This window comes from Cebidichthys violaceus, unplaced genomic scaffold (genome assembly GCF_023349555.1).
Source record: "Cebidichthys violaceus isolate CVI_PGR_0920_01 unplaced genomic scaffold, fCebVio1.0.p SCAF_17, whole genome shotgun sequence".
NCBI classification, from domain to species: domain Eukaryota; kingdom Metazoa; phylum Chordata; class Actinopteri; order Perciformes; family Stichaeidae; genus Cebidichthys; species Cebidichthys violaceus.
Window position 1 is genome coordinate 5,352,945 of NW_027176340.1, and position 140,238 is coordinate 5,493,182.

Sequence of the window (140,238 nt, forward strand, 5' to 3'; positions counted from 1 at the left end):
ACAGAAGAGGTTACAGATACAAAAATAGATACGCGACATAACGGAAACATTTAAAGCCCCAGTGAAACTGAAGTTAGAGCGTCTTTAACTTCTATTCTGTGAGTGTTCCGCAGGGAAATGTAAGATTTGAGAGGTGTACAATTACAAGAGGGATTTAAATCAAATCCTTCACATTTGATTGAACCACAAAAAAGTGGGCGGGCTTAGAACGTAGCGCGATACAAAGCTACTGCGGCTCCACACACACCTTCCTTTGTCGCTGAAAGTTGCAGATTGATTGATGGATGGATGTCATGATATTTATGGTTGAAATTGGTGGTACTAGCTCACGTAACCACACAACATATTTTGTTTTTACAGGAAGAAACGATGATTGGATTATTGATATAGAAATACAAAGAAATGTATTTGTTGTATTTTTTCTGCTTATATAGTTAAACAGGTGCACAATACAGGGATGTGATCTAGAGTGGTTAAAAAAGCATTTTTCATTTCATCTTGACTTTGAGGTTAACTTCTATAACAACCGTATATCACCATCTTGTTTTTTTGCAACCAGAGGATGGAAGCGACCGTATTTTTATACTGCGGAGGAGTGACGTACACGGCTCTGTTAGCAACATGTCATTCAAAAGGTAGCCAGTAAATGGGACCACTATTTACAAAATGACCATCACTCTGTAATAAAGAAAACTCATGTTCACAATGTTTACTGAGGTGATGATCAAGTGAGAAGTAGGGTCATTTTCTCTTAGACTTCTATACAATCGGACTTCTTTTTGCTACCAGAGGAGTCGCCCCCCCTGACTATAAATTGAAGGCACTTCTGCATTGGCTTCACTTTCTGCTCCCAACACACCACTATTGATTAAGTATAGAATACCTGTACTGTAGAGTACGATGTGATCTGCCTCGTGCTGCTGCATTGGATAAAAATACACACTAACAGCAGATCCACAATGCCAGGAGCACCACTCATCTGTCAACACACATGCTCGCACACGTCCACACACAAACTGGCATACACATAGAAGCACAGATGCTGACATAGAAACATAATCAGCTGTTTCAAGTGCCCTCACTGTTAAGGCCAGTATGCACACACACACACACACACACACACACACACACACACACACACACACACACACACACGCACACACACATACACACACACACAAGAAGTCCACATTTGAGTGAAAGTAATTGAATTCAATATTTTGAACAGATCAATGAACTAAATCATTACAGTATTCCTTCAATAATAAAAAATATATTTTAGAACATAAAACTCTATGTTAGGTAGGATATTTTCACGTTTCATGACTTTTACTGTTGGTGTGTGTGTGTGTGTGTGTGTGTGTGTGTTTCTGTTTGTGTCTGTGCGTGAGCACGGGCCTGATTAAATGCTGCTTTGGGGGGATTAACTGCAGATATCTGTGTGTGTGTGTGTGTGTGTGTGTGTGTGTGTGTGTGTGTGTGTGTGTGTGTGTGTGTGTGTGTGTGTGAGTATACCAGGGTCAAACCTCCTGTGGCTTCACTGGCTCAATTTAGATAATCCATGAAAAATGTGAACAGCTCTGCGCACATCTGGCATTGACGGTAGTTTTCATGACATGGTGTAACACATGCTACAACCTCAGCGGGGGCCATGCGTATAATTGCAAATTCGACTATTTTGATGAATTATTCAATTCAATTTCAACTCAACTTTCAACTGACAAATAATCTAGTTTAATGACTAGATGTAATGGGGCGGCTAATACTGAAGCACAGAAGTTAATAAATGGAAGTGTTCCTTGCAGGGAGTCATCTCCGATGTATCAGGTTAATTGAGAACACAGGGGGCTCCATAATGGGTTACATAATGATATAAAGTCACAGTCTAGTCTCGTCTTAACACGAGGTCTACAATCCTAGACCCTCACAGAGGTCTCTTCACTGTGCCTCTTGCATTACAAATGAGTCCGGATGCTATGAGTCAGTTCAAAACAAGAAAAAACACAAAGTCTATCCTTGACTTTGAAGCTACTTGAGGGAATAATGCAGATTCAGCAGAGCTATTATAAATGATAGCTCTCTGAATGAACTTAAACAGCGCTGTGTGTTCTGATGGATGGAGCTACAAAATGAACACACCCACACACTACCCAGCAAATCCCCCAAAACACCATTTGACCAGGTGCGTGTGTGCACTAGACACACACACACACACACACACACACACACACATAGCACAATGCACTCTGCAGAGTGTCTTGCAGCGCTGAAGAGACTGATATAGACTGATTTGCGATAGGCCGAACTCTACTCTACATTTGTTTTTGAACATTTTTAGGCACAGCACAGAATTCTAGATTCAAAAATGCCATGGCAACGAGTGGAACAGAAGTTGACTTGGAAAGCACAACAATAAAAGTAAAAGAATGAACAATCAGCACACTGACGAGCAGTTCTACCCACAAGGATGGGAAGGTAGACGCGAAGGTTTAGTAATACCTACATGCATTATAAACCTTGCAGTCGCCCAACTACCTTGTCGTGAAGCATCGTATGAATGCAGAATACCTACAGCTGATGTTTGCTGTTTAGGCTCCTTCCTCATCGCTCACCACGATGATAAACAAAGCTCAGCGCAGCTGGGATTTGGGAGTGGCGATAATAATTCCCCCCTGAACAGAGATACAGGTGGATGCTGGGGGTGGAGGGCTTATGAACTGCAGTAATGGTACAAAGCGTTACAGGTTACAACAGCCTGTTGCGATGGGTTTGTTGGATATACAACATGACCAAAACTATGTGGCAACAATTTTCACATGTGACACCAGAGTGGTCTGTACTATTTAGTATAACAGAATACGAGAATACAAGACAGGAAGCTGGCATCAATCCGTCTCAGAGTTCATTCATAAATAATCAACAGGAGCCAGGTGTTGAACAGCAAATATGTTAAGTATTACAGAAATAGCACCAATCCGCAAATGTAAGTGACCCGCAAGAGCATTAGAAACAAATAACATTGTCACTCAAGGTACTAATCGTGTCTCATCTAACCTCAAATGTGTATTTCAGCTCTGCTTATGACTCCCATATGATGAATATTACCGGCTTCATTCCTGCTCGGTGACACTGTCACCCTTCAGTGGAGTAAGATTAAAGTGGCTGCTTCTGTTTGTCTCTTCTTCTGGGGGCCTTGAGCAGCTGTGCATCTACACAAGTGTGTGTGTGTGTGTGTGTTTAATGGAGCATTTTCTTTTGATGTTCCATCACTCGGCATGGGCAGCAATGGCAATCTCCATGGCAACAGGCGTGCAAAAGCTGAAAAGATTCCCCTATTTAGTGCATGTGTGTGTGTGTGTGTGTGTGTGTGTGTGTGTGTGTGTGTGTGTGTGTGTGTGTATACATGAGTGTATATGCAAGCTGGTGAATTACTATCAGGTGAGCTTTAAAATGCCAGAGAGCATTTGCACTATTCCCTATAATCTGTATTCTTCTTCTTGTAGTTTAATTAAAATATTCCTGTGAACTAAGTGACTGACTTGATGTTTATGTAACACCAGCAGCATTAAACTGCAGTCTGACTGTTTGCCGAACCATTAAAGCTGCTAACATTGAAATGAACTGTTCCTGAGGCTGTCACTCAAACTCGGGGAGAGTTACTGCGAGCTGCAGATCATGTGACTAATCACCAAACACCACAAATATTGATTCAGCTTAATGAAATGTTTTGGTTCCAAACAAGAAGTTACAAAGACAACCTTCTCTGCAGGTTTCATTTTCACACTGGCCCACACACACTCTGTGAGAAGAGACCGAGGTGTGAAATCAGTGGAAATGTATATCCTCCTTCTTCTTCTTCTTCTTCTTCGCCTGCCTCATGCCCTGCCTACAACTCAAAAGAGATTTTTAGTTGTTGTTTTTTCTCCACATACTGTCGACTATATTGTGTGGTTGTCCTTAAATGATGGACAATGATCGATGTGAAAGGGGTCTCTCGTACTGATGCACCTACAGCCAATTATCACACAAAGCTGCAGCTCAGATTGTCTTTAGAGCAACTCTCAGCTCTTCGGTTACAACAGCTATATTTTGGTTCACACTTACCACCCTCATAGCGCTGTTTTGGCCACATCAGGCGACATTTTTCAGTGAAAACTTTCCTTGAAAAAAAAACAGTGTTCACCACCCGCTCAACAGCAAACAGCCAGACTGAGTTAGCGACTAGCTGGTGAACACAGTGGAGCATTTAGCAGCCAAAAGGGACAGATATTTTTTTCCTCAGCACTTAGTAGGTAAAGAGTGAAAACAGAGCTTTTTATCAGCATAAAAAGGTGAGGATATGTTAATGTATCCACAAGTTGTTTCCACCCCGTAGAACATATTTTTGCAGGTTTAAAACGGCACTATAGAGTATTTTTACATTAACAATGGAAAAAAAAAATACTGTGTCATGTGACAAGTGTTGCTCATTGATGATCATCGCCCAACTGTGCGGTTCCCTTTTACCTCTGCAGAGGATTTTGCTCTTTACGGCTCATTGTTTTGGTTTTAGGGCCTGCAGTTTTACAGTTTTGGTTGGCTCTCACGACCGTGATCAACCTTGTTTAAATGCCAGCACCAAATGGCAGACACACAAGTTAGCCACTATAGCTGCTAAACATAGTTACTGAAGAGTAGGAGAGCAAACCACAGCTAATAGGAGAGTGAATACTGGACTCACAGTGCATTTGTAGAGTGCAGATGAGTGCTAACTGTTTGCTAACACGTTCCCCATATCAGCTTCATAACGTGATATGTCAGCGTTGTGTTTACCGCTCTTAAACTTTAACTGCACAACCTATGAGGAGAAGGTAATGAAGCCACACTGGTTGAAGTATAGGGTCAAGAATTAATTCAACAGGAACATGATGTAGTATAGAATTAATGTTGTTTTTGTTCCTAATGGTGCTTCACTTTCCCTGAATTAAGGCACTTTCACAGAATGAGTGAGCCTGTTAGTCAGGATTCAGTGACCTCATCAATATTCATTTGGCTGAAACGATGGTTTACATAAATTACTAGGAAGATAGTATTTGTCCAACCCTTGACAGTCCCATAATGAGCTCCAGACGTATCGCCGATCGTCATCACTCTAAATTCAATATTAATTCACTCCAATAGATGTGAGCTTTGGGCCTATACCACTAGAGAGAAGAATGATGATGGCCTCAGAAGCTGTTTGGCTTTGACTGCTGCAGTACTTTGGTGTCTTTTGATTTAAAGGAGGTTTAACTGCAGTATTTGCTGTCATTTGTTTTCTCAGTGTTTATGTATTATCTCCAAGAGTTCAAGCCCCAAACTCCCCCGCCAAATATAAAAGTCTGGATCCCGTCAGGAGCAATCAGTATTATCATGTCAGGATCATTAAATTATCATAGATTTTTTTTACAACATGTGCAACGTAATACAAAATTCAAACACCACGGAAAATGAAACTTGAGAATAGAGAAAACTAATCTAATTAAATGACCTTTCCTGAGTCAATTTTATTCTTTCTCAAATACATAACAAAGAAAAACAGACTTGTTTGATTGTTTGATGATTGTTCAGCTTAGCACTTCACATGCAGCTACTGTGCTTTGTGAAAGGAACTTCAGACATTAGCGCTTATTGAAACATAAGCTTATCATATCAGTCTCTCAAAATTATAATTAACTTCAGAAAGATTAATGCATTACGTCAAAAGAAATGGGGGGAAAAAATTCAGAATGAAGGCAATGTACAGGGCTTTAAATGATTTTGTGTAATACTATCCATACAAATCACCTTTAGCTTATTGACACTTAACAGCTAACTAACGTTAGCTAAACTTGGTCGAAAAATCCCCTCTGCTGGCTAATTTAAGAGCTACTTAAATTTACTAAAAAATAAAATACTGCCATGTGTTGCCCAGTTTACATTTCACGACGGTATGAAATCATAGAAGAAGCTACGTGCAAAATAACTCACACAATAATGGTTATTTTGGCTCATTTTGCTTACCTTCCATGTCTGACTCCATTTCCCATGAGCCTCTAGCCCGCAGCGCACTCTGTGACGCACATTTTAGTCGACTGTCAAGAGCACAGCGACCCATACTGACCTGGTGGACGCATTTAAACGCAAAAAAACTCTAAATTGTAGTGCTTTTCAGTGGCAGTTGTCGCGTTTAGTGGCGCAGAGCCTCTCCGTCTGAAATGTGTCTTTCACTGTATGCTGCAGAAACGTCGCTTTACTCATTGTTTATTCCGATATTTCGCTCATAAACCAGCTCGTGTTGTTGCTGGAAAGCTATCCTAGCTAACTTATTTCAAAATGACTCTTCCAACTTTGCACAGCACCGGCGTGCTCTACAGGCGGATTTTATCACAGTTCCCTCAGGACATCAGTCTAGCTTTTGCCTATGGCTCTGGTGTTTTTAAACAGCACGGGACCCACCAAGGTCAAATGGAGGTACGTTGATCTGTTAGCTTACAAACTCTGCTCGTGACAAACCGTAAACTAACGTTAACTCTAACGTTACTACGTCGGCACAGTGACGCTGTTGTCAAGTATTTTCAGACTAAAGGTCCCAAAGTATCTGTCGCAAAGATGTAACATAAAATAATCCAAATATTTTCAGTGCCATAAGCTTTGCTCCACAACACTCTTCACACGTGTAACTATAAGACAATCAATAACTTATTTTGAATTACTGTTTGCTCAGTTTCATTAATTTGGACAACATAACTCACAATATCATCACATCACAATATGAACCTTTATGGAAGTTGATAAACAAGCAGAGTTGAATGTTAGAATTTGAAGCTGTTATCCTATCTCATTGGATAAGAACGTGTAATGTTCTTGTGTTTTGTTTACATTTTTTTGACGTATACAGAAGAACATGCTGGACTTTGTGTTTGCGGTGGACGACCCGGTGACGTGGCACACCATGAATCTGCTGCAGAATCGCAAACACTACTCCATCCTCAAGCTGCTGGGGCCCACTATGATCAGCTCCGTACAAAGTCAACACGGGGCTTCTGTGTACTACAACACACTGGTGCCTGTGGACGGAAAGGTACTTACACTGAAGTCTCAGTAACAGTAATTCACTACATCTCTAGCTACACTTTATGAACTACACACTTTAATGACCTTCTCCTATTCTTCTCAGATAATCAAATATGGTGTGATTAGTACAGAGTCTCTCATAGATGACCTGATGCACTGGAAGACCATGTATGTTGCTGGACGCCTTCACAAACCAGTAAGTCTCATGAATAACTGTTTTTTTTTTTTTTATCAATTAGATTAAACTGAGTGGATTATTTTATTGTGCAACCATCTATGAGACAAACTTTTATTTACAAAGTTATTTAAGATATGTTGAAACAGTGGAATGTATTATTTTATTTTTTTTAAAGACTACAGGACTGTCTTGTTGCACACTCTCGGGACTCTTTAAATATTGACTCCCTATTCAGTTTAATCTTCAGGTTGCACAAATGTACACATTCATGCTTGTGTGTGTGTGTTCATGCGTGTTCCCATGCAGGTAAAGATGCTGCTGCAGAATGAGAATGGAAAGCTCCGAGCTGCTCTGGTGGCCAACCTGAAGAGTGCTGTGACGGCCTCCTTCCTCATGCTGCCGGAGAGCTTCACTGAGGAAGACCTCTTCCTGCAGATAGCTGGTCTTTCTTATGCCGGTAACTAACCCACACGACTCTAAAAAGCCAGATGAAGATTAAACACGTACACGTATATATAAGGCGCATGCATGCTTGGACACAAATGTATGGAATAAGCTGTAGTAATTGCACCGAGATGAGTTGTAGATTTAGATAGGAAAATAATTCCTCTTTTTTTCCCTTTCTCTCCCAATTACACACACACACACACACACACACACACACACACACACACACACACACACGTGAAATTGAAGCAACTGAATTATTGTTGAACCCAACAAATGTTTTCATGCTACAATGTGCTACAGTGTTGCCGTGTAGGTTCCCTACAGAAGCAGAAGGTCATGAGTCATGCATAATGAGTGTTGTATCACATTTTTCACTGGAAACTGAACACCAGAAGGAGTTTAATATCTGTGTGTAATACTGCTATGTTCCTGTTTATATTGTTGTGCTGCTGCAACACCTGGATTTTCCTCTCTTGGGCTCAGTAAAGCGTATATTGTCTCACCTTACTGCAGCAAAGATGGAAAACTGTAAAGCAAATATAATACACTTCAGGGAAAACATTTTGTCTGTGCCTTCTTCTTCAGGGGATTTTAGAATGGTGATCGGAGAAGATAAATCTAAGGTGGCCAACATCGTCAAGGACAACATTCAGCACTTCCGGATTCTGTACAGCAACCTCCTGCGAGACTGCCCTCAAGTGGTCTACAAACCTCAACACGGGAAGCTGGAGGTAACACGCTTAAATGCTCCAAACGCAACACACTTGTGTTGTCTCACTTGATATGGGAGCAACACTAGAGCGCACTGTGTGCTGTATATACAGTTTTCCCCTGTCACTCGTCGTGTGTCATTATTACCTGTGTGTCTCAAAAATCCACGGGTATCAATGTGAGAAATCGCTCTTGATGTTCCATTCCTCATAAGCAAAGTTTGTGGATCTCCAGGCAGTCTGCTGTATAAAGGTGTACTCTACTTCCAACTTGCCCAAATATGTCTGTAATTCTAAATGTAATACCTTGAAACTCTTTCAAGAAAATGGTGACAGAAATATTTAAAAAGAAACACAGATTGCCGTAACTGCCTTAAAATGCGTGTCTGTACTGCCTTTTTAAAGAAAAGGTGTTCCGTGTGTCGCCTTGTCGGTAAACTTGGTAAACACCTGTTTAAACTAACATGAGCACAGCTTTGACCTGATTAGTACACCGTGTGCTCACAGCCTTGGTAGTAAACGTTAGATGGGGTGTGACTGACCTGGCGCTCTGCCCTGTTACCTGCTTTAATACATTATCAACTACTTCAACATGTGCCTCTGTTTGCATATTTAATGGTTTAATATAATAATCCTCTTTCATGTTTACTGCTGTAAGGTATTTAATCTTCTTTTTTTTTTTTTTTAATTATTACTACTATTAAATGTCATCACCACTCCCTGTTATACCAAGGAAATACTCATCACACCATCCTGGAATAACAAGAATAAGTGGTTAGGAGGGTTTTTATGTGTGTATGAGTGACACACTTTGCAGTGAACAGTGCTTTGGGGGAATTGTGCGCTGTGAGTTTTGCATTATGGGAAATACACTTGCGCCCCTTGTACGTCGTTAGACCGTGCGGTAGAAGTCCCGCACACGCGAACCAGCTCCTTCGTACAGAAGTTTCTAACTGGTGTTTTTAAATCTTGAGTGTTTAAAGTCAATATAGTTTCACCCACTCCGATACTTTCTCCTAAACATCATAGTTTTATCATCTTGAGATGTATTTATACAGGCTCCTCACAACAATGCACTTTGTTTATTGGCCTACATTAGTGTCACATGAGACCTGTGGATGCGACAGTGGTGCTCAGCCTATTCTAGGCATCGCTGTTCGTTTATTCTCCTTTGTGTGCCTGCAGGTTGACAAAAGCCCAGAGGGCCAGTTCATCCAGCTGATGGCGTTGCCCCGGACCCTCCAGCAGAGGATCACAAAGCTGGTCGATCCTCCGGGGAAAAACCGAGACGTGGAGGAGATTCTGCTGCAGGTTGCTCAGGACCCAGACTGTGGAGCCGTCGTTCAACAAGGTTCGGACTGACGGATGGGTTTAGTGATGTAGGACAGAAGGACAGGAGGACAGGAAAAGTCATCGCTCTCATTCAAATTCATTCATTCATTAAAATTCACTCCATGCGATCTGAAATAAAGAGCACGTTGGTTTCACAGATCAAGGCTGACATTGTGTAGGGTGAATAATAATGATGGTAGAATTATGCAACAAATGAATAATGTTAGGAATATATTATACCATATTGTCAAGAGATGACCTATCGGTTCATCAGAATCAAACGTGTAGCACAGCTAGTAAATGGCAATTATTTTTTTTGTGATTGTATCGCCTCTATCCACAAGTAGCATATCACAAAATCATATTTCAGAGTGATGAGATGTTAGCCGTTGTATAATTGCATGTTTGCGCATGTTTTTGTTGTTCCTCTTCAGGTATTTCATCTATTGTGAAATCCTCCAGTATAACACAGAGTATCAAAGGCATTGCTACAGCAGGTAGGCACTCTTTGTTTCTTCATTATATATTCTGGAAAACAATCCTACATTCTTCACTGTCAGGCGTTGTTTTGCTCACGCGTTATCCTGTTTTTGCCAAGCGCTACATAGGAAGATTGATACCGCTCTCAAGTCTGTATGGCATATTTATTATTAGTATTAAGACTGGAATCAGGAGGAAACTCACAAATTAACATAATTAACGTGATATCACATTTGTTTAATCCGTACTGGAATCGTGTACATGTAGAAATGATAATTTATGGTTTTATAGGGTGTTTAGTGGATTTTATTAACACAGTCAGGGGAGCTCTTTCCCCCTGTTCCCTGTCTTTGTGCTAAGCTAAGCTAACTGGTTGCTGGCTGTAGCGTCACATCTACTGTACAGACATGAGAGCAGTATCATTTTTCTCATTTACGTAACTCAGAAATAATGTTCTTCTGATATGGTTAATATTCAGTGAACTGTTTTTTCCTCCCCAGGCTTGTGGAAGACGGTCTCGTACAGCTGCAAGAAGCTGAGGAAGATGTGGAAGGGTTGGAGGAGGAAGCCGTCTGTCTCGCAGATGTCCTGATCCTGTCTGTTTACCAGGAATCCGTCTTTCTCTAGAAACTGTCAGCCAGACAACTGACATCCATCTTTTTTGATTTTCACCCTGACACACTGTGGCTGGACGAATCACGCGCTCCCCTCCTGGTTGTATCACTGCACAGCCTCGAGGAAATGAATCGCTGAGCAGGCGTAGGTCTGTGTTTGAATAGTGTTGAACCGTCCGTACAACTGCCCTTTATCACGGGATTCATAAAAGTTGTAGGAAAAAGGGTGACATTTCACGAGCCTGACTGAATTACGGCTGACATTTAATGGTACTACAGACTGGACCTTTCTGCATAATGACTACAGTGACTGGCTGGGGAACTGGCTATCTCTAGAGCCACGGCACTGAATCGGTGTGAGCACAGCATGCAGGAAAGGACCACAAGTATATAAAGAAAATGCTTTGGTGTCTGCTGTCATCTTTTGACCGCGAGTGTGCATTTTTCATGTGAAAGGTCAGATGACCGGCAGCGAAGAGATTGACAATGATATTTCTGAGAGAGCCCTTTATTGAACTCACAGATGTGGACTGGTGTTGCATGTTACACACACACACAGACACACACACACACACACACCCACCCTTATCCCCCTTTTGAATTTCCCCAAGATCTCCAATCTTTGTTCTCTTGACATTTTACCAGCAGTTTTGATGTTTGTACTATAATTATGACAGTGCTCATGAATTAAAAGATAGGATCACATTTATTTTATGATAAAAATGCTGCTCATTATTGCTGTAATGTCATTTAGTTACAAGAGTTGGGATTGATAAACATTTCAATACAACAGCATCCATGATTACTTTGTTTTCAGTTGCATGATTTTTTTTATATATATATATATTTGAATATATTACATTACTCAAATGTTTTTCTTCGCCGATCGTCATAGTACAAGAGTCACTTTATTTGGGCTGTTTTTTTCCTGTTCTCACTATTGGGCCCTTTAATTAGGATTGCCTGACTTTACTAACTGAACCGGCTTAATTCATAAAATATGACGCCTCAGTTTTTTAGAAAATAATGTAACAAATTATTATCACACAACATATTAGATTATCTCTCTTGTTGATACTATTCAGGAGGATTAACTAAGCGAAAACTTGACTGATTAAGTTATTGTAATATTTGTATTACTTTATAGTAAAGAAAAAGTCAATTGTGATATTCATAAACTTTTTTTTTCACTGCCAATGGGTTACCCATACCCAATATGTTGATGTTATAGCAGGTAAAGCACAGGCGTAATTAATGACATTACTAATGTCATTCCATTTATTGTCAGTTGTGTGGTCCTGGTACTGTGCTGTCCATTGGCTCAGTACATAAAGGATCTAAATGTATGTAGAATTTTGCTGCAGAAAAATAAGTTAATCAAATCACTCTGTTTTAATTTCCCCTCTTATAATCTAAAAGTTATTTTAATAAAAAGAATACATTTGAATGTAGTCAGTGCTGTCATAAAGACATACTGGTCCTTCCCTGGTCCATCATAATGCAGTCAGGAGTGAAATTACTTCCTTACTATCACTTGTTTTTGTTCGCCATTACGTCATGAGTCACACTAGAAAATGACTTCAGTTACCTCATGAATAATTTAAAGATAGACTCACAATAACTTCTCTTTTTCACTGGTAATCTATTGCATGTTTTATAATATCTATCTTCAGGACTGTTTTCTGACCACACATAATCCCAGCACAACCGAGAAACTGCTGTTAGTGATGGAAAGTACATTTACAGTTCTACATATCGGAGGGAAATCTTGTATTTTTCCTCCGCTCCATTCGTCTGACAGCTATAGATATTGGTCCTGTTGCAAGTTAAAGTTTTATATACAAGACAAACGATCATTTTACAAAACATAATGTATGAGTGCGGATTACACAACCTAACAGTGTACAAAGTAGCAGAAATGAGCTTCACTGAAACCAGCTACAACGTAAAACGCTGTATACACTGATGCATTTGTAACAAATCCAGTCAATCTGCCTGCATTATATACCTGTGTGTGTGTATATATATATACACCACTATAATGTAATGTATTATAAATACATAAGGCACTTAGAAATGACTGTTTAGCATCTTATTACTGAAATGTAAAATCTCGTTAAATGTTTATATGCTGCTTACGAATGCTAAGTAGGGGACTGCTGTCAGTGTAAACCTTTATACAATATATTTAATATGGACCTTTGATAGGTTTAACAACTAATGGGGTCACACATAAACATTAAACATTAACTTGAGGGTTAACTGCCTTGCACAAAGGCACTTATAAAGTAGCCGTTGAGGACGGGAGAGCTCTCCTTAATCACCTGCTAAATGTTTCACCAGCTCGGAGTAGTAAAGCCTGTGACAGCAGCCTGACTCTCAGAAGGATGTGATGCAATGGGTTATTATCATAATGTATGCTGATATCATCGCTTCGGTCCTCCACCAATCAGCGCGCTTCACTTTCACCACCTGCTAGGAACTGAATTCCATCATTCCAGGCATTCCTGCCGTCCTCCCTCCTCCGTCCCTCCTCCTCCTCCTCTTCCTCGTTTAGCCTACAACCAAGTTTGTCCCGACAGCTCTGCTACTATTGTGTTGTCTCGAATGCGGCACCGCTTAACCGCGGCTTCTGTTTTGTGTCTCTGTGGGATATACCCTATATCTTGTTTTTGTTTATTATTATTTTTTTCCCTGTGTGGATATTATCATACTGGAGGATACCAAGGTGGCGCTTGAAGGAGGTATGTGCTGCTAAACATGAAGTTGTGTCTGACTGACATTGTTTCGCGTTTGTAGGATGAGAGTGCGCTCTTTTCCCCCCCCTTCTCTCCCCCTGGGAGTCAGTTGTTGCGAAATAGTCCGCATGTAAGCGAAAGGCAGCGATGTAAACACGCGCATACGGCCGCACTGAAGTAACATCCGCGTCGTTATATGAGATTTCATTCACGACGTGAAGCGGCACTGGTGGGTTCACGCGTCCCAAACTTTCTCACGTCTAGAGACCCCCTCAAACCGCACGCTTTCCTCCTCGTTCGGGGACATTTAGTTGTGCTTCTACTGTGAATGTGGTGGAAAGAAGTGAAACATAATCACTTTTATTTAAGTAGCAATATGTTTCTTTCGTATTTTGCCTGGATACCTCTTAAAGGGCAGACGAGGAAGAACTGAGTCACGCTGATATAAATACACCACTGGTGAGAATAAAAGTGGACGCACTTGCCACCACCACCACCACTACCACTACTACTACCACTACTACTACTACTACTACTATTATTATTAATAATAATAATAATAATAGTAGTAATCGGTTTCATTAGTGCCCGGGTTGGTCGTAAAAGTGTGTCGCTGTTCTTCACGCACAATGTTGTGTTGGGACGAGCGACAGGACAAACAAACCTGACATGTTTGCAGTTTGGTCTGAAGATTCAGGAAGTGGTTTTATTTAATGATAATCGTCCTTAAAGCGCTGTTTTTCCTTGAGGAATGAGGAGAAATGAGGGAACGGTATCTCAGGAATGCAGAAAGAGGGAAGAGAAGCGCGCTGGAGAGTTTTTCTTCTTCTCCACAAATACCTCACATAGTAAAGTCACACTGGAGGCTCAATACTGGAGGACAAAAATCCCCCCAAAATGCTAAAAGTGCAAAATGCTCTGTAGTCAACATATCACAGGAAGGTCACAATTCATTCTGCAAACTAGAGGACGATAACAGTGAAGAAGTATTCCTACCATTTCTTAAAGAACAACCCTACAAGTTAGAAATACTACAATACAAGTCAACCTTCAATAAAAGTACAGAAGCATTTTTGGCAAAGTGCAATAGGTATCAAAAGTACTCGTTCAGTATGGCCCCTACTACACTAAAAAAGTACAAATAATGTAATATCCGATATTTGTAAATCTAAATCAAGGAAGACTGTATCCTGCTTAGACAAAGTTCCTTCTTAGCTGCTTGCATTAAGAATACGACATTAAACACTGATGCTCCGAAAAGTTTGGCATATGCATAAATGTTTTACATTTTTAATATAACTACGCTATTGATGAAAGTCTCATTTTTGTAACCTGGAGTTCTGGTGTTGGCAGATTTCAAATGTTACCGCTTTATGGGAACAATAGTGATTTCCCCATGCGTTTGCTCTGAATGACTTGTCTTAGTTGTTGTATTAGAAGCCGCTCTCATGCTCAGCACAGTGCCCCCCCCCCCTCCCCTCTGTCCCACAGGCGTCCAAGCATGGAGACACCACTGGATGTCCTGTCAAGAGCCGCGTCATTTGTCCATGCCAGTGAAGAAGAGAGTAAGTTTCACCAGACTTCCAGCTTCCTGCTTGTGTTTGTGTGTCAGCAGTTTTGCTCCCACCCTCTGTGTCTTGCTGTTAAAAGGTGCCCTGTGGACAAACGATTCCAACGATTAGAGTCGTCGTTAGACATCGATGAAGTGCAGCAATATATTGAGCCGTAAGCCTCGGCCCTGTTTTCTGCCGTGAGACAATGGGAGTCTTTGTGCGTTGCAAGCTCGCAGCAGCAGATACACAGGCAAATAAGACCAACCGCACTCAACTGCCATCAGCGCTGCTTTCTTTAACTCGGCCGCTTGCTTGTGTTAACCTGCTCTCCACGGAATCAGGGTGGGGTGGATCTACGTCTCATTATCTGTCTCTACCTCCATGTCAGTGTCTTTCCGTCTCAGCCTATCACTGTCTGTCTCTAACTTTATGTCCGTGTTGCTGTCTTCCTGATAACTCTCCATCTTTCATTCTCTTCTCGGTCTCCCTGCCTCCGTCTTCTTCTTCCGCCTTTTCCTCTCTCCTCCTCTAAATCATGTCTGAGGACTTCTAGTGTTGCTGAAAAAGAATATTCTGGAGGCCTCTCCTCAGCCAGCAGAGTGGCTTCCACTGATAATTGATCTGCGCTGTTTGGAGCTGGACGTTTAGTTTGTTGTTTTTATAATATTCTCTTCTGCTGTTCAGCAGATTGTGTGTGTGTGTCATGTATTTAATAATTGCCCTCTGGCTGTGCAGCACTTAAACCTAATTTGTCGCTCTAGAGGAAAAACAAGCCGGTGGATTTTTTTATATTTTATTATCTGAATTTGTTTTTGTTGTGAAGAAATTTGAAGCTCCTCAATCAGCGGGGAGCACAATTAGAATTTTTAAATGAAAGCCAAATAATGTATGGACTCAATTAAGAGAAATGTTTTAATTTGGTAGAAGTGCAAGCTACATCCATTTCAGTCTGAGTTTTTCAAGCTCCTCATTTTAAAGTCTTTTCACAGAAGCATGCTAATTGATCAACTTAGAATATTCAGTATACTGTATATACAGGAACTTTTCAGATACTCACTCCTGGTCATTGGTGTACTGAGAGAACAGGAGTATTTAGAAAGAGCTTCTGCTGTAACGTCTCCCATGTCACCCGGTTTGTTCCCACAATGCTGCGGCTTAAGTGAGCTTGAATATCAGCTTCCTCGCTCTAGGAGCCCTCCTCCCCTCCTCCCTCGCTCCCCTGCAGTGTTTTTGTTTTTTTTTCCTTTGCGCTGATGTCAGTTTTTGTTGCGGGTCGTGCATGGCCTCTTTGTTCAGAGACAATGCACTCGACCTGCTTCCACAAAGGTGCAGGAGAAATGGGTGAGCCAGCCAACCTACTACGCTGGTCAGCCAACCAGGCCAACGGGCAGCTGAGTCATTAACCTCTGCCTACTTGTTTGCATTTATGATGAGCCTTCGCGCTGCCTGTGCAGCGCTTGATGCCAGAGCACAGAACAGGGAGAGGCTCGGCCCCGCCTTCCCAACAGCCGCTCTAACTAACCAAGGACCAAGTGGGGCTCGTCAGGACCGGTGCTGTGATTCACGACCTCTAGAGCTTAAAATGAAAAGCCCTGTTCAATTTATTTAAACCACACTCCTGCAGATAACCCATCTCTGTTGGAAATGAATTTCTCAGGAAATTACACAAATGTTGTCTTGATGGAAATGGAATTACAGCCCATGAATAATGTATTGGTCCGAGGTCGCTCTGCTTAGTGGAAAATATACTGTAGTAATATCCCAAAATAGAATTGTTGGCCTCGGCCCAGATTAATTAAGGCTGCTTGAATATGAGTGCTTATCTAAAAAAACTGTCTATGTAAAATTTGGACTTTGTAAAACCTTGGGACACACACACACACACACACACACACACACACACACACACACACACACACACAATGCTTGTGATGACAACATCCCCTTTACTTTTACCGTACAGTCTGATACTTTCACTAAAATCTCTTAAAAAACCGTGTCGTCTAACCAACCACTATAATCCGATGAGGAACGAGAGGACGTGATATAAATGTTTATCATTGTTGTTTTTATGCACACATTGGATATAAGCATTAGCATACTTTGTTATTTTCTAGATTGATATGAACATAACAAATAAGTTAAGTTCCCTCCACTTCTGGAACCAAACTAACGACATTACTCACACACACACACACACACACACACACACACATGCACACGCTTCAGTAGGGCTCATCCTTGCTGTCAGTGAGTTTGAAACAAGCTGCCTGTGAACAACACTAATCACAGGGCTTAAGCCAAATAGTCCTGACCTTGAATATACAGTAATTACTCAGGCACTGAAGAAGCAGTGAAGTAATCTGTGCCTTTATATTTAATGGTGAATGTCGGGGGAAAGCTACTTGCTGTCCACCGTCCATAGCAATTTTGGTGGCTACTTGGAAGATGTTGCAGTGCGCTCCACCCTTCCTGGAAGCAAACCTGTATATGAGATCAACCTTAAACAGTCTGGATTGCGCTACAGGCTCAGCTCCAAGGACAGATTGACATATTTAGTTTGTTTGTAGCATTTTTTTAGCGTCATTTCTCTGGTTTTAGTGTGGCTTTAGCAACATTCCCAGTCAGCAGGCTCTGTCCATGCTTGTTGGTGTCTTGGATGATGGATCAAAGCCAGTCTTTTCAAAGAGGACCAGTGGTTTAGGGCTCGACTGAAGAGATGGAATATGGATATTTTGTTTCTGACAGGAACCACAACAAAAGCAGAACTGGTGCCAGGAGAAGGTGGTTGGCTGAGATCTGTATGGTGCCCTCTGCTCTACTTCTGCACATGCATTGATACACATGCTGTTCTCTGAAATCCCGCTTGTTTGTTTTCGAGAAAACACAAATACACACTTTGACAGAATACCCCGTTCATTGTTATAGTTTCCATGGTTTGTTCAAACAACCCAGTCTTTTCCAAGCTCTTGGTGAAGGGAAACCATTAACCATTAAAACCGACCCTTCTATAATGTTCTCTCTTATTCTTGCGCTGAATATTCTGTAGCTTGTGGACAAAAAAAAATCAACACAATTTAATTGAAATAAATAATAACCTTACAGTATTATATATTCTGATATAACAACACCACAAACTTCAGCAGCAAAAATCTACTTAGAGCTGATTCAACATCAGTATCAACAAAGAATGAATATTCTGATCTTAAATGTATCGAATTCATTGCAAGGCTGTCTTTGATTGTGTGATTTGTCCTTTTGTTCCAGTTATTTTGTCTATTTCCAGTACAAATATCAGGTCTTGGGTTGGTGTGAGTAAATCTGGTCATTGCTTACTTGTAAATACTTGATCCCCATTGTTTAAATCTGCTCAACGGCGTGTTGAAATTGAGCTAAATGAACTTCTTTCAGAAATAGACAGCCGGATTTACCATTGATTTACTTCCCAATGTGGAATTGATCAAAATGAGGCAGAGGTGGCACCACAGCCATGGCCTACAGAACCGTATTATATTTTATTTAGCCGTGCTAGTGGCATTGAGGAATCCTATCGACTTAGGTGATCACCTGATATTTAATATAGTGCCATTTTCTGTTAAGTTTCTGTTGTCCAACACTTTGTGTGTCGTGGTAATCAGAAAATGTTAGCATGCTAACAAGCTAAACTGAGATAGTGATGTTTGTTTAACATCATGCCTGCTAATCATCAGCGTGTTAGCATTATTCAAAGCACTGCTGTGCCTAAGTGCAGCCTTGCAGAGCCGTTAGCATGGCTGTTATTTTTATAGGAACATAAATTCACACGTGTGACAGGCACTGAGCGGGTTCACAAAGCTCTCGCTCTGCTTATTGCAAGCAACGGTTATGACTGAGCAACTCGGCTTGAACTGTGACTTCCATCGCTTTTATCTTCGTCTTGTTGGATGGCCTACTGAGGGCAACATCTGGACAGCGTTGTAGTGTCTGTGTTTATCGCTTTTATGTTTATTGAATAGACTTCATGAAATCTGATTTTGACGTGGGCCAGGCGGGCGAGCTGTAATTGAATCTGGTCAATTCGATCATGGAGTCCTAGTCTGTGAGTGTCTTCGGTTGTATATAAATGAACTACTGCAAGCTTGGTTAATCAGACATTTCAAACTTTTTTTTTAAGGGTGCCGTGTTAGTCCGCTCAGTCGAAACTAGTCGAAGCTTGTCGATGCTCGGTGGTGTACAGACACATCAACACTGAAAGGGAAATTGGAGAGCTTGCATCACTTTGTCTAAACCTTGCTGGAGGCAAACAGTATTCTCAGTGGGAGGTAATTTGACCGAGGAGGACTCATGCTTGTGAGTGGGATGGGTTGGGCTTTTTGGGTGCGTGTGGATCTTTTCCAGCAAGGAGTGGGTTTGCCCTCCAGCTTGTCCACGTTTTTGACAGATATTCCTCCGTACTTCCTGTGTGATATGACACAGGTGTTAAGCAGCTAGACATGAATGTGTAAGCATACATATGGGGAGCAGCATGCCTCCATTTCTGTTACTCATCTTCCCTGCGGAGAGCTTCAATTTACACACATGATGTGGTCTTTGGACGTTTTAGTAACCCAGTCAGTCACAACAAAATTATCCTTTTTACAGGACTATTAAAACCATAGGCTGTATACAACATGGGCAAAGTCTCCGTGACGTCACCCACAGGTTTCTGAAGAGCCGTTGCGACGCTCAAAGTCGGCGGTTCCGGCCGTCGCCATCTTGGCAGTGACAACACAGCCTAATTCCCAGCCACTTCAACAAATGGGCAAAGAGGTGGATCATCGATGAAGCCGAGGCGTGCACCTGTCACTAATTATAGATAACTTTAAGAAGAGATAACTTCTTTTGTACCAGGCTGTAAACATATGTATTTCTGCTGCAAACTTGGGCATTTTGACAACTTGCCTTCTTTCTCAGCACCGCAGGTAAAACCAGAACAAGCTGTGTGAGTGGGTTCAACATCTAGGGTAAATAAACAATGTAATAGGAATAGCTTGATAGTTCCTGGAGGACCTGCTGGTTGTTTGGCAACCTCATGATGACAACAAAACTCCTCGAAGTCGCTGCTGCCAGCCAAGAAACAGCCGGGCACATAAAGTGTAAAACCTGTCGTTTCAGGGCAGTGTTTTTTTGTATAAATGAAACGATTAGTTAGTGAGCTTTAGAGGTGCTGTCACGGCGGATTCTTTAATCTTTGGACGGAGGTAGGCTAGCTGTTTCCAGTCTTAATGCTACGCTAAATCAAGCTAACTGCCCTCTGGCTGTTGCTCTATACTGCAAAGATATAAAAGTGGTATCAATCTCAGCAACTAAGCAGCCACAGTGCCACTTTTACTACTTCATACATTAAAAGTAGAAACGGTAAATATTTAAACAAATAATTTAAGCCAAGTAATTTCACATGTCTAGGCCCAGAGTTTGAGAAGGGACTCTTCACACAGTCAAATTTGCCCGGTCTCATTCCCAGGTTATCGAATACCAAATCTTTATCACGCCCTGATACCGATGCACAAGACACCCTTTAGTGTCTGTATGAGACGTACCGGGCTTTCAACTAACTCCAATGTAAACCCATCCGCGTAAATATTAGACGCTCAGAGAAACTGCTGCGGCCCTCCATGATGCTAATATCTATATCTTGACTCTTATATCCGACTAAAAGTTCACGGTAGAAGTCTGCAGCAAATATAACATAGATAATACAAAGGAAATAGTGGAGCACACTGTCATTTAGTGTCGTTGTGTAGTGTGCATGCTGTTGTGTACGTGTGTGTGTGTGTGTGTGAGTATGTAGACGTGTATGCTTTAAAGACTGTGCTCTATTGTCTCAAACACCACCAAGGTTTTACTGCCTATTTTATTGTCGGTGCCCGTTGCTGTTTTATTGATAAATGGGGTACTATGATGTCATTAATTGTTAACAGTGTTTGAGCTATCGCCTGCTATCAGTGTGTATGTGTGTGTGTGTGGGTCAAAGAGTCTGCAGTAGATGACTCTTGGTTATCAGAAAAAGTTTTATGAGTGCGATAACGATGTCGTGATGACTGGGTTAAAGTGATGTACAGACAACGTGCAGGGTAAAACTCGTTAAACTTTAACGGTGACTTCATTGTTACATTCCTGCTCGTTGTGTGTCTAATCTTTTTTTTTTTGTGTCACCACAGAAGACTTTTACAAGAAGTGAGGTATTACTGGCCTCAAAACAGGAGTCGGTGCATGTGGGTGCTCCTAATTGGTTGGGAAAGGGTCAAATGATAAAGCATAACTGGGGCTACACTGTAATTAGCCATGCTGTGGCACTGTGATGGACAGAGTTGAGAACAATCTGCCATTGTGGAATAAAAAACGAAGGAAGAGCAGGAGCTCCTGATGCATTGATAGGCAGAATACTGTGGACCCTCCCCACCAAAAACAACAACAAGATACACCGCTTCATTATGTAATGATCCGATAGTATGGTGGACCCAAATGCAAGACACTGACAAGAGGCAGGTGACGTTGTAGAGGATTTATTGTGAGACCACAGTGAAGGGAGTTGGGGTGAAAGTGATGGTGGAAGACGGACTGTTCAGCGGTGTCGGCAGGCAAAAGTTCTTAACGAAAACATTGGAAACTACTGAAGCGTGAACCACCACAGTAACTGAGACGATGATCTGGTGAGGAGTAGGAGTAAAGCCAGAGTTGATATACTATAAAGTTGATGAGTAGATTGCTGACAGGTGTGTGTGCAGGGCAGGGAGACGTGACGAGCTGATTGATGGCAGGTGTGCAGGTAGACGGCGGGACAGTTGACGTACAAACATTCTACATGACATTTTGCACCTCAAACTTCCTCAGGGTCAAACTCACTTTAACAAATCAGTATGTCTATTCATATTTTTAGTAGTTTGTTTTGAATTTTAACTTTTTTAATCTTTCTGTGTTATTATCGGTGAGTGTTTTTACATATTGGCAAATGACAGAACATGCTCGCTCTTGCTTTGTCCTGATGTGAATATAGTGAAACTGCAGCCTACATACATTACAGCAAGGGTTTGACATTTTTGGTAAATGGGTTATTGAATGCATCAGTCTCTCTCGGGTCGGGTTGTCTGTGCTGCTCATTAGACAATCGTGCTTCTCAAAGCGAGCTTGGTTTGAATGTAAATTACGTGTAAATAAATCTGTTCATTGCTTCTCATTCAAGATGAATGAAAAGCTGGTTGTGGGAAGTGACGGCTTCCCAGTCACTCCTCCTTACCATCAGTCTATCTGTTGTTGTCTTACCCTCCTCCCACATTCATCTCTCCGGTCCTCTAGATAGACTCCCCTCTGCAGTTCAACTCACGCACGCACACACACACACTTACGTCATTGTCCCTGCTTTGCTATCGTCATGGTTTAGTGGGCGGCCATTAGGAATGAAGGGGCAAGGGGCCGCCATGGTCACAGGGTCAAAGTTCAAGTGTCAAAGGGTCACAAGGTTAAATACAATACAACCTTGTTTTTCAAGCATTTCTGTTTTCCACTTCGACTTAAAAAAAGGTATGTTGCTGTTTTCTTCCACATGGATATTTATATACCAGTAATACTTTTACTATCTTTGCTGTTTTCCTTTTTTTTTTTTTTAAACAAGCCAACTGGTTTTTGCACTTTGTCTGATTTCTAAAATAGTTTTGTGTAGCTAGAAAAGACGTTTTTCACCGGCTGTTTGTTGTTCCATCTACAGATTGTTAGAAATGTTCGATATAAACAGTTAACCAAGATCTGATTTGTTGAATTCCCTTGAAAGGCCTTCCTAGTGTGGGTGTAGTAATACAAATGTCTCCTCTGGTACATTTGATGCTTTTCAGCTGATTGCACTTTTTTTTTTTTTTTTTTCAAATACATTATATAACAATACACCCTGCCCTCCCCCGCTGGCTGTTTAATATATAGCTGAAAGTGTACACAAAGATAGGTGGATATCTGGTCTTTTAGTCTAGATCAAGGTTGTCTGAAAAGTCGTCCACCACACTGTACAGGTCAAATTGTTCATACTTTTTTTAACCACTACTTTTCATAGATGGAGCTTCTCACTCCCACCTGTACATCAACATACCTGAGTCAAATAGTCTCGGGTTCAGGGTCCTCATCTGACAAAAGTGATTGCTTCAACTTGTTGTGGCTATGGCTGCTTTTCTTAATATTGGCTAAAATGTTAAATAACTCATGTACCACATTTGCCCTCAGTAAATTCCATGCTTGCTGATCCCAAACCAGCTCTGCTGTCTTAGCGAGGGAACTTTTTCTCAGAGCTGTGCTGACCACACATACTTTGCATGCCTCTCTTTTCGATAGCATTCACCATAGTTACTGAGAATGAAATGAAACCGGATCGCAAAGCCATTCACACAGTTAACCTTTTTTAGTGCTAAAAAAGTGTTCCTGCTGAGACAGACTGAGCTTTAGTGAAATCAGTTGATTTGATTAATGCTCGGCCTCCAGTGATAAAGGTGTGTTGACGACATCTGAGCAGGCCGAGGCTATAATCCAGGCACAGATGCAGAACATGAGTGTGGTAATGGCACAGAGCCTGCTGTCCCACGTAGGATCTGTCTTAGCCAATAAGCCCCTGGGGTCAGATTGTTACCACCTAATTGTTAGCATGACAAGAATGTTATCACAGGGTCCCATTGGCCTGAAAAGCATGGATCATTTTCCAGTACCAGAAATAAGGTCTGTTTCGTGTTATGCATTTCAAATTGCTTGGTCTTCCTTTAATTATTAACAAAACAGACCATACTCACATTTTCATGTCAAAGTTATACAACATCATTTTCCCAAATTGTATTTTATGAATGTTCTGTTCAAACAGGAGTCAGTGCCGTGTACAATAAATATGTTACGCGTTTTCCTGTTACCAATACGAGACATCTGAGTCTCTGCTGCTCTGAAACAATTTGCATCTCACACTCAGATCTGAGTTGTGTTCCAGGCAGTTGCATACTTGTAATAACACACAGTAGATATCCAACCTCACAAATCGCCCGAGCGTGAGAGCGCAGCCACCGCCTGTCTCGTGTTTGTGTTGTAAACAAAATTTGGCAGGCGAGCCATAAGGAGGGAGGGGGATGCGGAAACAGACGGAGAGAGGAAAAAAAGATTTGGAGGAAAGAAGAGGTTCAGGATGGACGTTTAGATATTATTGTTAAATCAACAGAGCAAGGAGTGCAGACTAAAGAGCAGACAACACAATGGTGGCAAATGACAAACAGCTTCACTTTCACACAATCACCTGTTAGCATTGTTTCGGTGGAGTAACCTGATATTTCCTCCTCTGAGAGTCTGTATTTAGGATTTTCATTTTTTTTTTATTCAAACGCTCCCAGGAACTTTGTGCCATGGCGTCTCTGTGCTGCTGTGTAATTCTGTCTCTGAATACGGTGAAGATAATGTAAATGTCTTCACAGAAAGATGAAAATGTGGCTCTTCATCTGGTGGCTTTTGAGAAGCAGGGACATTTAAATGTGCAATCTGATTAAACCGTCCAGGATTTGTAAAAAGTTTGTCTTGAAGAAGGTTAAAAATGTCCGTAACTTGTAACACAGGTCTTTCCTACTCAGGTGTTTGGAAGACATTATTTGTGTAATCAAACCTTTTATAGCCTCAAGGTTTGAGTAAAAGTTACAGTTATGTAACCGCCCTGATAACAAGAGCTGAGCCAAGACTTTTCCGAGGGGATAAACGTCTTCAATGCATTATGTCACCATGTAAACAAAGCCTGTAATAGTGTGGTGGTATTTCAACAGACGGATTCAAGGATTTGACCTTTGATCTCTTCCCGTGTATAAGTTGTTCTTCCACTCTGGCTTGTTAAGGATCGTGTTTATAATAAAGTTTAAGACCAACTTGAGGAACCTACAACTAAGTTTTTCCTCTTTCATTCATTTTCAACAAGCCATAAACATAGTTTAGTTATGTAAACAAATGGAAAGACTGAATTCTAGGAAAGGAAGCAGGAAAAGGTGAGAAAATCAGAAGCGAGTTGGGCTTTCTTTACACTCTCTACCATCATCCTGTGGTCTTTTATTTCGTCAGTGTTTGTGTCACAACAGCGGAGCGTGTTAATGAAGCATTAGAATGAATACCACCTGGCCTGTGTGCTGTTGTTATCCAGACACACCCGCTCCCTGGAGAAGCCCAGACCTGTTCGGAGAGACACACAACACCGCAGGGGATTAGGTAGGTGTGGTAGCGCCTTGGCATGATAGATTAGATAAATAAATAAATAGACATGCAGGAAGTAACGAGGATAATGACAGGAAGGCAGGAACTCTGTCCTGGAGATGAAGAGCAGTTGTATACTCACGCCGCGAAATGAAACCTGGGTGAATGGGTGAGTGCATTAATAGAGCCTGTATCCATTTCATTTTTAAATTAAGTAAAACGCTGCTAATTAAGTGCACCAGAGTAGAAATCAAACTAGACTACCAAGGTCCAACTCAGGCAGTTTATTTTGTAAAAATATAATTTTGACTGATATTGCAATGTTATTTACGATATTAGAGGGAATGATAATTTGTACATCATTATTCAGATTTTCATTGAAATAGCTTATTAAAATGATTATGGTGTTATTTAAAAAAAAGAAGAAGTTTGCATTCAATTACGCGGATACTTTTCTAACAGCGGCAATCACTATAGCTGCAGCCGGGCATCACAATAGAATATCAGCCCCACAGCGAGCTCTTTACTTTTGAGTCATGCTGACGAAGGCAAGATGTGGAAACGGTGATGAGGAAAGGTTATTACCACTGCAGGCCATGTTATTTGTACCGACTTGTCCCTATGGAAGAAAGGTGGAATTTCACCAACTTGTTGTGTAACCATTAATCTCCTTAGTATACTTATTCAATCTTACAGCATGCAAGCCAGAACAAAGACACCCTGTTCAAGACTGTTTCTTCCCTTTTTAAGTCCATTTGAAGTCAAGTGTTCGTGATAATTGCAAGAGAAATGAGCATGTTGTCACTGGGAAACACGTTATGCATCTAGAAGCAAGACTAAGCTAAGCTGATGTGCAGAGGTCTGGCAGACATATGGGGGCACTAGTCTGTTACTGACTGTCTTTCATCCTCCTCTCCAGTAAAGAGAATGATTTCTTGTTTTCAAGTTTAGTGACTTATGAGTTTGTGTTTATGGATGCACTCTGCTTGCCATCTGAACCAGTTGAGCTGTCTAATCACAGCGTTGTGGTTTACACTTCCTCAAAAGTTGGGACATCGACCAATCTGGAACTCCGGAATGCCTTTGCCAATTTTATTTTGACTTCCCGCACACTTGTATGTTCTCACACACAGTACAATGTGAATTGAGCAACAACTTTCAGCTTCAGCCTCTTACTTTTTTTCGATGCACTGCTTTGAGTTCAGCCAATCTGAGTTAGTTGTAATCTGCAGCACCAGCTGTAGTAGAAGCGGTCCCACTGAATGGCCTCTCTGTCTGCACTGAGCCTCGTTGTGTGTGTGTGTGTGTGTGTGTGTGTGTGTGTGTGAACCTGGAAACAATGGGTATCCAATGAGACAGGAGCCGTGTTCCTTAGTTCTGAGCTGCCGTTAGAGGGGGAGGACTGGACGGGAGAGGCCTTTTGTTTATGTGCTTGTGAGTGTATGAGAGAGGAGGGGGGAGGCGTTAAAGATAGGTAGGGTAGGTTAGATGTATGAGAGTGTTCGGGCACACATTCTGTCTTTGTTGGTTTTGTTGTTGTGGCCTGTGTGTAGACGAGAGACCAGGCGGGTAAAACCCTCCGTATAATTAGTCTGTTAATCCAGTTTTGAGCCGTGTTAGAAGTCAGGAGATGCATGTTTTAGTGAGGCCGAGGCCCGCGAGGCAGCCATAACTTTCCCTCTTACTTTGTCCCCTTAAATGTAGTCTACAGAGCTTTAAAAGTACATCCAACTGCCTGAAATCCTTTTCACCTGCTTTGGCTTTCTCATGATTTATTATCACTATACCTTATTCTTTTGATGTATTTGCTCACAGGTATTAAAGAGCTTTGGGTGCAAGACTGAATGAAGGGACAACAATACAGAACTTTCTGAGTCATTTCTATTGCTTTGAGGAAATATTCAATTTTTACTTCAAAGCTGGGTCTTACCTATTAAGAATGCAGTACTTTGTAAGTATTTATTATGTTGACTTCCCATTTCCCCGGTCTTGTGTGTTTTGTGGGTATGTGTCACACGAAAGCACACACATGGAAAATGCGTGTTTGTGTCTGAACTCATGCTCTAAAGCTCAGCCACACCCTGCTCATTATGCTCTCACCCAGAGGAAACTGTCCACACAAACCATGTAACATTCACATTCTATGCATCTATGGTGACGTCTATTTCCTCTTTTCATCCCGTTTGCCTCCTGCTTTATCCACATCGGTCCGCTTTATTGAAGACAGAACCTGGGAATAGCCCATCTTAAGCACCAGAGGGCAGGAGAGAACCACGCTGAGACTGAGGATAGTTACTGGGCCTGGGTAACTTTTCATATCCATTGACATGTACATGGAAGTTTACCCTCCACTTATAGGGCTATAGGCGATTTTCTTTGCACATAGAATATATAAATCAACATTGTTTTTCCTTTTAACATGTTTCGCTTAATGTCCTTATACCCTACCAGAGGGGTAATCTTGGTATTAAATAAAAATCCAACCTTAATCTAATATTATATTCTGTTGAAAGAAGCCTGACAAATAAAAAAAAACAATGTAGATTGCGGGAAACCACCATCTTTGTCAAAAAAGAAGAAACAAATATTACAAGTATCCCCCCTAAACGTTTTTCCGTCCCTCTCTTTTCATCTAACCTTTTATTTGTCTCACCTTCACGCTCTAATAACTTCAAACAAGTTTACACTGACTTATCTATCTTTATATACTTCTCTCCTATCACTATATTAGTCCTGCAGGGACTCACACCCTGCGATAAAGTTATACTAATCTCCTCAATTATCACTTCTATCTTCTTAGAGGGACTTCATGCAGTTACTCAATAACGATACCTTTTTAATATTCTGTGTCAAAACTACAGCATTTAGTCCTTTATTTGAGGCCACTCTTTTTTTTTTTTTTTTATACCTCCCTGGAAAAGTTAACATGGGATGGCTGCAGCGCTTTGGGTGTCCGGATGTGTTTGGAGAGACTGATCTTGCACGTTAAACTTCCCTGATATTTGAGGCGCTCCAGGGATTTATGGAGCATGCCCAGTGCGCTTCTCTCCACTCCAGAGCAAACCGCTGGTGCAGCGCAGCAGTCATACCGAGCATAGCCTGCGTGTCAGTGCAGTCGACTTACAGCTGGCTGTGAGGACAACTGACGCTACTCTTCTCTACTCTTATCACCGCGATACATTTTACCCATATTATTATTATTTTTTTTAAAAGTATCCTTGGCTCGGTGTCAATACTCTTCGGGTTTAATTTTTATTAAAGTGGTTTCTTGAAAACAAAAGTTGGAGGCTGGGCCTTTAGCTTTTTGACCGTCGCTTGAGAGTTGAAGAAGAAGAAGAAGAAGAAGAAGAAGAAGAAGAAGAAGAAAAAGCTGGTCTTTTTTGGGGGGTAAAAACTCGATAAATGCTTCTAACGAAAATGGACCTGTTGAACTACCAGTACCTGGACAAAATGAACAACAACATTGGCATTCTCTGCTACGAAGGTAACGTGAACGGTTTTGGCCGGTTTGTGTTTTTAAAAATACTCGGAAGTGTCCGTTAACGCTGTGAGTTGTAAACGTTAGCGACATGGTGGAGCGAAGTTTTCACTCAACTCACTGAAGCTCACGTTTAGCTGTTACTTTCACGAGCCCTGCAGAGAGAAGTTGTTCCTTTCAACACATGTTGATTAATTGAGTTTTTAACGACTTATGAATATGTAGTTAAATGGGTTATAACCCTTTTCAACTGTTTGAACTTGGTGCTAACATGCTATTGGAAACATTAACTTATATTTCCCATGGAGCGTAGTTTTAACCGTTAGCTACGTAATTTCATGGCTCTCCTCCTGTGGCTGATTCCCTCTATAATACTCATGGTAGTTGCTCAGTTTTCTTCAATTTTCAGAGTTTTTGCTCTCTTATTATTCATATCAAGCTCTTGCATTCCTAACGTTGTGATGTATGTTAAATGTCTGGCTTTAGCTGTATCAGGATGTGACACTATCTCACGTATTGACACGGTGTGTTTATTGATTTGACCCAGTTGTCTATTAGGTAAGGGCTGGTATTTCTCTTTCTCTTCTCTTATTTGCTCTTGTCTTTTTTTAGCATGAGCAGTGCATCATTTCTTGTTATGTCATGAACACACAGAGCAGAAGCTTATTAGCAAAGTGACTGATTATTGGAGAAGTGCAGCTCTTGTCCTGTGCTCTACAGTCAGTGCTCGCATGTAAAATATCATTCTGTCTCTCTGGGGCATTAATACAAGTTGTGTCCTCTGTTCCTGCTTTATATCATACATGCAGAAATCACCTCCAGCACTGAAAAGAAAGTAGTCTACTCAAGTCAGCTTTTTTTTTTGTCATGAACTGCAACAAATACACAGGACCTAGTAGAACAAATGTTAGGATTATTGTTTTAGGCGACTTGGCTAAACATTTTCATTACAAACCGATCTTCTCATCTCCTCTCTCCCTCTCTGCTGTGTATCACCCTGCTTCTCCCACACTGCTGCCGTGCCACAGTTAGCAGCTCTTCTCTACATGTAACATATGAACTTTTAATAGCACTCCTATTAAGACTGTGCGACTGAAAACCCGTTTTGCAGATTTGAGGGAGGGTCACAGAGGCAGTTTGGCAGGTGGCCAAGTGCCATTTTATAGACGAAACATGTCTCTTTTTTTAAGTGGTTGAGCATGTGATTATGGTGTCTGTCAACAGAGCTGTACTTTTGTCTGTTTCAGTGCTTTGTGGGGGGGGGGGAGTGTTGTGTTGCAATTCCTGTTTGACCCAAAATGATTGCTCTTTTAGGCATGTGACTTTTCAAGTTTTGCTCAGGGGTTTTGGGCACACGTGTTACTTTTTGAGAAATTTCAGTGACCGTGAAGATCATTCTTTAGTGCAGCAGATAAGACTGCTCATGGCTTTGGATTGAAGTCAATCAGAAGGGTTTTTTTTGTATCACTGCAAATCATCTTTCTCAGGTGTAATCCTGTCTTTCTCAGTGAAGAAAGTTACAGCAGTGAATATGGGAGGATGCTACTATGGTGGTTCTATACTTGTGTATCCTCTGGGCGTCTCTTGTAGGTGATGTGTTTAGACACAATGCTTTATTTCTATCTTTAGCTCATCTCTACATGATTAGCCCATCTATTGGTTTTTCTGTTTGCTTTTTTTTATCGTGTGTGAGGGTTGTGTTGAGCTGACTGAGCTAAAAACTGACTCCATCATCAAACTGACTTTGTAAGAAAACAAATATAAATGAAGAGGGAAAAGAGCCAACCCTGAAAAAAAAAAGAAATAGTGAAAGAAAAGCCGTTCATGTTCAAACATGTCGAGCCAAGAAGGGGGTTGGATGAGCTTTGTGATATTGTGGCTGTGCTGACTTGTTATTGTATGCATGAGCACACATACTCAAAATACATTCCCCGTCAAATAAATGCTCATATATACTGGTACTCTGTCCCTGGAGCTTCCTTTGTTTTCTGAAACTTTTACACTGTTGTCATTGTCAACATTTATTCACAAGTGCAGTTTAGGGATGCACTGATCTTTACAAGTACTTACTTTTGATTTGCTGATACCAAGTACCAATATGAGTACTTAATAATACCGTTACAGTTCTAAAAAATAACTTTGAAAACATGTTTTTAGTTTCATTAGCTGTTCTTCACTTTCTGATTTATAACAATTTCAATATACTACACGATGCTGTTGCTGACATTTTAACATTCAACATTGTGCTTTCATGATACAAACAGAGTTAGCAATGGGGATGTTAATATCCAAGCGTTTAACCCTCCAATTAATTTATCAGTTAAAAGAAACATTAAAAGCTTCAGAGGAGCAGCTTGTCACTTTAAAGGAGAATAGCGCTGGTCCACCTTAAAGTTCAGTCCACCTTAAGTGCGCCTGAGACAGAGCTGTTGCTGACTTTGGGGCTAACCCCCTTCACTATAATCATCAGCTGGCTGACAGGCAAGACACAGGAACTTAACTTGGGTCTCCTCACAACAGACAAACTGCGCACATACTGCTACCGTAGAGACCATGAGTCCCATGCTTTAGCTGCTGCTGCTGGCTGCTAACTGATCTGACATGTTACGACATGAATTCAGAAAAAACATACACAACATCACCAATACTCTGTGTGTCCATAGTGAGTATCCATCACTTTGAATATATTATATTATAACTATACAACCGCCACATCATGTTAACAGTCAAAAACTGGCATGAACTTAAATAATTGGCTTTATCAAACCACCACCTAGTGCTTTGAGGCTTATTACACTTTAACACAAATCCTCCTCTGATCAAGACAAGTGTTCTGTGTGTTAATACAGCATGTGACAAAATAATCATTTGTTTGAGGATCAGGTCAATTCTTGGAAGGATGTGAAATGGAATACAGGAAGCATCTCGTCGAAGCAATCTAAAAGCAAGAAGCATTTCACTGACGTCTGTTGTTCTGGGGCTGATAGACAGTCAATTATAAAGACGTTGATCTACATCCAGGTTCCTCTGTGACTTTTCTTGTGCATGAATGTACAATTTAACAACATTAAGAATCAGACATCGGTGTGTATTGGCAATAGTTGAAAGAAAAGTTAGTAGTAATTCCAGGTGTGTTACTTTGGTTATGGACACACCCCTTCTGACATTAATTTGACTGACAAAGTTCTGTTTAAGACCAAAAGCTGTGACTCTCAACCTTATCCTGTGTGCCCTTTAGAGCCCGGTGTATCATACATTATTACATTGTTGTGACAGTAATTGACGAAGGAAAGTCCATTGGTTTAATAATAACCAATGCCAAGTCGCCTGCATGTGCGTCATTCGAAACAATTGCTCCAATCTCATACCAGCTGATTGCTCTCATTTCATTTCTAACTATTGTATTTCCCAACCACATTATACTCTGCCGTCGATTTATATATTTGAAAATGGTTGTTTTTAGCCTGCTGTGTAATTGATATACATATCAATATTAGGATATGTGTAATATGCAATGTTTTATCGCTCTCCGTCTGTTTCTGTCAGTCCGTCTGTTCATGCGTCTCTCTCTCTCTCTCTCTCTCTCTCTCTCTCTCTCTCTCTCTCTCTCTCTCTCTCTCTCTCTCTCTCTCTCTCCAGCTCTCCCTTTCTCTTTCTGTGAAGCTGCTATCAGTTGTAGGCCTGCAGGGTGGGAGGGGTGCAGGGGAATGCTGACTGTCGCTTTTTCCTGCTGAGCGGTGGGAAATAAACAAGGTTGAAAACCTCCTTAAAGCCACCTACTTTTGTAAACGTCTCTTCCTCTTTGTCTGTCTGTCTTGCTCTCCTTTTCGCTCGTCTGTCAGAGATCAAACCAATCTGACATCCGGTTTAAAAGTTCAGCTCACACAGACAACAACTTCTGTGTAAGAGCTTTTTTTTTTTTTCTTCTTCTATGTCCTTTTTTAAGCGTTTAAAGCTCTAAAACCTCAATGGACTTAGAAAATACAGGCAACCCAGAGGGCCAAGTTCAGGTTACAGAGAAACTCAGCCAAAAATAACCGAGCTGCTGCTTTGCAGAGAGAGAGAAGAGGGCATGCTTGGACTCATCCTTTTTTAAGTACCTCAAGGGGAAACAGGAGAGAGGGAGAAAATGAGAGGGAAATGAAGAGATAGAGGGGTTGACCTTCTTTTTGTAATCCAATCTCATCCTGATTCCAAGCTGTTTGAAGTTCTGTCAAGAGAAACAGGCTTTGATCACATGGACCTGATGAACTGAGAGGGCAGAGAGGATAGTGGAGTTCTACTTCTGTGCTACAGCCCTACTTCCACTGATTGTCTGCTCATTGAACAAAACAAATGGCGTTTTAGCGAAATATTGCAGCGTCCTTTATAATGAACAAATATGTAGAACAGATAGAGTCCTTTCTCGTATTGACTTTTTGTGCTTCTGCCTATTTCTACAGTTCATTTTGCCTGCTGCTGTGTGCACATATTATTAGATTACAATGATATGTTTACATTTTACTATTAACATGCTGTATTGGTGAAAGAGGCATGCCTCACACAGGTTAGCTTTTTTTAATACAATCTATAGCTAGCACTAATGCAGTCTAACTCTGTGTTCAGACTTTTACAAAACTGCATCACAGACTAGAATCATCATCTATGAATTCATTGCAAGGCTGCGTTAGTTTTAGACAGGAGTACCTAACTGGTACCTGAGTGTAACGTTGCTCAGGTTAACAGCAGTTGGGTCATCAGTGTGTGACTCTAAACGGTCAGATGTCCTGTTTGTTCTCAGGGATTCACTCCTTGTTGAGCACTTCACTCCTGAACCTCTTAACGAGCCATTATGTGTCCTGGATCCTGATTGGACGGTGTGGTGTCACAGTCTCCCTTCTTTTTTTTTTATTGCCAGCCCTCTGTCCTGCCAAACACAATGATGTCACCCTTGTTGCCATGGTACACAGCGGGGCTAGCAGGAACATGCTAGAGAGAGAGGGAGAGGGGGAGGAGCTGCTGCTGTGTTTGGGAGGCCGTGCTCAAACTAAACATACATAGAGGAACAGTGGAGGAATAGAGCACACCAGCACAAAGCCTTTTCATTGTGTGTGTGTGTGTGTGTATGTATGACTTAATGATACAGTTGTTTACGACCGCATGCACCCAAAAAGTCCCTGTTGTCTCTCCTCCGAAAGAACTCTGTCCACTCTAGTTTACAGGAAACTTCCTCTAGTGATTTAGAAAATGAATGCAGTGAACAAGCGGTACAGTATTATGCTGCTGGCAGCATTTAAAGTATCACTTTTGTAATGTTGTGAAATAATCACCATTTATTTAGATCCTCAGAATCAGTCATTTGAAACAGATGTATTACTACGTTGTGCCTTTTGGTTTATTCACGAATGCCTGTCAAAAAAGTTGAGTCATTTATAATAGTAGCAGAATAAGCACAAGCGTTAAACATTGATGCGAGTTAATCCTCCAACGCTAATGCCTGGAAAAACGGCATTTGTAATATTAAATTAGTTTTAACGTTAAACAGGAAAAACACTTTGTGTTGCTAAAAAGTATGAGAGGTAGTTCAGGAGAGAACTGCCTGTAGGAATGGTTTTTTTTACACTGGGCTTTATGTTTTGTTTGGGAAAAGTCAGACGGATACATGAGGTTGAAGCAGTGGAAAGTCCCCGAGCTGAGACGGAGCCAGTGGTAGTTTTCCTGATTCTCTCTCGCTCTTACTCCCACTCACTGGCTGCTCTGTAGGCCTCCTGTACCGGGACAAGACTGCAGGTTAGCGGAGAGAAAAAGTTCACGCACCGCATTGAAACGAATGCAGAAGCCATCCGCAACTATTTCTTCCAAAACATTACTAACCAGATACTCTAGTTTATGCCAGAGGTTTGTGCCTCACTCAGCAAACTGCATAAGTCAACACAAATTCAAAAGTTTGAGCTGGAACACGGCATGTATGGTAACACTGTCATGAAGTAGTGTTTGTGGTCAGCGTGTTTAAAGTGGCAATAAAACAGTTGCCTTCTGCTTGAAGATACTATAATTTTGACTAATTACCATAATTGTACACCCATGGCTAAGCACCTTTTTTTTTGGAAGTGTAAGCATGTCAGTTGACAGGAACCAGTTCATACTCAGCCATGTTTTGAAATGAGCAAAAGTATTCAAACTTAACGGTACTCTTGTTTTTTGATTGTGCTGGTTTAGAATATCTTCCTCTTTGAACTTTAATAGAGGCTCAACATCACTAATAATAACTCTCTCCCTCTCTTTTATCTTGTCTCCTCTTCTCAGGTGAAGCAGCTTTGAGGGGGGACCCCAGACTCCAGTCCCTGTCTCTGTCCTCTTCCTCCTCCTCCTCCTCTTCGTCCTCGTCCTCCTCATCGTCCTCTTCCCTCTCCAACCACAGGACGGGTCCTCCTCCCATCAGCCCCACCAAGAGGAAGCTGAGTGGGGACCAGGGGGACAGCGACATGGATGACAACGAGCACGTGGCGAAGATGAGCCGACTGTTTGCCGCTCAGCTGTGAGTACAAATACTGAGAGACACTTTCTAACAGACTCCATTATCGGCTCGGGCGATATGACGAGATTATCGTTCAACACAGTATTGGTTGGTCATGATAACGGAGCGTAATCCATTATACAGTGCCTGTAATCCATTATACAACATAACATAACCTTATGTCAAAATACCGACATCTTTAATCACTGCACCCTTCTCTTTTCTGCCTGTCTCTCTCTCTCTCTCTCACTCACTCACTCACACACACACACACACACACACACACACACACACACACACACACACACACACACACACACACACACACACACTATGTGGCCATTGATGAGGCCGCCTTGCTGCCGAGAAGCTACATATACACCACCGCTATCGTGTATGCCAGGGTTTCTGTTGGCCATGTGTTTTGCGGGCTTCTTGCTTGTTGAAGCTGTGCACAGACAGACAGGCAGGCTTTCTCAGAAGTCCCAGTTTGGACTCCAGGGTGCTATGCCAGGTTTAGCTGGCTCCACGCTGCTCCTCTTATAGCCACACATCTCTGGAAGCTTGGAAACAGGGGCTGCACAACAGAAAGATTACTCACATCTATAACGTTCCCACATTCTCACTTCCAGAGATTCCAGGGATTCTGGAGCACTTATTGGCTGTGAAGGGAGCCCCCCCCCCCCCCCTCTCTCTCACACACACACACACACAAACACACACACACACACGCACACACACACACACGCACACACACACACACACACACACACTTTCTTCTGATTTTCTCAGTCATGGGACCTCCAGCCATTGCTATTTATTGTGGAGGCAGGCAAGGAGATGTTAGGTGGAGCTGTGCAGTTTAAAGTAATAATAATTATATACAAGTAATATTATGAATTCATGTTGTTTTTGCTGCTCAGTCACGTTTATTGCACTGCTTTTCTTATCATTAGTATTCTATTGTATCCGCTGTTGCTGTCATCATTAGGAGTGATCATCGTCTATGTACATGTATCATTTCTGTCCTATGGATTGACTATATTGTAATTTTATTGTGTTGTTCATTCTTTATTGCTTTCCTGTCCATCATGGGAGAGGAATCCCTTTTCCTTATCCAATGTTAGGGTCCAAGGACAGATGATATCGTGCGTTGTACAGATTAGAGCCCTTCTGAGGCTCATCTTGTGAATTGTGGTATTGGGCTATACAAATAAAATGTAATTGTTGTTTGGCGCAATTATGTTTGACAGTCAACATGGCTGTGAAATGCCACAATGGAACACAGTGGATGATATGCTGGATATACTTGAAGCCCTGGATTAGGAGTCGAGCACAGTTCCTGGCAGTGTGTTGTGTGGTTAAGTGTGTGTAAACACACAGACGCATGTGTGAACGCTCCTGCAGTACATACTGTCGTTTGTTCACGCTTGCACAAACACCTGCTGCACATTAGGCAAGTAGTTTGATTGAAATCACAGTTGAAAAACAAATTCTTCACTTGCCACATTTAGATGTTAAAGGTAACCTAAGTGAATCTATATGTTCCCTTGCTTGCGTCACAGGGCAGTGATTTATTTTAGTTTTACAGATCTAAATCTCTGACTTTTGAACGAAATCTTTTCGTGGCGCAGGGGGAAGGGTCTCTGCTCCCTCATCTTGTGACCGTCTGGGCTCACATATCAAAGGATTTGCTCGTGTGTCTTGACATTTGTGCAGAGTCATCTTGTTTTTCTGTTATGAACGTGTCAGTGGTGGGAGAATTAACATTTGTTCTCTTCAACCAGGCAGTAAATCGATCTGACCACTTGGTGTTTTATTCCGTTGTCTGTTGTTTTTCACATCTCTGTGAGACATTTGTTTTTGTGCACAGTGCGGTTAACTTCTGCTTACATTGATAAGCAAAAGCTCCGACTCGTGTGTCACGAGTTGTGTTTTATTTTGTGAGTTGGTCTGCCGTAGTACAATGGGACTTATTGTCATATCAGCTTTCGGTTGGTGTCGGAACTCCTCGCCACAGCTTCTAAATGCAACCACTTTGTGGAGTTAAACTTAGGTTCTGGGAAAGTAAATTGATCTGGAAACTCTGTGATGTTCAAGACTTTTCAAACTGCTTACTGTACCATGATAATTTCCTAGAAGTAACACATAATAAGCCTCAATCCCTTTGTTTAATCTTCACCTTAATTATGACCATGGAGTTATTTGACTCTAGGGCCTGTAGGTTAATCTCTACCCAAGAAAAGTCAATTGCTAGTTGACTTGCTGCAACTTGAAGTTAAATCCAGTGCCTTCATCAAGATATACTTTTTTGAAACCCATTTCCCTTAAGGCCATCCTAGAGGTATATTTATGTTTAGTCATTTAATTTGAGGTTTCTCTGAGGGCATTCTTTCCCTGGTAAAGATAACTGCTAAGTGAAACCTGCAGTAAGTCAGTTTGAACTATTGTGTTTGTCCAAAAAAACAGTGATTACACCAAAGTGGAGAGAATGATGAGTGGGTGTTAAAAATAAAATTAAAAAAAAGTCCAGCTTAAAATAGTGAGTGAAAACAGCGACTATAGAAAACATTGTAGGGGACTTCACACTCAACTCGTCTTTATTTAAAAAGCTCGAGCTTTCTGCTTCATCCAACTCATCCGTCAATTGTAGGAATAGTGATTCGGTTTAATTTGAAGAGGATGGACTTGTTTCTTGGGGAAGAAGCTAGACAGAAAACAAGAAAATGAGCACTGCACACACACACACACACACACACACACACACACACACACACACACACACTCACACTCAATTCAAATGTCCAGAGATGGTTATCTGACACCCTTCTAGCTGTTGGATTCTGCTGGCTGCTTCTATCTGTGTAGCTTGTTTTTTGTCTGCACTGATTGCTCTTCTCAGTGTTGCCTATTCCTGCATGTTTAGGAGCTTTTGTGTTCATTCCTCCTCTTAAAACAAAAAACAAAACAAAAAAAAAGTTCTCTGTTATGCTTTTTCCTGTGCGCTGACTGCATCGGTGTCTATATGAGGTGTGTTGTTGTCGAACTGCTTGTAGTTGGCTTTCTTTTGTGTCATATTTTGGGTGAGTAAACACGCAGACAGACACCTGACACCTTAGACTTGAGGTGGGGCTATGAAGGAGGAAGCTCCGGTTTCTCTTGTTGTCCAATCACAACAGGCTGAAGTCAGGGGGCGGCACAGGCTGTGGTGAGAGAAAACAACATTCTGAACCTACTCAATCTTTCTTTTTCATGCGGGGCAGTATTAACAGGCGTGATAAATGAGCGGATTTTCACTTTTGTCAACAGCCTGTGTATTTAAGAATGTGGTTGTGAGTGTATTTTTCTCAGCCGTCTTAGTGTTTTACTAGTGAAGCCACTATTGCCTTACAGAAAAGTTTATGGCACGGTAAATTCTGCAGATAAAAGTCAGTGGCAGTCTTACTGGCAGGCTGATATGTGGACGTGATCTCTCCGTTTGTGCTGACTCTGCATGTGTTTGTGCAGGTATGCACATGTGTCGTCCTGTGAACTGTCCATACACGCATGTGTGCTTGCTCGTCTGTGTGTGTGTGTGTGTGTGTGTGTGTGTGTGTGTGTGTGTGTGTGAGTGAGTGGTGAGAGGGCTCCTTGTCAGGCAGCAGGGGCTACTTTCTCATTTTCTCTGAGGAGTAGGAGGAGTCTGGAACAAAGAAGCCTTATCCTGTCCACTGGAGCCTGCAGGCTGGAAGCTTGCTGCTACCAGCCGCTCCGCAGTTGTAGACCCGCCAGTATAAAAGTCCTCTTGCTCAGCTGTTTCATTCCTCCTTAAGAATAAGAGCCAGTCACAGAGCAAGGTTAAGGCTTTCTAATTGGGGAATAGAACTGCAGGGAAGTGTATTTGCAGCAGCCCGGTTACATGTGACTCTGTTGGCTCTGGGTTTGTTGATTTCCTCAGGGAAGTATATACAAATTAAGAATTTATTGTCTTCAGTGTTTATTGTAATAGTGTGAATTATTTTGTTTAACTTACCAATGACACATACTAACTGACCCTTTGCTAAGTCCCGCCCCTTGGATGTTGACTGACCGATTGTAGCGTCGGCTGCTTGCTTTTGGGAATGGTTAAACGTTGTGCCTGGGTCACGTGTAATAGAGATACTTGTTACCCAGATGTTGGACGGAGATATATGTTTCTGAGATGTTACGTTTCCACGTTAAAAACCTGTGGAGCAGGGTCTGTCTAGGCTAGCTACTGAAGGTATACTGAATGTATATACATGCTGCTTTTGCTTTTTCATAGTGAATAGCGATAAAAGCCCAATTCAATTTAGTCAGTTTGCTGCAGTATGTTCTGTAGCGCACAGAAACTGCAGCTGCTTTCTACTGGGAACTTCATCAGCAAGTTGTTCTCATGGAAGGTTCCCCATAGGCCAAGTAGGGGAAAAATCAGAGAGGTGGAGTTAGTGTGTGTGTGTGTGTGTGTGTGTGTGTGTGTGTGTGTGTGTGTGTGTGTGTGTGTGTGTGTGTGTGACCAAGCCAGGTGAAGTCATTATTACCCCCTTGTTTTACATGGGACTGAACTATTTGTGAAGTGTGTGAGCATTAGAGAAAAGGAGGAGAAGCATGTGGTGTGTGTGTGTGTGTGTGTGCGGGTGTGTGTTCTCATGTTGTTTTCTTTGCCACCTTGTTGTGGTTGTTCCCATATCCGATCTGTTCCAGCTTTGATAACAAAGGATTTTCTTCAGTTCTCTTTCTCTGCAGGCCGTTAACTGTCAAATATGTGCTTGATTTCTATCAGTATTCATGCATGAGTGGAAATCTGAAAGATTTGAAACGGCTGTGTAAAGAGATGTAATACATGATTTAACATTAATTCTATGTAATGTTTTATATTGCATGTTGTATGTCGGGGATAATTAATGGTCTGTAAATTACATCTGTTAAGGTGTTTACTTTAGGCTTTGACTTTTTTATTGTAGAGGATGCAAATATCATTGCTAACTTATGTATAGTCCTGCTACTAAAACATGGACTAAGCAGAGTAAAATGTGTAGAGATGTTTGTATACTTTATACACATAGCCTGGGTACGCCCTGTGGCTCACTTTCTGTGTGTGTGTGTGTGTGTGTGTGTGTGTGTGTGTGTGTGTGTGTGTGTGTGTGTGTCCATTTTGTGGGTTTGTACAGACCTCGCAGAGCTTGGGCCTGGTGGTAACCTGTGGTTGAGCCTTCATCCTCCTCTACTTTTTTTCTCTTTTTGGTCGTCGTCTCCTCTTTACGCCCTGATTCTTCCCAGATGTTTCCTGTGTGTGTATCTCTCTCTCTCTCTCTCTCTCTCTCTCTCTCTCTATCTCTCTCTCTCTCTCTCTCTCTCTCTCTCTGTCTCTCTGTCTGTCTGTCTGTCTGTCTGTCTCTCTGTTCCTACTCTTTATTTATTTCTTAAAGGAGTACGATATGAACCTCTGCCCAACCAAAGATTTATTGTGAGGTTTTGTCTGAAGACTTAGAAACACAATTGTGAGAAAAGGCGTAGAACTTTTATAGCTCCTGTATGTTTGCCTCAAAGTAGAATATAGCTAACTCACTAAATTGGCAGTCTGCTATAGAGCTAAACCTGGAATACAAAACCATATTTTTAAAGTCTTCAATTCTTATGTTTATATTTGTTTTAATTGCATTTTCCACTGTGGCAATTAGGCAAGTTGGCTTATACAAAGCAGTGAGAACAAATGACAAGTTTTGAGATTTTAAGTCATTCAAACACGTGATCACAGTCATGATCTTTAACTTGAGGTTAACTTGAAGACAGAGTGTCATGTGAATGGGTCCTTAAAAGGCTGTACTTAATGACGGATCTGACTGGTTCAGCATATACGACTATATCATTTATGTGTTGAGGTCTGGACTCTCTGGGTGTTTAAATGAAGGGGTCTTCCAGTGACAGCCCACAACAGTGACTGACTACAACTAATGACCAGGCTACACATAACACAGGCTCTAGTGAAGTAGAATCACATGGATATTTACTCTCTACTTCTGATGTCACTCACACAGTTCTCATTCTCAAAATCAAACTGATACAAATTGATCAAATGCCTGCCGATCAATTTGTATTCGCTTTATCCACACTCGGCACTAGTCGGCACCGAGTCCCAGAGTTCCCAAGTCCCTCTCTCCATCTCTTCCCACTTCTAGCTCTCATCCTCTCCTCTAGCCTCAGACCTGGCAACCCTCTCTCTTCAGCTCTCGCCCTTCTTACCCCCCCCCCATACCATACCCGTGTCTTATGTGTAGCCCTCACCCCTCTCCCTTTCTCCCCAGCTGTGACCCCCAACGATAATTGAGAGGTGAGTAAGAGAGACAAAGACACAGGGGTATGTTTTGAATGCCTGATCCCTGGCATGAAATGCTGTCCCGGGTTTTGGTGGGCAATCAGGCGAGTGGAAGGCGGGGGCGGCGGTGGACTCGACAGCGACGCCATTCATTGGTCGGATTTGTTGATCCCGTTCGCTGGCTCCTGCAAAGGCCCCTCTTGTGTGAGGATGTGAGCATGCCTGCTCTTTGGCAACGATTAAAGTTTGGGACAACTTCCATAACCCAAGACCCAGCTGCTGGGAGGGTACGAGAGGGGGAGTGCTTTATTATCGGTTTGCCTCTTAGCTAATCTGCTGCTGATTGTTTATATCTGAAGATAACAGTTAGCAGGAGGACTTTGGTTTGGGGAATTTTATTCAATATATTCATTATTATGACCTGATTATATGTGATTAACTCCAGTCACTTTTTGACTATTTGATAAATAATGAAACAGAAAACTGATGCACTATGGGAAAACACAAAAGCTTGTTGGTGAACTGTCGTCCAGGGTTTATAAAAACGCTGCCAAGTCTCTCCTTCTTTAACCCTCAGGAAGTTTGCTGCCGATTGTGAGAGGAAAAAAAAGAGAAAGAAAGAAAAGAGGGGGGGGTTCTGCTAATGTAAGCGCTCGGCACAAACGAAGGAAACTACTGACCTCACTCTTTCTTATAGTAGAGGTCCGGACCATTCACATGCAGCTCCCCTCAGCTCTTCCTCTCTCCCGCTCTGTATTCTGTAGAGACTATTTATTTGTGGAGGACGCTGCTGTAGGCTCCAGATGCTTGACCCGGCAGTCAGGTTGCCTGGTCACATGGATTTACAACTGTTTGCCTGAACTTGTTGTTTTGCATCCAAACAAAACCTTAAAGGCCCGCTTTGACTTTTTCACTCTCGGGTCTGTTTTGTCTTCTCATTCAAGACTTTCTGCTGGAGAAATGCCTCCCTGTGTCTGGTGAAGAATAAAGGAGGAAGAGAGAATTTCATGTTTGAGTGCAGCTCATTTATAGTACATTTCATACTTCTTTTTTTCTAATTGAGGCTTCTCTGTCTCATAGTGTATATATTTCAGTGTAGAAAGGAGGAAGTCAGGCTGTCTGTGGAGTTGGAGAGAAAAGAAGAGATAGCGAGAGGAGAGTAAATCTTGCTCCCTGTAACTGGGCCTCAAATTGTAGGAGGAGACTGGAGCTGCACTAAGGCTGTAATATGCAGTTGAACACACACACACACACACACACACACACACACACACACACACACACACACACACACAGAACACAGACCACATTTGACGCACTGTGCAAAATAATTGCTACCTGTTAAACTGCAAGCAAGTGTGCGCAGTATCATGCACCGCCACTTCACTACATACTGTATCAAACATTCAATAGTCATTCTCATCGGAGCCGGGAGCTGAAAAAAAAAAAAACGAGGCCAAAATCTGTGTCGTGTCAAACTGTCGTTACTTCAGCCTCTTATCCTTATCGCTGCTTTTTCAACGATTAAAATATGAGCTCACGGTTTGTAGAGGACAGAGGGAGCTGGTTGTGGTGAGAACTGATTCTCTTTCATGTGGAGAGTGTGTGTGTGTGTGTGTGTGTGTGTGTGTGTGTGTGTGTGTGTGTGTGTGTGTGTGTGGCCGGCCTTCCTTCTTTCACCTTTTAGTATCCAGTCGGTGGCAGAGAGTATGGACGCTGTGTTGTGGAGTAAACAAACGTACAAAGATGGATGTTTTCCTCCAGCAGATTAATTCAAGTGTTGAGATGCAGTTAGCGATAACTGATGCATTAGCCTTGACGGATGTTGCATGTTTTCATCAGACAGCAGTGAGAGCAGCTGGCTTCAGGCTCACTGCAGAGACGATGTCTGTCCCTCTGTGCAGGGATATGTTTGTCCCTCCATGTTGGATGAAGTTAGGAAAGTGTTCCTTCCTAGGCTTAGCAGCAAAAAGGGAGTGTGTGTGTGTGTGTGTGTGTGTGTGTGTGTGTGTGTGTTTATCATGTGTGAGTTGAGGTCAGTATTAATAGCTTCTGCTGCTCCTGCAGTGTTTGACACAGAGATCCCATTTACAATTGCTCTTTTGTTTGTCTTCCCTCTTTTCTCCCTCATCTCTCTCTCTCTGAGCCCCTCTTTATCTGAATCCATCTCTCCACTGCTCATCCTTTCTTCTCTGCCCTTTTTCTACCAAGGTTTGGTTTTTCGATAACTTTGGATCAGGTGCCATGTAATCCATGTAGTAAAGATCAATGCACTAAACGTTGAGATAGCAATATAGCTAAATAGCAAAATATGTTATTTATTTGGCAAAGTTTTCTTTTCTTTTCTTGTCAAGAGAAGGTGTATCACTATTGGACTCCACCCCAAAAATAAACACACAACCCAATCTTTACCTCTCTCCCCTCTGTTCCCCAGGAAGCCTAATGGCGACTACCGCAGCTCTCCCATGTCTAAGGACCGGAGCCGGAGCCCAATCGAGCGCGTGGTGGTGCCCAGCACTCTGGGAGTCCACAACAACCACCTGTACAGCCACGCCCACCACCACCACCACCATCACCACCACCTCGCCAGCTTAGCGGGCATGGACCAGCCACTGGCGCTCACCAAGAACAGCATGGTGGAATCTGCACGCAGCAGCACAGCAGCTATGGCCACAGTGCCACACACAGTCAGCGCCGTGGAACGCCAGCAGGTAACCTGCACTTCCTGTATTGTCCGGTTCTAGCAACGAATACATCTTGTGCAAATTGTTGGGTAAAACCCTCAACTTGTTAGCCCCCCCCCCCCCCCCCCCCCCCCCCCTGTGATGTGGCCAATGTGCTTTCATTAGCCAGTCTCCTTTGATGGTGGAGAGTACTAATGTCCTATTTAGGTTTGCCAAAATGGTTCTAAAACCCTGGTGGTCAATAAATCACTCTCTTCAAGCCTCCTTTAGTCTTTCTAAACATGAATATTTCACACTTTCTTAAGTTCTGTGCTCCTCTTATTCACTCTTCTTCTTCTCTCTTCTTACGCCCACTCTTGACACAACTGTTTATGTCGTTTTGGTGATTCCTAAATAACATCTTTGTGTTTCAGAATCGCCCTTCAGTGATCACATGCGCCCCAGCCAACAACCGCAACTGCAACCTGTCTCACTGTCCAGTCTCCCACAACGGCTGTGCCAGCCTCGCTAACAACTTCAGGAGAATCAACAGTGAGTGCACACGTGTACAGACAGACGTCGTTTTTTAGATTCCAGTATATTTGCTTTTTTCCAGTACTTATGTTTATGGTAGAAGGAGCAGCGATGGATGAACATATCTCAGTAAATAATTGATCAATTGTTACCAAGTAACCTTTACTGGGCACATATCATTTTGGAAAAATGAGATTCCCATGCAGCGCAGTTTGTGGGAAACTTCTCTGTGAGTGCAGATCACCCTCCAGAGAAAACACGACCACTCATAGTCTCCAAACTCAGACGGACTTATATAACTAGTGTTGCTCTCTGTCAGGGAGTCTCAGAAGCCTCGATGTGGTTTCTGTACTACCTCGTCTGTTATCTCTGTACTGTAGAAGTCCCCGGAGGCCTCAGCCAAACACATGTCTGCTTTATTCATGTTGGTCATGTTTTCTGTGGGTTGATAACTCAACTGTGGCCATTTTTTATGATCCCAGTGAAATCCCTATGATCTCATTGAGGTTAACAGTGAAATTGAAAACGGTGATTTAATATAAAAAAAAAAACTGCAATGAAAAAGTGAAGTAGATGTCAGAGTTAGTATTTTTCCATTGACCTAAAATGCACATTACCAATGTTTGAACCGATGCTAGGCAATAAAGTGCCCGCTGAACTTTTTATAAGTGTGTTTTAGAGATGTTTCTGTTTTTTATTATGGGAAATTAAAACGCTCTCTCTTTCCTCTCTGTTCTAGCCAACACGGCCTGTGACCCGGTGATTGAGGAGCATTTCCGCCGCAGTCTTGGGAAGAACTACAAGGAGCCCGAGCCCACCGCCACCAACTCCGTGTCCATCACCGGCTCCGTGGACGACCACTTCGCCAAGGCCCTGGGCGAGACCTGGCTGCAGATCAAAAACAAGGGGAGTCCCTCGTCGTCGGGCAGCAGCCCAAACTCCTCCCCTGACAGTCACATGGTCAATCACAACCACTCCCCTTCTGTGGTCTCCTGAAGGAAGAAGGGTTTAAGAGGGGGGTCGCCCCTCTTTCCCCAGCCCCTCCCAATCATCCCGGCTCAAACACACACACACACACACACACACACACACACACACACACACACACACACACACACACACACACACACACACACGCCCTCGTCACTTTGGTCTATCACCAGCATCCCAGAGGAAATGCCTGCATGCTGGTCTGCTAAAAACATTTAAAACCCTCAAGTCTCTCTCTCTCTCTCTCTCTCTCTCTCTCTCTCTCTCTCTGTCTCTGTTCACTCATAGAGGATCAATGAAGCAATAACAACATGGTCGTTTCCCCCCCATGTGTCCTCTGGTATGGTAATACCAGACAATAATCAGTAATGAGCGAAGAGGGTTCGACTTTTGAGACTCGACTGGAGCGTCAAGCTGCTCCTTCCAATAATTCATCGTCCCTGCATGTCAAGCTTGGAGCAGAGCAACGTGTCTGTAGTTATATGTACATAAAGAGAGAGGAAAGGCGGTATTTTAATTATTAATTTTCTTCTTTTTTTGTTTTGTTTTGTTTTGTTTCTTTAACAGTAGTTTTGTGTACTGCTTTTGCATTATGAGATGTCCGATATTTGAAAGAAAAGATGAGTGAGAAACACTTTGGATAAAAAAAAAAAATGATCACAAACCACCTGACTGTGCTACCAAAGAAACCTCAGACACAGACGTTCATCAGCGCCCACCTCAGAAAGAAAACAACGAAAAACCATCCTGTAATCTCCCTCTGTTGTGTTTTTGTTTTTTTACCTCCTTTCTTTGTGTCACCCTCCTCCTCCCTCCTGTGTACGTGTGCTGGTGGTTTTATTACTGTGTGTGTACACTTAGGCGATCGACTCGGTGGTGATTTGCACTGCTGTCGTAGAGGTTAAAGGCATGTCAACATTGTAATCTGGCACTGCCCACACTGGGACGGATGCAGCTGACTTTTGACCCAGTCTGGTATATTCCAGCTTTTTATTAGGAACTTCTATTAGATCCCATTAACTGTTATGTAAAATCTACCTGGGCGTAATTCCACACTGGCCCAGACAGAAAAGTACAAGCCACATTACTATGCATTATTTTGGAAAAATGGAGAAATCGTACTAGTAAAAAAACCGTTAGAGATGTGCTGAGTAACACAGATTTGGATGCCGTGTGTTCCAGTATACAGTGGATTCTGTCACATCACTGCATGCCGGTTAGCGCAGCTGCTAACGACAAACAAACCGCCGCCGTCGGCTCTAAACTACTTAAATGGTGCCAAAACGTTGCATTTTGTTTTACAAGCACAGTCAGGTTATCACATCAGCCCGGCGCGGCGTCAACAGACATCACGGCCATTATGAGGAGAGATCCGAGCTGAACGCACAGCTGCACGAGCTGCAGTGTGCTGCTGAACAATGTGCTTTGATGTCTCTCATGGGATTAACTGCTGACAGCGACGAGAGGAGAGATGACGCTGCATGTCACTTTGTGGTTGAAAAAAAGAAAGAAAAAAAAGAAAAAGTCTGGTTTCTGGACCGGGGGGAGAGAAGATCATTCAGATCTCTCTTTGAACACAGGTGTTGTAATTATATTTGGCTTACACCCCCCCCCTCTCCTACACACTGTGGTTTGGTAGATTTCTATACGGTTGAAGGGTAAACTAATGCTTTTACAGATGCATGTTGTTGTTTTGTGTGTGTTTTTATTTTTAATAGCTGGTATCTATTAATGTTTTTAAGCAGCATTTCAATCTTAACTACTATAAGCCTTTTCCATTTGGACGTTAGTTGTTACTTTTTTCGTTGTCAGTAACAGACATAGACACTATACACTCACTGCTGGGTCAGTCGTACTCCGTATTATTATTATTATTACAATTTTGTATTTTTGTTTTCCATTAATATCGGTATGGTAACAAACTATAGTGGGACAGCCTCCGGACAGGCTCTGTTTGACAGTGAGAGCTGCGCTGCTCCAGACCAGCTGGAGGTCGCTTCAGTGTCCAGGTGGCTCCGGGACGCGCAGCCAGCAAAGGCTTTCTTAAGATGTTGATTCATCGGTGGTACAGGATGCTACAACCTTCAGCATGACCGAGCTGGAACGATTAGTCGACGGGGCCTTGATTTCCTGAAAAGCATCTCAAGTGGTCTTTATTCTTATGAGTCTCCTTAAAATACCCATGCCCCCCCAACAAGTATGCTATGATGCTTTTGAGAAACGAGGTGTTGTTCATGGTGAGAGCTAGATGTTTGAGATGATAATCGAGGGTTATCTGAATTATTATGGGATGTCACAGCTCTCTCTCTCTCTCTCCACGCCTTCATCGGTTGACGTTTTGTGTCCTGACTTGGTGTCCAGACTTTTTTTTTTTTTTTTTTTTTTGTACTTCAATGCTTTCTTTTGTGAACAACATTGTATTGTTGCTACAGTCTGAGAACATGTTAAAGAGGTGGCTTACATTCCTCCTATAGGGAACGCTCACACACTCAGTCTCTCCTCATCAACACACAGCACCAATAACCAGTCGGGGCTAACTTCCCCTGCCAACAGGGCTTTTTGTGTCTTTTCCAGAATTACAAGGTGTCCCTTTTTGCTTCTCTTTGCATCACGCAAATTGGCCATAACTTCATACCATATGATTAAGGGGGGGGGAAAAACAGTTATGCTATAAATACTGATAAATTTGAAAGGACATTGGGAGCATAGAATTCAGAGAACCGTAACAGTGATGTGAGTCATTCTGTATCAAAAGTACGGAATCACTTGAAAGGTAAAACGGTTCATATTTAGTTTGTGATGGACGTACTCACCTCTGATACAAATGACCTGAACCAGAATCCTTTAAATGGAATGCAGTCCGTGTTCTAGAACGTCCACACATTCCATCCTCAGCTGAACACGCGTGACGGAACCAGAACTGTGAAAGTTCTAGAATTTTCAGATACACAAAAACATTTTTTTTTTCAATCAAAACGCAGCTGCCAGTGAATGAATTCCCCGTTAGAAATAAGTACTCTCAGTTTAAATGTGCTTTCTGTGAAAGGTTCAGAGTGGTTTAAATAGTGATTCTCAGCAGGCAAGGTTCAGAGGAGCAGAGCCTCAGGAGCTGAGCTTCTGTAAGCTAGACCTAAGTTGGGAGACTTTGAGCTGAACGTCTATTGGCAGTGCCCCCCCTCCCCCCCCCCTCTCAGATTCAGTTTGATGTGATAAGCAACAAAAACCAATGAGGGAAAATGGCTCAGTGTCCAGAGGATTTAGTTCTTCTATTCTTCTTCTTTCTCATTATCATTTCACATCTTTCTGCTTCGGCAAACACTCCCTACACCCTGTAGGGAAATCACTTAAAAATAAAAAAAATAAATACTTTTTTATAATAAGTAACTATAAGACCATCATTACGCTGTGCGTAACGAATGTACAGAGAAAAAAAATCGTAGGTATTTTTTTGAGGAACAATTAATTTGTTAATGACATGTAGCTATTTAATTGTTGTTTTTCCCCTGTCCTTTATATTGTAATCATTGCATTTTCTTTTTTGTGAAAAAAAAAAGTTGATCTTTTTTGTTTATAGTTTGTCTTGTCAGAGTAAAGGTTCAAGTGCAGGAACACAGTACACGTATGAAGCCACAGTAAGCCACTGGTGTGTTGGTGACAATCGCTACTTCCATTGGTCCCCAGTGTTCTGCGATCGTTTAACTCGCCTTTGTGTTGCTTCTGAGACGTCTGAACAAAGGAGGTTGTCCTTTCACAGACCTCTTGAACAAGCAGCAAGGTTTGCATTAGTGGAACATAATCATTTTTGCCACTAGCCCAGTGGAGTCCTGCCAGCCTTTCCCACATCATTTCCACTTAACTATTACAAATAGAATAAAAACCAACAGTCATGGGCTAGCAGGCAGGTACACTTCTCACCACTGCTTGTACCATTTCTACACGATTGGTTTTGAAGGTCTTTTGATGACTGATCTTGGTCTACAGTTGGGAACCGAACTACAAAGTAGAACCATCAGTCCATTTGAACACACGGAGCACCAAAGCTGAACGGATAAAAAAAACCTGATGGCATTTTTCGTACATTTCTTTTCGTGCTCAAGTTCATCCGCTTCACCTCGGTTATCGGTCGGTGAGACTGAGATGAAAGCAGGAAACGAGCTTTTCCCATCTGCCGAGGCCATTTTCCATCTGTAATAAAGTAAACATGAAACTTGTGCAGATGAATCAAAGAGGAGTTGGTCTTTACTCTGACTGTATCTCATTTTCCAGGTCCTTTTTTGAAGTGGAAGTAGCATGTACTTAGTGGTAGTAATACTCTGAACTGTTAAAAAAAAAAAAAAAAATGTATCAAAACAGTCAATTTGTGGCTCTGTGTCTCCTCCTACTAAAAAGGTTTTGGCAGGCCACCTTTTTTGTACGTAAAGTAGCCTTGATGAACAATAAAGTGCTTTTAAACCACTGTCTGACTGCGTGGGCCTCTGTCACTGCGTCGCTGAGTTCTGGTGAAGACGGAGACGCTAGAAAAGGGTGAATGGGTTTTTGGAAAGACGCAGGAGACATTAAGTGTATGAAAGGATGTGCTGGATCCTGAATATCCACATAAACCACTGTATTCAAAGCAATATAAAGCTCACACATGTAAAAAGAATTAACAAAGAGACATTTTATTCCAGTCTTTGGTTAAATACTTACAGAAGAGTAAAAGCGTGACCAAAACAGCTGAGAATAGCCAGAATTATGAAAGCCAGAGTCTCTTTAATCTCGATCCCATGAATCAAATTGTTTAACTTTAATCCTTTAATTCATCTCAGATCACTTTTTTTTTTTTCACACCGCATTCATAGTCTCCCATAAATATCCAAGCAGCTGTTGAAATGTACATTTAAATACACTGAACCTATTGTACATGAGTTCATACAAACAGCACAGGGCAGAGTAAGAAAAGCAACATGAATTAAACGAGTGCATGCTTCGACACAAACGAACCACAACGACCTCCACTTTGTCCGTAGGCTCTTTTAGATGAAACCGTGCAGATTTAGGCTCAAGGCTTGTTTACAGTAACAGTCAATCGTTTCCATATCAGAAGCCACACTAACATCTGTGCGCCGGTTTCATACTTTCAAATCAACAAAGCTGCTTTTAGCATTAACTGTACTGAACGCGCCACAGTCGCCAGTAAACAGAGCGGGGAGATGGATGGATTTGCTGAGTTGTCCACTGTGTTTTTGTAATTTCCTAATTTATCTGCAGCACACTGAATGAGCGGGCAGATGTAGCTAGTCGACGTCTTGCCAAAGGACTCGGCAAACCCATTACATGTGTTGGTGGAGGGACTGTGGGAGGGAGTGAACCTGTGACCTTTCAGTGAGGCCTTTCCAGACCAAAAAAAAAAAAAAAAATCACTGTTTTGATATGTTTTAACTTATGGAATTGAACCAACTCCAAACAATGAACCAAATGTGACTGATTACACATGATGAGGTGATGGCAACAGGTACATTATCCATTAAATATAACAGCTTCATACGCACAATGTGGAAAATCACCAATCAACTGAACTTGTTGCTAACTTTACTGTGAACAACAGTCACTGAATATTTCAGCAGCAACAGAAATCAGATTCTTTCGCTGTTTGTTATTACTTTATTATTATTATTATTACCTTATTACTGGTCTGTTCTGAAGATGTCTTTGTAATGTGGTTGGTTTTGATTACTTGAGTTTTACGTGTGTGTGTGTGTGTCTACTGTCGCCTGCAAAAGCCCTGAACTCCTCTGATACCAATGTGTGACTCCCTAAAAAACAAGCCAAAACAGAAACAGAAGGATTTGGAGTGTTCAGTCTTTCGGAGGCTCGGGGGGGGGGGGGGGGGGGGGAGATGTCTTCCTTCCAGTCCTTCAGATGCTCTCATCATCGCTCATATCCCAAATCTAATGAGAAAAAGAAGAAACAGAAAAAGAAACCATTAACATGGAAGTCATTATTTTGTCTACCAAACGATGTTCGACTAAACAGTCCTAACACAAGGTCCAGCTCCTGCTGCGTGTCACAGCCTTCGGTGGAGTTGTCTCTGTGGAGAATGTGACCAAGTGGACCTTAAAGCCCTGTGTGAATGTAAACAAACAAACGTCACGTTTTAACGTTCAGTGTTTCTCACCACAACAACACACACACACGCGTGTCCTTGAGCTCGATTAAGCGTGTTGAGAGTATTTCCTTCCCCATAAAGCTAATTTTTAAAATACTTTAAAGCATGCCTCGTTTACATGCGTGTCTTCTAGCATGCACTCTTCTTCAGTGCCTTTCGAGCCACATTGCAGCACTTCTTTGCGCATTACCGCCACAAACTGTCCATCAGTGGAATAGCATGAGCCTGCAGGCATATCAGATACGTCCCGTGTTCCAGCGCAATACAAAAAAAAACACAAGTCCATAGCGCTAGTGGCTGTCAAAAAAATCTGCAGGGTACCTTCAAGATTATTTTGTCAAACTACTAAATCCAAAGTCAAGAATGAACTTAAAGTCGTGCTTAATGTCCAAGTCTCATATATGCAGTGTGCTGATGCATGAAGGATGCATGTAAACATACACTAGTAACCAGAGGTATACAGTAGAAACCCCGGTACACTGCACTGTCATCCAATGCAATGCAGAGCAATAGACAAAGATTTAGGTCAAAGTGTGTGAAGCACAGAGTAACTGCACTCATTTCATACACTCCTACTAATGGGCAACAATGTTTCCATCCAATTGTATAACAGCTTTTGACAATGATTACTCCCAATCACTGCTAAGAAGTTGCTTACAAGGAAGTGACAGCAGCATGTGTGACTGACACAGACAAAGACACACACATACACACACACACACACACACACACACACACACACACACACACACACACACACACACACACACACACACTCCTTTTCACTACTGCGTCAGTAAACAACAGCGGCCTTCTCATGGCAGCAGATTCCTCACATTCTCTCACTGTGAGACGTAATTCACATACCTCTAACACTGTCTGGAATGTACACACACACACACACACACACACACACACACACACACACACACACACACACACACACACACACAGTTTGACACATGCATGCTGCATTCCTTCGAGTGTGCTGCCCCTTCCCTTTCTTTTTGTGCAGTGAGTAGCAGCAGGGATACTGCGCACACATAAGCACACATAAGCACACATAAGCAGATCTGTTATTAGGAGCTTTAACAGAACCCAAATCTGAAAGAAACCTTGAAAACGGGGTTATTTTCTCTTTGACAGACCTTTATGGGTAACATCTGAAATCATTAGGAAAAAAAGTCACAAAACATCTAAACAAACAGCCAAATTAAATTAAATGTCTTGACCAACAGTCTAACAAACAGAAAACTGTCATATTTGGGAACCTAGTTTGTATTTTTGCTGGAAAATTGACCTAAACAATGAGGAAATTATTATTAAAATTATTCATTTCAGACACTCTGCTTATTGATTTATTGAGTAATTGGCATTTTGTTCCTGGAGATTTCCTAGAAAATGATAAATAGTGAATAGTAAACGGTAAATAACAAACTTCCTTTTCTGACTGATTTCGCTGACCCATCCTCTGTTTGTGAAGAGAGGCGAGAGAACCCTAACCCTACACACACATGTAGTCTACACACACACACATGTAGTCTACACACACATGTAGTCTACACACACGTGTAGTCTACACACATGTAGTCTACACACACATGTAGTCTACACAGTACATGTGGTCTACACACACATGTGGTCTACACACACATGTAGTCTACACAGTACATGTAGTCTACACACATGTAGTCTACACAGTACATGTAGTCTACACACATGTAGTCCACAGTACATGTAGTCTACACACACATGTAGTTTACACACACACACACACACACACACACACACACACACACACACATGCAGTCTACACACACATGTAGTCTACACACACACGTAGTCTACACAGACATGTAGTCTACACAGACATGTAGTTTACACACACACACACACACACACACACACACACACACACGTAGTCTACACACATGTAGTCTACACAGTACATGTAGTCTACACACATGTAGTCCACAGTACATGTAGTCTACACACACATGTAGTTTACACACACACACACACACACACACGTAGTCTACACACACATGTAGTCTACACACACACGTAGTCTACACAGACATGTAGTCTACACACACACGTAGTCTACACACACATGTAGTCTACACACACACGTAGTCTACACAGACATGTAGTCTACACACACACGTAGTCTACACAGACATGTAGTCTACACCTCACAGTAAATTAAAATGAAATCTGCTCAGAGTACAGAACACATCATCATCATCATCATCATCATCATCATCATCAACAACACGCATCAAGAGCTCTCAGTTATTTATACTGTGGATCCAGATGTGGCAGGTTCATGTGACACAATCAATGTAATGCATCAATTCAATACAAACAGTACAAAACCCTCACTGACTGTCAGCCGTATAAAAACAGAGGTGGACCTATTATAAGTTGTGAAAAGAGATAGTGCTCTGGGATTAAGGCAACACATCGTTCTTAGAAAAGGCCACAAAAACCACTCATCACTGATGAGTCAGGGCCCAACCCGCTCCTTGAATTGGAGTAAAAAAAAGGTGCCAGTACTCTGAATATGTGATTTGTTATCTTTTATCTTACAACAGTACATCCCATGTGAAATCTTTCTGTATGAAAATATGCAGAAATTCATTAGAAACAGAAGAAAGCTGCGAATAGCTGTTTTTAAAAGAATGAAATACAGTCACTTCCCTTTTGAAGTTGAAAGTATAATGTTCAACATGTGATTACAGGAAGAGTTTGGGGGAAAAAACGCTCATTTACTTTCTGTCCGTATGCGAAATGAGCGGCTCGACGCCACTCTCATTTGAACCTTCACTACAGAGCTAAAGCCTGGCGTTGATTAGCCTAGCTTAGCATAAAGACTGGCGCAACACCTAGCGTAGTCCTTTCCCCACTGACTGACACTTCTAAAGCTGCGTTTGTTTAGAATAAGTACTAAAGGATGGCGTAAAGAGATACGTGCCGTCAACAGGTCATCCATAGGTCATCCAGCTTTCGGAACAGTTTTTGTTTTGGCTTTGTTATGGTCAGAAGCTTACATGTATGTCACTCTGGGTTCACCAGGGAGGTAGCGGCACACACAAACCCAGTGAGGGTACTCGGGGTCACTGTGCCAGTACTTTCCCCTACGAGGGATCTCTGAAGTCAAAAAGTTGTCTGACCTGCTCTGCAGCATGTTAACCTGAACGATCTACTGCGTACTTTGTCTTTTCCAGAGCGTGGATGGAGAGTTGCAGGGTTGCAGTGTGGAGAATGAGGGACAAATTCATATCAAAGCTGGACGTTCGGCATTTCTGCTCCACTGCTGCTGGGGAGCGAGCATCAAAAGGACGGCAAGAAAGAGCTCTTTGAAACGGAGCGACACTGGAGCCCCTCGCTGGACGGCTGCCAACGCCGCACTGATTGCCTGTGTGTCTGTGTGTCTGTGTGTGTTTTGAGGAGTCTTTTGTGCAAAATGAAAGAGAAGGAGGGGGGGGATGTGAAGGGGGGGGGGACCTTATGTAACGTGAATAGCAAACTGAAGCCAACTACTTTACTACACTCTTTCAAGCACGACTGGGTACTTGGGATTTTTATCAGGTTTTATCAACCTTTGTTGTTGCAATGCAGCAGCAGAGTTCTGTTGAGCCGAGATGATGTACTGAGACCTTTTATAAGACAGTTTTTATGATATTCTATACCATGACTTTTTATATATTTTTGATATATATACACAATTACTTTTCATGTGATATTTCTTTCTGAAATACAATAATACGACTTATTAGATAGCATTTTTATGACATACTAGACAATTACTTTTTTTATAACGTTTTGGTGACATACTATACTATGACATTTTACACGACTTTTTTTTTTTTTTATTTCATACCAGTTTAGATGACTCGCATCTTGAAGATCTGTGAATTTGTGATTTTTCAATACTGCAATAACTAAAAACAACAATTCTTAAATTCAGAGACAATGAAAGTAATTGTTTGTTGCAACCCTAGCTTGATATCGGAACTGGCTGACCCCCACACCACACACACACACACACACACACACACACACACACACACACGTAAACAAACAAACACACACACACACCATGACAGCATCTCAAAGGGATTGGCAGCCGCACAATCAAGGACAAACATCTTTAACTTTGAAGCAGCCTTATCGCTTCAGGACCTTGAGTCACTGCAGGTTAAAAAGAGGATTGCTGGATGTCTCATTAAAGTCCTACAGTAAGCTGCATGTAATCATTGTGTGAATGTGTTTGTAATCAGTTGGGCTCCGGCTGATATGACAACTATAATCCAGGCTAGTTGTTAAAAACAAGGCTGGGATCTGATCAGATAGAGGAGGTTTTAGCTGGAGGCTTGAAGGCCGTGAAGTGAGCCAACTCTCTGCAGCCGCTGATTATTGTTCCCCCACAACAAACACAACACAAGCCTCAGCAGGAGTGTCTTAAGCCGCACTTATCATTCTGCGGGACTGGGTCAAAGCTTCTCGAAAAGTCACGCCAGAACTACAATACATTCGCACTCCGCAGAAGCAACTTTTCAGGTGATTTCGATGACGTTACCTTTTTCAGGCAGAAGGATTGTTGTTTGTTTTTTTTTTCCCTCTCAGGGTTCTAAATACTGAGTCCACTTACAGGAATACTTCCTAAGCGCGGGTGGCCCCAGCGGGAATCCAGCCTCTAAAGCCGTTCAACCAGGCAGCGCTACACAACCGCGGATAGCTTTGATATTAAACACACATCTGCTTTACATATTACGACTGACACCAAAGCACAAAGCGCAAAGCTAAGCTTTCATCACGGAGACTGGCTCCATCTGATGTGCAATTAGCGGACCACACAGAGTGACGTGGTTTATGGCTGCTGGATACAGCAGTGACTGTGCGCTGCTGGTTGAGAAGAAGAAGAAGAAGAGGAAGAAGAAGAAGAAATCCATTTTAACTACGTTTCTGTTTCCTTCTTGTGATTCTTAGTTCATGTGAGTTTTTTCACAAGGCTCAAGAGACTTCGCGGACTGTGACCGAAAACGGTCACCCCACCGCTCACGGGACAGAGGCCGTGACGTGACCTCGATGCCTCCATCCGTTTGTCAAAGTGAGGACTTTTTGTCATTTAGAGGTGTGCAAATTACATAAGCATTTCTATTCAGACAAGAGCCACAGTGCTTGGGGTAAAATGAGGCGCCTGCTGCCAAGCTGCGAGTCGAAAAAGTACAATAATATGAAAGAAGAGTGTTTTTTCAATATTTAAATAATTACTACTGTAGCCCAGGAGAAAGTCGTTTGTCTTTTTAGTCGGCAAGACATTAAATTCACATTTGTTTTACGCTGCATGTAAAGTGTGTTGCTGGACATTCATTCATTTACCATGAATGAAATAGAGAATATACTATAAGGAGGTAGTGTTGGTCTAAGTATGCAGGTTCTACTGTGTCTTTTAAGCAGCGCTGCAAAGGTAAAACATAACCGTAACAAACCACTTACATGACAAGAATCTCCTCAACAACTTCAAATTTGGCTATTTTTTTTTTTTTTTTTCATAATAGATTCTCAGATGAAGAAAACAACACGAACATTTCATCTCCCCTTGCTTGTGTGTGGAGCTACTGTGGCATTCAATGCAGATCTTAGCAGGTCTGAAGTAGCGAGACTAAATCAAAACGGTCCGTCACATTTACGGTACATCATGAGCTGCATGTCTGCAAATAGCTTTAATCAGCGCTACACACGGAGGTAAAGGCTCAAAACGGTCACTGTGTTTTTGGAGCAAGTCCAGAAACCGTTGATTCTTAATATCACAAATTGAAGTTTTGGCAGATAGCTCTTCTTCTTCATATTCAGTATTAATAAATGTGTTCGAGACTCAAGAAATAATGCATGCAAATCATAATTAAAAAATGAGAGCTCTTAGTGTGTTTTTTTTTTACACACAGATTTTCCATCTGAACCTTCAAAAGCCCAAACTGTTTGAACTTGTTTTTTTTCTAATCTACGAGTTACAACAGACCTATCAGCATGTTTGAACATCAGCGCTGGGCAACTTCACAAGTGGGTTCAGCTATGGAAATTCTTGTTTCCTCTAACAAATGATCTTACATCTGTCAGCCAGGGGGGTGCATTTAATGATTAATGTTAATTGAGGGGGCGGGGGTACTTCCCCTTTCATCCCACCTCATAAGCCCCCCCTGAGGGCAGGTTTCACACCCAGAAGAGGGAAGAAGCTTCATCAAAGAGAGATGGACTTGTTCGGAAGTCAATATCTAAAAGGTAGAGATACTAGTTTAGAAATGCTTTGTGCTCAGAGCAGTTTGGTGGTTGCAGAACCCTTTTACACTTCAGATCTCATCTCCCTTTACATGACCATACAAGTCAAGACACAAAAAATTGGTTTCTTCCTACATCTATCTTTTCATTCACAGCCTCCTCCTTTGTGTCTCCTCTCGTCTCTTTTTCATTCTTTCCCTCTTTCCTGTCCAACTACAATCCTCTCATCATGGACACTTTGTAGGAAACACACTGAACTGGAAATGACCTAAACAAGAAAAACAATAGCAGGTATGTGTGTTGACCAAATAACGCTGAAATTACAACCACTCATCCCCATCGGTACACCGCATACACACCGGCAATCCACATGAAGCCCCCCCACTCGATTCAAAAAATAAGGTAGATGAAAAAGCGAGAGATTGAGTTTCAGGAGCCCCTTCATGTGGCAAACAATCTTTCTATGGAGGTTTTCCTTCTTTGTGTGTCCTCCACTGAGGCACCACCCTTCTATAGTGAGCACTTTTAATTAGTTCCGTTTATCTGATACCAGCTTTGTCACCAAATACCTGCAAATCTAAAAACATTCAGTCTGTCAGTATGTTTCTAGTTGTATTATGCTAGTTAGCATATCTGAGGATGCTAGCAAGCTACACTAAGATGGCACACATGATCTAACACGCTAGCATCATCATTGTTAGCATGTTAGCGTGTTGACGTTAGCTCAAAGCACAGCTGAGCTGAGCTTAAGTACAGCTTCAAAGTGTGTAGCAAGGCTGTAGTCTCTTAATCTTGTTCGACTACACTTGTAGGCAACAACGCAACAACGCAACACACACACACACACACACACACACACACACACACACACACACATACACACACACAGCACATTTATATGATGTTGTTCTGCTTATTACCGAGAATAACTGTCAACTTATTAGAAGGCAGCAGGAGAGAGCTGCCGGAGACGGGACCCATCCCACAACACCCTGTCCGGCTGAAGCAGCGCCTGTCACCACGACTGCGGCGCTGCATGTTATCTAGCAACACATGAGGCTTGTCAAGAGTTTCTGTACGAGGCTCCACTAAACAGCAGATCTCAGTGGTCCGTTTTCATCTCAGTAAGGGTGCAAACATTAGCGGAGTTGGGCCTCCAGGCTCAGCAGATTTACTAATTTATATCATGTCTTTGGCATCCTCCATGTGCCCTGGTGCCGTCATCTCTACTGAGCTCTTAAAAATATGACATCATGTGTGACCTCTGGTTATTAGTAGTATGTAGATTCTTCTGTTCATCTTCTGAAGTGCATGGAGGCTGTGCAGTAGTCTATTAGTAACTAAAGAAGAGGATATACTGTGAATTTGTATCCAATAGGCATACAGGTGTGAAGGTTTTAACGCTGCTGTTTGTACATTAAAACTGACACTTATCTTTAGCCAATATCTGCATCAGGCTGTTAAAATAAGACTTACACGGCAAGACACTCAGCCATCTTAAGAAATTAGAGAATCATAACGTTCTGAGTCATTTTGTTTTTGCGGGTTGTACAACAGGCTGGCAACACGTCTTATTTAACGTCCCTAATTATTCAGTAGCCTTCCATTCCGGATCTATTATGGTTCTTGCACAAATCACAGGAAAACCTTGCAAGAAATGTAATTGGTTGAATAAATATCCAGACTTTATCTCGGTCTGGGAAGGCAGTGTGTCATGTTCCTGTAAAAAGATCAACTAGGATTAAACCCCATTATGTCTTCCAGTAACGCACTTAAATGATAACACACACACACACACACACACACACACACACACACACACACACAAATGTACACTGATGCTGATGAGAGCATGTGCATACCCACTGTAAGCAGAGAAAATGACCTCATGCGGCCCACCGTAACTGCCGCTGTAGCACGCTGCATTCCCAACTACATTCCTGAATTCCCCTCAGACATTCCTGCACAATGTGGCGGGAATACGCAGCGTGGTGGTTTCACCGGCAGAGAGGCGGTTTAAAGTGGAGAGAAAAAAGGTAAAAGGTCAAATCGCTTACAAAGTCAGGGAAACAACAGAGGCCAGAGTCTCTGTGTCTCAGACTTCCGAGTGCCTCGTAAGTGAAGGTGAGAGAGAAACGGACTGGCACGCAGCAAGAGACACAGCGAGAGAATGAAACACTAAAACGGATCGTTTGGCCCCTGTGAGGAGGCATCTGCATGTCTACATTCTCCGCTCTCTCCCTTTAATTTGTCACTTGTCTGTCTTTGTGTTGCAAAAATAAGCACGGAGTAATAAACATGTATTTAGAGTTTCAAAATGATCTATAAAAGCATGTCGCCATGTGACAGCAGGATACTATGGGCCATATTTTAGTTGCGTAAGTACAATGGGGAACGTTTGCCATGTATTCAGACTTGTACTGTGGAGCCACACAGTTTCTGGGTGGCACATTTAGCCACATCCAGTCTGCCTGAGGTTGGGTGAGTTTGATGTAAATTTTGAAAATGAAGTTGTAAATGTGTCTTGCTCATAACTCATAACAATGAACACAAGCCTTTAATCCCAAATAAATCCGGCAGTAGAAGAGGCGGATTCAAATAGCGGATGCTAATCGTATGTGTAGTTTACTGCAGTGAAGTGAAGAGCATGCTACCGTGAAATACAAATAGGATCCAATTAAAATAAGATGTCAAGATGCAAACTACTCTACCAGAGCACATCAATGGTGGATCAACCAGCTTTATTGCATGTGGGAATTCACGTCATGTTATGTAGTCCTAACATACAGTAAGTCCTCAACAGAGCACGACCAAACTGATGTAACTTCATTTGATTCGATGCAATTTCTTCCAGAAGCAGATCGACACCCAGAGGCGACGGGGCTTTCATAACTGACGAGCACTTTTTTTTTTTTTTCCTTCCTGGAAATCCCACTAAAGACATCAATTTGACTTTTCCTTACTGTTTTTGATGACTACCACAACTTGTGGTTTATTTCATCTGACTTTTTTCATCCACGATATGACTAATCTGTCAAACATTCCCATTGCAACAAGGGCCTCCGTGCTCTCTGTATGCTGCTTTTTTCAGGCCTTTATTTTCTACTCATTACCACTTCAGGCTATCCGAAGCCATCCAACAGTGAAAACATACTACTAAAAGGACTCCAAAGCTTCTAATGCCTTGTTGAATAAAGTAATGTCTCCAGGCAGCGTATACAGTTCCACACAATAAGCAGAGCTTTGGCTAATATTGCTTGGCAGTAAAAACACTCGTTTGATAAAGTAGTTCCAGATGCGCCAGTGAATACAAGATGTTGGGACTGTGTGAGATCCAGATTCCAAGCTGTGCTTTTGTCCGATTTGGAAATTGAGGTTGTCACCTAAAACAGATTACTGCACTTCAGATTGTTTAACTCTAAACATCCCACACACAAAAAAAACTATTTCCACCAACATACACCAGATTTGAAATTCTTGACAGTCAGTCTGGGGCGCATGTATTGTCAAGCAACAATTTTAAATTTAGGGAAATACTCCGTCCCTCTTGGTCCAATCTGTCGTGTCGCCCCAAAACGTAACCGCTATGTGATTGGTTCAACAATCGTAATGTGTGGCCTCGCTGAAGGGCAGTGTCTATATTTTCTCTGCAGTCAAACTACAAGTGATCCTGTAGAGCCTAAAATTGCTCTTTATGTTCCTTTTCCTGCCAAAAAACATTGTAATCCGAGTTAGACAACTCCAGGCCTGAATAACTCAAACATCTACGTAACGTACCTTCTTTTTTTTTTTCAAATCTAAACTTTTTCCACATCGAATGTCTCCCTCGTACTACAGCATATCTGGACTGAGATCACACAGATTAAGGTAGCTTTTTTTCCCCCTCTCCTGTTAAATTATGATTTTGTGCTCTTCCATTTCCTGCAGCGATCCGCTGCGTTCTCTCTTGTGTCCTCTTTGTTCCAGGCCTACGGCTCTCAGGGGGGAACACAGTGAACAGGCCACAGGTTGGATTAGTGCATGTGTTTGTGCGGATGTGCACGTGTATGTGTGTGTGGGGGTGTGTGTGTGTGTGTGTGTGTGTGTGTGTGCATGAGTACACATTGTATTTGCTGAGACTTGAGACAGGAAAAGGAAGAGGAGATGGGTGGAAACAGGAAGAGGAGAGTCACCAACTAACTAACCTGCAGTCTCAGCAGCACATGTCCTGTCCTCTGGGTTTGACACAAAACTGGACCAATACACTAGAACCACACCCAAGGAGAATACAAAATTAAATTAAAAAACACATCCTCCTCTAATCTGATGTGGGAAAGGAGTCAGGGGAAGTTTACAGTTAAAGGTTTAGTTTGTAGGATCTGGCGGCATCTAGAGTTGCAGATTGCAACAAACCGATGCTTCTCTCGTGAGCCAAGCAAGTAGAAGTACAGCTATCTTGAAACGGTGTTTGATTTGTCCATTTGGGGCTACTGTAGAAACGTGCAAGATATGCGTAGAGAAGAGACATCGTAGGGAAAGTGAAGGATAACATGGGTGGGAGTGAAGGTGGTTTGACAAAAAGAGGAACGAGGCGCTTTAGAGGAGCCCTGGTGGGAACAGAGTTAGTGTGTAGGTCCCAGCTGAGGTCACGTCCCCCGGCTGCGTTTTCATAAACTCCAGAGTCTCGGGGTAATCAAACAAAGCACCGGCACTCGACCCAGATAGCAAACCTTGGAACCAACCCTCATAGCAGAGACACACCAAACCAGGAAGTGATGCGGCATCCTCCTGTCTTTTCTCCGTGCTTCCCATTTCCTAATAAAGAAAGTTCATCATATAATTTCAGGGAACTTTACACTAGGACTCTGCTACCACCACCACCACCACCACCTCCTCCTCCCCTTTCTCCCTCTTTTTCTCTCAGAGTCATAAAGGCCAGCTACAACAACACATGGAGTCTCTCTCGGCTGGGTGTGGTGGCCTGCAGAGCAACAGCTGGGTCCTGTTGTTTCTCCTGAGACCCAGACTGACTGCTCACCCTCTTTTTCAGGACAGCTCTCCCTCTGTGTCCTCAGCTTGTTCTTAAATGTTCAAACTTTTTTGCTGTCACTTCTAGGTATTATATTAGAATGAATCCCTCATATTTCAGGTATTGCTCTTAAACTGTCTTTGTCAAACAACTTACATCAACACTCCTCTTCTCTCTCAAAAGTTTGGATTCTCTCTTGTTCTGCGTTTCTGTTTAATCTCTCACTTAATCTGTCAGTCCTCATCCTCCCTCCCACTGTATCACAGCCGGGCCCCCATTTCCCTCTGACACATTTCCTGCATGCTAGAGAAGGTCATCAACACATTTTCAGTCATATATCAGACGAGTCATAAAAGGAAAATGATCAAAATGCTGAAACATAGTGTAGACATGCCGCTTTGAATCCTTTTTTCAAAGAGCACAAGAATGACACCTTTTTTTGTTTATGATGCCAATTGATCCTTTACAGCATCACAATTGCTGTGTGTGTGTGTGTGTGTGTGTGTGTGTGTGTGCAACCAGTATAAACTCTACCTAATGAACCGTTTTGAGCGTGCAACTACCCAAATGGCAATAACAGATCAACTTCAGAGGCTGTGTGTGTGTGCGTGTGTGTGTGTGTGTGTGTGTGTGTGTGTGTGTGTGTGTGTGTGTGTGTGTGTTGCCAGTTCAGACCTGCCCTAGGTTTAATTAACTGTGAGTCAAAGCCAACTCACGTGTGGTCAGAGGAGCAATCAAACACTAGTCGGGCCCCATGAGCACACGCAAAACACATGCACGCACGTAGGCATGCATGCACACACACACACACACACACACACACACACACACACACACACACACACTTAAATGTAAAAAAACACCCTTCAAGGGAATAAACATTATAAAATGAAAAGCGTTTCCCGCTTTGTTTTTTTTTCCTGTTTAGAAGACCTCAGTTCGAAACTTACAAATCATATCAAAATGAACCAACAATCTTTATGAAGCAACAAGCCCTGAAAGACACACACACACACACACACACACACACAGACACACACACACACACACACACACACACACAGACGGTAAAGTGCCTAGTAAACCACAGTGGAGGCAATCTTTTGATCTGATGCTAAGAGCACCAGCAGTCACAGTCTTTCATTATAAAGACTTCTTCACTCTGTGAATCAATCACTGACAACAACTTCTTTCTTTACCAAACAAAAACTTTTTTGACAATTTTTGACAATGGAATCCTTGTTCATCTGGTGATCGAAAAAAACTAAAAGGTTTTCAAAGCATACAGTCATCAGCTTTTGGACTTCACACACTGGGAGCCATGAAGCTCTAGTGGCTACACACAGATGTCTGTGAATAGTCAATAATAACAGGGTGTTTTATTCATTTTATGTTTTAGCTTAATTTAAATGAGTCATTCCAGTGATTCAGTTTTTAAATTAAAATTAGTCCAGAGGAAATGATGCCAGTCACAAACGTTTGTTCAAGAACAAAAGTGTAGTGAATCAGAATAATGGGGGCACAGAGAGACACACACACACACACACACACACACACACACACGTGTGTGCGTACATGTACACATATTATTTCTGTGTGAGTAATTATCTCAACCAGAGGCTTGATACTATCACCGTCTTCCATGTGCTGGACAGAACAGCATCAGGGGAAAAAGATAAGAACTGGCATTGTGGCCAGATGTACATAAATGTGTGTGTGTGCGTGTGCGTGTGTGTGTGTGTGTGTGTGTGTGTGTGTGTATATTTCTTTTTCAGGCCAGAGAGCTCCAGGGCAGATTACCTGCGACTAGCCAGGAAGGCTAGAATCAGGATTTACAAGAATCAGACACACACACACACACACACACACACACACACACACACACACACACACACACACACACACACACACACACACACAGCTGGAGTATGTTTCTGCATCAAAGAACCAGAGGAATAAACAGCCCTGCACTCAGACAAGAATCATATAAATACTTGGACTATGGTTGCATGTTTATGCTTATTTATCCATTATTAAAAGGAAAGGCATTTTAAGATGAAATAGCTGTGATAGATTGTCTTTGAGAGTCACAACTAGTCGAGAGTGAGGAACCATTGTGTTACTTCATATTCAGGCTGCTCAGCGGGGTCCTCGGCCATCACCTACTGCATGTGCTCAGCTGACTTAAATACATTAAGTGAATGTTAGTTTGTGTGCAACAATAGAGCATTAACAGGACACGGTCCTGAGATTTCAATGAAATGATGACTTATTCAACTCCTCAACTGTATACAGAGAGATGCAGGGGCCACATTTAAGCTCCACAATAAAGTCAGGCAGGTAAACATCCTTCAAATTCAGCATGGGTCTCTTAACTAACTGTTCAGTCATTAAATCGTATCCTAGAGGATTATGGGTTAACCCTAACCCTGTTGATCATATATATCATAATGCCCATGTTAAAGAGCAGTAGCAAAACATTCCCTATGATGAGTGAGTGAGTGAGTGAGTGAGTGAGTGAGTGAGTGAGTGAGTGAGTGAAAGCCCACTTTAAAAGTGCAAAGCCGATACAGATACAGAAATAGTCGTTAAAAGCTACCGAAGAGGAAGAGGAGTAGGAGCTAAACAGGGACGACTAGACTACTACTCAGTCTGTCTGTCTGTCTGTCTGTCTGTCTGGTCTGGTCTTGTCTGTCTGTCTGTCTGTCTGTCCATGCACACAGCCAGCTGCCAGGCCAGAAGAAGGCATCACTCTGGACTGACTGACGCCGGAGAGGAGCGACCCCTTATAGGGCCGCTGTAAGTTTTCCCACATAGTGAAGGAAAAGTTGGCTTTATGGGTCCTATTTATGACTTGTGAAAATAACTTCCCTAAGATTAATGATTGGTAATTCTGAATGGGCCCCTTTGGGCTCAAGAAGCGAGGCAGCTGTCCTGGGTGCCATGCATCCACTTTGCCCCCCCCCCCCACCTACAGTCCACCTCCTCACCGGCTCCAGCCCTGTGTAATATTAATATACAGCCCACCAAAGTAGTATCGCTCAGTAGTGGAGTAATGTGCAGGCCAAAGGGGTTCAGATCTTATCACCTGCTATATTTCACACTACCCTCTTCATCCATATAATCTACGTTCCATATTATATGGAAAAGTATTAAATATAACAGTGCAAAAGAGAGTTATACATAGTTTTTGGCTTCTTATGGTGACAGAATGACTAAGAACTGTATATTTTAATAGGAGTTATTTTCTATTATGTTCTGTATGTATCCTGGGTATTTATATTTGACTGGTATTTTGCTTGAGATAGCACCCTCTAATAAGGGGAACACTGAGCAGCTATGCTCGACTCTTATTACCTCAGCTACAGAAACAGAAAGGAGGGGAGGGGTATTAAAGGAATGATGACATCACTAACCCACCTGACCAAAGTCCTGGATGCACATGTGCCCCGACACAGAATGTGTGTTATTTACCAGACTAGTATTCCACACCATTATCCAGAAGCTATATAAACTATACAGGAGTCTTATATGACGGTGAACAAATGGAATAAAATAGGCCTTTTCTGAACCTTAATTGAAAGACAGCTAGAAATAAAATATCCCCGAACTGTGATTCCAAGATCTAATTACAACAAAACATTGTAAAATATCTAAGTAAGTAATACTAGGACTGCTTGGACTCTCACAAAGAGTTAAACCACTTGTTTGTAGGTGTTTGTCTCACTCTGGTATCAGTTTACCAGGACAGGCAGTTTGTGTACATGTAGTTTGGGTGGACACTCTGATGCTGGACTGCACAGGAGAAATGTGCTCTAGAAAGTTACTGTTCATGGAAAATTATAGTATCTACTATGACTTCCAATATGCACTGTGTAGTAAATACAGAATCAGATACATATTTCACACAAAAAATGTCTCCAACCAGAGAAATGTAGAATCATTTGTAACCCGGGAGGACACCATGAGAGGTTCGTGAAACGCGGCGGACTCAAGAGTCGGGACAGTTGTCGGGTAAATAATTATTCATGAATACAACAGGAATCTTCACTACCAAGTATACTCGCATCCGTAAGGGAGAAAAACCTTCAAACGCTCAGCAGAGGGTTAGAAAGGTTAGCAGGCAAGGTTAAAAGTCAAGCCACAGGCTGACTTAAAGCTTCTGAATTTAGCCTGTAAAGAACTTTAGACCAACTATGTATAGTTCTGAACATGTGTGTGCATGAGTGAGTGAGTGAGTGAGTGAGTGAGTGAGTGAGTGAGTGAGTGAGACAGCAATCCAGAGCGAGCGAGCGAGCGAGAGAGAGAGTGAGAGAGAGAGAGAGAGAGAGAGAGCAAGAGAGCGAGAGAGCGAGAGAGAGAGAGAGAGAGAGAGATGTACAGAGAGGAAGCATAGGAGGTGTGATGGTCTTTACATAGCTGACATGCATCCCTAAAAGTAGAGCACACATTTATAATTAGCAGTGCAATAAATGCCAAGCAGGCATAGCTGGCATACATATGAGACATTAATACAAACGTGCTTAGTACCGGAGATACATGATGACACTGGCATAAGTGTGTGTGTGTGTACTTTACAGTTGTCATTCTTAGGGATGACAAGATACCACAAATGTAGTAGTCAATACCAATACTAGTGAAATTCCACGATTCTCCATACCCATTAGATACCGAGGTAAAAAAACTAAACAGAAGAATAAATCCCATCAATCCCTTTATTATCATCAGCATACTGTTATTATGTGAATGTATCATTAATCTTTGATGATCAGCCTCATATTCCTCGCCTCAACACAAGATTACATTTAAACACATCATAACGTAACTAAATGGGACATTATATTTAGCATGAAATCCTAATATTGACAGTAAACAGAGCATTTAGCCTTTATAAATGGCTTAAATAAATAAAAATAAAATAAATGAACTATCAACAATTTCTGTTAGTCAACTAACTGATCAACTCTTTTGGTTGCAGTATCTGTAATACATGTAACTGCTGCTGGTTGTAGTGACAAAGGTAAAGTTGCAGTTTTGACCGGGTGGGAGGGCTGGACCACATTCTGTCATCACATTTGATTTAATAGAACTCTTCAACACTCTCTTGAGTGTAAGATTGCAAATAATAAAAGGGTGTGACTTTAATACAAACAGACATTAAACTGGATGTTTTGAAAACATAGCAACCCAAAAAGAAAACTTGAAATAAATGGAAGAAAATGGAACATGAAATATACAACCATTCAGGGACAAGGGTTGAAGAGGGTCAATTGCACATGATTTGAAATGTGTAACTAATACAGCTGTTTGAAATGTCTCTCATTCTCTCTCTCTCTCTCTCTCTCTCTCTCTCTCTCTCTCTCGCTCTCTCTCTCTCACCGGAGGGTGTGCAATGTGCTAATGAAAAAGCAGACCTAATATGTTTCCACGAGTCCATCTGGTAATAATTGCAGCATGTAGCAACCGTAGCTGTGTTTGGATAAAGCTCTGACATCCATGGGGCCCTCTGACGCTCGAGTGTGTGTTTATGTGGGGGTGAGAAAGAAAGAGAGAGGAGGGGAAAGTGTGGTGAGAGTCTGTGGTGTGTGTGTGTGTGTGTGTGTGTGTGTGTGTGTGTGTGTGTGTGTGTGTGCGCATACATGCTCCCACTTGTGTGTTTCCCAAGCTGCTGGGTGAGGAGCCAACATAACTACATCAACTTTATCATCAGCACACTGTTCTACGTAGAGCAGCGCGTGGGTGGTTGGGTAACCTCTGCTCCTTCGGGCCATTAGCATGACTCAAGGTGATGATTAGTGGCCTCTGATGGCGCACAGACTGCTATCAAACGCACAGATCTGAAGTAACAGAGTTGTCTATATTCTACCGCACGCTGCCTCTGTGTAATCAGGCAAAAAAAAAAGAGGACCCAGGATTTTTATTTTTTTTTATTATCCAGACAGAATATTTAAAAAATGTTGCTTGGAAGTCGAGTGTGGTTCGACTGCATAGTAAAAATAAAATGATTTAGCTTATAATTGGTGGAGAGAATGCCCTGGAATTAACTCACCATGTACACGATACTCCCAACTGTAAATGTCACTTATTTGAACTGTTCTTGAGCAAGACACTGATCTCATGAAAAGTTGTCCTGGATATCTGGAATATCATCTACAAAACAAATAGGGGGGCCCAGACCCCGGAGGACCTCCTGGACCTGGAAACTTCCAGGAAGGTCTCGTATTATTAATTAGGGATTGAGGTAATTCAACAAGGATTTCATTTCAAAACGCAACATTGAGATGATGATGTTGAACAAAGACAGGTTACACCCTCAACAAGTCAAATCCACAATATACACCCTCTATGTGTGTGTGTGACCCAGTTCTGCACCGGGGACAAAACCATACAAAACAATAGAATGCTGAGTTTGACACCAATTGTATAATTTTACAATAATAATTGTCTGTGAATCACTCACGTCACAAGATCAAACCAAAGAAGAAAAAACTAGTGTGACAAGTGACACATTCTTCTTCTAAGTTCAACGCAAACGTCTTATCTTGTGACTTACTGGCAGCGCTCGGCTGGCGTAGGTGGAAGGGAGTGGAACAAGAACTGTGCAGAAAGGCCCTTTGTGCTGAGAGGGTCACGCATTCTCTGTACGGGACGGGACATTCACATTGAGGCAGACTCATGTGTGCGGAAACACACGCATGCACACGAGCAGATGGATCGCTTACTGAAAACGATGAAAGGAATGTGTCACATGAAGGATATGCAAGTCGGGTGGAACTGAGTAATGACTCATTTTATTTACTTAAAACTTGGGACTTGAAAAATTGTCTTTAATTTGATCTATCCTACTTCAACCCTTATAACCGCAGGTTTCTTTCATATATATTGGTTAGTTTAAACGTTGTACTATGATTGTTTTCCCTGTATGTGAAGCACCTTGAGATTTCGCTTGCATTTTAAATTGTGCTAAATACATTAAAATCATTATTATAGGATTAAGAAAAACGTCATTTTTTTAGTGGTAGGGGGTTTTCTGAAGGCTGAGATCTCTCCGTTTTTTTTTTTCTCCCTGAAAGAACTGGGAACAACAAATACAAAACTTGTTCATAATTTAAAGTGAGTAAATTCAGAGCCACTAAATAGTATTTTAACTTAAACAATTTAAAAAATACATAAAAGGATTATAACATATAATTTCTCTTACTACAATTTCTGGATGTTTCATAGACTCGCCCACTAGAGCATAACAGTTGTACTAAAGAAAAGACACCACATCATTATTATGTGTAGGTTTTCATACTGCGTAGAGCCCTTTTATATTGTGCTAATAATATAAAAAGGCTTTCAGATTTTGTAGGGAGAAAATCCATGTCCTATGATCTCTATCCTCTTACATAATAAGGTTCAGCCTGACCCCTTTCTGTGCCTGTATGGACAAACATATACAGTATTTTATATAATTTCATCTGCCAAGCCAAAGATGGATGCGTCAGAGGAGATGAACAACATCCTGTACAGACTGTCATTTCCTCTCAGGCTCTTTGAGTGTTTCGTGTGTGTGTGTGTGTGTGTGTGTGTGTGTGTGTGTGTGTGTGTGTGTGTGTGTGTGTGTGTGTGTGTGTTGATTTGTCCGACCCAGCCCTCTACAGTGAGCTTACATTCAGGAAGGCTAATCAGCCAACACAACACCCTGTTCTGACATGCTAACACGTATCTACACTGGTTTAACATTTGTTTAAATGCCTGAAGAAAAAACTTGACTGGCGAAACCGCGTATAAACTGAGACCTCCAGAAAACATGTTGTAAAATATGTGTCTGAAAAGATTTGAGGTGAGAGATACGCAATGCAGTCACAGACTCTTGATTCATATTTGATCAGCGCTGCCTACTTTGATTGTTGTATCTGAATTTGATCGGCAAATTCAGACACAGCGAATGGTCAGTCGACCCGCCGAGCCGCACCATCACGTAACACGCTGCTGGATCTCCATAGAAAACGAATAGGATCCGTCGTCCTCACACACTTCAACAGATTCGGTGTCTGAAGGACACTGAGGCTGAGGGGAGTGACAGTGAATGCAACAGTTGCAAGGACTGCTGTCGGGAAACTGTCCGTACCAAATTGCAGAGTTGACGTGGGGAAAGAATACAGAACAAGGACAGATCATGCCATGAATATTTAAAAATGGTTTGTCATGTTTGCCTTTCCTTACCACTCATGAAACTTAAAATACATCCCGCATACTTAACTTTAAAATACATGTAACTTATTTGCCAGACGCCAGATTCGTAGTACATTTCCCGCTCTGCCAGAGTTTAAAAACCCAATCGGACTGATCTCACAAAGAAGCAGTTCACACTGATGTGTGCACGCACCACACACACGCACACACACACGCACACGCACACACACACACACACACACACACACACACACACACACACACACACACACACAAGCTTTCAGTTAGTCTAAACTTTTACCGAACTTGAACTCCCCCAAAACCCTGTGGTGACTGCATAAGAAGTAGTTCTCAGGTTACAAACTCGCCCGAAATAGGCCATAAGTACATAGTACTGCTATCTGGTGACGTAGATTATAGTTTAGAATGGTTACACACACTTGAACATGCAATAACACACACACACACCCACACACACACCCACACACACACACACACCCACCCACCCACACACACACACACACACACACCCACACACACACATAATCTGTAATGAATTCAGCACCATGCTTTAGGGACAGATGTGAGCGTGGTAAAAATAACAACTTAATATGCAAATAAACTCATTTAATGCCACTAAAATCCATGCACAAACATTTTGTAAAATATAACCAATTCTTTTGTGTTTCCTAATCAGACGATAGGCTGACAGACACACTTAAAATCACAGACCTAAAGTACGTCTAACTTCTAAAGAAAGGATCCAGGAAGAACCTTCCTAAAGTCAGTAAATAAGCCGCTGGAAGCGATGATCATCATCCAATGATGACTCATAGCTGTATACAACTCCAATACATAAAAAGGTATCCCACAAGGACCCTTTAAACCCCTAATTTTTACATTGAGAATTATCATTATTTCGGTCCAGTACATCTTAAAATATGGGACAAGATCCGAAATGAGCCACAGGCCTGTTTCTAGTGGGATCCCGCATGAAATAAGTAATAATATGCTTTCAGAAGTGGGAGAAGAACCTCTGCACTTTCCTGGAATAGGGGAAAAAAAAAAAAAAAAAAAAAAAAAAAAAAATAACTTGAAGGGACGTCCTCCAAGTGCAGTAGTTTTTGGAATAGCTAATCTATGTACAGGAAACAGGCGCTAAGACTTTCGGCGCTAGTGGGCTGAGCAATCAAAACAATCTCTCTATCTTCTGACTGAGGAGAAAGGGACCTGTGCCAGACACTTCAACACACTCCATCAAGGGAGAGGGCGGGTTGAATAGAGAAGGAAGGAACAATCGAAAGAGATAGAGGGAATGATAGGGGATGAGGTAAAGATTGATAGAGGGAATCAGGGAAAGAGAGTGAAAAGGACAAATGTATATATTCTTCTTTGCCAGCTCCGACTTTCTTTCTCTTTAATCTCCTATCCTACTTTGTTTTCCATTTGTTTCTCTCCTCGTCTTTTCTAACTCCACTGCTTTTCTCTTATCTACACTCCTCTCTTCCCTCCTTTCCGTCGTGCGTCCTTGCTTTTTCTCCTCTACCCTCCTCCATCTGTGTGTTATGAGTAGGAGTTGTGGAGAAAGTGCGTGGGATTTTCCCACAGCTCGGCATGACCAGACCCAACCCCCCCCCCTCCCTCCTTCTGTCTCATGTCAGAGGGGAGTCTTGAGGAAAACCACCCATATTCCACCACCAAGTATTCTGCATGTTTGTTGGAACGTTTTGCCCCTCGTTGTTCCGTAGACATCAACTGTGTGCTGCTACGGCAACAGGACAATTACAACAAGATTACGGGACAAAAATATCTCTACAGTCTAGCTCCTACTAAAACATTTAATACAAGAAATCTTACTAATGAAACGTCAGTGATTGAGCTGATAAATGTATGGTGAACTCTATCTAGCCATCCGCTTTCTGTCCCTTATTCGGCTCCAGCAGGGGAAGCAAGAACACCCAGGAGTCCTTCTCGCCGGCCATGACGTCCGACTTCTCCCGAGGCATTCCCAGGCAAGGCAGGATATTGAAACCCTTTAACGTACATTGCAGATGATGCACGGATGATTCACCTGTCGTTCTTTGTCTTTCCCTCACTTGTGAAGGAATCCAAGAGCTTGATGAGCTGGGACCAAGTTGCTACCCTAAGTAAAGGATTTCCAACATGATCTCCACCAATTTCTGAGTACGACTGAGACTTGGAGGTGAACTCTGGGTTTCACATCATCCTTACATCCTACATCAGCTGCAAAACGCAGAGATGCAATCCGGAGATGACCAACGTGGAATCTCTATTCCACTCTAGTTACACAAATAGCAAATGCTGTTTAGCTATGTACCCATATTCTCACAGTACCCCCTACAAGAGACCCAGAGAACCCCATCATAAGCCTTCCACAACACAACACATGTAGACTGGATGATCCTAGGATCGATACAGTGTGCTTGCAGTAGTGAAGAGCTGGTCTTTCTACTCCTGCTGAATGTGAGTTTCCACATTCTGATGCAACCACATTTCCTACATAAAGATTTCCCAAGAAGGCACAGCACCAGCCTCTGCTCCAGAGCCTTCATCATCTCAGAGCAACATTTCATCCTCTGCAGTGCTTTTTAAATATTTATTAGGGACCTTTGCAAGAAAGATGGCCGAGTATTTCCCCCCCGAGTCCTCTGCCTCCTTCACAAAGTGCACATTCGGTCAGGTTTAGAAGTCGCTCGAAGCGTTTCTTCCACAGTATCCCAGCTCAAGGCCAGCAGCTTCTGACCTCCTGAACTGACCGTAAAAAACACAAAGTTGCCAGACAGATAAACATGAAGACGACTTTTTCTCGTAAAACTGGGTCAAGAGAAAAGTCAAACACCAACTCCAAGGGTTAACCAAACACTGTTGTGCATGCATCAAGTGTGACGTTGTGCTTTCATCACTGTACATGTCAACACTGTGCCTGTGTCTCTGACTGCAGCAGGTTTTGTGTGTGTGTGTGTGTGTGTGTGTGTGTGTGTGTGTGTGTGTGTGTGCGTGTGTGTGTGTGTGTGTGTGTGTGTGTGTGTGCGTCTGTACCCGTTTGTGCTGTATAAGAGTGTGATTTACCTCTGCAGCCTGAGTCTCCTGGTGCAACAGCGTCAGCCCTGTCAGGTCCTCCAGGAAGGAGTGGGATGAATTAAAAACATTGGACAGGAAGTTGAATCCTTCCCTCTCATAGTGGTCCAGGACCTGGACAAAATAAACAACATGAACAAAGAACAATTTTAAGTGATTGAACAGGAAATGTAATGTCTATTGATAGGTTGATAATAAGTCCATCCTGACTGAAACATTTCCACTGCAGGTAGTTATGTAACTGTACTGTTCCATGGCGCATATTGAATAATCAAATTGTGGCTCCTGTGTTTTACATTGCTACTTTCTGTTTAATCAAATGTGCAGACAACAGTTGACCAGCGTAAACATCAATTTTGTAATGATGTGGAACCAACAGAGTACCTGACAAAATTGGCAAAAAGGGAGAAAAATAAGTAGCTCTGTTGTGTGTGTGTGTGTGTGTGTGTGTGTGTGTGTGTGTGTGTGTGTGTGTGTGTGTGTGTGTGTGTGTGTTATTGAGGCGCCTGCCTATAAACACAATACATTTACACAACAGCAAGTTGTAGACCTTAATGGAGGACGGTTGAATGATGTGGAAGTAATTTCCCTGAAAGGTCGGCTTCCAGTCTCAAGGGGAGAGAAGCTTAAAGCTAACATAAATGAATTTCTGCACCTTTAACTGCACTTACAAGTAAAACATTGCGTAATGTCTAAGACACTTCTACAAGTTCGGTGCTTGGTGAAAGTCCTTTTTAGAGTCCGATGTGTACATACACTTTGAGTCGAGGGCTGAGTCATGCTAATGCATCAGGACCTGTTCACTTGAATCCAAAACATTAATGGGAAATAATCTCTCAAAAGCAGATCAAAATAATCTTTTAATGGTGTGAAATTAAAGTGCGCTGTTGTCGCTCTGATCCATATAGGAACAACCTGTGAAACACCGCAACTCAGTGTTTACCTTGATCTCCTACCAGCACTGACTTCAAATACCCACACCTTCTTTCCAAAACACACACACACACACACACACACACACACACACACACACACACACACACACACACACACACACACACACACACACACACCACACAGATCCTCTGCCCTCTCGACTACCTTCCTAAGCTTGGCCAACCCTTTCATAGACTCCCACAGACCCTCCTCTGCAGGTGTAGAGTTACCTCTGCCTCAGACATCAACACACTGTGAGCATCAACGTCTGTGCACGCGTGTGCGCGCGTGAGTGTGAGTGCGAGTGTGTGTGTGTTCGCAGACTGACCTGGCGTCTAGTCGTGGAGCCAGACACACCACACACAATACACACTGACGTGTCCCTCGTTCGTCTTTTCAACCTCTCCTTTCTTTCCTTCCCTCTCTTTTATTTCTTTGATTCTCCACTTCCATCCACGGGATCCGTTACATGAGACGCCAACGGCCAAAACACACTTTGTTGAAATATAGATGTCCATGACACAGAAAGCAACTTGATAACTGTGATGATCTTGTGATAAAGTTGACAAAGTCACTCCGTGTAAGGCACACAGACACAGAGTTACACACACACACACACACACACACACACAACACACACCAATATCCTTCACTCATGTCCATATCAATAGTAGACAAAATCAAGAGAAAAGACTTTGACAGAATCCAGTCACATGGGAAAAAAAAAGTCACAAATTCAGCCAGCTCAAATGAGATGGGGTTGTGAATTTTGACCATTTAATTGTACCTACATCAAATGCTCTATGTATTTAGGAATTCTAAAATTTTACAAAATTGATTGTTTCAAGCTGCAACTTGATGAAAGAACAGAACTAATTTTCTTTCGAGGGTTAGAAAACTTGATAGCGGACTGAAGCATCTAATATCTGACTAATTCAAACCACGCTGCTCCAAAATCACTGTGGGGAATATGTCATAAAAACAAAAACATAATGTACACACAGAGCGGAAGAGCCTTGAAAGGTTTACTAGATTGCGTTGCCGTTAATCAGGCGCTGACTGGTTTCACAAGTGATAGCGACACGGAATCAGCAACATCTGGATTAGACGGTGTGCTGCACATCTGTATACTAACATGTACATGTGCACTTGTCCTACAGCTTCCTTCCTTATGGGGCCATATAAATCTCTACCCTCTGGCTGTATTTTACAGTGGTGACGATTTCTTTTTGAAGTTGTTAGTGGATCCATACTCTGCAGATGCTAACTGAAAGTATCCGACACTATAGGCTGTGTGTGTGTGTGTGTGTGTGTGTGTGTGTGTGTGTGTGTGTGTGTGTGTGTGTGTGTGTGTGTGTGTGTGGCATCCATATCAAACATACACTGGGTGGTCCTGGTGGCTCAGAGGGGGTTTAACTAATGAACATGAAAAGTTGACTGTTATATTTCAAAGTACAGGTCAGTTCAAATCAATGACTGATGCATAACAATCAATGAAATGCATCGAGGTCCTTTGTTCGTGCTTTTGCCATGATGTGACACTTACTGAACACTATGAGTAAACAGTTCCTGGTGATTCAACGGTTTTCACTTCCCCCGTTAACTTGTAAAGTCAACACGCCAGGTTAGACACTTGCCTTGAAAATGCACAAACTCCATACTGACTCATTGAGTAACCACTCAAGCCTCATGCTATTTCTGTAGCACTTTACAGGAAACACATCCCATAAAGTGTGTGTAGTTGGAGCAATGCGATTGCTGTACAATGCATGAGTGTCTATGTATTATATGTGGAAACAGCACTCGGTGATATAAAACATTATTTATTCTAAAATTAGTTGTGACATTTCCAGAAATTGCATTTAGTGTGGAAGTGATTGCTAGTAATAATGTAAATATAAATACAATATGCAGTGTAGTGATACAAATCCTGTATATTTGAGTTTCTTTCAAGGGTTTTTTACATTTTTACAACATATTCTTTACAATCTGTGACATGAGGACGATTTATTTTAAGTATAAGTATAAAACAGTTATAACACTCTAGTTATTCAGAAGAAAGAAATGCATGACCAGAGAAACCCTGAGCTATGTTGTTACTTACTAAGCATATGGCATATTTGGTAGTGTTAGTACAAGTCGTTGTAGTAAGAGTTCTCTGGCATGGTTTAAGACCACGTCAGCTGAGATTTACTCTATAGTGTGTAGTTTTATTGGCTTGCAGCCCCAGAAAGAGTTGGGAAACACACACACACACACACACACACACACACACACACACACACACACACACACACACACACACACACACAAAAAAGCCCCAACTCTACAGGAACTGTTCCAGCCCAGACAGGGGCTGAATTGTTTTGTTTCCATAGTGATCTGGCAGCACACAGCTGACTGCGGCAGGAATATATACACACACACACACACGCACACGCAAACGCACACGCACAAGACAAAGACAGACACACAATCATGTTACAGTGAACGGACTGGGAGGGAGAACAGGAAGGGAGAGAAGGTAAGACAGAGGAGAGGAAAAGAGGGGAACTGAAGTAGTAGAAATGAAAAAAATGAAAGGCAGATAAGCAAATGCAAGAAAAAAAGAAGAGGGGAAAATGTGTGTGGGTGGGATTAACGGAATCAAAACATAGTCACCAATTTCACTACATAACCTTTATCCCTGCCTCAGCAGAGGATCGTCTTTCCTAACTCATGTTGTTCATTGTTCCCGACTGCACAGGCTTCACCTCAATCCCCATCAAACCCTATGAACCCTCCAAACAGAGCAAATAATCCCATCAGTCACACAGAAACATGACACCTTAAGATCGAGTGGAACGTTATACTTTTTTTTTCTCAAAAGCAGCGTAGGTGGAGAAAAACTTAAGCAAAGCCAACTAGCCCCCCCCCCCCCTCTCTTGGTTTCTCCCTGTGTCTCTCTCACTCTGTCTTCACATGAAAGTGATGGATCTGGGGCTTTATGACCTCTTTATAGACACAAAGACTGCATTGAGATCGGGGGAGAGAGAGAGAGAGAGAGAGAGAGAGAGAGAGAGAGAGAGAGAGAGAGAGAGAGAGAGAGAGAGAGAGAGAGAGAGAGAGAGAGGGAGAGAGAGAGGGAGAGAGAGAGAAAACCAGCCCTCCACTCATCACAACACCCTTTCTTCAGCACTGCACTTCCTCTCTTTATCCCCCCCAATCATCTTGCTCTAGCCTCTTTTTTTTCTTTCTCTCTCTCTAACTTGTGCCTCTCTCCTGGTCTTACACTAATGTACACCAACCAATCACATAGCTGGACGCGGTGACCACAGGGCCACCTGGGGCAATGATTGGCCAGTTGACTGTGGACCAATGACAATGTGTTAAAAAGACACAAGGGCGATCTCTCCCACCCTGCATGGCTGATTTGGGGATATGTGGACCCTTCTTAAAATGCACACCTACACACACACACACGCACACACACACACACACACACACACACACACACACACACACACACACACACACACACACACACACACACACACACACACACACACACACACACACACACCAGTGGTGAGAGCTAATTCCACTCATACGACAGTCACTGACATCAACGTGCAACTGCTGCCTGATTGCTACCATATGGTTTTACCAGCTTTTCCCTTTGTGTGTGTGTGTGTGTGTGTGTGTGTGTGTGTGTGTGTGTGTGTGTGTTCAGTATTCCTCAAGGGGCAATATTTCAACACAGCTCCAGTGACTTAACAATTTAGAAATGGGAGGGATGGGAATCCCCCTATCTCTGCTAAGTCTGCAATTTGTGCTTTAAAACAATGTTGTTAAATAGTAAAACAATCAAATCTGAAAAGTAAATCAGATCCTGCTTATCTGCAACTACACATCAATCTGTCGTACATATCCAAACACTGTCTTGTTAGTAAACTGGATTTGAAGACACATCATTTGAACTAGTCAATTAGAATGCATGCTACTTACAATGGCTGAGCAGGCAGTGCATTTGTCGAAGGCCAGGCTTGCAGGCAGGACATTGTCAAACCTCGAAAGAAAGCCTCGGATCTGTGGATGAGAAATCAACACGTCAAAAACTGACATGAAACAGAGGAGCAAAAGAGCACAGCAGGAGTCCAAAGAGACACACTCCATTAAAAGCACATTCATATCATTCATAAACAGTGAAAACCCAAATTATGAGAACAAAAAGGTCTCTAATCATAAAGAGATGAAAACACAAGATAACTCAAGAGAAGAAAGAGCAGTGTGTGAGTTTACTGAATGTTAAACGGGCCTTTTGGACAGAAAGTATTCAGTTTGTGAGAATAAAGTACCTTTGATGACTATATTCTTTGTCAGTAAAGTAAATGTAACAGTAGAGAAGTAGTAAAACATTCAAGTTGGGGATTGAAGATTTTGGAGGCAGTTTGATTTTTTTAATGGTTTCTACATTTTAAAATCATGCCAAGAGCGCCCTCTGGTGCCAGAGAGACTACAGCCGTTCTCAGTGAGACACTGAGTACCTTTCAATCTGCTAACATATGTCCTAGATTCCTGTCCTCGCCTCCTTTCCTCGCATCTTATTCCCACCTTATGAGTCATTTGAAAGAGAAGTCAATTAAACACGATGTGTGGCACAGCTGCATCATCTGTCCATTGTGTAATAGCACTTCATTGTACGATCTCCGTCAGACGAGCATAACTGTGTTCATGACAATTTATATATTTACTATTAGTTACACTCACGGTGTGGCATGATGTGAAGAATTCCATGCATTTTTATTGAACTTTATGTTGTTATTGACTTATTAACAGCAGCTGTTTGCATTTGTAAGCATCGAGTCATGATTATAGCAGTTGAATTGGATGCAGCCTACAATCAATATAAAAAACATAAGTAATATCAAGGTGAAATGTCAGTAAGGAATGTGGTTAGAACAGTGCCTTATGAGGGTGCTGTACAGTAGAGGAAGGGCAGATCATTTGATCACCTTAAATAACTATACATTTTGAATACAGTTACATCTGTAGAGTCCTGCCATGGGTGGAGATTATTCCAGCCGTGTGAAACACCTTTTCACCACATCTCTCACGTCCGAAAGCTTTCATTCCATTCTATTTATAACTACAGTAATTATGGATAATTACCTTGATTACAGTCAAAAGAACCCTCTTCTCACACACACACACACACACACACACACACACACACACACACACACACACACACACACACACACACACACACACACACACACACACACACACACACACACACACACACCAAAAACTCTTTTGTGACACGTTGAAATCACCACTTGTCATCAATATATTCTTTTCATCGCTTACACGTCCTCCTCTCTTATACCCACATCCTCCTGATTCCTTAATAAAAGCTTCACCCATTATGTTTTCTGGTGACGCACGTAGACCACAGCCTCAAGTGACTTCCTGGCTATAATTATTATTAGAGAAACTGACAAATAGTTTGATTCTTTCGGTTCTTGGACGGGATATTTGGATGCAAACTCTATGACATCTTCATGCCCTCCCCCATTTCAGCTGCCCCTCACGAGGCCAAATGTGCATTAGCCATGGGTGTATGGTAAACTCAGGCAATCGGGTTCAGATTTACATCTCTCCATCTGTGACTGATAATATAATACAATGTGGTACAGAGCTTCTTGCAAGACGTTTCAATTTAGTTAAACTGCTTCAGCCAGAGGCTCATTTCATTTTGCTCAATAAGGCCCGAGCATCGACGTAGTCGGAGCGGAGGACCTATTGTTCTTCTAATGTTTATTATTATTATTATTATCGTACCAGTTTCATCGCAAAAAGGAGGTGCTTGGGAAAATGGGAATTTTTTTTAAATTTGGCACAAAATTCAGTCGTGGTGAAAATTTCAGTATTATTGGGGTGACATATTGGCTCAATAGCGCCCCCTATAGAGTAGCCCCAACTTTGGGTTTCACCTAGCTGTATGAAATTTGGTAGGTATGTGGAACGTGATGGGACGTATAAAAAAGTTAAAAGGAGGTATATCCTAAACCAAACAGGAAGTCGGCCATTTTTAATTTTATGAAGTTTTTGGACCGTTTCAAGGCGCCATACTGTAACGAACTCCTCCTAGAGATTTATCCCGATTGCCTTCAGATTCGGTCAGTATGCTCTTGAGACCTTGACAGTGAAAAGTTACTCAAAGATCAAAAAGTTATCAAACTATGTATCCGTGGCGGCAAAAAAAACACCATTCGCCATGAAAAAAGAAGTTGTTGTAACTCGGCCGTACATTGTCTAATCTGCTCCAAATCTCTCATATGTCATAACATCCTGACCCTGAACACATCTACAGTTGTGGTCAAAAGTTTACATACACTTGTAAAGAACATAATGTCATGGCTCTCTTGAGTTTCCCCGTTATTTCTACAACTCTGATTTTTCTCTGATAGAGTGATTGGAACAGATACTTCTTTGTCACAAAAAACATTCATGAAGTTTGGTTCTTTCATGACTTTATTATGGGTTAACAGAAAAAGTGATCAAATCTGCTGGGTCAAAAATATACATACAGCAGTGCTAATATTTGGTTACATGTCCCTTGGCCATTTTCACTTCAATTAGGCGCTTTTGGTAGCCATCCACAAGCTTCTGGCAAGCTTCTCGTTGAATCTTTGACCACTCCTCTTGACAGAATTGGTGCAGTTCAGTTAAATTTGATGGCTTTCTGACATGGACTTGTTTCTTCAGCATTGTCCACATGTTCTCAATGGGATTTAAGTCAGGACTTTGGGAAGGCCATTCTAAAACCCTAATTCTAGCCTGATTTAGCCATTCCATTACCACTTTTGATGTGTGTTTGGGGTCATTGTCCTGTTGGAACACCCAACTGTGCCCAAGACCCAACCTTCGGGCTGATGATTTTAGGTTATGTTGAAGAATTTGAAAGGTAATCCTCCTTCTTCATTATCCCATTTACACTCTGTAAAGCACCAGTTCCATTGGCAGCAAAACAGCCCCACAGCATAATACTACCACCACCGTGCTTGACGGTAGGCATGGTGTTCTTGGGGTTAAAGGCCTCACCTTTTCTCGTCCAAACATATTGCTGGGCATTGTGTCCAAACAGCTCGATTTTTGTTTCGTCTGACCACAGAACTTTCCTCCAGAAGGTCTTATCTTTGTCCATGTGATCAGCAGCAAACTTCAGTCGAGCCTTAAGGTGCCGCTTTTGGAGCAAGGGCTTCCTTCTTGCACAGCAGCCTCTCAGTCCATGGAGATGCAAAACACGCTTGACTGTGGACACTGACACCTGTGTTCCAGCAGCTTCTAATTCTTGGCACATCTGCTTTTTGGTGGTTCTCGGTTGACTCTTCACCCTCCTGACCAATTCTCTCTTAGCAGCAGGTGATAGCTTGCGTTTTCTTCCTGATCGTGGCAGTGACAAAACAGTGCCATGCACTTTATACTTACAAACAATTGTTTGCACTGTTGCTCTTGGGACCTGCAGCTGCTTTGAAATGGCTCCAAGTGACTTTCCTGACTTGTTCAAGTCAATGATTCGCTTTTTCAGATCCATGCTAGCTCCTTTGACTTCCCCATTGTAGCGTTTGTGAGCGTTTGTATCCAATGAGCCCTATTTAAATGGCCTCAGAGAAGTCACCAGCTGTAGTCACTCATAATCACTCACAAGAAGTTAAGAGGCCATGCTATGAAGCTCATTTCATTGACACAACTTTCTAAGTCACCAAAATTGCTAATTCATGTTGCTGTATGTATATTTTTGACCCAGCAGATTTTGTCACTTTTTCTGTTAACCCATAATAAAGTCATGAAAGAACCAAACTTCATGAATGTTTTTTGTGACAAAGAAGTATCTGTTCCAATCACTCTATCAGAGAAAAATCAGAGTTGTAGAAATAACTGGAAACTCAAGAGAGCCATGACATTATGTTCTTTACAAGTGTATGTAAACTTTTGACCACAACTGTATATGACAATTTAGAATCATAGTAATAGCACCACCTAGTGGCAACAGGAAGTTATAGGTTTTGTACTTTGACATCCTGCTCTTCACAGATTATTCAGATCCCTCTCAAATGTTGTCAGAAAAGTCTTAAGACCTTGATAATGCTTCATTGTGAAGATTGTAAGAAGTTGTCGAAGGGTGGCGACGTAGCGGCTCAGCGATTTTCGATCCTTCGCCTTCGATGTTTGATTAGACTCCAGGCCTGAAGACATCTGCAAGCCAATTTTGAATCATAGTCATAGCGCCACCTACTGGCAACGGTAAATTAAAGTATTTATACTTTGGCTTGTTTCTCTTAGTAGATAAATCAGATCAACATCAAATTAGTTCCACACAAATGTAAGAAGTTCATAATGCCAGTTCATGAAGATTTTGATGTTTCGTCGAACGCCGTTGCGACGCAGTCTTCACCGTGAAAAACGAAGGTAATTTTGAGAGGCTAAAAATGCTCAAAACGTAAGCGAACTTGGCACACAAATTTAATGCCAAAAATGTTGTTATATAATATGATTTTATTCGTTCAGAATGGCAAATTGGCTCAATAGCGCCCCCTACAAAATTTTGACAAAGCAGCCGTCGCAGTATGTTTCACATAGATTAACAAAATTTGGTAGGCACATGTATCACATGTGGACTTAAATAAAAGTCTCTTGGGGCCATGCCCTAAACCCAACCAGAAATCAGCCATTTTTAATTTAGTATGAATTTTTCGTGTGGTTTTTGCAATTTCCAGGCGCTCTACTTTAACGAACTCCTCCTATGGAATTAATCAGATCAACTTAGAATTTGGTCAGAACAATCTAAAGACCTTAGTGATTGAAAGCTATAGCAAGCTTGAGGTTTCATGGAATGTTGAGAACGTGGTGTGGCGGCCATTTTACATGGTTCGCGAGCATACATCAAGCTGTTGTAACTCGACTGTACTTTTTCAAAACTGTTCCAAACTTGACATGCTTGATGACTGTCATGGCTTTAGAACTTCAGCATGCCAATATTAGCTCATAGCGCCACCTTCTGGCAACCATGGCTGTAAGCAGGATTCTAAAATTACAGCTGTCCAAACAATGAACTTATTAAATATTCCTGGCCACACCACCAGAAAACGTTCGGCCATTTCTCCTGGACTGTTCCCGCTTTGAGTCACTCAGCAATGATTGTCAGAGCTACCTGCACAAACAAACAGTCGGTTTTGAGACCTGCATTTACTTTGACAGTCTGTTATGTTACACTAAAGCATATTCACAAACAATGATCTTTTTGTCAATCTTTACAAGCTTGGATTTAGGATTGTATTTGGAGATACACTCAAAACATTCGAGTCTTAAGACCTGACAAAATTACCTGGCTACGGCATTTGTACAACAGGGAATAGCGTCTAACTCGTGCATGCAGTGTATGATGGTCACAGAACTGAATGGCCACATCAACCAGAGTCCTGCCAGTACCCTCTACATGCGTGAAGATGCGAGGGCCCAATCAATGCTGCTTGCAGCTTTAATTTTTTCCTAATTTCTTCTTGTCTTTTATATCTCCCCATCTATGTGCTGACTATTTCAACTAAAACAGCACATTCAAGGATGTACAATAAAAAGGCACGGATGGATTGAAATATTACCTGCAGAAACAGGCTGTATAAATACAACATGAATGTGAGAGGACAACTGGGGAGGCAGACATGTCCAGTGGATGAATTAACAAACGGAGGGGAGAGTGCATGAGTGAGTCAGACCAATGGGTGAGTAAGATGGACTTGAACTAGCAGCATTACATAAAACTGCATAGCCTTCATAGCATCGTATATATGATAGCATAAAACTTTATTGTCAGTTTACAATTAAATACATTATGGAAAATAAAGTTCCGTTCAAGATATTTACATCCAGGTTAATACAGTTACACATATGACACAAACAAAACACATTCAAACTGCTATGACAATTCTACATATCACATTATGTCCTCCCTTATATTGAGTTAAGGAGTCCAGCATAGTGAATACATAAAATGTGTTTCCAGCTAGTGTCTGTCGACCATTTATAAAAATTTAATTTCTGTAAATGACAGATATTGCATGTCTGTCTGTCCTGGTGCCATTATGTTTGCTCACTAAGAGGATTTTGGGGGGAGATTTTCCATCTAAAGATAGAGGGGTGTTTTTAATGCCCTTTGAGGCAAATTTGTGATTTTGGGCTATATGAGTAAAAGGTTTACAGCACTCCAAAATGTCATTTGTCATTCAGACACTTGTAAATAAAAACAACATCATGTAGTTTCTGTAAAGCACCATAAGCTGTCACTGTGGAACCACGGAAAAAAAGAGCCTCAAACTACATCTGCAGGGTGTTGTATTGGCAGCAGACAGCTGGAGGGACAGGCATAATACAAAACTGGATGCACGCACACACACACACACACACACACACAACCATGCAATCATTTACACCCACCCACCCACACCCACACCCACCAACCCATTTGCATTCCACTTTTCTCTGGATTATTTGGTTGAAATACCACGAGCGGCGGAGGTGTCAAGCAAATGGCAGAAATTCAGATTCTCAGGGTGATGAATACTGATGATGATGCAAATGGGGTGGGTGAGATACTTGAGTATGTGACAACAGTCAGTAAGAAAAAGGGCACTGCTTGGAAGGCTGCAGAATATTCTTGGGAAAATATTCTTTTAAAAACAGACTTGAAACTAGTGTTTTAATAGAGATGCCCTTCAGGTCTTGTCAACTAAGAAATTGTGTATTGATTTTTTTGTCTGTGTTTTTGGTCCATGGTAATCACACTTCACTGACCACATACTATTCACACTCATGTTTGGACAGATTTTTTTCATGTCAAACCAACTAATCGATTAGTGAAACACAATCTTTAGACTATTAGACCATAGACTATTAGGAATGAATAAAAGTGAATTGACTTTTAATTGAGTGACTACATTCATAAATCCAATCCAATCCCCATCCAGAGACTTGAGGAGAGGACTTATAAAAAAACACAGTAGCCACTCCACAGAACTGTCGGTGGCTCTTATCACTCAAAAAAATAAATGGAGTTACACACAAAAACGATGGTAAGAAACGATGGTAAGAAGATGGTAAGAAGATATATACATATATATATATATATATATATATATATATATATATATATATATATATACATATATATATATATATATATATATATATATATACATATATATATACATATATATACATACACACACACAAAGACATGCACAGCTGCAGAGCATATTACAAAATGTCTTCATCTCGCAGTTAGTAAGATTCTTGTTTATGGTCAGACAAGCTGAATCTTCTCTTAATTGTTAACATTTTAGGGTATGTAGAGTCTCTTCATTAATAATCTTGTCTCGTGTTCATGTTTGATGTTACATTTTAAAACACATCAAGTGACCATTAAAATGACAATAATAGAACCTACTATGTACAGAAATTAGTGTTGGGCAACTTAACGCTTTTTTAATGCTTAAATTGACGGCAGTAAAAACACAGTCAAAGCACATTTTGTGTTATTATTCAGATAAGGAACAAAGCAGGGGAGAAAACAATAGGGTCTGTGACTGTGGCTCTCTAATCTGCCAGCTGCTAATGCTCGACTACCTGTAACTATTACTATTGTAAGCATTTAGATATTGTGCAGCTTGCTCATAACGCTTGACGTGTAACCAAGGCCACAACATTCCAGCCTCCTTCAGCAATATCTGGTTGAGTACTTCATGGGCTTGTAACATGTACCTTTTAACCATTCGATACCCGATATATATATATATATATATATATATATATATATATATGTATGTCATTGAGGGTTTTGCAATCTCAGGAAGCACACTCTTGTCTGGTCCAATTATTTAAAAAAAGGAAGAAGCAGCAGCGCTTCACTCACCATTCTACAGGAACACTTTCAGTATCCATCAGAGATGCTAACCCTGTGGCTAATTAAAATAATCTGCATTATATTTTTTTATGCCGTGAAATGACGCGACTGCTTTATGTAATCATTTATCAATGTGTATGCTATTGTTTAAAATGACTTTAATGTGTTATTATTGGTTAAATAGTCCAGTCCATTGCAGTTACTGGTCTGTATGGCCACTGCTTTCATATTTGTGTTTGTTAAGCACTTTGAAGACTACTTTGCAAAATTAACAATTTTCTAAAAGTAATGCATTCAATTTGATATTCAGATTGGATTGACACTGTCAGAGAGTTATCTCCATAGACGTAGAATTTGGAGCAGATTGTGTTGTTGTATTAGATTGCATAAACTTGTAATTGTGTAACTAATGCAGACGCCGGGTATGTTCAGCACTATTTTGAAGATGCACAAGAACAGAGAGAAATATGCCATTTAAGATTTTAAGGCTTATAATTACACATAGATATGCGGACACAGGCACAATTTTGGAGGGGCAGGCTGATGGAGGTAAATGGACAAACAGCATAGAGTGTCCTCAGTATAAAACAAGTGCATGATGCATGTGAGTGAGTTTGAGTGGCTGACCTGATGTGGCACTAGACCCAGAGAGGTGGGAGGTTCATTCATTCTGTCGTCACTGCTGCTTGCCACTGCGTAGCCTCTGGGGGAGGAGAGAGAGGGCGAGAAAATGAAATACTTTTAAAAAAAAAATTGACTGAAAGAGGGGAAAAAAAGTGTTAAATCTCCACAATATTACACATTATATGTCAGGCACTAGCCAAACACAACATCAAATAACCCCAATGCGTGACGCGGATTTGTTTTATTATACAGGGTTGTAGCAAATCTACACAGAAAATGTAATGTCACAAGACTGTGAAGTTTGTAGCCTATATTGAGAACTAAGAGATCCCATTTGCTTGAACATTTTAAAAGTTTTACATTTTCCATGAGATCTGAGAGCTACTGCTTGCCAGTAAATCTAGCCAGGTTTAAAAGATTTGACTCTCTGTGGATAACAATGAGGAAAATATCAAGTCTCACACTGAGCTCAGTTTAGTTCTGCACATTTGAAATGTCTGTCAAACTGCTGCAACATGAATCCTTACGTGACAATCTTCTAAAGCCCTTGGTTGTTCATATGAACGCTGGCATAAGGGCCTTGAAAAGGATAAAGAGATGTCGGAAAGCAGGTTTAAAAGAAAGAAATATACAGCTATGATGTGAAAAACAAGGACACAGAGAGGGCAGATGCAAGAGAGGGAGATCTTGTTGTAAAGGAAGCAGTTACACAACCATAGAGGTACAGAGTGTACATCAGAACTCTCTTTCCCTTCTTTGCTTTCTAAGCTCTTTATCCAGGAAAGGCAGAGCAGCTCTGTAACGGCTTATAACATCTCAAAACACTCTGAGAGAAAATGGCCGTCTTATCAGGCCCAGCAAGCAGCCACTTTAGTACGACTTTCAACCAAACAGGCACACACAATTACATTTACACAAAGACAAATCTGTGCACACTTAATAAGCACGAAAACATCCCCATCAGTGTTTGAAATTGAAAAAAACAAACAAAAAAAAACTTTTAAGAGTCAAAAAAATAGCGAGCGAGTACAGATTGAGAGAACTTGAGAGCTGACTGAATTACAGTGTTCAAGCTTTTGAGGAATAAAAGTGAGAGATGGATTATAAATTGCAACAACGCTTCTGCAGCGATCACAGCCTCTTGGGCTAAAGTACAGTTCACTCGTGGTGCTGTGCCACAACCAAATGAAAAAGGCACTATCTGCGGTGCAGTAAGACCTCAGCTTCAGGGTTGCTCCATCAAAAAGCAAAAGTAAGCAAGTAAAGTTTACTGACAGTTGAGGAGCCACGACATCAAAGGCACAATCTCCTTTAGCTTTAACCTGGAGTGAGGTTCCCAACACACCGAGAGGCTCACTAAGGTAGGCGAGTGTCTGACCTGACAGACCTCTGAAGGTCTTTGCAAGGATCTTTTATTGGATTCTGATTTTTATGCGTTTTAGTTCGAAAAATCGTCCCGGCAATAGGATAAGCCAGGCTGAGGCTCACCATGAAGGATCAGAGCTGTTTTCATGTTGTCTTGATGACATGAAACGTTCTTTTTGTGCATAACATAGATTTAACAATGGAGCCGTCATCAGAGATAACCTTAAATCCAAGTGCAACATTTTCCTTTCGTTCAATCAATTTCATTAGTTCTTACTATTTCTTATAATTGGCCTACATAACTTGTGTAAGTCTGCTGTGCTTACCCTTCACTGTGCTGCAGAATGGACACCATCATCTCCACAGCCAGGGCTCCAGCAATCATGGCCAGGCCTGGTCTGCTCACTGTGCACTGCTGATCCAGAGTCCGATCCCTGGTCGACTGTTTGCAACAAAAAGACAAAAATGAGAGTTACTTCTGAAATAAGGAATGAAGAGAAGATGATTAACACCAATCAAATGTGTTTTAGAAGGTATACAATTGTTCAATTTTACCCCGAATGGGTCAAGATGATGCTGTTATTCAGAGTGACATAGGTTGAGGGAGCAATTAATGACTAAATTGCTTGATCGCAGACTATTTGCCACACAGTGGCTTTCAGTTAAGTGACATTTAATGATGCCATACTATTTTCATAATTGGGCCCATTCATGTCTGTACTAAATTACATGACACTTCATCTAATAGTCGTCTGGATATTGGCTGGATCAACAAACCAACAGATGGAAACACGGATGGATGGACCAGCTAACTGAGATCCACAGAGCTACACCATGAGCATGGCTACAAACAATAACAGCTGATCAATGACACTGTAGTGACAGACTGCGTGTGTTTCACAATAAGTTGGATATGTACCATTTTTCTTCAATCCAAAACAACTTGTGTACGTATTATATTATCTACAACGTTCTATTCATTCATTCAGCAAACTCAACTTTTGTGAAAGGAAGCTGTGGCTCTAATTCAAATGTTAACATCACTAAAACCTGTGACAGCAGGATGGAGCCATATGGCATTTTTAGGAGAGCTGAATAGCACAATTTCCAACAATAGGCTGCTGCCTTCAATAGCTGATGGATTGCTTTCATAAATATCAAAAGGTCATGAAGGGAAAAGAAGACCAACGAGAGAGAAACAAAGAGTGAGAAACAAAGAGTGTCACGAAGGGTACAAAAATGGACACAGGACACACAATGGGAATGGCGAGACAAAGGATGCGTCATACATCTCCCTCCTTCTTTGATCAAACATAGCATTTCAAAATGCTACAATGTTTTCAGCTTATGACAATGATCATAAAATCTCCCCCAAAAAAAGAATCACATAAACCAGCGGTCCCCAACCTTTTTTGCACCACGGAGCGGTTTCATGTAAGACAATATTTTCACGGACCAGCCTTCAAGGTGTGGCGGATAAACACGACAAAATAAAATGATACGATCGGCATGAAAACAAATATGAAATGCATACAAAATACAACTCACAATAACACTGAATCAGTGGGAGCTCTGAGCTCGTTTCTCTGCAACGAGACGGTCCCATCTGCGGGTAATGGGAGACAATGACGCCCGAAGTGTGCTCCTTATGTCCAGTCTACTTCTGAAATTTTGTTTTGATTGCTGTCACTACAGAAAATGCCGCTTCACAAAGATAGGATGTTGGAAATGGAAGCAGGGTTTTCAGTGCTTTTGTGGCGATCTCAGGATATTCAGCCTTGGTTTTAATTCAAAACACCAGCAGAGTTGTTGTCTCAAACATACTTTTAAGGCCACCGTCATTTACAATCTCCAGCTAGCTGATCTTCCTCTGTCGCCACATATTATGCAGAGCGGGCTTGGCGCGTCAGAATTACTCCTGATATTTAATTAGACTCCTGACATTGTCTGTTAAATGAAGATTTCTTTTTCTTGGAAGTTGTAGGCTCTTCTTCTGTCTCCTTAGTGGGCCTTTTCTCCTTTGCAAAGAAGCTCTCCAAAAGTTTTTTAATCATTTTCGGTAGCTTGCGGGCTTAATTTTTGATGTAACGTGTCACGTGACCGAGACAAGCGTCTTGATGTGTCAAGAAGCACAGGCGGATGAAATTGCGAGAGAATCCGGTCATTTTAAAAAAAAAAAATTCTTTCAGACTCTGATAATCAATACAACGGAAATAATATAATATTTATTCTTTCTGTTCGGCCCGGTACCAAATGACCCACAGACCGGTACCGGTCCGCGACCCGGTGGTTGGGGACCACTGACATAAACCATACAATTTAAACCTGCATCAATATGTTGATTGATTTTTTTTATTTTAAACAACATTCAAATATTATGAACTTCTAATATTAGCATTCATTTTGAGTTTCTGGACAACTGACAAATAAAAGTACAATATTCACTCTCCTTTGAGCTCTGTCATAAATATCTGACTCTTACCCGCTAAATACTACATGCCTCACTATGTTCACCAGCTAGTCACTAAGTGCTTCTGTAAACCATTTGGTGCTGGTCAGGTAGCATTCAGGTGGTTTATCACTGCTTTTCTGCTGAACACGGCGGCCTGCTGTGACAGCAAAGAAGGTTTCAGGGATGTTTGCAGGCTGAGAACCTAAAACAACAATCAAATACAGACTAAAAAGCTCCACAGAGCTGAGGGGAACTACAGAGTTGGGTCATGATAATGAGCAACACCTTTACCTAGTCATTTGGCCCATTCTGAATATAAAAATAAGCACTAAAAAATGAGTGTTGGTTGAAGAAAACATATCTAAAAACCTAATTGCTTTGTGTTTATTCGTAAATGTTTTACCTTTTTGGCAGTGTGTTTTGTTTTAAGTGCATTACGTGAGTTAATGAGTTGAGCGCATGCTTGTGTTTTCCTCACATCGCCTGGTGCCACGACATCATTGCAGAAGTAGCAGCCCAGCTTGTGCCCTGGTATGTTGGAGAACAGAGAGGATCCTGGGACAGAGCCGGCCGATGTGGAGGACGAAGAGGAAGCAGAAGAACAGGAAGTGGAGGAGTCTGCTCCTGCAGAAACACCCTGACTGACGGGGGCCGTCTTCAGGCCGTGGCGCATCACGACAAATGTGTCAAAGCCTAGAGCGGCGTTAACCACCAGCTGGAGAGTCAAAGACAACAATTATGGTAAATCATTATATTACAGTCATTTAGCAGACGCTTTTATCCAAAGCGACTTGCAATTCAGTATCTATCTATATACCGCAGGCACAGCTACGGGAGCAATTTTTGGGGTTAAGTGTCTTGCTCAAGGACACAGTGACATGACACTAGCCGGGGATCAAACCTCTGACCCTCTGATTGAAAGACAGCCCTGCTCTCCACTTAGCCACGGCAGCAATCATGACAGCAAAAATGTTTTTAAAAAGCAGTGGCAAAGACTTTGGCTTGATCCATTCCTCCTAAACACAAACACAGCACATTTCAACCAAATCAAATTAACTAAATGGCTCATTTTACAGAAACAAAAAGCATGTAATGGGTTGAATCATTTAAAAAAGTAATGACATAAAACATTAATAGGCTCTTTACAATGTTGAAAGCATCTAGACACTCAGAGAAGTAATGGAAATAAATTGTGAAGCCAATTTGCGGTGAAGTCTAAAATAGCCCCACAGCACAAAATGGCCAAATACCCTCTCAGCTGAGCAGGCCATCAAGAAAACCTAATCAGCAGTCCGAAAAAACATTCAACTGCATATAGCAATATAGAAGCTGCATGAGTGAGACCACTGGAGGCTTTAAAAAGCAATGAAACATTCAATAGCCTAAAGTTGCCTGGCAACTAATAGAATTCCAGCTGGTAAACAGAAGATGTGGCCAACATTATTGAGCAAATTCAATTTCCTGGAAGATAATTGAAACTGCTTCCAATTTTAAAAGTTCCAGCTTAAAGTAAAACAAAAACAAGTCCTAAATGTCTGCGGCCACAGAGCTGCATTTTGTCTCTACTCGGTCCAGTGGATCCTTTAAGCAAACAGATGTGTGGAACGCCTCAGTCGTCATTCCTTTAACTAGCCTTAGTACTACCATTGAAATAATGTACATACAACATGTTTATATTTGTGATCACAGTGCAACATTGATGCAACACACCAGATATTTGTCTTTTTTGAAGAACTGCCTCAGTGGTTTTGGCTGGTGGTACATTATAAGACAATTTCCTCATTTAAATATCCAGTAAACACGAAACATAACTTTGGTCAGTGACGGTGTGGCTGTTGTGTTCTTCCTACCTTCCTCTTGCTGGCCGCTATCACTGTAGGCAGCCAGCGGCTCTCCCTCGTATCCATCAGTAAGAAGACCACATCATGTTCTGAAATGAGCTTCTCCAGCTGCTCGACATCCCTCTGGGCCTGGGAAAGAGTGGCCTCAGAGAAATTGACTGGATGGCCGGGCATGGGGATGCTCATATTGTAACCCTCTGCATTCTGCAGGAGGACACAGAGAGAGGCAGAGAAAAAAAAACATTTGAGAAACTTCATGAAAAAAGTCCTTTTTGTTTCCAATTTTCTTGTACAATGATTTTTGGTTTTCATTTTGCAATATCTGTGCATCTGCCAGCATGAAAATGTGATAACAGAATATTAATTATGAACCTGACTTTCTGGACATCCAAATTCTAAAGTTTGAGTATATTAGGAAGTTACTTTTACTGCCAAATAAAAAACCCACACCTCATCACCTGTAGGTGTCAAAAAGCGTTTATGTTCCTTGCCTCTAGATGGCGCACATCAGCTGCTGCCTTCCTGCAGATGCAACATGAGTGTATGCAAGAAACACTTAATTCAATGCTGTCTAAAACGAGCCCTTACGTAAAATATTTCCAACAGTGTATAAGATGCAATGGCAGTGCTATCTTAACATGATTGACACAACAGAAAAATCTTTTTAATAAATCATCAGTTGCTGTATGAGAAGCCAGATGTTTAAAACGTAACAAACTAAACCAAATAAGACAGATAGGTGAGGGCAGATTGTGCTTCATCACATCATCGCCACAGCTGGCCTGAGGCCAGTGTGTGTGTGTGTGGGAGTTTGACTCTCCTGTATACGTCGATGGTATGGAAGTATGAAAAGGAAACCCTGAATTGCCATTTCCGATTCCATAACAAATCTTCTATGACTTATATTATCCAGTGCCAAAGTTATTACTGTGACTTTCTCCAGGCAATGCAGGCTTGACAGCAAGGCAAATGAAAATGTCAAGAGCAATTTTACAATCAAGAGAGGGACAGAGAAGGTCAAAAAAAGAGGTGCGAGATCTTAACAAGAAGAAATGCCACTTTTACCAAATCAGTGGACCTACTGCCTTCGCTCTCCATGTGTCGAGAGTGGGAGCTGTTAACCAAGTTTTGAATTTACATTTCACTTTGACGCAAGCGTTGCTAAGTGTTAATGAGGTTATTTCAGGCTGCAGAGATGAGAATAATATTCCAACTTGACTCCAAGAAAGACAAACATAAATCATTCCGACTGTGGAAAAATCCTTTCCTGAATGGATAAACAGCGTTTCATGACAATCCAACAATGCCACGGTTGATATCTTCAACCAGCTCTGACCCCACTGTTGACAAAATTTAAAGGAGACAAAAAAGAGCCAACACCACAGACTATCCTGAAAATGTCAAGAGACAGTTTTTGTCCACAGACAAAATATGAATTCTGCTTACAACCTTTTCAACATTGTGACCTTGTGTGAACCGACTCCTCTCGGTTCAGCTGATGCATTTCTGAGCTCTCTGTGTTCCTATTTCTCTCTATCTTTCACACTGGCACCTGATGCCTCTGTGTTTGTAGGGAAACAAGCCGGGAAGAGAGAGAGAAGAAAGCACACACACCCACACTGATAAAAAATAGGACCTCAGCTATGGATGCATAGGGGGTGAACAAACAGGACGTCTAGACAGACATCAGGTGTCATGAAAACACATCAATAGTCAAGCCTTTGCTCTTTACCTTCTTTTTTATTCCCACAACAATAAGAAGGAATCAGAAAATAACAGGGGCAGACAGAGAGACTGGGAAATAAAAGTTGATGACATGTCAATTACTTTTGTGTGTGTGTGTGTGTGTGTGTGTGTGTGTGTGTGTGTGTGTGTGTGTGTGTGTGTGTGTGTGTGTGTGTGTGTGTGTAAATAGGACATCACAGGTCTTTTTGTGTGGGACACTCTAACTTTGTATCGAAGTCCAGAGGGTTCAAACATTTTGTTAAACAGACTGCGCTCTACTTTCCCGATACAGGACAGGAGGACTACGATATGCATTTAAAAATGAATGTGTGTAATCTTCGAATAAGACTTCAAAGTGATGCTTCAAAAGATCAAAAGAACTGCTGCCTGCACAGTTAGCGACTTTTAGGCAGTATACCTTCTCCTGGTATCACAGCACTGGGGGAAGAAATACTCAGATAATACAGCAAATTAGCAACATCCCTCTTTAGAAATACTCAATGGCAGGTAAAATGTCTCCATGCAGTAATGAACTTAAGTAGAAGTACAGAAGTATTAGTCTACACAACGTGCTGAAAGTATCAAAAGTCTCTCATTCTGCAGAAATGTTATATTATTAGATAATTATCATTGATGCATCAACATGTATGCAGGACTTTAATGTTGTAATAGGTTGAGCCGATTTTAACTGCTGTATTAGGGTAGTGTCATCGATACCAATGCATCAAATTTTATAAACTGATTTCATGTGTTGCATGATCTATTAAAATCTTAATTATAAACGTAACAAGTAACTACAGCTGTCAAATGAATGTAGTGGAGTAAGAGTAGAATAGTAAAATGTAGTAGAAATTGTAAGAGTGCATATACATTTTTTTTTTTTTTATCATTTTACAACAGACCCATCACCTGAGAGTGGAGTGGTTGCCAGATGATGAATGGGATGAGGGGGGAAATGTCTATTACACAACATTAAGTTAATACCTTATAAAAGTCTTCTTCTTTTTTTTAGGAGTGATGTACTGTATTCGCCATAAAAATCGTTCAAATTAAACTATTTGAGAGAGAAAGAAATTCACTTTTGGTTGAACTGCTTCCTTTAAGGCTGTGAGCCACTGAGCTGGAGGACCTGATAACTGCTAAGCAGATACAAAGACTGTAACTTCATGCATAAGTTGCTGAATTTGAACTTCTGAGACTTCCTGAATGCCATCTGAGAGCAGGCAAAATGAAAGTGAATCATCCTCTTATGAACTGCCTACATCTTCTTTCATAACTAAACATGCACTCATCAGCACACTGGTACACACATGATTCACATCATAAATACGCATTCGGTCTTTGTTTTCCCCAAGTAGCTTAATAAGAGATGGTTGCTTTCGCAACAAAACAGAGCCCTGCTGTGACCGTTGGGCTGCTTTTTCATTTAGTAAGACAGCAAAATATCTTCCCCGGAGCACCCACTCATTAATTAACAAAGTAATGAAACTGCCTGCATTAATATGCAAACATCACTCTTCATTTTCTGCATGGTTTGGCCATCACATCTCAGACACGGCCAATCAAATAGGAATACGATTATGCGGATATATGACCATAAATAAAAATGTGATTATAACCTCAACGCAGTTGTAGAGCAGTGAAATCTGCTGCACTAATGTGAAAAAACAACAGAACCACAATACTTATCAAAACTGAAAAACAGAGGACAGACTTCTGATGCTAATATATCAGAATTCCAGAGGGCAAATGATGGATGACCTCGCATACAAAGAGGGATCACATTCCGCATCATGGACATCATATTTGGATTTTAAGTACCCACCACACCAGGAAAGATTTTGGTGAGCCGATCAACAGCTGCCATGGCTTTGAACTTCCCTCCTCCGAGACAGTCTTCAAACTCGTAGAGCGGCTGCCGAACCGGATTGGAGTACGAGATCTTCGCATTGTCTACAAATGTGATGTGTCTCACTCCCCATCCCTGGAGAACAAAAGAGAAACATGTTTCATCATTTTAAATCCCATTGTTTTTGAAATACTGCATTTCAAATTGTCACTCATTGTCTTCGTGTCAATGAGCGGGAGGTTGTTTACCCAGTGTGCCCAATACTTGCAATTCCACTTTCATTTAGAAATAATGTAATCATCAGTATGCAGGTAGTAAAACCCGAAGCTGTTCTAGCTGTTGTTCATTAGCATCACTCTCCGTTAACACAACGTCTCGCCACAATATCAATTACATTAGACCAGGCCGGCATTAACTAAAGTTCCCTCAGGCCAGAAACTGACGAGCACAAAAAGAAGCATAGACATGACAGGCAGCAATACTCTGACAGCACTATACTGTAGTCACTTAGTTAAAGTCCAATTTACTTCAAAAAGGGACAAAATATTGTATTCTAACTAGCAGGTGGTGGTGTATGAAAAATATCTTAAAAACCTTCAGAGACCCAGCTTTTTTGGATGTGGTCAGTGAAAAGCACATGCATTTGATGCTGGGGGAACAGGCTTACAGTAAACACAGAGAGCGGCAGTAGGTTCTTATGTAAATTATCATTATGTTGTGTTATGAGTGTTATTGGATAAACTTCATGGGAAATCTGTGGATAAAAATCATGGGATCCTGAATTGTACCGTTATGAAGCTAAACAAATATGCCTTCCGTGAAAAAACAAAGTCTTTTGACAAGTTGATAATTTAAGGTTACTGGAAAGCACTACATTATAACAAACATCAGAGGGGACGCATGTTTGTGTTGCTGCTCTGTAGATGGAAATATATTCCAAAATAACTTCTTTGAGAATCTGAGGCAAATTTATTTAAAGCATAAAACAAATTTCATGGTTTGTTCCGGAGACAAGCTTTTAAAAAAAAATGATTGTACGACTGCAGATGAATTTGGTTGATGTCTTTCTTGTCCTGGAAAGCAACAGCACAGATAACAGCTATCAAGGAAGTTGATCCTTATAAGTGGCACTTTTGCAGAGCCATGTACAACGCCGACTAAATCTGTGGAACATGTTTACTCTGTCAACAGTAGGTAGCGCGTCACTGACAATCAACTGAGCTTGTATTTGCCAAGACATTAAATAGCTAATCAAAATCCGGACTAAGCGCTCACTGATTGCTCTCTGTGAATGTCAATGGTAACCATATGTACAATAATATGACAATTTAACCAGCCCATCAACCAGATACCAGTTGAGGTATTACGTCACAGACTGCAGCACTTTGAGCTTCAAGACACTTGGCATGCAGAGTTTCACACCAATCTTCTGCAACAATTTATGACGCTTCATTTGTAACACTTCATAGATTCTGATGAGTATGGAGGCACATTGCTGTCAAATGTCTGGTACTAGTACAGCAAGTACGAGACAGGGACCTGCTAATTACACAAAGATTAACAGCAAAGATCACACTACACTCCTAATACCTTTTTGGTCATGTAACATTTTACATAATTTGCTAAGTACTAAAAACACAGTGTCTTTGTGTCCATGTCTCCTTCCATCCTTACCATCAGAGTCCTGGCTACATTGCAGCCCAGAGTCCCAGCTCCCAGTAGAAGACACTTAGTGGAGACCACCTTGTCCAGGTCCAGGGAAGGAACCAGCCTCCATCTCATCAGCTTCAGATTCAGGTCCACCGATGACTCCGCAAGTCTGCAGACAATCAATGGAGACAACTGAAGACACTCTTTGTTGTGCAAACTTAGGGTGACAAAGTTGCAGTGTACTGTGTTTATTACCTTTTAGGGTCCATGCACTCACTGAGGTTGACCATCCTGGGTCCCATGGCCCCTTTAGGGTTCTTCTCCCAACCTACACTCTTAAGACATGCTGTGAAAAAGACACATCAACAGTGTCAAATAAGCATAAAATGCCCCTGCTCCAAAAGTGATTTTCAGGAAAAACAATGAAACATTAAAAACTTTAAAAGTGTTCATTCTCACAAATTACAAAAAGACAGTTTCTCACCTACCACTACAGTGGTATCTGGCAATGCAGAAATTTGGTTTATCTGCTCAAGTTCTGATTTTGACATTTCCGCCCCCCATCCCAACACAATAGTGGCAAATGGAAATTCACAGTATTCACAGCATTGAAAACACATTCCGAAAATGTGACAGCTAGGAGTCTTTTGAGGGACAATGTCCCACTTATTCTGAATTATACACAAACCTCATTGTTAACAGTTTTCATTGTTACTACCTTCCTGAGGAGAAATAGGCCCCCTGAAAAATGTTGACAGCATGTCAAACAGAAGTGAACTGACGAGAAAAACATTTAACATTTTACAACATTTAAAGCATTCAGGGACTGGCGCTGTGAGATAAACACAAAAAGACCACCAACCACTGCCTTCACTCTCTTTACCACTTCATCTTCCCAGAGGTATTAGCTAAGGATACTGGTTGATGTTTGTGTTTGTTCACATTAGTTCTGATTCCAGCCAACTTCTGAATATTAAAAAGCATACAGTTAAATTACTTAATTCATTTAAAACTGGATTAGGTTAGCTGCAATATGTTATTGTAGCAGTATGATGTGTAGCAGAGTGTTGTGGCCAACACCAGTGAGTCAGGGAGGAGCAGAGTGGTAGGAAGTGAACGCTGTATTTTAAGTGTAGAGTTGGACTCAAAGTATTACAACTTATTTGCTCAAATGAACACCATGAAACAGTTGTTTCATTTGAACAGTGAAAGTTGTCTGGACGTGGGCAATTTAAATAGCCTGCGTGGATTAAATACAGTGTAATATTGGTTCTGGACTGAGGTATGTGAATGTTAAATTATCATGAAGTTTATTTCTCCATTCTGAAGAGTAGAACTCTTTTTGGTTGTGGCAAAAACTGAGCCTGGTGTATCTGAAAAATTGGGCTGAGCTAGATTGATTAATCCGTTTCAAAACAATACCAACTTTGTCCATGCAAAACCAAACAAAACAGCCAAATTAATTTTTTGTTGCATGAATACATATTCTGCGAGTTAATCATAAGCCACAATGTGCTGAAGAGGTAGACTCTGTAAACAAAGACACTTCTTCTGAACTCAACAAACACCATTATCACCTTTCCCGTCCTGCTATTACCATTTAAATTACCTTCACCCCTCATTCAACAGATACAACGAATAATGAAGGAGCTGTGTGAGATTAGTGCGGCTTGAAAGGGAAGCAGAAAGTCTCAGTGGAAAGTAGGCGAGCACTGATGGCTCAGTTACAATAACCACACACACACACACACACACACACACACACACACACACATGCATTCAGATGAACAAGAACAAATGCACATACAGACACAGACATGAAGACATACCAACACGCGCACGTGTTACACACCGTTACGTGGACGGACACAACCAGAAGCGCACAAAAAGGAAAGGAAATTACCTGAGTTGGGGGGAAGCTCAGGCAGTTTTATCTGGAAGATGACACTGTGCTGTATGGAGCGGCTTCCTTGCAGAGTTCGGTCCCTGAAACACAGCACCTCCACTGTGTCCAGCTTAGAGCCCCTGACACGAACACACAAGTCAAGGGGAGACGACGCAAATTAACACACACACACACACACACACACACACACACACACACACACACACACACACACACACACACACACACACACACACACACAGTGTGTATGCTTGAAATAGAAAAAAATACGTGACTATCAAAATATCCCAAATACAATTTTACATGGAATATGCTCTCTCTCTCTAAAACAAGAAACAACAGACGGGATCAACACATACACTAACACATTTCCCTAATATGGTACTAAATGACCACAGTCACATTACACAATCAAAGTCCAGCGATACAACTGAATAGGCGAGACATTGCGGCTACATTGAAACTCAATCTTCACCAATCTCAGCCAGCATCAACAGTTTATGTTTAACACTGAAAGAGTAGTCGAGCTCAAGATTGATGAGGTTTGTGTTGGACAAAAACTGCCTCTGACTACAGAGCCGAGGGCTAAACTTTCTTAAGGCATTTGCTGCTGATAAGCCTCTGGCATCACAGGATACTATTTCTAAACTGGCCCACATGGGATTTCATTGTTTAAACGGAAACATAATTATGCAATAAAAATCCTCTCTGGGGGAAAAAAGTGGGACAAAATAATGACTGACTGTGGACCTGAAATGTAGCAGTTAAACGTGCAGCACCAAAGGCAACGACATTTAACTGATATTCTCAGACAACGTGATGATGTGAGGTAACAATGTTTTCAGAAATGATTACGATCAATTTGAAAAGATTATCAGTTACATGCCGCTCGAGTACAGAACAGCCTTTATGCGGATTGATTTGAGGTTTGCACCTTCCACTATTCATCCATTTTTAACAAATAATCTGAAGACAAATTTGTTTAGTTGAGCTGGGAATTCACTTTTGTTTCCTTGTCCTTGGTATACATATTGATAATATCTGTCTGTGTGTATCCTTTAAGGTTTTATCACTCTGTAAAGCATATAAAAGCAGTTCCTTGGGAGATTGTTTTCTACTAATAACCCTGATCAAAATCAACAATGTCTACCTGGATTGTAGGAAAACACATGCTTCATAACTAAGAAGCCCAGCAGCATGCTTTAGAAATGGTCTAATATTAGTTAATATTAGTGATTTGTCATAAACGGCAGGAAGAAAGACTTTTTGGGTTAAATATTCCAGGGAAACATCTCCTAACCTGGTCTGCAGCTAGATAAACTGGCTACAATGATAACATGGGAAGCTCACAGCCTTGTTTGAAATCAAGAATGAATCACATCTGTAAGTAAGAGGCTGAGTTTGTTACAAACAAAACTATTTTAGGCCCCGTAGATAGCTCAGTTCTTCCATCATTGGCTAACAGTTTCGTTTCTACTTTCCTAATATTGCATCAGTCTTTTCGCTACAGTACGGGGTTTTTGAAAACATTGCACAAGATAAACTCTTGATTGCTAAATTATAGCCGACGTGGGATTCAAATCACCGAGAGACACCTGCAGACTGAGTCACTTGTTTTTAATCTTTGTGTAAATATTTGAATATTCTCAGACCTTGATTCTTAAGATTTATTACTCAACATTTAATCCAACAATTTGCACCAATTCCTCACTGGTGTACTGAAATATTTCCTCTGTAAATATTTCTATGAAATATAATCTCAGCAAAGCACACACAAGCTTCCACATAACACCTTCATCTCTGCAACAACTTGAGTCGGTACATTTTATGAGCAATTTATGAGCTCTTACATTAAAATGCTTAGAGTAGAAGTTATTTTTATTAACAAAGTCTCACATGCGTTATTTATTTACTTGCATGTAATACGCAATTTTACATAATTCCCTCCCATTTACCTGCAACCAGACCCCTCCTTCAACTTGTGTAACCAACATCAACAACAGCCTAAAGTATTATGAAATATTATTATTGACAATATACACTAGGTGAGCAAAGGAGCATTCAGTGGCTAGCTTAATACTTTGTTTACTAGGTTTCAGGAGTTGTGTGTTTACACAAGACCATCAAACCAGCCATTGATGTTCATTTGAATGTAGCAACCGCATGGTCAGATTCACAAAAAAATGATGTATCCATTTGGAAAGGGTGCAAAAATCACAAGCACAGTCCCTGATGCACACATGAATTGTATGTGAAGTGATTTTTTTTTTTTTTAGGGAAAAAAATCCCTTTTTGAGTAATATTGGAAATCCTTTGGTGGATAGAATATTCTTGGCAGCAAGCGAGTTGTCACACTGAAATGTCTGCAGAGGAGGATGACTAGATCACAAAATAAATTGAATGGAAAGTCTGACCTTTGTTTTAACACGATATTGACGAAGATATTGAGAAAAATGGAGCTAGTTTATCATGAATATTTACAGCTTTGTAGACAAGTATTGCAATCTTAACAGCAGCAGTCATGTTCTGCAAGCCAGTGCTGCCATCTATAAATCTTGGCTAAACTCTAACAACACCACCGTGGCTAAGCAACAGCCAAACAGTTGTTTTTCACTCTGGGTGTGACAGAACAGCTTTGATTTTAGGAACACGATTACATTTGGATCTGCATCTCTCCTGGCACCGATGCCTATATGACCTGTTGCCTACACTTCAGAGTCAGGAAATTACTTAAGCAGAGATTTCCTGTCTTTTACTCTGTGGCTTGGTGCCTGAATTAAGTAATCAGTGTAAGCTGAAAAACATTCATAGAAATTTGCAAAGACAGCATGTGTTTTAAGGACCCTCATTGAGTCCTTAAGAGAACTTGGTTGTCTTTTAACAGCACACACACACACACACACACACACACACACACACACACACACACACACACACACACACACACACACACACACACACACGCGCGTAAGGCTTACCATCGGCTGGCTAAGAGGACCAGCAGATTTCTCAGAGGCCAGCCCGGATGTTGAGACAGAGTACACGGATCATAGACGCCCACAGTAACCTAGAAAAACCAAACAAGGTGTGTTTACGTTACCAAAGTGCGTGTGTGTGTGTGTGTGTGTGTGTGTGTTCGAGAGGGACTGTAATAATAATAAAAATAGATATAATCTGCTAGAGATAAGACAAAAAAGTACTGTACAGCACTTTGTGTACTGAACAATCCCTTTTATTGGACTCAATCAAACTCCTCTCACAGAAGATATTTCTCATCTGTTGCTTTAAAAGAGGATTTCTTTGAAAACACAAAGCAAACTGAAGAAGTACCTTCTTTGTATCAGTGAAGAACGTGTCCCAGTCCTCGAGCGGAGCCATCTGAACGGTGTCAGCTGTGTACTTCATTAGGAAGTAAGGCTCAGCAGTGGTCCCTCTTTTGATACACAGGACGTCATAGGCCTCCTGCAAGGCTGTGATCTGAGACAGAAATAATTAGGAATCAGCATTAATTAAAGAAAAGTCTGTGCTATACACCACCCACCATATTATATATATACACATACATACATATTATATGTATATATAGAGAGAGAGAGTTTTTAAAGGGTAATCATAAATAATATCTATCCATCCTGAAAAAAAGCAAGGTGCCCAGGACTCCCTGATCAGATGCCCAAAACCAACTCAACTGGATCCTCATGATGCAAAGGAGCAGCAACTTCTTCCTGACACATATCATACATTACAATAACTTATAATGTATTATTGTATGGGAACGCAAGAGGTTATCTGAAGCATAACATCTGCAATTGCTGAAATACTTACTGTAAATATAACTTAAGAATATGGGCGAAAAGGATATTATAGCTCATTCCATGGATAACTCTTTATTATTATGAACATATTATGAATGTTTAGTGTGTCTACTCATTTATACTCTTGTCAGACTCTTGCAGTTGACGTCACCCTGTTCATGAGTCATTCTGACTTCTTCCTAAATAGGCTTTTTCGCTCCTTGGATCCACTGACCTGAGAAATAAGAATTCACCTCACTTCATTTTACTATTCTATAACCTAGACAGTATTAGACAGAACGGACAGATTCAAAGCCGTCTCATCTTCAAAGAGGTTAGGAATGTTACGACGCTCTTAGGAAAGAGGAAACTTAAATGGCAAAAAATGGGAATAATATTTACATTTTTAGGTCAACTTATGTCATAGAAAATCTTTGGAGTAATCAGTAGTTCAACTGTAAATTTTATGTCTAGAATTTGTTATGAGCATCAATATTTGGGGAATACAAGTGTGTAGTGTTGAACTACACCTGAAGACTTCGAAAAATGTAGAAAAGAGGAAGAAATACGGTAATACTAGAGAACATTCATTCCAGTGGTTGTGTAGTGATCTTTAAAAAGCCAACCTGTTTTGCTGAGAACACTTGCTCTAGGGCGGACGGCTGTTGGATGATCTTTATTCCCTCTGGGAAACAGAGTGCAGGGAAGCAGAACCAGTAGTAGAAATGGTACTTCTTCAAATCCTGAAAAAGGAATGTTAAAAAAAAAAAAAAAAAAACAGTCACACACAACATTATTAATATACAAAACTAACACATTTATAAGATGCTGTTTATACGCACTGCAAAAGTCAGCAGAATGAATTTGCAGAGGATGGATGGGTCCTTTAACGCAGCTCCAGACTGTATAGCATCCCATATCTACAAAACAACAGGAGAGGAAAAATCACATTCATTAGATCATTTAATCCGCAGCTGCACAACTTAGCAACTTGCTGTCTATTTTAAAGAAATTCCCGACCATAGAGAAGATTCATGTCGCATGAGTTTTACCTCCTTGGCCTCTTTCTCCAGCAGAGCCTTCTTATCGGTGGTCTTAAAGGCATCGAGGGTGTTGGTGTTATACAGCGTTCCAGTAGCTGGACAGCAGCGGGCTGGTGTCGGTCCATCGCTGACAGCAAAACACATCGTACATTTGTATTAAACTGTACTTTCTAACTGTGCTTGTTTCTTTTCAATGTGCAACAATTTGCTTTATTGAAGGCTTGATCCAAATTTAGTTCAACCCTACACTGAGCTGGCTGATGAACTTTAAAGAAAGTTTATTAATCCATAGCAATGAAAACTTCCCTCAACTTTTATAAACACTTTTTTTACAACATGGACAACCATTCGTACCTTTCATTACTTGTGTGTTGTCTATTATACACATTACATGTACATTATATTTGATTGTGGTATCAGGTTTCATATTGTTTGTCTGTTGGTGGTTGATCCCTTTCATCTACATTAGAACTATTCGTTGCTTTTTTGAAGACTAAATAACATGAGGAGAACTTGGGGTTAAAATATGGTTTATACAGGCAACATACTGCGTCAAACTTACACTTCAAATGCACTGAACTCCAACGTCAGGCGAGTGGGCAAACCAAGAGGGTCACCTATAGGACAGGAATCAAGAATAAAATAGTTTTTGAAATCCCAAACGAATTGTCCTTCACTGTTTTCATATATGTGACACTGCATAATTAACATTAGTATCATATAATGTCTAGAATTGTCAAAAGAGCGAAGAATAGTCATGGTTATAATGACACCATTTGATCTCACCGTTGTAGTAATATCCTTTAATAGATTTGGGGCTTTCGTCCAATCTGTAGTCGTTGAGTTTCTTCTGAGTGAGCTGGTGCCAGAAGCCGGCCTCCAGAGCACTGCTGAAGGGAGCAAACTGCAGCTTGAGGTCTGGAGAGGAGGACGCAGCTTCACTGGTGTCAGATGCCATCTCAACTTCGCTCACACGATGCGCTGCCAACAACTGGACGATGTGAAATTAAACAGCTGTAGGTTACAAAAGAGTTGAAAGCTCTGTAACCTGTCATAACTTCAATACACTTTGAGTATGACGGTTACATCCCCACGGATGCTGTAACCAACAGGCTGATCGCATACTAACAGTTAAGAATACATTCAAACTTATTAGCTGCTGAGCTTGTGACGTCTGATGGTGCTGTTTAATACACAAGTAAAGTAAACAGTAAAGGTATACACTTATTCAGAGAAACGAGTGTGTCAGTTCACCAATACGTCCATTATTAAAGCACAAAACAAATCAACCTGTGCATTCGTTATGGGAAAGTGAGTCTACTAAATCTGAGCATCTCTAAACATCTTCAACAGTCTGGCAAAATAAAATAATGTTCAAACCATTCACAAAATGATTAAGATATAGGATGTCATATGTTGTACAAATTGCAAAGTCTTTTGCAGCAACGTTGTGATTTAGGGCAATGCAAATAAAACTGACTTGATTTGATAAACTGTAATAATAACAGAACTCAACCCTAAACATTGTTATTTTTATACTGTAATTATGCTGGGGCATTTTTTTAGGCTCTGTGGTAACTAGTGATGAGCATGTATTACCTTTCCAGAATAAATTAATCTCATAATTTATATATAGATTAATCTGGGTCCTACGAACACATCCACTTGTTATACATTTCGATAAAATGTTGGCCAATTCCACTGTTAATATGAACAAAACATGCTAGCTGAAGCCCTGCTAGTCTTGTGTCGTTTTCAATATTTCTTAGCATCAAGACCTCTAACCCTGAAACACTCTAAGCGTCTCCTTTAGGACTTCTGAGGTTCATCTGTAAATTAACGCGTGTTCTCAATCCATGTTCACTTGATCAGGACTTTTACACCTTTAACGCAGACCACACAGTGGAAGCAGTAGCTTTGACAGTTTAAACTGCCCTGTCGGTTTTTAAACACGACGAGCATCTCCGACGAAATAATTCACAACATTACAATACAGCTGTATTTCAAACCAGATTCAATCTGGGCTCACGTTAAACACACGTCCATCTGTCAAACTGTAACAAGCTGAGGTTTGTACGTGGATGTGCAAGGGTTTGTGGACTTACCAGAAATCCTTACTTCCTGGTCAAGTGGGTCATGTGATCGCGGGACATGTCAACACAGCAGTGCAGTGTGGGTAAATAGCCAGCCAGTTTAGCTTAGCAGCTAAATAAAATGCATGTATTATGGTGCACGTGTCAGAGAGTAAAATATAAAGAACCAAAACAAAAACAAGAACAAGGAAACGACGAAGAACGACAAAACTGACAAAACTTTATACGTGCCGTTTCTTTTCATGTCGGATTTCGCAGATTTGTAGAGGAGCGCGAGCCTGCGAGGAGTAAGTATGTCAGTTTGTAAACCTTAGCGTTACATCCGTAGAACCGGTTTAACGAGGTTCAGCAGGGTACGTCACTAATGAAACATTTATCTCAAGCAGGAAGAAGTCCACAATGTCTGAAATAAAGGCAAAGGAGCTACGAGTTCATATTCATCCGAATGGTTACCCGGGAAATCCAAAATTAGCTTCGGCTGGACACCGGAGTTAGTTTAGGGGCCGTCTACAAACTACCCTGCTGCTGGAAAAAAGGGAAAGATCGAAGTCTTGTATGCAGTCTATGATGGAAGTTGGAAGGTTTTTTTGTTTGTTTTTTTGTAAATTGGTGAATAAAAATGATCTTATTTTTCCACACTACGAATAACAACATGACAGTAGCATGAAAGAAGAAACAATGGGCAAGGTAGATACAAAGCAAGACTGATGTTAAAAGAACAATGTGTAAAACATACAGGTTACAGGGTTATACTGTCAATTGTTCATCCCACACCGTCATCCTCCCTCAGACCCCTTACATGCTTCAAGCCTAATGTCCCTCCACCTTCTCCACAATACTGTAGTACCATACTATGAATTATACTGTTATGTTATACTATATTAGTATTAGGCTACATTGCACCTTATACTATATCTTCTACCTCATACTCTTATATACTATAATGTACTATATACTATACTATGTTATGATATTATGCAGATACTGTCTTACAGAACCGTATACTATATTATATTTCTAAGTATCATTACCTAACCACAGTATATATTATTCTGGTGTACACTGTTTTCATATATACTACTCGCATCTATTATTCATACCATGTCACTTTACTTGGTAACTTTTCACTTACCTCCGCAACTTCGTGTTTAATTGCTCTTGTGTAGTTCAGTCTTGTATAGGTCATTCTTATATAGTTTGTGCATAATTTCTACTCTTATACTAGTTGTATATACCACTTTATTTATTTGTTCTTATTTTTTATTTTTCTATTTATCGCCTCTGGGGATCAATAAAGGCTTATTTTATCTTTTTGCAATCTTGAATGTAAGCTTCTCCAAATGGAGGATCTCGCCCACCTCTTGCCACATGTAACGTGAAGACTCAGCATCAGACTTCCATAAACGCAAATTACATTTTTTTTAGCCAATTCAGTACCAAGATACCTGCTTTTTTAAAACCATATGGATAAGGGCACCAACATAGACTCCATAAACCATGGCTAAAGCTAAGATTTTGGAAATATGAAGGTTGTGAGATCTCTAACAAATCTTGTATTCATTATGTCGGAGTATAATAATTTGTTCCTTAAATTAAGGCTTGAATGCTGTTCCAAAGCCCACTTTATACTAGAATAAAATACTAAATACAAATAAAGTATAGGAAAATGTAGTCTAAAAATACAATAATCTGTCTCTAAAATACCAACCATATTGAGAAAAAAACTAAAATTACCATTGGTATTTTGGTGACGATTATTTCAAACAGCTTTTCAAGTCTCAGGATCCCAGAAATATGAATACTATTCTAATGTAACCACTAATGTTACTAGACAAAACACTATTCAGCTCTTGGCTACAGCCAGCTTTGAAGTACAAAATACAAAAGTTTTACTTAAGTTGCATCGACACTCAAACTAACTTTGTATCTTACAATTTAAGCGTAGGCATACTTTTGAGTGGCAGGTGGAATTATGAACTATTGTTGTGAAATGACAGAACAAAGTGTATAGAAATAGATTTACCAGTCAAAGTGAGCCTCACGTAGGCATATGGGAACTGCTTTTCCATCAGCTTGATTGCGGTGCTCTTAACGCACGCTAACATGAATGAGTCGGTGACTTGCCGTTAATACAGAAGTTGGCACGCTATAGCGGTTGCAATGGCAATAATACACATAGAAATGGCCACCTGATGACTATCCCATTACATGTATTTGATTAAGAACGTCTGTTCTACTCATATTCTATTTCTATGATTGGGCCACTTTTCCATAGTTGAAATGATCTAATGGTTTGTGGGGAGAGCCAACACTCAATTCAAATTTGAGCATTTAAAGACTGAAGGTGAATGTTGTAGATATATTTGAGGAAAAATTTGATTTGTGATTTTGGGCTGTATGAATAAATTGAACTACAATGTATTGACAGAACCCAGCCAATGTAGATTAAGGAATATAAAGGTGTATGTAGCCATGGCTGAATTACCAATTACCAAGGTGGGCATCCTCCCAGACGCCATAATCATATTGTCCTATTTGGAAGATGTCAAAATCTAGTTCAACATACAATGAAGCTGCCATCTGTTGTGGGAAATAGATGGGAATTTAGCTGCCGAAGGGGCTCAACGTCAAATCATTCCCCAGGGCCTCCAGACAGGTTAATTCTACCATGCATGAAGCATAGTTCATGTACATAATGGAGTAAATTCAACCACCGAAAGTATATGCTCATTTAGTATTGCCACATTTAGATTAGTAGGGTAGATGACTATTATCCCTCAAATTAGAGATATGCTCTGGTAGTCATAACCAAAGTCAACATTGATTTATATGATTTACCTACATAACCTATGTAACGTACCTAAGTTGCGTAACAGCCATACTTATTTTAATCCAAAGCATGACCTTTTTCTAATTAACCCAGTAGTTTTATTTCAATTCACAATGTTGAAAATATTCTATACAATATTATATTCTAACTTACCTATTACCAAAATAACAAAAGGAAATACAAGCAGCTTACCTACCGCCCTAACAGAAAAGCAGGAGAAAACAAGATTAACTAAAAGGGCTTCTCACCCCTACAACTACCCAGACTGCTTTTAGGCTATATTTTAGCCTTGGCCAATCCGATAAGTACCGTACAGTGTAATACACAAGTGTTAGAAACACCCCAAATTTTTACAATGAAAATATTTTACCAAATTACAAATGCTACTACAGTCCCCAGCAGGAGGATTGTGTCTTTTCATCGCTGTCACCTTTTTCACCACGGATGAGTTTGCATCTGAAACATCATAGTTTTTCCTGAATACCAGCCTGACACTGGCTCCATGTTTTTGACTGAGGTGTAATGTAGAGATGACGGAGTGCAATCACACTTCTTCCAGCCCAGTTCCACCCACCACTGATTTGTTTGATTTGGCTAAGCAGTGACTCAGAACCCGTCTGTGTTCACTGGACACAGGAAACATTATGGCTCTCTAGATTTTGTTGCAGTCATGACATTGTTCAGTGAAATACAGTAATGGACCCCTGATGTACGAAACTTTTTGAAAATCTGAGCGCTGATTTGACAGTGGTTACATGTTAATTGTAGAACCACTTAACTTTTCTTTTTCACAACAGGATTGCAGGCATAATTGCACTTCAACGCTTCGTCTCTAGGGCCTGATGGAGGCACTTTGCGTTTTTTTTCCAAATATTTAATGAATACAAATGCACTTACATGAGCCTCAAATTAACGGTTGCTTTTCCACTGCATCGTGAAATATTATTTGGTGTTCTTTGGCTAATGCCACAATGGGTGTCATGAGGCATGAGCTATTTTTATCACATCATAAAATAGATGAGAGTAATCAAGTGCAAATGGTTGCTGTGCACAACACATCAATGTTTTTGTTGACAGTGTGAAAATTTGTGATTCATAGATATATATTGTATTTGCTGATACACTCACCTATTCTACTTGAGGCTAGTAAAGAGTTGACAAAGCACAAACAAACAAAAAAGACCAGAAGAGGACAACTCCTGTTCCATATCCTGGTCTAATGATGAGAAAAACAAAGTGACAAATGCACGTTTGTAGAAATGTTAGATTTATTGTATCATGTTACATCTCTGGTTCTGTACATTGATGGTGCAAAAATGAATAACAATAAATAGGATTTTCTTTAAAAACACATTTTGGACAGTTTTCCTCCGCTCTGGACCAGAGCCAATATAGAGTCGCGCTCCTCTTTACGAGGGTGAGAGATTAAATTCTTTCGAGTTTAAAGCTCTCTGGTTTGAGACACAACATAGACAGAATAAATAAACATTGAAGTTCGAACTTTTTCCTCAACTGTTGCCATGAGTCTAAATCGGAGGGCAGCAAGTTACAAAAATAAAATTCAGAACAAACTGAAGTAACTGACGTTCAAAACACATTTACAGTTTTATCTACACTTAAAAAGCTCACCTATGAAAGGATGTTTAAGACATGTAATTGATGCAACAGATGTTCCCTTCTTATCTGTGAATATCAGCAGCATTTAGACACCTATGATTTTGTTCTGCTTCTTTGCTCTGCCTGTCAAAAATGAATGTTAAGAATATTTTTGAAGACTCGTTTGAAGTTCCCGTTGCAGAGCGGGTAAATAAAAGGGTTGAGAGTGGAGTTGATGTAACCTAACCATATGGTGAACATGTGAAGGTCGTGGTGCACGCACTCTCTGCAGAACGCCATGACCATGAAAGTTATGAAGTACGGTATCCAACACAACAAGAAAACAGCGATTATAAAGCCAAGCTGCTTGGCTGCCTTGTGCTCTTTGTGGATCCTCAGGCTTTGGATGCGCTGACGCGATTGGTCGATAAATCTTTGCCACGTCTGTTTCAGGGTCACTGCATTAGCTGGGTTCAATTCTGCGTCTTCGACCCCTTCCTCAGTCCAGGGCGGAGCCTCACTGGGGTCGTAGTTGTCGTAGAGCACTGAAGTGTATCTCTGCACGTCTGAAACCTGACTGATGTCACAGATGCCACTCACTGACTTTGGCACAGTGACGTGACATTCGTTTAAAGACGCTTGAAGTTTGTTCTCATTATTGCCCTCTGAGCAAATGACGTCCTGTGGCACCGAAGATCGAAGACTCAGGGGAATCTCAACGTCTGGCTGCGTCTCCTCAGTAGACAACGAGCACCTTTTGACCTTTTTTGTCTTCCTGAGTCGCTTTGTTGTAATGGCGATCAATGACGTCTGCTGGAACTTGACGCCAATTTTCCTGTGAGATCTGGATGAAGCAGTTTTAGATTTATCGAAATCCTCGAGAGAATATGGCTGATCTAAAGTGTTCTGGTCCAACAAGCGGTTTTTTTTAGACAGTGTTATTGGACCTTCAAAATCCCTCTTGGGTGATTTGGAGTCATTTTTCTCTGGCGTTTGGACATTTTGTCCAATCTCATTTTCCCCAAATGAGTCGGTGGGATGAATGATTCTCTCTCTGTCCCTGAGATGTTGCCTTACTGCCAAGTAGATGTGCGTGTAAAACCACACCATCAAAATTGAAGGTACATAGAAGTTGAAGACGGCAGTAATAACCTTAAACCACGTGACAAAGCGGAAATCAGTGTCACACTTGTTTTCCTCCTCAGGTTTAAGGTCAACATGAGTGAAAGACCTCCATCCTAAAATTGGAATAATCCACATCATTGACAGCAGCCAGGCTCCAGAAATCATCACACTGGCCTTGCCGCGCGTTCGATACTTTAGGTACTTAAGCGGCTGTCTGACAGAACGGTACCGATCCAAACACAGGATAAACAAGCTGAAAATTGAGGCCGTGCTTGCCACGTAGTCCATGATGAGCCAAAATTGGCAGACAGCTCGTCCCAGCTTCCATTCGTCCTCCAACAAATACACCAGGTTTAGAGGCATAACTGTGGTCCCCACGATCAGATCTGCCACTGACAGGCTGACAATGTAGAGGTTCCCGACGGTGTGGAGGCTCTTCTCTCTCTTCACGGCGTAGAGGACGAGCAGGTTCATCATGATCGTGAGGAGAGAAAGGAATCCCAGGCAGACCCCAAGCAGGGCGTTGTGGAAGCGGCCATGGAGGGTCAGCGTGTGATTGCTCCTCAGCGAGTCAGCATCGAGGAGACCGCCCCAGCTGTCGTTGCTGTCGTTGATGAAGTTGTTGGTGTTGAGGTGAAGAGGGTCTGAGGAAGGTGACAGACCAGATTCCATCATGGAAGGTGCAATGGTCACCTCTAGAGCCGGTCATATCATGGACAGTGTATCTTCAAGTGTCGGCCAAAACATGTATGAAGCAGTAGGTTTAAATGAGGTGTAGCTACACAGTTTGGATCCAACACTTGTGTGGCATAACAAGCAGTGCACCTCTATGTTACAAAAGAAATCCTTTAAATACTGGAAAAGGTGTTAATCCATGTTGTCTTGATCGGCAGTCCATTTTTTTCATATAAATCCAAATTGTTAACACCTGGAAAACAAAAGAAAACACATTAAAACGTGTTACATAGTTTTATTCCCTCTAAATTTAGCTCACTCATCACTCAAAAATATGTTTTACTTATATCTGTTCCTTTAATGTCTGAACTTCACTCTGCAGAATGATTTAAGTGCAGAAACTAGAAGACTTTTCGCATTCGTCTGCAGATGGACAAACTTTTAAAAAATGAGTTATATGACCTGTATGTTTTGAAGGCCAAATATGCAACTCACACAAGTGTGACGTGAAAACTGGAGACCTTCAGTGCACGTACACTGAGAATGGACTTTTCAGTGAAATTGGAGACATCTCGTGTCCAACAGCTATTTGTGTATCCATAGATTCTGGATATTTCAATGAGGAAGAAAGATGTGGTGGAAGAAGTATCAGACTTTTTACTTAAGTAAAACTACAGATACATGCATTCAAAATGGGATGTACATCTTTTTAATTGGATGTACAGTACAGGCTAAAATCCCTCTTGCTCTTTCGCTGTCCAGCTGGTTGTCTTTCTCACACAAAGGGGAGGTTGACAAATCCCACCAAGGACACAGCAGTAGACAAAGTGATTGGAAGAAAGGAGGCAATACAATGCTGCTGGTGTTTCATGGTAGAATCTGGTTTCAATCTGTAAAGCACAGCTAGATGTCTCCTATGAAAAATATATCAAAGTGCTGCCAGAAAATCGTATCACTTGTCTCGGCTGTTTGGGGTATCAATTTTTTTAAAGAGAAGATTAAAATAAGCCTGTTGCCATGGAGGCAGAATGGCGTTTCTGTAGATGTGATGAATTTGTAAATTGAAATATGCATTCAGTTTTGTTTTTTTTACTCACACCAAACTATAAAACATTGCATTGTTTTTTTAAATTTTTTTATTATCTGACATAAGATGATTATTGTGTTATTTTGCTAATAAGACCATCACATTAATATTGACTCATTAAAAAACAGCTCATGTCCTGCTAAGTGAATACGATAAATTAAGAAAAAATGAAGAAACTCTACGAATATGGACGTGAGGTTTGGCTTGTCATCAACAAGAAAAAATGATCTAAATCTTAATAATTCAAGTGGGAGAGAGGGAGGAAGGAAACTCGAGTAGCTCATTGATTATGGAGAAATCCTTTTAGAAACATCAGTTTCATTCACATCAATCTATTTCCCTCCCTATTTATCCAGCGGATGTGACTATATCTTTTTTTTTTATCTGTGTCTCTGTATTTCTGTGCATGCTTACTCACAGATGACATTCAGGAGGAGGAAGAAGAAAAAACACCAAGCTCACAAAGGTTCAGTGCTTAGTGGGAGGGAAAGCACTCAGGTTTTTAGCAGAGTATCTGCAGAAAAAATGACTAATTCTAACTGGTTTGGATATATTTATACATATATGGATATTTTGTTTGTATTAAATGGGTCAACATTGGTCAACATCAGCCCCCGTGTTTAAATACCATTGCCATATGGCACTATGCAGTGGATAAGGTATGATGGATGTTAATGTCTCCAATGCCTGCCAGGTTTAATTTGATCAGGTGGAGACACTGACAGGAGCATATTGCAACAGTCAAAGCTTCAAATTGGAGATACAGTCGGTTTTATGCCACATTTTGAACCAATTAAGGTGAATGGAAAACTAAAACTCCTCAACACACAGTATTGTGAATCTATGCTTCATATTTTGAGCCTCACATGAGACACTTTAATTGAAGCCACTCAATGATATATGGTGTCTGATGATTCATCATCCGCTCCCATAAATCTCTTTGGCTCTGAGTCTGAGCTGTAAATGTGTGACTGTAAACATTCTTTTCTCGCTGTGTTCCTATCCTCTGTGTTTATGCAATAACTGCCTCTGCAACACAAATATTTAGGAGCCGTATATTACTCACCGAATTCTTAAAGGATAACAAGATCCAAAAAGGACGAATGTCAGGGAGAGAAAAAAAAAAAAAAAGCATCCACAGAACCGTCGCGTGTTTTCTGTATTTGAGCAGCGTACTCCTTGTTGCAGCAGAAAGGGACAGGATATATGGCCAACGCTAATTGTTCAACAAGATTATCTGTAATGACCACTGCGTGCCTGATTTCATTACAAAAGAGCGGGAACACAGATTCGTCTTTTGTGATGTTGAGACCCGATGGACCCTATTCATCGAAGTGAATAATGGCTCTCGTGTTAAACGCTACAAGTCGTTGCGCACCACCTGTTGAGCCGCTGCATGAAAACTTTTAGGCTCTCAGCGCAACAGATAAAACACATGCTTATTGAGCAAAAGTTGGATAATGACAATTGCCATTGTCGGCTGCCTCAAGTCGATCAATTCAAGTTAATGCAATGGTGTGGATAGTTTCTGGACTTACCAACCAATGATGTACTTGGGTGGCCAGGAAAGTCCGTTTGATTCCGGGTGATAATCACAAAACGAGTGAAGGACAGGGCTTGATATTGAACAGATAACGTCAATCTCTCTCTCTCTCTTTCTCTTTCTCTCTCTCTCTCTCTCTCTCTCGCTCTCTCTCTCTCTCTCTCTCTCTCTCTCTCTCTCTCTCTCTCTCTCTCTCTCCCCCTCCCCCCCTCCCCCTCCTCACACACCTTTGGACGGATAGACTTTGGAGTTTACGTGACATCCCGCTGAACAATAGCAACCACCATGATCTTGTTACTGGAAAAGGTTTTCACTGATGGAGTTGCGCGTTGTGATTGGTGCATGATTCACCATGCTGTTACACGCAGACTGTGGGGGGGTTAACTCCCGCCACGTCATGAACCCAGCGTTATTACAGTAATGGAAAGAATACCATTAAAAGTCATCAAATACTGATGTTTGAACAATGTTGTGAAACACCTGTATTCAATATTTTCATATTTTATTTTACAGCTGAGCCATCGCATGGAAAGCCTGTATCAGAGAGTTGAGGGTGCGAGCTGTATAGGGGCGACTAAGGAGAGCAGTAGCAAGGGACCATGGCAACATCATAAATTACTCACGTCACTCAAGCTAGAATGATGAAACCCAGCACACAGTGCGTTTATCTAAACACCAAAACACACTGCTGTTAGTAACATCAAGTTCACTCAGCAAGCCGGATATTAAAACATTAAGACAATTTGGGTTGCTGACACGTTTTCTTTTGCGTCTTGTTCCTCTTGGTACCAACCTCTCCAGCTATATGGCTCACCAGCTGTCATAGGGCAAACATGTCCACCCACGCCAAGGGTGTCTCACCATCTCCGGTGTGTGGATTTACGTACATAAGGATGACTGGTTTATCTTGGGTGCATGCCATCAACCTGTTTAGAACTTTCAGTCATAGCTCAGCTTTAAAAAAAAATCAAATAAATAAATTGTGAGGTTTGAGGGTCAGAATATCAGAATAGCAAATATCAGTTCAGAAAAAATGTAAATGCATATTTAATGTGTCCAAGTAGTGATGTTAAACTAGTACAGAGAAAGTGAAAGTTTGGATGGAGGAAGTGTTGTAAATGTGATCCAACGTTTTTATTGCCATTTGTTTTAAAGCTTTAGTACAGCTACTGATGCAGAAGCCATAACTATTTAAGTGTCAGCTTATATTGCTTATATATAGTTATTACTGCACTGAGCAAATGATTTAACACTTGAACAAAAGCCCGGTGGAACTAAGTGCTCTCTTTAAAGGCACTGTTTTTTACACTAGAAAGAGCTCTGAGAAAATATCGACCATGTTCAATAACATCTCACACTGTGGGGGGGCTGAGGCTCCTAATTAGGCTGCTAATGGGCTGATTCTGAGAATTCGTCTTTGATTCATGTGGGGCTCCTCTGGGCTTTGATCCGTTGTGAAACGGCTACTTGGCCAAAGGGAAATCTGATGTTTACGACCTGATGGAAGCATGCGACTGTGGAGGAAAGTTCATGAGGTCAGAAGGTTTCTTTTTATTGCAAGTACATATCTATGATGAGGAGCCAGGAGATACACATTTAAAGATTTCCTCATGAGGACTTGTATCCAAGATCATGTTTCTTCCAGCAGGGTGGTCAAGAAATACAGACATTAGAAAATATAAACTTTGGCCGAATGGTGGTGTTACAAAATCGGTCAGAGACACTTTTGGGAGTGTGTTTTTGGATTTTATACCACTCTGGCCATAGTTAATATGTAGACAAAGCTCCACTCCGTAGCAGAGCATGATTGATAGTATGTAGCATGGTTCATAGTTCTAATAGTTCTCAACATTAAATGAACCTCACATGGGGGAAAAACCTCAGACAGACAAAGTGCTCCAGTACCTGACAATGTTGTAAAGTAATTATTCACCAACTTTGTAAAGATTACCTTAGAATACACATATCTATTGCTTTGCCAATAGCATTATTTGAATAACCGTCAGTATTTTCTTCTTCTCTTTTCAGTATTTTTAAAGCAAATACCATATTATCTTCGTTGTATAACCATATTTTCTCTGTTTTTATATTGTATTGTTGAATACTGTATGTACTGTACTATACATGAGGACCAGCAGACAGTACAATAAAGAGTGAAGAATCACTTTCTAGAAGTAATAAAACATTGATGTTGTTTTTCAGGTTGGATATCTTCATATTTATAATTCAAACACAGTAGCAAACAAGCATTTCACTGCAATGTTAAGTATCTGACAAATAAACACCTTGAAACCAAATAATGCAGAGCAGGAAGCTTAGAGCAACTGTAGTTTCTCATAATTCTATCTTAGCCTATTCATTTGCAATCAGACTTAATTTTTCCATTATCTTGAGATAACAAATGACTGGTTTTGCTGAGCTTTGCATGATCGAGCCAAATGTGTAAAAACTCTGTAGTACAAATTTGAAAACATTACATTTTTAAACAAGGTATGAAAATGTTAGAACTTGTGTCCACACTCGTTATTTTAAACATCATTTAAAATGAGAATATTCAAACAAACTGAGCATCATATATGAAGATAAACATATATACATGCGGTATAAATGCTGTCACAAATATTTACATGAACTGATTGATCCAGTTAACATGTGGCAGAATTTTAATATATATCAGTGACAACACAACTTTAGTTTCATGATGTTTATATTTTATGTTCCTGTGAGTAAAGTGAGAATGCGCTCTCACTAACTTGTCGTTTTACAGCATTTTGTTTTATTCTGTTTCTTTATGCTGTCTCAATTAAAAACCAGTTTCAATAATCAACTTTAATTATTTGTTAAGTGAGTTGAACATGAAGCAACAGGTAGTTTTGAAATGAACAGTCACTAACTGAACTTGACTTTTTTGTTTGTTTAACCACTCGTAGGTCATGTGACGACACCTGATCCTGTTTCATTGCCTGAAGAAGACTGTGAGATGAAGCCGAAAGCGCCAAAACGAGTAAGTGAACATTGACCCTCCCACTTTACGCCACTGGTCAGATTTAACGATGCGGCTGGTGTGATCTCATTTCAACATGGTCTCTAGTTTTTCATTCAAATCACAAATTGTTATGTTCTTTCAGCCAGTGTGCAACCAAACCTAATAACATTGACAGCAGAGCAAAGTTATCACATCCTTTACATCAGTAAAAGTACTAATACCACACTGAAAAAAATACTTCATTATAAGTCCTGCATAGAAATTGAAGTACACAAGAAGGATTGAGATAAATGGCTATGTTTTATATCAATAGATTATTATTACTCGTTGCTCCTGTTAGGGTGAGACATATTACCCCTTCAGGAGTCTAACGTTTTGTGACCATAGCAAACCCCAAAAGTCACTCTGACAAAAGGCCAACATTATTCAGAATATCATCTTTTCTACATTCAAGCTGTGCTGTGAAGGCAACATATCACCAGCACATCAGCAGCTGCTGTGAGACCACCATCAGACAGCCGCAGACCTGACCTGCAGTAGAGGCTCTGGGTCACTGTTGCGTACACAAAATAGGAAGTGTGAGCTGTAGTGGATGCATTAATTACGTAAAATGAAAACGTAAACCTGTTGAATGACTGAAAATCCCAGTCTTGGGTGCACTAACAAAATTATAATGGATTACTGGGGCAAGAGGAAGAGGTGATGAAAAGAAAGAAAGAAAGAAAGAAAGGAAGGAAGGAAGGAAGGAAGGAAGGAAGAAAGGCAAGGAGGGAGGGAGCGTAGAGTGAGAAGGAGAAAAGACTGATGAGATGATAAGGTGGAGGAAAGGCAGGAGTGTGTGTGTGGGAGTGTGTTTGTGGGAGTGTGTGTGTGTGTGTGTGTGTGTGTGTGTGTGTGTGTGTGTGTTAGGATGAAGATAAAACAATGAGGAAATGCTTACCTAAATTGAAAAATTTGTCAAGAAAGGAACAGTCGGATGTGATAGAAGTGACCTTATAACCACAAGATTTCTGGATGTTGTACTCCCACATCTCTTTAGAAAATCCCTTTTTTTTTAAAAAAAAGAAATCCACCATCAAGGTAGGCGGGTCGAGCTGCACTTTGGCCAAAAACTGGACAGCTTGAATGTATTCATAAAAACAGGAAGCCAGCCATTGTTGGCACAGTGCACATGGATGTGAGAATGTGTGTGTGAATGAGTGCGTCAGAGGTCTTCCTAATTTCATTAAGGTCAATCTGCATGGGAGCTCATAATAGCCTATAATTACAAAGTGTAAGGAAAGAAACAGACCAGTTACAGTTAAGCCAGAAGCTGCTGATGGAAGTCAATCACTGGTCACAGACATCACTTTTATCATTTGTGCTCGTGATTTCCATAAATGACTTGCCTAACCTGAATATATCTGTCCCTCTCAGGCCACAGTTATAGGATTTGACCATCAACATTTATTGTGAGCATCAACATACTTTAAACTTGGATATTTTCTATCAGACAAAAACGCAATCTCAAATTTCTCCTTTGTGGCTCCTTTCCACAGCAACGCTTAAAAAAGGCCTTTTTGTAAGCCAAGGGTGACATCTGCTGGCCAGGTCTGTACCTGCTGAAATATTCCATGAAAGAGGCCTGGCAATGTAGCGATCATCTTGTGTGTGGCAATATGCGGGGGGATTTACGTGCTCACAAAACAAATCAAAGCTTTTTTTTAGTCCCTGGAATCAGCATAACCTTCAGTAAAGCCTTTTGTAAACTCAAGACCAGTCACATAATCTCCACTATTAATCATCTCACTCGCCAGTAGATCAGTGTCTCTGAAAATGATAGGAGGAGAAAATCTCTGGCTAATCTCCCATCACATGTGGGACTTACTCTGCCATTAGCAGTGGGAGTTGACTTTGTAACCCTTTTGTTCAGCCTCTGTAAACAAACCAAATGTCGACTCTTTACGGTGAGCAGAAAGGTGAACCTTAATAACAGTCGACTCCTTCACTTCATTTAAGAATATGTACAGCAGAGGGTGGAGGTGACCTTCTTTTCTTCCATCCTTCTTTACTCCTCCTCATTTGTTCTTCCCTCCAGCCCTCTCTTCTTCTCTCTTCTCTTGCCAATTTCAACACCTCGTAACTTCTTAATGACGAGCTGCAACCGCATTATTTTCACCTTGCGAGTCTATATGTGTGTCGTCATGGTAAAGAGGGGTCCAGGAGACACCTGCTGTAGTGGGAACTACCACAGAGGCGGGTCTGAGTACTTTGTCAGGTGTTCATATGTCTGTGGACAGATTTTGTGACTTTAATAAGCGTCACAACCGTGCAAGATGCAAGTTTAAGACATTAGTGTCGAGGCTGGTGTGAACTCATCACAAGATGTCCTCTAGATTCATTCAAACAACAGATTGTCATGTTGTTTCAGCCAGTGTGCAACCAAACCTAATAACACTGACACAAAGCAGACTGAGGCATGATGGAGGCAGTATTATATGTGTTATGTGTTACTGAATTCATGTAAGCAGCATGCTTTTTTGCATTTCTTTTTTTTTTACATAGGGCTGCAAGTTATGAATATTTTCATTACGGTTTAAACTGCTGATTAGTTTGTCAATTAATTGTTTGGTTTGTAAAACGTCCAGAAATTGTTACCCAGAGCCCAATGTGACATCTTACAATTTCTAGTCTCGTCCAACATAATATGGAAAACATAATATTTGCTGTAGTGGAGTTAAAAGTAGAATATTTCCCTCTGACCTCTACTGTTCAAGTATGAAGTGGCATGAAATGGGAATGCTCAAGTACATGTGGCCTCATTTAGGCTTGACAGATCAAGTGTTTCACTTCCATATGCAACTGAAAATAAATATGTGCAAACTGTTTTTAGGAGCATATGTGTGTGTGTGTGAATTAGGGGTGGGTGATATATCGAATACATCCACTTTATTCAAATATTGTACAGTACTTGAGTAGATACTTGGTGGGGAGCTTGCTTTTCAACCAGAGGAATTGATAAAAAAAAAAAAAAAAGCATCTGTCCTTCTGAAGTGTCCTTGAGCAACACTCTTAATCCTCAGCGGCTCCAGTGATTTGGATTTACGGCTGTGCAGCATGAACCAAATCTCTTTAAAAAGAGAACTGCGTTAACATGTAATTTCCGGACTTAGTCATGTTATTTTGATGACACATTTATCTTCAGCATAAAACCCCACTTCAGGACATAAAAGGGAATGTGAGTATTTTAAAGCAGAAAACTATATTTCGTCGCATCATTAAAATATATTTTTTAATTAAAATGTGCAGGATGAATGCACCAATTTCGAAATGAGTATAAAATGATAACAAAAAAACATTCTCTGACACGTTGCGTCAGCCGGACGATTTGAATAGAGTCATCAATCCGCATTCCAGTTGACTTGATTTCAACATTTTGTCTGTACGTCAGCATTTCTCAAGCCGTACTGGATCTGATAAGTGCTTTTGACAGGCTGCATATCAGAGCCCTCTTCAGCGGCAGTCTTTTTGCCGTCGTTGAGAGGCCCAATTCATACGCCCTCTACATCATCTTCACTTTCCTTTTTATAAACCTCTCATCAGCCTCCCCCTCTCTCTCTTCCTCGGTCGTTCTTCCTCTCCCTTCACCCCATCTCTCCCTCAAATCCCTCTTCTCTCCCCTCTTCCACTTAATTTTCTCCAATTTACTCCGCTTCCCCCCACCTCCTCTCCTCTCGCTGCCTTCCTCCATTCCTCAGTCTCTTGGGCATTTTGCAGTCACATAGTCAGGCATGTGAGGTGAAGGACTTATGTAATCTGCTCTCTTCACACAGTCTCTCGTCTCTTTTTTCTGTCTGTCTGTCTTGCTCTTCATGTCTGTCTTTCTTTTTAGAATGGTGCTAATTTGACAATAAAGTGGAGGCTACAGAAGTCAAATTCACCGTTTGTCATTATGTAGAAGAATCCTGATTATATTGCTGTTTGTCAAAGTAACCAGATGCATATTACTATTTGAATGATAATTTAGATTTTAGAATATTAAGAAGAATTATACACACATGCAGACTCACTTGCTCTTATCCTTGTATGAAATATTATGCTAAAATACATTTTTACAGTTGAAACATGTCTAAATATTGGGGAAAAAAACCCCCAAACAAATGTGAAAGCTTTATCCGTCCTGACTAAGCAGAAATAGTGAGGTGTTAGCATACTGGATAATTCCATCCCACCGAGTAGCCGGCAATGTGGAGGTAGGCAATATTCAGTCAAAGCCGCCTGATAGATAGCAGAGAGGCTCATCATGCAAGTCTATCCATATTGAAATTCAATTTATATTCCTTCGGTAATACCTCAGAAAAACTTGGTCTGAATGACAACTGGCTGGGGACTTAAGGTATTTCAGCACATGAGCTCCCAAATAAATAAATATTTATATATTTTAGATAGTTTGAATGTGATATTGTGCAATGTGAGTAATACATAATTGCAAATAATTATGTAATAATGTACAGCATTTACCTTTCATATTTTTTTTTGCCAGAAGCACTTTTTTTGTTTTGATGATTTGCCATCAAGACTAATTAAAAGACCAAATGTTTTGATTTTAAAGTTACACCTTAAATATGATCAAAAACCCAAATAATAATGAATCATCAATTGAATTGCTTACAGTAGGACTTCTTAAAGCATAACTCTTCACATTAAGAAACACAACTTATTAGCACTTTTTATTTGACCATTTTATGATAAGATGTTTCCATTCCAAATCCACAAAACCAGCCTGAAAATAAAGAACATCTGAAATGATTGCATGAGAGTCTATGTGGTCCAGTGGTATGGTTGTCGGACCAAAGACCCCGGTCAAAGCTGACCGATGCTACACTTTGATTGGCCAGTCTGCGTTCAAGGAGCAAGACTAAGCAAAGTGTCAGTCCCTTCTGTTAATAATCAAAGTTCTATAATAAAAAAAAAGTGAACTGAAACGCTGATGTACCTTCCTATGTTCTGTCTCTATTCATATGCAGAGATGAATCTGCTATACTGGCAGAGTTACAACTCCAAAATGCAAATTTCTACTGAGCATCTGAGTCAGTTCTCGTTGTCCAAGCCAGACTCTGCATAATGTGTGTGTGTGTGTGTGTGTGTGGGTGCCTGGTTGGTGGATTGACTTGAACCCTGGGGCAGTGCTGGAATAGACAGAGTCACTCATCTGTTTCTAATGAAGAATAATGCACTGCACTGGACACAGACAAAAACCCTCACACACACACACACACACACACACACACACACACACACACACACACACACACACACACACACACACACACACACACACACAAACATGCGTACATACTGATTCACTCAGTCATGCATTGTACATAGACACACAATTACCTATAACACATGCCCAGGACCCTGCAGGCCCCATTAACAGTTTCTGGGCTTTAATAGCTCTCTCACAGCCTCCCAGAGCCACACACATACACACATTACACACAAAGCATATGCACAAACAGAGTAGCATCATTGTTTCATATTTTGAGATCCTCTCCACATATGTAAACATGTTAAAATGATTAGAAAAAAACAGCAACAACCATCTTTTAGTAACTCTTTGGTTTTATTATTTCGTTGTTGTGGATTTTCACTGTTGTGCGTGACACCGCCAAAGCAGAGCAACTCCTTGATTCGGTGGTGCTGATGGCGTTCGCCTGCCACCGACTTTTAAGTCACGCTAGCGCTGGAAGGCTGAAATGTGTTTTCAAGCGAAGGGTCTGCAGTTCTGAGCTCAGTAGTACGCTGCATGTCAAACACCACTGATAACGCCACATATGATGAGCCTCTGGAGGGGAGGCATGATGACACTGTGATACTGTGGAAACAACACTCGGGGAAAGCAGAGTGCAACTGGCATCAGAGCTGCTACTGCATGAAAACCCCAAATGATCGGATTTTCAAACCAAAGCATATGTAATAACAAACTGCATTCGTATGTAGATTTAGTAAGATGTGGGATCATTCAACAAATACATAATCATGTAACCTTAACATCAAATAGAAACAGCTCAAGTTAAAGTGACAGTTAGTGGGCAGATTTGGAAGACTCATTATGTATCTTCCAAGCATGTTTTGTCTCTTTTGATTTCGATCAAAATACATATTAGTACAGGTGAATAATACATTACAAATAAGGCATGTAGGGAGGTTTGCCATGAACACAGAGAATCATTTTGGATTTGCCCAAATAAGGTTTCAGGTTGAGGACCGAGTCTTTTAAGGTCCCAAATTGTTGAGGAGTGGTTTCTTTAAAGCATGGGACAATTTGAGATGGAGAATCTATGCAAGTGTATCTGTTTGTTAATTGGCACATTTTGAATGTGCCCTATAAACATTGGCATTCAGCACAAGTACTTTTGATACATATTACAGTTCAAACAATATTATTTTTGTTTATTGGTACCTTCTTAAACCTGATACATTCAGAACCCCCCCCCCCCCCCCCCCCCCCCCCTCTGTACACACTATTTTAGGGATAAGTACTGTGAGTGGAATAATGGCAAAAAAGCATCAGCACACAGTTCCCTCTGCCAGCTGCATGGTTACACTGTAAAATTATTACAGAGTGTGTCACTGCTGATTTAATTTAGTGATGAAGGTAATGAGGAGGGTCAGGCATGGCAGGACTTAGCAGAGGATTTATAGTCAAACATTAAAAACTCTGACCGGTAAAACAAGCTTATGTCATTCCAACTAAAGCACAGCAGAAAACTCTTAAAGTATAAGGTCTAATGCACTTGTGCAAAGAGAACATGAAGAGAAGAAGAGGCTTCATTCGGACTGGTTATACATCTAAAGCATCACCATTTCAACTGTTACTCGGTCTGTTTCTCTTACATTTTATTCTCTTCTCCCTTCCCTCCCTTTATTTTATTTGTCCCTTCCAGTCCTTCCTCTCAGTCTTCTTTCTTTTCTTCTTTCACTTGTTTACTCAAGATACAGTTTAAGAAGATTCCACTGATTTAGCAGTGTACTATATTATTGTACTTCTTTCTTGTCAAAACCAGGCATCTACATTACCCACAATGCAACCCGGCCGTCGACAGGTTGCTATGCCTGTAGTTACTAATGCAGCCTTGAACCTCTGGCCTCTGCAGGCAGAGATGAAGAGCTGGAGGTCGGGTAACCTCTCTTCTTTTTAACTCCACACCTCCAGAATGTTTTTTCATTCTCAAACGCGTAGTCTTCAGACCCAACCGACGCTGACTCAAGTGACATCACTCAAGGCAATTTATCAGACTTTGCTTCTTTCAGATCTACACCATCTTGTTAAAAACACAACAATATTGCGTGACAGTTTCTCCTCTGCCATGCATGCTCTCTGTCTTATGCTTTTACACTTTCTTTCAGAATCAAATGTATATAATTGCACAGTTTTAAGGTCCAATAACCTTCAGCGTCCATACTGCACGTTTTTTTTTTTAATCGCACAAATTTGTAAAGCTCAAGCGTCCTGGGGCTAAGAGACACAGGCACTACAGAAAGAGGAGAGAGAGAGGGAGAGAGAGAGGGAGAGAGAGAGGGAGAGGCAGACGTTATCTGTGCAATTTCAAGCCCTGTCCGTCATGTGGCAGTGTGCAGCTTCTTAGGAGCTGCTGTCACAATGGAACAGAGCCAGTCAAAGTCAGCCTAATCCCTCACACACACACACACACACACACACACACACACACACACACACACACACACACACACACACACACACACACTCTATGTCTGGTCTTTATCTCTGTGTGCAGCTTGAAGCTTACAGCGTGCCTCCCCCCCCTGCGTTCTCCTGCTCCTCTCTCTTTGATGCCTCTCTGGAAACACAGGACCTGCTAATGGAGACAAGGAAAAGGCTTCTCACTACACTTCCTTCTCGTCATTCAAGCCAATTCATTACAGTAATGTTTTAAATAGGAGGGGGGTGGGGGACGCTGTGACAAATGTTGTACAATGACAGATGATCGTAGCAAATGTTATTGATGTTTGAAGACTTGCAGAAGAAGACCGAGGAATGGTGCATTTTCTTTGTCTGCGTCGATGTGAAGAGAAAGTGATTATTGTTGGTGCCTTTATTGAGGAAGACAGTCCCTCATTCTCTCACTCTCTCTTTCTCTGTCCTATTTTTCTTCTCTTATATGTTCATTAAGAAAAAACAACCCTCCTTCAAAGTTCTCTTAATGTTGTGTACTATACCGCTGACAAAAAATACTATTTCACTCAGCTTAAGTCCATGCTTGACCTTGGTTACAGCAGTTGAGTAAACGGTCTCACCGCAAGGTCCATTTGGTTGCTGTTGGGGAACTTTCAGTCCTTTAATTCCAATGGTGAGAAATCAAATGCTACAACATACGATGATATTTTCGATAATAGCTTGCTAACTTCGGGGAAGGTGCTTTGCTGTTTGCTGTGAACAAAGCGAGGTCCATAAAGAAAAGGTTTTTAACATTGTTTCTGTACGAACTTGACTGGTCTGCACAGAGCCCCGACCTTATCCCCCATGCAACACTCTTTTACTGGCTGTGAACCAGCCCTTATCACCCAACATCAGTGTCTGACCTCCCTAATGCTCCTGTGGCTGCAAATCTCTGCACACTGAAACAACTACATATGGGTGTCTGTGTAGTGTACCTACAGTATTAAACATGAATCTGGAGATGCATATAAATTACTGTATTAAAGCTTGGGTAGTTAACATAGGAGAAACCAGCAAGAGTAAGGTAGATTAAAAAAACAATCCAACCGAACCAACCCAGCCCAGTGGTGCCAGCTCTTTTCCAATAAAAAAGTAGCTACCAGCATTAGCTCCAGAAGTCGCTGAATCTAGTTAGAAATAGTCGGAAACACCGACAGCCAGTCCCTTCAGGCCACTCCCCTAAAGTTATCATTATGAAGAAATTAATCATAATGGACCTAAACAACAAACATTTTGTTAGTACTCACAGCTGTTAAGCTAGCAGCTTGAAAAAGGACTTCGGTGATGCTCTGTTAGTGCAGGGGCAGAATGCATGCAGGCAGGCAGGCAGGCAGATACTACCCGTCCAATTGGTACATTTACTTTATTAGAGTCCTGCGACAGCCACGGATTTTTCTTTTTTTGTCAGAGCATTTGATTAATTGATAGCTGTAAAGAGAATTTCAACAAATATAACACATTTTTCTCTAAAATACATCAACAACCCTGGCTTTAAACACATAAAGAAACAGCCTACCCACACACACACACACAAACACACACATATATATATACACATACATACAGTATATATAAATATATATGTGTATATACTGTATATATATATATATATATATATATATATATATATATATATATATATACATTTGTAGCCCAAAACATCATGATCCCCAGCCATTTTCTGACACATATACACATATCCATCTTTCCCACACAAACACACTCTCTCTCTCTCTTCCTGTCACACTCTCAGAGTCAGTGATCCTTACTGTGCAATCAAATTCATCTTTGTTATACAGAGTGACAGTCTGATTTATAGTGTTTTGTTGTGCGTCAGTTCGAGCCCAGATTTTGGCTGAGAAAAAAAAGAAGGAAATACTCAATTATTACCTTTTATGGCTTTTTTTCCACATCAACAACGGCACCCCTGTGCTATTCAGCACAGCGCTCAGCATACTTTAAATTAACTGTTTATCATAACAATGAAGAGGATGACGGATTTCAAATCATCTAATGATTATGCTTTTGTGTTAACAAGGTAAACAAAATATCAAAATTCAGCTGGATTGCGATGTGTTTGTAAACAAAGCTCATGTTGTTTAATATTTTGCATCCTGTATGAGATATTCTGAAGTTTGACATAGGTTGATATAGAGGTACGTTGCTAAGAGACCGCAGGGTAGTTAATCATTTAGAACTGCATGACTTCAACATGAAAAATGAGTGGGAACAAAGACCCACTAACCGCTAATGCCAAGAAACAAAACCACACCATGTGAAAGACGACAACAAAGTTTAATACATGGGAACAATTGAGAGTCGTGTGAAGAGTTTAAATTAGCTCCACCTTGGCTACAACATTAATGTTCTAGATAAAGGTTAATGTGTCAGTAATTGATCTACAATAGCACAATGTAGAATAACTATTACAATGGCCAGTCTGCTGCATAATGTGCACTTTTAGATACTTACACATTTAAATCAGAACACTTAAGTATGATTTTGAATGCAGGACTTTTACTTGTGATGGATTGTTCTTACAGTGAGGTATTTCTACTTCAGTAAAGCATCTGAATACTCCTCTCACCCAGTGATACTGCAATCCAAAATGTCCATAAAAGCCCCTCAGTCAGTGTACCATTCAAAACCTGTGTTACAGCTAAAGATAGACATCCATGTTGGTGTTTTTTTTTAAGTAGGAGAGGCTTCTTCAAACAACTTTGCTTCAGGGTGGCTTTCTCCCTGCATGTCCAGGTGATGAGTCAGTGCCTGACATGCACTACACATTAGTTGGATATGTTGTTATTTTTAAGGAAAGGACAATGAGATATGCTTTCTGCCGGCATACTTAATTTAAATGAAACAAGAACAGAAGTGACAGCTGTCTAGCAACTCAGAGAGCAGAGGGGCATAAAATGATGTCCTGACCTTGCTACTTTTAAAATAGTTTGTTGGTCAGCGTGGCCTGAGGTCAGCGACCCCTTGAGCCCCCAGTGAAGGAGGGCGGGGGAGGTGAAAGTGTCAAAGTGGAGAATACAGGTTGAAAGACCTTAGAATGACCTCAGTTAAAGTTCAGAGCATGGCATTGATTATGACACATTTACAGCACACTGACATGCGAGGGTGTGGACGTCAGGGTGAATGGTTGGTTGAACAAAGCGTCTGAGACCATGTTTGTGTTATGTCCTCTATTTGTTACATGAGAACCCTCATGATATCACACACACGTTTGCTGTACTTCATGGTGCCCTCTCTTCATTGTTACAACTGCAAACTGAGACAGAGCAAAGACATCAAATCTTCAATTTATCTGAAGTGTCACACAGCTTTTTCAACATCGTGAACAATCTTGACCCTTTGGATTTTGTGAGTCAAACATCATTCTGGGACACACTCGAGAGCTTGTTTACTGCTCGAGCTTTCAATCCTTCCGATATGAAAGTGAGAAATGTTCAATCAATCAATCAATCAATCAATCAATCAATCAATCAATCAATTGTGACTTAAAACCTCTGTTGGATCTTCTAATCATGTATTTAGACATATGACATGCAACATATAACATATGATGTTTTCTTTGTTTCACATGAATGCCGCTATTTCATTTTTTCTTTGCTATTCTTTTGTTTTTTAATGAGAATTAAGAAAAAAATATCTATATCTACATACGAAATATAACAATGCTACGAAATGCACTTGCTGAAAGCCTTTATTCTCTGTGCCTCAGTTTGAGACTGTAATCAGTGAAATCAGCTGCTTAAGTGTTGGCTGGAGCGGAAACCAGCAGACTCTTGAGCCTCAATGGCACATGATTGAAAACCTTTGGTATTATGTTCAGTATAGTGTGTGCCTGCTTTTTTTAACCTTTAATAACCAGGCTGACATTTCTGGAAAGTGGCGCCGCACGTTGCTTAGCTGACGCAATATATGACACAAGACACAGACTTGGCACCAAACTCATCATTGTAAGTCTGGTGACCGGCTGCTATACATATGTGTAACTGCCCAACATAGTTTGAGCCTTTTACTTCTTTTTTTTTCAATTGCACCAGCATTTGTTAATTGAGTCCATCCTAAGACCAATTGAGCAACTCACTGTTTTTTTTGGGCTGACCTTAATTAATGTAATTTGTTTTTACCACACAAGAAATAATAGCAAAGTTCAAAATAAGCGACATGCAGAAATATTTTTTTCATTGCTAGTAGAGTTTAAGCTAGACAATGAGGCTTGCTTCACTTGAAATATTTTGTTAATTTTGCTATTTTGTCATGTAAACCGAGCCATCAGAAAATGGCAATCACTGTAATTAGTTTTATGGCGTTACTGCATTTCCATAGCAACATTCTATTACTTTAACTCTGATGTTCAGGTACATGTAAAATACAACAGAGTGTTCTACTCTTACAGTTTTATAGCAACCTACAATGGAATGTACCCGTTGCTATTACTGTAAAATGTAATTTTAAAACAGAGAAAACACTAAATGATAATATCTTTGTATACATCTTAAAATATTCACTAGAAGAAATAACACAAATAAACAGATCACTGATACCAACACATTTTAAGTTATGAATGGACATACAATCAGAAATTACTCTCCTGATAATGATGACGTACTTTAAAATGACTGAAGTTCATGTCCACAAATCACATACTTATCAATAATAATATCAATAAGGATTTGAATGACATTTAGAGACATTAAAAAGACATTTATCTGATGTTTAATATATAAGTACATACATACCTCAGAGATAAATAGGCTACCGCTTTTTGTTTTTTTACCTTATCATTATTTAGTACTGCCTAAAGAGCCATTGTGACAACCTGACAATTGCATGATCGGTCTGCTACCCACATGCTCAATATTCCCACACAGACAACTAATTTTCCTTAAATAAATGATGGTGATCTATTCATATAATGTTATAATAATGCTGTCATTGGTGACCTACATTTGTGGGGGTAAACCATTAATCATACAGCCTGAGAAGACAGCAGCAACCTGCTACAAACTGAAGGAGGCCATTCAGCCGGGGTACCAGGGGAGCCTCTGTCTCTCTCTGGAACAATAATACACAATACTAAATGCTGGGCTTGTGCAAGGTAACCTCACTGAGGACTACGGGGATTTGTATGCGTGTGTGTGTGTGTGTGTGTGTGTGTGGATTGTGGGTGTGTTGTGGTAGCCCGCTGGCCCCTTGGAAACACAAAGGACTTGTTTTGAAAGTGACAGATTAATTGCTGGTTTCAGCTCAACCCTAAATACACCGTTGTATCTGTACCCATGGGTGGTAGAAGTCAGAGCTTCAAATTAATCAAACAGGAGCTGAGAAAGGCGATGGAGACAAAAACAGCGACTGTAAGATCTAAATTCAAAAGACAAGGCTGTATGTTAATAAGAACAAATGTTAATATGAAAAGCTGTGTGAACTAATGAGCATTTAAGTCCATTTTATCAGTTTTGTGTGGTTTAAACAAATTGTCCCCTTGTCCCAGATCTGAGATGCTTCATAAAAATGCTGTTTTGCCAGGCTAGTAATGTCTATCTGGGTTGGTTGGTCAATCCACCACTTCGGTCCTGACTGAAATATCTAAACAACTTTCGAATGGATTCATGGTCCCCAGAGGTGTAAAGCTTAATAATGCTTATTAGCTGTAGTAAAATCACTGTAAATCATGGCCTCTCGTGGTTTATTGCTTTGAGGAAATCTAGCAAAGCTTTCATTAAAGCATGTAGTTCTTCAGCGACATTTAGCAGAACGGCCAAGCAACACACAGACGCAGGGGAATGCGTGCTTAAAGATTGGGGTGATTATTAACATTTATTTGGATATCGCCATCAGAACAGTTTTTTTCAGTGGTGCCTCACAAGCATGTTTGAGAAATCTGTGATAAAAAAAGGACGTTCATCCCAATGCTAGCTAAAGTTACATTATTAACTTGCTATAGATTGTTGGTGTACCCACCTAAAAACACCTAGAGACGAGCAGCAGTATCCATCAAGTCACAATTTTACGATTTTTGACATATCTTGTGGTGTTTGCTACGCAGTGGAACCAACGCGGACCTGTTTTCAATCTGAATGAATTGTAATCACTTTGGTGATACCCTGACTTTTTATGAAGCACCTAGGTCACTAAACACTTTCAAAGCTAATGCCTCAGACCAGTTGTTTTTATCATATTTATTTTTTTGCATGCAAGCATAGTCCATCCGAGCTGCCAAATGCATGAAATGCATCTATAAGACTAAAAATAAAATAAAAAAAATTGACTATAAACGAACACACTGTCAGCATCAGTAAGAATTTCTTTCATCGCAATCTTCCCTGATGGAAGCATATGTGGTCATGCCTCTGGGAGAGAATATTATCAAGTTAATGTAAAACTAACATCATTACGCCCGCCAAGCAGAACAGCTTAACAGCAGGGAGCCGTGTTCTCAATAACTACTCTCCCACTGTTTCTCGTTACAGATTATAAACTCTGTGTCAAGCAGCACTTCGTTTCATTTTGCCCTCCATAAATGTATATTCATCATCAATATACAAACAGGGGATTTCTCTCATTGCTTGCGCCAGGCTGTAGTATTTTAGAAAGAAATGTTAATTAGTTTATAGCTCTAAACCTTTTGCAGTTAAGTGTATATACTATATGTTTTAGCATAAAAGTAACATGTATGTGAAGATGTAGCCTGGCCAATATAACTGTGAAGAGATAGCAACACCATTTTTGTTTCACCTCATTTCATTTCATGTGTCTTCTATTCTCAGTTTTCCAATTTCCCTTTGTCCACTATGTGCTTGAACATAAATTTCCAAGACATGTATTCCCTTTACAAAGTTTGTTCTTGGATAGCTGAGTTACACCTGTATTTCACAAGTTACAATGTCCTCTATGAGAAAGATGTATTGGCTGAACGTGAATATAAGATCCAGTAAGATGGCATGCTGTATATCCCACCTAGACATTTTACATTTGTTTTAAATCAACAAAATAGCATTGCACATATATATGATAATTCCCTCCAACCGAGCCATTATCGCCAAAAGCTTCCAAAGCCAGACTTCCAGCTGAGGGGAGCTCTGATGTTAATGTGTGTTAAACAGCCAGGTTAGAGTATCCCATTAAGAATGGATGGATGAATAGTGAGGGATGGATGGAGGGGAGACTCAGGGTCATATTCTCCATCCTCTCTCTCTCCATGAGTCAGAGGCAGTCAGGCTAGTCTGGATCCTCTGGTCCACTGGAGACTGAATCAGTTCCAGTAGACTCCATGTAGTAGTACAGTTCGCAGACTGACACGTAGTAGATTTACAAATATCAGACGCTGCATTACTTGAGGGCAGTAGAATCAGTTACTCTAGTTTTCTAATGCTAACATAATGTTAAATATTAATCAGAATACATGCATGCAATAACTGACCTATTTTGCTTTTGTCTTAGGGTCTGGATGAGTATGGATGAGTGAGCCAAGAGCTGGTGGGGGGGATTGAAGTGTTGACCTTTCTGGAGGTGTAATGGACCCAGTTTAATGAGTACTTTGAAATGGGTCACTCAACAACCCAAATAACCTGACATTCAAGCAAAACCTACTTGATTACAGGCACACCAATTACTTGTAACTTAAATGTATATCTCTTTAATTTACTATATTAATAGTACCATGGCATGCACAAACCTGAGTTCTCTCATATACAGCACTGGATTATCATAATTTGTGTGAGGAGGTAAGCAGTCTGACACTTTGGCCAGTGGTAGGATCTGACCACATGTGCCAAATAAATAGAGGGTAGCATTTCACTTCCTTACTGGGTCTATACAATCAAAATTTATGGTCATAAATTATAGAAAAAAAGGCCAACTATGAACTAGTAGCAGGGTAAGAATAAGCATGATATGATCAAAATATAGTGACATTCTGAGAGGTGGTCAAAATAACACTGCTATATTATAATCTGGAGGTTTATACTGTACCACTCACTGTGAGCTGTACGGTCCATGTCATTGTTGTGTGTTTATACATCTATGTTTGTAACAATCCATTAGAGAAACTCCACCTGAGTGAATTGTTGGTCCAGATGTAACGTGACGTAACGCTGGTGGCAGACAGGAGCCCAAATGCACGACACAGAGACAGTCAATGGAGTGAAAGTCTAAATAACAAAAAAAAAAGTCAAATGAACCATGCATGAATACTACTGGATTGTTTAGTGGGAATGGGCAGCAGGTGAGTAAGTGGGTGTGAGAAGTTGAGGGGGTGAAAACGGTCAGTGGAAGGAGGTGGAATTGGATCCAGAATGACATGAGTTAGAAACAGAGTAACAGAATGAATGAATGGATCAGGCTGCAGAGAGGTGATATTTAAGAGATAAAGTTCTGTTACATTGTGATACGATATCAGTGGCTGAAATGGCTGGTAGAGGGACAATAACACAGCTCATCATATCTTACTGCTGCCTATGCACATACTATTTCTGCCAGCTCATATAGCCATGAAACTGGGGGTAATCGTGTACTAGTTAGGTGCTAACAAAAAAACACCAGAATAGATGAATTGCTTCTAAATCAGACATTCATTGGAAGAATCTGTTTCTCCATTTCTCATTTATTTAAGTTTTTTCCTTTAATTTGCCACTCATCAGTTTATCTTCTGTAGAGATATTTACGTGTCATGTCATCACTTTTTGCTCTGGGTTGAGGTGACACCTTTGCATATTGGTTGTGATGAAGTGTAAGGAAGTGTATAATAGGCACAGTGCTAATGAACTGGACTAAAAATAAACATCTGAGGATGAACTGGCCAAGACATGACTACTGTTTTAAATGTCATTGCAAAATTTGTCAGATATGCCTCATATTTTGGTGCCTCACCAGCACCTCTCATCCCATAATTACTAGTGAAAAGAGCACACGGTCTGCTGTTGAGTCAGAACTGATTAGCCACTTGTTGCCCGACTGCACATTTGAAGTAAGTCTCTGCAACTTTTAAATTAATTTAGATTCTGGCTGCACTAACTTAAGGAGATGATCTGCTCAGAGACCAACGAGACTCTTAGGTAACTCACAACATAATACAGTCTGAGATAATATGTGCCCTGACCAGAAAAGGTCAGGTTTCCAACTGGAAATATGTACACTACAATATGTGACAAACCGACTGCATGTCATCACGTATATTAGCTCATAACTATAGTAGTTTCTGCCCACTGACCTAAACCAAACGTCCCGTGGGCCTGAGAGAGTCAGCAGCCTGCAAACAATAAGAAGTGTAATGAGTCAACTGCATCATGAGATCGTTAAAATATACAGTGCTGCCATGTCAATGTGCCTCAGGCATCATGTTTACTGATTTCATGATTATATCTGTGCATTGTATATTAGATAGTTTAATTGTCAATTATGATACAACTTTTGTGATAATGGAAAAATGAGACAATTATCCAATGCCTTTCACCCCCTGGGGCCAAAACTATTGAGTCAAACTGACTGGGGTTCACTGATGTGTGTTGTCTGAATAAAACAGGCTTTTAATTGATTTTTCCTCCAGCAAGATCAAATTACACTTTTGTATTAAATGTATCACACTATCAACCTTGCTGTGACTGTTATCAGTATCAACATCCAGAATATATTTTGTCCGTTGTGTTGGAGGATGTTGGACAAGATGAGAAAACATTTCCACCCTGTCAAGACCATAACTTGAACAACTGCGATGACATTTCTCCACATTTAGGTCATTTGAGGATCTTGGGGCTTTGCAGCCTTTAGAAACCCTTTGAAATGAAGGAAATGGCTTTTGTCAACTAACAATTCAACCAAACCCAAATCATGTTCTGTGGATTAGAAAATAATTGAATCCTTGCCTGGTATAAACTTTAGTTACATTGAGCCGAACACACCACAAAGAACTCCTATCAAACATAATCTTAATTCTACACATGGGCAGGAACAGTGAAAAGAAGAATTTTGTTTTTGTGTATTTTGTGATGGAGGCTGTAACTGCAAGTGTACTGTTTTGGGAGACTCTTTGTCTTCCTGTAACTGTAAGCCTTTCAGCTTGGAAAAGGTTGCTGGCTTTGGTGTATTTTCTGAATTCAGCATCATTGGTTCAACGGGTCTAAAAATGGTGAAATTTGGAGTGTGTCTCTGTTTAGAGCAGCACACTGAGCTACCGAATGCACTTTTGCAATAAAGCCATCGTGATCCTCTCAGCTGTGTTTTTGATATAAAAATAGGTTTCAGCAGGGTTCACTAGTGCTCAAGAGGACAAGAGGAAGAACAGAAAAAGAGAAATAGAAAGAGATGGCTGAAACAACTCAACATAGCAAGCTTAAAGGAAATACAATTGGGGAAGAGAGTTAAAGTGGGGAAGGGTTGACAACACAGTGAGCAACACAGCTTGATGAAATACCAGTGTCTTCTTAGCTAATTTCTCTATATGGTATTGTTCATGTAAAAGTGGGAAAGAAGCAGCAGGAATAAGCCTCTAGATGCAAATTATTGTTGTGCGTCTCCACAGTTGTCAGTGATGACGCGAAATGATTAGCAAAATGTCAGAAATCTCAATTTACTGCTCACCATTCTGAGTAAACTATGTTTTTTCTAGTTGTAGTGAATCAACAAATAGAGGGTGATTTCGGACATGAGATTCTACATTACACTTCATATATATATATATGCAATAATTTCCCCTCGCGGGATCAATAAAGTTACTATCTATCTATCTATCTATCTATCTATCTATCTATCTATCTATCTATCTATCTATCTATCTATCTATCTATCTATCTATCTATCTATATGATCTATCACCGGTGATGACAGTCATGCCATGGTTAATGGGACAGCTAGTCTGTACTTCTGTGAATGATGTTGCCCTGTTAACGTACTCATTCATTTTTACAATACATTTGGTAACTATTTGTTATAGTGCCTCATCTTTTTCGACTATTTTTGAATTTGTTGTCCAGTGAAAACCTTAAAAAACCAACACCTGTCTTCTTCAACATTTATCGGAAGTGTGTTTAGCTCGCTGTTCACCTTCACACATGGTGAGGTGAACGGGTGATTCTTTATTACTTTTACTTACTTATAGTACATCAAATATTGGCACTGCTTGAGTACTGTGCAGTGTTTACACTGAGGGTAATGTACCTTATCATTTAACGCCACAATGAATTAGTGAGCTGTAAACACCAGACAAAAAGAAAGACAAAGAATGTTGAGGTTTGAGGGTCTTTGAGCAGATGCTTTCTGGACAGCTTCTCTGTATTCATGGAGTGCAGTCTAGTTTTCTCCCTCAGCATATACAGCTAGAGCAGATGAAGGGGCTGAAGAAGAAGGCACAGTGATGCAGACCAGCATAGTCTAAAGGCATCATGGATCATCAGTTCCCAACGCTGCTGGGCCTTGTGCTTTTCTCCTAGCGCCACTCAGGGCATTCACTAACTTTATGAAAAGGACCATGGATTACAGCCCCCTGGTGCCCACTGCACTATGAAATGCAGTAAATGCTGAAGACTGAATGCTATGAGAGCTTTCTTTTCAAATACCCATCGCCCTCAGCTACTCTTGCGTTATGCCTCAGTTCACCAAGAGCCCTGAGAGCCTTACAAACTGTGACACAGTGACATAGAGATTATACAAGACGGGTTTCTGTACTAAAGATGAACGTTGTTTTCGAAGACATGACATTGTCCAAATGTCAGTTTTTCTGGGAGTGGCCACTCTATGTTTGGTATATAGCTGTAGGCGTTTTAGACAATACCACCCAAAGAACAATTGAAAATATAGCTGCATTTGCAAAAATAATAACAGTTAAATGAAAAACAAAAATGTCAATGGCTAGTAAAAAAAAAGAACTGCAGCAACAGGGAGATACCAACAAAAACATTGGCATTGTACATTTCTGCAAACCACGTTTTTTAACCAAAAATTTGTTTCATAAATATGTTTCGCTACAACCTTGTATTACCCTTGCAGAAACTCACAATGCCACATGGTTACCGTTGTGAAATGACTAGTTAGGTTTAGGCAGTATTTCTAGTCAACAGCTCTAAACGTGGGGATGGCTGGGCCGCCAGCTCACAGCTATCAGTGCTAACAATGCTAACAGTGCTGAGCGAGATAACAATGTGTGCCTAAAGGGGAACCAGAGGGTGGGTGCTATACTCTTCCGCCACAACACTGTCTGTCGTTGTCATTATCGGTTGTAAGCGTCGTATGAGAGCAGTGCAGAGCGGTGGCAGGAAGCTTACCAGTGTGACACGCTCACATGCAATAACATAGGTGGACTGCCCAGCAACGTCAACAAAGCACAGAGAAGTCACACGCTCTGCACAAATGCAAAAATGTCCACATCAATCTTTTTTTAATGAAATAATAATAATAAAAACAAATGTAACACATCTGTGGTTTGCAGAAATGTACAATATCAACATTTTTTTCCTGGCGACTGGACTGGAGATACACACCAATTTCATTAAGGACTTCATTAGATCACCAATCAATAGTCTATTTAGTAGAATCAGAACTTATGGGAACAGATATGTAAATTGATAATGGAGGCTAAAGGTGAAAGTGTGTACGATGCTGGTATTGACAATGATTGCAGCCACATGTCAAAACATGATGGGTGTTTAACTGATCATACATGACTTTATAACAAATACTTTGATGATAAAATAGAGATAATGAGAACAGGGCATATACATTATACAGTAATGGAAATATTGGAAACAAAGAAGCCAGGGGACAAAGACACACAGTAGACCCCCACGAAACATCACACATTTCAGAGGTAATTGTCAGCAATCACAGTGGTTGCTACTACAGAGAGGCTGGGTGAACTGGAGATGGGGCTGAACCTCCTCCATTCAACCTCCCTCAAAGCTGTGACTGACCTTGAACCTGCTG

The 140,238-nt window shown here is 40.9% G+C and overlaps 4 protein-coding genes across 8 annotated transcripts; 2 read left to right on the forward strand and 2 right to left on the reverse strand.

The window, feature by feature from the left end:
- The first annotated feature begins 6,106 nt into the window (after nt 1-6,106).
- Nucleotides 6,107-11,640, forward strand: tamm41 (TAM41 mitochondrial translocator assembly and maintenance homolog). Its single transcript, XM_068712303.1, has 8 exons — nt 6,107-6,471; nt 6,899-7,081; nt 7,178-7,270; nt 7,559-7,709; nt 8,288-8,433; nt 9,598-9,763; nt 10,179-10,241; nt 10,725-11,640. The coding sequence occupies exons 1-8, from the start codon at nt 6,334-6,336 to the stop codon at nt 10,814-10,816; spliced, it is 1,032 nt and encodes a 343-aa protein (XP_068568404.1). The 5' UTR covers nt 6,107-6,333; the 3' UTR covers nt 10,817-11,640.
- Nucleotides 11,641-13,431: 1,791 nt separating this feature from the next.
- Nucleotides 13,432-50,262, forward strand: vgll4b (vestigial-like family member 4b). 2 transcript variants are annotated; one of them, XM_068712309.1, is made up of 6 exons: nt 13,432-13,582; nt 15,068-15,141; nt 35,096-35,327; nt 44,054-44,330; nt 44,717-44,834; nt 45,556-50,262. In XM_068712309.1, the coding sequence occupies exons 2-6, from the start codon at nt 15,078-15,080 to the stop codon at nt 45,810-45,812; spliced, it is 948 nt and encodes a 315-aa protein (XP_068568410.1). In that variant the 5' UTR covers nt 13,432-13,582; nt 15,068-15,077; the 3' UTR covers nt 45,813-50,262. The 2 variants fall into 2 exon arrangements, with proteins under 2 accessions (XP_068568410.1, XP_068568409.1); XM_068712308.1 differs by lacking the exons at nt 13,432-13,582; nt 15,068-15,141 and adding an exon at nt 28,217-28,816.
- A 184-nt stretch (nt 50,263-50,446) lies between these two features.
- atg7 (ATG7 autophagy related 7 homolog (S. cerevisiae)) lies at nt 50,447-108,135 on the reverse strand. Of its 3 annotated transcripts, none has more exons than XM_068712306.1 (19): nt 107,762-108,135; nt 106,443-106,647; nt 106,219-106,273; nt 105,666-105,783; nt 105,456-105,533; nt 105,240-105,356; nt 104,150-104,296; nt 103,798-103,886; nt 100,817-100,938; nt 99,169-99,259; nt 98,938-99,082; nt 97,240-97,398; nt 93,699-93,893; nt 92,327-92,563; nt 89,723-89,838; nt 88,035-88,110; nt 79,451-79,531; nt 74,519-74,641; nt 50,447-51,736 (listed from the first exon to the last, which is right to left on the reverse strand). In XM_068712306.1, exons 2-19 carry the CDS (start codon nt 106,612-106,614, stop codon nt 51,704-51,706), a joined length of 2,154 nt encoding a protein of 717 aa, XP_068568407.1. In that variant the 5' UTR covers nt 106,615-106,647; nt 107,762-108,135; the 3' UTR covers nt 50,447-51,703. The 3 variants fall into 3 exon arrangements, with proteins under 3 accessions (XP_068568407.1, XP_068568405.1, XP_068568406.1); XM_068712304.1 differs by having other exon boundaries at nt 106,443-106,670; XM_068712305.1 differs by lacking the exon at nt 107,762-108,135 and adding an exon at nt 107,686-107,702 and having other exon boundaries at nt 106,443-106,670.
- A 3,690-nt stretch (nt 108,136-111,825) lies between these two features.
- Nucleotides 111,826-116,789, reverse strand: hrh1 (histamine receptor H1). Of its 2 annotated transcripts, none has more exons than XM_068711724.1 (2): nt 116,601-116,789; nt 111,826-114,228 (listed from the first exon to the last, which is right to left on the reverse strand). In XM_068711724.1, exon 2 carries the CDS (start codon nt 113,973-113,975, stop codon nt 112,323-112,325), a length of 1,653 nt encoding a protein of 550 aa, XP_068567825.1. In that variant the 5' UTR covers nt 113,976-114,228; nt 116,601-116,789; the 3' UTR covers nt 111,826-112,322. The 2 variants fall into 2 exon arrangements, with proteins under 2 accessions (XP_068567825.1, XP_068567826.1); XM_068711725.1 differs by lacking the exon at nt 116,601-116,789 and adding an exon at nt 116,129-116,584.
- Nucleotides 116,790-140,238: the final 23,449 nt, after the last annotated feature.

Excerpts from the sequence above, each read along its gene's own strand:
- hrh1 (XM_068711724.1), bottom strand. The coding sequence starts at position 113,975 with ATGATGGAATCTGGTCTGTCACCTTCCTCAGACCCTCTTCACCTCAAC.
- vgll4b (XM_068712308.1), top strand. The coding sequence starts at position 28,735 with ATGCTTCTAACGAAAATGGACCTGTTGAACTACCAGTACCTGGACAAA. Across the intron at positions 28,817-35,095 it reads TGGCATTCTCTGCTACGAAG|GTGAAGCAGCTTTGAGGGGG; the intron begins GTAACGTGAACG and ends TCCTCTTCTCAG. Across the intron at positions 44,835-45,555 it reads CAACTTCAGGAGAATCAACA|CCAACACGGCCTGTGACCCG; the intron begins GTGAGTGCACAC and ends TCTCTGTTCTAG.
- tamm41 (XM_068712303.1), top strand. The coding sequence starts at position 6,334 with ATGACTCTTCCAACTTTGCACAGCACCGGCGTGCTCTACAGGCGGATT. Across the intron at positions 7,271-7,558 it reads CTGGACGCCTTCACAAACCA|GTAAAGATGCTGCTGCAGAA; the intron begins GTAAGTCTCATG and ends GTTCCCATGCAG. Across the intron at positions 10,242-10,724 it reads CAAAGGCATTGCTACAGCAG|GCTTGTGGAAGACGGTCTCG; the intron begins GTAGGCACTCTT and ends TTTCCTCCCCAG.
- atg7 (XM_068712306.1), bottom strand. The coding sequence starts at position 106,614 with ATGGCATCTGACACCAGTGAAGCTGCGTCCTCCTCTCCAGACCTCAAG. Across the intron at positions 106,274-106,442 it reads TAAAGGATATTACTACAACG|GTGACCCTCTTGGTTTGCCC; the intron begins GTGAGATCAAAT and ends CCTGTCCTATAG. Across the intron at positions 89,839-92,326 it reads ATGTCGTGGCACCAGGCGAT|TCGACCAGGGATCGGACTCT; the intron begins GTGAGGAAAACA and ends TGTTGCAAACAG.